The sequence below is a fragment of the Juglans regia genome, chromosome 14, assembly GCF_001411555.2.
Source record: "Juglans regia cultivar Chandler chromosome 14, Walnut 2.0, whole genome shotgun sequence".
Taxonomy (NCBI): domain Eukaryota; kingdom Viridiplantae; phylum Streptophyta; class Magnoliopsida; order Fagales; family Juglandaceae; genus Juglans; species Juglans regia.
Genome location: NC_049914.1, coordinates 3,115,229 through 3,223,170, shown reverse-complemented (window position 1 = coordinate 3,223,170; position 107,942 = coordinate 3,115,229). Strand labels below are relative to the sequence as shown.

Below are 107,942 nucleotides of genomic sequence, written 5' to 3'. Positions count from 1 at the left end.
TTTTTCTTTCAATTTTTTAATTTGTAACTAGAGAGAATATGGTAAAGTAGACATTTTCCATTAATTTTTGAATTTTATTTTTAAATAAAAATTGATTAAAAAATGATAACAATATCACATTTTATATTACGAAAGTATAGCATTACTCGTACTTAATTCTTAGGGAAATACTAAACCCACAGATGGTGGTCACCGATTCCCTTTTTTTATTTTTTTACTTAACTGTTAATAAATATTTTTTAATGAATTCTTATAGGGTAGTGCTACAGCCCCCGCTGGGGGCTCCCGCTGGGGCTGTAATATTATTTAATATATATTTTATTTAAATAATTTTTATATAGATTTTTTAATATTTTAAAAAAATAAAATAAAATAAAAATATTATTAAGAAAATATTTTTTTAATCACGAAGTAAAATAAAAAATTATAAAAAAATATTTTTTTATAATTTTTTATTTTACTTCATGATTAAAAAAATATTTTTTAATAATATTATGATTTTTAAAAAATATTTAAAATAGTCATATTACAGCCCCCGTTGGGGGCTCCCGTTAAGCTTAACATATACTTTTTTATGTGTAATTTTTTAATTTATTTTTTATATAGATTTGTTTTTACACTTATAAATATTTTTAAAAAATAAAATAAATTTAAAATATCATTAAAAAACACTTCTTTAATCAGAAAGTAAAAAAAAAAATCATTAAAAAATACTTCCTTAATCAGAAAGTAAAAAAAAAAATCATTAAAAAGCACTTCCTTAATCAGAAAGTAAAAAATAAATCATTAAAAAACACTTCCTTAATCAGAAAGGAAAAAAAAATACTTTCTTAATCAAAAAGTAAAATACAAATCATTAAATATTAATTTTTATTCTACTTCGTAATTAAGAAAATATTTTTAAATAATATTATAATTTTTATTTTATTTTTTAAAATATTTAAAATTATTAAAAATATCTATATAAAAATAAATTTAAAAAAAATATATAAAAAAATGGCCCAGTGGGAGCCCAGCGGGGCATGTAGCATTTTCCATTCTTATATATCATCAGACAGTCTATATCGGTCTGGTCCTCTTGCTACGGTCTGAGGGATGACGAAATTGCCTAGAAAAAATGAATATGCGTGACGAAGTTTCCAAGAAAAAGGACCTACCCAGTGCATGCACAGCTCGCATCCATGATCCATCCATCCACATTTGTAACCTTGGGCAACAAAATGACTTGAGCAAATTGGACACGTACGACCCGATGATGATCAAACAAAGGAATCTTCCTGCCATCCATCATCACCATGCATGCATGCCACGTTTTTACCGTTGTTCTAGACAAGCCTATAAATCATGTTCCAACTTCTTTTATTTTTCAGAAATGTACGTTCAAACTTGAATTTGCAACCACCAAAACGTACTAAAATCGAAAACAATGACTGACTGTATCGTCTCCTTCGGAAGATTCAAAAGAAGATGTTAAGTCAAAGACGATGGCACTCATGTGTGGCTATTAATATTTATTACTGGATCGGGTCTAAATGTCCAACTTTTATGTTCTTCGAAATTATGGAACATTCTGAGAGACATCCCTATTGAGGCTGCTAATTTTTTTAAAACAATTAAAAAACGGTCTGTAATTTATAAATAATAATAAATTTTTTAATTAAAATGAAAGGAGATGAAATAAAATGCTCACCTCTAAATTCAAAATAACTCTAAATAATTTTCATTTTCTTCAAGTTAAAAGAAAAGTCTGAAAAAAAATTGTCCCAATAACCAAAGTTGCATGGAATTCAATTCAAAGCCACGCTTAATATTCTTTTTTTGAATTTTAAAAATCAAAGCGCCTAAATGAAATTAGTCAAATGACATCATCTCAACCATATCCAATTAAAGGCTGCTTCTTTTGAAGGTTTGACTACACCCCGTTCCCTGTGACCATTCCCCATCTCTTCACGTTCTCATTATTGCGGTTTGACCAACTTTTACAAAAAAATAATAATAATAATATCATTTTTCTACGCTCCTAAAATTTAAAGTTAAAGTATATTTTTTTATAAATATAAAATAAATTTAACTTTTAATTATTCAATTCACATAAATTTTTATATTAAAATACTTAATTTTTTATTATATGACACTGAAATAATATAAAATAAATTTAATTTTGACTATTCACATCAAATCTTCATATTGAATTATCCATTTATTTATTATATAATAACGAATAATTAATCATTTTAAAAATATTTTAATTATGAATTTATTTTATTTTATCATATTTTACTATTCATAATATTATATATTAATTAGTAATCATATTCTAATTATATATTTTTCAATTGTCATTTAAAAGAGAGAAAAATAATTTATATAAAATATATTTAATGATTGAATAGTTCATTTTAAATTTAGAAAAATAATTTTAGAAATGATTGCAGCTAAATTCTAATTATTTAGAATTTAGCTATTTCAATGTGACTATATTTTATGGTTTAATAGCTAAATCTTAAATGAATTTAACTTTTAATTAATTCAATGAAAGTGTTCTAATCTGTAATATAAATTTTTCAAAACTGCTACATGCAAACGGCATGCGCAATCGGGATGTAAGCGGCTGTACGTGGCAAAGTATAAGTGAAAACAATAAAAAGAAAAAGTAAAGGCTAATGTAAAGAAAAATACAAGTTTTTTCTTCTTCCATCAAAGTTGCAACCCTATATGCAGCTTAACTCCAACTATGGAGATTATCGATTCTTGTCTGAAAAGTAGATCCCTTTCTCGGTAAGAATATGTGGCTTAGCTCCAACTATGTTGCAATAAACAGAAATCTAAGAGATGCGTGTAAGGGAAAAAGAGGATGCTGCAGTAGTACTCTGTCGAGATCAAAAAAATTGGATAAAATGGAACACATTCAAAGAAATAAAATGCCTCATATTTTGCCCCCCATCTTCTTCAATTGGCTCCCAAGTGCCCATTTCTCCAAACAATTACTGGCAAAATAAAATCCTTACACAATCATCGACCTCGAACCCACATGATATTTGGGTTGTTCTTATTCCTCATCAAGGCCTTATATCTGGTAGCTATTTCATTTTTGCAGTTTGTCTCTGTGGAGGGAATCAGATCTTATGAGGACGAAACAAGAAAGCGGGAAACAAATATTGTAAGGAATAAGGGTGAGAAGGAGAAGGAATATCTGAGGAGGAAGGAGAACGACGAAGTGGAGGGGAGAAGGAGAAACGAACCGTTTGGACGGCTTGTCTTCGTGAAATCCAAAAACATATGAAACGGACCGTTTCATTAACCACGTAGGACACAGTTGCAGGACGCTTTCTCCAGCCGACTACAAGCAGAATTTTTCTAAATTTTTTCTCATTTGAAAACATTTTAAATAAAAATAATAATTTATATAATTCCGGGGTAAATCTCTTGAATATCCTATTAAAAATAAATTAAAATAAATTACGTGGCACGACTTGGATAGTGCTGCCATAATTGCTACAACTTGGTCGTATTAAAAACAAATTTTAAAAAATAGGGCATTAGCTGTCCATACACCAGCCAACCCGTCTGTTCTGAGATTCCCAAATGTTCAATTATCCATTGTTTGGATTTTTGCAACCGGAAAGTGGAAAGTTCAGAGAAGGAGAACGGAAAAGATAAAGCTGATCACTTGCTGCATATTTTTCAAATAAATAAATAAATAATAACAATATTTGCAGGTAGTTTCCATCTTTTATTTTTGTAGTCTTCTGTCTTGTCCACTCTTTTCCAATTCCTTTTGATTTGGAGCTAATCGAGATCAGCAATGTTTGTAGTTACCTTCTTTTTTTTTCGTCCTTGTTGGATTTCAGTCCCAATCGTATCGTATAAAGTTTGAACCATCTATTATTTCCAGATTTTATTCTTCCTCTCTCTCCCTTTTTCCTGTTTTTTTCCCACTTTTTAGTCTTAAATTGTACCCATAATCTTCTCATAAAGATTCCTCATTTGTTTTTAGAGATGAGATTAAAATTAAAAAATTAAATATAATATTATAATATTTTATATAAAAATTATAATGATGAGATTAATTCTTTTTTTAAAATTTTGAATTTTAATCTTAAAAATAAACCAGGCATTTAGATTGTATGCATGGTGTTGGGATGAAAAAAATTAATATCTTTCACACGTGTTGCAGTGTCAAAATATATGTCAATGTCCAAAATTTATTTTTATAAGATGATAAAATTTCTCAACATTTTATATTTTTTCTGATTTTTTTCTTGGCTGAATAGCGAACTCGTGTTTAATTGCAATTTGCATCAACAGTCAAAGTTGTTAGTTAAAATTAAAATATAATTAAAAATATTTTATGTATTCGAGTTGATCTTATATATGAAACGTTAAACGCCTCAAACAAATTGGATAAGTTAGTAGTTGATGACCAAATCGATAAAATTAATTAAGTGCTCGATTACATATTCATAGGAACATTTCATGTTTTTCTTTTCGTTTGGACACGTAACAAATGAAGCTTTTTAATTATTATTATTTTTTAAATAATACATTCCTGGCAATGAATATATTATCTTATATAAAGACTATGAGTAATCCTAACTATAATTTTAAGGTGTTTAAGTTTCATGTATTTTTTTAAATAAAAAAAAGTAAAACTCATTATAAAATGAATTTTTTAATGTAAATTTTAGATTTATTTACTTTTTAAAATAATTATGTATAACTTGCACGTCTTAATACCGTATAAATTAATTTCTAAATATCAAACCTTGAATTTAATAGATAGCGAGCCTATCGATTATTGTATCTAACATATAATTTTTAGTACCTCTTAAAGGTTATATATATAGCTCTATGATCTAAGTTTTTAGTTATTTATTAATTATTTTTAATAAATATCATCGAATTTCATTTATCTTCATATAACTATCCCCATCTCTTTCTAGAATTAAAAAATAAATAAAAATCTAGTACAAGTTTCAAAACAATATCACTTGCTTAGCCATCAACTAGAACACTCTTCTTACGTATGCCCCATTGTCAGTTTCGATTTGTCCTATGATCGTAATTGGTAAAAAATAAAATTCTCTTTAATTTCATGTATTACGTATTCATGTAGACTTTAATTTTGCATTTGTTTTTTTTTTTCTTTTTGTTTAAATTAGTCCTTAAAGTCTAATGAACACCTCCATGTGTCTCGTATTTTCTTTATCGTTACCATGCAAATGGAAATTAATATTGATGGAATTTGGATTTTTTTTTTAAAAAAATTATTGGATATTAATTTCTTGCTAATAAAATCAATGGATTATAAGATTGTATCTAGTGAATTAAAGAAATAGATATATTTTTTCTCTAACCTCGTGATCTTGTATTACTCATTTTCTAACACAAGATGTTCAAATAATAATAATAATCATAAGAGGATAGTCTAGAATATATTTAAAATATTATTCATTCCTTTGAAAAATAAAAAAATTAAATCAATGTTTAATCTCATCTCATCATTATAATTTTTTAAAATTTTCACACAAAATATAATAATCAATTAAATTTTTTCAAATAAAAAAAAATAATAATAATATTACAAAATACTATTTTAATAATATTTTATTCAATTTTTATCTCAACTTATCTCATCTCAACTCACTATCCAAACAATAAATTATTCACTCATTTTTCTCCGGTTCATTCTTCCCCACGACTACCTGATAGTGATGGCCGTTTTGGTCAAGTTTTGATTAAAATGACAGTTGACACAACAGGACGTTGTAGGTTTCAATTATATATGGCGTTCGATAAGGTTTATATGAGGATGACATGCATGGCATTTAGGAATGGGTCCAAAATTAAAGGAACGTGTTGGAAGGGCGGTTCTAACTTCTGGGGTTGGTAACTTGGTACATCTTAGGAATTAATGGACCGACCCGACCGGGCTTATCTAGTTAACAAAATCATAATTGTTTTGGATACAAAATTTAATTTCCTTTTAGATTTTGTAAAAATCATTCTGTTTTTATTTTTTGCAACGAAAAATAAGATAATTCACTTGATAATTCCTTTTAGATATCATCTATTAAGCCTATAAATTTATATGACTTTGTACGGTATGTTAAATCTATTTCATAATAAAAATAATTTTATAATATAAAATATCATATTAAATTACGTCACGTCAATTTATAAATTTATTTTTATAAAATCTGTTTATATTAAAGTATTTATGTTTCCATATATATGTTCTAGATGAATTCCATTCGACCAACGAGGATTCTAGAATTCATCTACTAGGTTTCTAGAATTTATTTTTTGCAACGAAAAATAAGGTAATTCACTTGATAATTCCTTTTAGATATCATCTATTAAGCCTATAAATTTATATGACTTTGTACGGTATGTTAAATCTATTTCATAATAAAAATAATTTTATAATATAAAATATCATATTAAATTACGTCACGTCAATTTATAAATTTATTTTTATAAAATCTGTTTATATTAAAGTATTTATGTTTCCATATATATGTTCTAGATGAATTCCATTCGACCAACGAGGATTCTAGAATTCATCTACTAGGTTTCTAAGAGACAGCTGGAGAGTCCACTTTGAATTTTGACAAATTGGCGACGCACGAGCTTAATTAATTTCAAATTAATGACCGTTGCCTAGCGGTTAGCCTGCCAATTTCCGGCCTACAAAAAATGGACCGAATGTAATAATATTATTTTCCCTGTGGAGTAATTGAGGATAACGAACTTGTGGTTGAGAAGTTTGAAAGGGAAATGGTATTCGTATTATGCACGGGTGTGTGTGTCCTTTTCTAGTTGCTTTCTCCTTCCAAGCTTTCACTATTTTCGTTACCGTGATTGATGTGATCATACGACATGGTTTTTAACAATAAGAAAAATAACCACTGGCAATTTTTTTTGTTTTTGTTTTTTTATTTTTACTTTATAATTAAAGAAATATTTTTTTAATGATATTATTTTTTTAAACAAATATTTAAAAATATTAAAAATTACATATAAAAAGAGTTAAAAAAATACACCAAAATAATTAACGGTGGCTCCGGACAGGAATTAGGAGCGGTGGGCATAGAAGCGTCCAAATTATATTTACCTATTATCTTATGAGTAATGATACACAACTTCTTAATTTTCATACACTACATTTTTGTAAAATTTTGAATTCTTTTAATTTTTTTTTGAGTTTATTATTTTTAAATTAATTCAATTTTTCTATTCATTATTCATATAATAAATATTTGATAAAAGAAACAAATTAAAAAAATTAAAAAAAATATGATGTGTGAAAATTGTGTGAATATTAAGAGGTTATGTAGATTTTTTGTCATCTTATACCATGCATATGTTTTTATTTTTATTTTTCTTAAAAGATGACGAATAAATTTATAGAAGAACTCTAATAAAAAAATAATTTTAATTTATTTTGTAAATTTTGAAATATTAAGTTTGTTTTGATTAAGATGCCACGTCAACTTTATCAGCATATATGTGCCAAAAATTATATGAACGGAGGAACTTATTTTCATCTCATTTTCAGATTGTTGATAATTTAATTCAAGAATAATAGTCAAGCATTTAAAAAAGTTCTTCTTGTTGATAATAGATGTTAATTGTGCTTGAAATCTACTCCGTTGGACTAAAATTTTTGGAATTTTGATAACTTTTGAAAACATATTTAAAACATGATTATAATTGTATTTTTCTCACTATTTGATAAAAACTTGACAGGCTAAAAATATAATAGTTTTGAGTGAGAGATAAGGTTTGATGACGTATTCTCATTTCATAATCTAATTCAATTTTATTTTGAGAAAGAAAAGTAAAAATGATGAATAATAATTTAATATTAGTAGACTGTTATTTTATGAAGCAAAAATTTTATACGAATGGATACGTACGTATTTTCAGATTGAGTGACAATCTAATTTTATTATTAATTTATTAATTTAAATTTTAAATTTTTTTGTAAAACTAATATTTTAGTATTTACATACTACTGGCCTCTACTTTAATATATATTATATTGTTTCTTCAACAATAATGGTGGCTTTTTGGTGAACTGCACCATAGAAAAAGCGCAACGCTTCTCTCCCAAGGGTCAAAAGTGGAGTTTGAACTTATCCGGAAAATAAATAGGTAGAATTTGCTACCGCGTAGGACCAAAATAGGCTTGGCCTGGCCTCAGTGACCTTTAAAAGCGTGAAGGGAGGGTTAAGAAATGAGAGGGAGTAGGGAATAGGGAAGGCGATATAACGAGAATTGATGTTGAAATTACAATCAATTAGGGCGTTGCTATAATGAGAGGTGGCATATTTTCATGCATTTTGATAGATGAGAGAGGTTAGGTGTTCCAAGTTGTTATGGGCCAATTTGTAAGATGTGCATTTCAATTTTGCTTCTATTTTCAACGGGAGTTAAGATCAGTTATGACTCAAATTCGGCTTGAAAAGAAGTTTTTTAATTGCATCTTCTAGAACTCTCTCTAGGCCCTCTCAGTATTATAGGAGTAATTCTATATATAATTACGAAGTATATAAAAATCGCGTAATCGTTTTGAAAAAGAATGAGTCTCATATTTTATTTATTTTTTCAAAACGATTATACGATTGTACAATTCACGATTATGAATACATTTTCTCATATAATGACGTCCCAATAGATGGTACTACCAAGTTACCAACATTATGAGGAGCTCTTACCTCTTTGGCTCTTTGTCAAGAAAAAGAAAAAAAAAAACGTTGAAATGGCAAAAATTAATTGAAATTAAAAAAAAAAAATCCTTGTGGCTCTTTGCATTTAATGATTAAATTAATCGGAGTGATTTTATATATGCTCCCTGAAATAAACGATAAATGTACTCTGGATGGCCCAGATACAAATCAACCATGATACATATACCAGTTGAGGTTCTATGAAACTTTGGTGCGTGTCAGGCCTGGCTTCCATTCGTTTTGGGCTGAACTCAGGTTAGGGTGAAAAACTTCGACAAAACCACAAGCCCCCTAGAAATCGAACAACCTGGTCAAACATTTTCATGCTCCAAATGCATCTAATAATATTTGGTCTAATTACGAATGCACCGAGGATTTCTAGGAAAAATGGCTTCTTCAAAACTCCAAAAATAATATGATTGAAGGTTATAATGATATAGCTCAAATGGTAAGTGTATTGAAACTTGTGGAAAAAATTCTTGATTTCTTTATTGTGAATTACGTAGAAATATATAGATGTTACAGATAAGGTAGATCTTGAATGTACATGATAAGACATAATAATGGAAATATAAAATAATATGTTTATCTTATCACAACTAAGTTTGTTATAGATAATGCTGAGAGAAATATGGCATAATGACTTTGATACTCCCCCTCAAGTTGGGTGGTGAATGTTTGAAGTGCCCAACTTGGAAAGCAGTCCAGATAAGTGAGCAACTCCGAGAGGTTTAGTGAAAAGATCACTAATGTTTTCTGAAGAATAGATATGAGATGTTGATATCAAACGACTTTGAAGCTTCTTGCGAACCACATGACAATCGATGTCACTATGCTTTGTGCGTTCATGGAAGACCGGGTTTGCGGCAATGCACAATGCTACCTTGTTGTCACAATGTAGTAGAGCTGGCTGGGGATGTAAAATAAGTCTTTCAAAAGAAAAACGAGCTAAGTTATCTCACAAACTGTAACAGTCATTGTTCGGTATTCTGCTTTAGCAGATGAGCGAGAGACTGTGCTTTGTTTATTTGATTTCCAAGAGATTGAAGAATTACCAAGGGGTGTAAGGACATGATTGTTGGGAGAGAAAATCTCGAGTTTTGAGATAATCCTGAAACTCATGGGACATATATTCCCCCCCAGAGTCAAAACGAAGGGTTTTAATACAAGCAGAAAATTGAGTCGTAACAAACACAAATACATTCTTGAAAAAGGACCCCATAGTTCTACTTTAAGCCCCTTTGCGATCACGTTCCCTAACACTTGATCCTGCACACAACAACCATTATGATCAAAATGAATCTAACAATTATTATCTACAAGCTGTCCAACTGAAATTAAATTTGTAGATAATTTTGATGACACAAATACATTCTTGAAAGAGGACCCCATAGTTCCAATTCTCATTGGCGATTTGAATGTGTTGGTCACCCTTATATTTACGAACATCATGTAAAGCATAAGCATTTCCAGTCATATGATTGGAAGCCGCAAAGTCAACCAACCAAGGAGAGGTGAATAGTGGATGAAGAACCAGTTGTAGGCTGCTGTCTCGGAGCAGAAATAAAGGGAACAACAGCTAAATTAGCCTGTGTAGCAGTGTGAAATACTTGGCCTTGTCGATTATGAGGTCGCACACAACAGTTTTTAATGATATGTCCCTTCTTCTTGCAATAATTACAAAATTTCTTGATGCAATGTTTCGCAATATGCCTACATTCTTTGCAACTATAACATTGAATTTGTGTCTTGGATATTACTTTCCATTGAGCAACATATGCTACATTAACCATCTCAGTTGTCACAGTTTCTTGCGTGAGACCATGTTGAGCAGCAAAACGCTGCTCTTCTCTCAATAATTCCCCCCAAGTACACATCCAGGGAAGGAACAGGATTACGATTTATCAAACCAGCTCGCGCAGTCTCAAATTTTGGTCTTAGTTTCATCAATAATTGATCTCTTTGACTCTCAGTATGAACAACTTGCAGTGCTTCTAATGCTTCCTTAGGAACTTTAGAATACACTATCCCAAAATATTTACTCCATAAATTCGAAAATCCAGTATAGAACTGTTCAATAGAGAGATTACCTTGTATGTAGTTGTAAATCTCTAACTCAAGTTGAAACTTGCATGCAATATTGTCTTGATAATATACTCGTCTAAAATAGTCTCACATCTCCTTAGCAGTAGTAAATATCGAAGATTGTTGACCATATGTGGTTCAACGGAACTTAATAGCCAAGAATCAATCTTGGCATCCTCGCTGGACCAAGTACTAAATTCTTTGAGATTAGTAAGGGCCACATAGGACCCATCCAAGTGACCCCATAATACATTTCCTTTCACAAACATTTAAAACTGAAATTATCAACTTCCATAATTCTTCCCATTAAAACAGTTGATGGAATTTTCGCCTGACATGATTTCCAATAATAGGAGAAACTAAGAGCACAAAAAAAAAAAAAAACCTGAAACAACTGGTTCCAAGATTAATCAAAGTCTCGAAATACACTGCCTGAGTGTGCCGAAATCTACAATACACACTCAGAAAACAGAGTGTGCCAAAATCACCAAATAGTGCAAAAAAAAAAAAAAAAAAAACACCTCTTTGAAAACAGAGAGTGCTGACACAGTGAATGAGTAGCCTAGAAAAAAAATACCTAGAAAGTGCCGAGAAGTTAGAGTAACTCTGCCATAAACTGCCAAAAACTCTAGAAACTTTGGTTTAAGAACAGAGCACTCGGATGAACCTAGGAGACACTGGTCTAAGAACAGACCAAGCCGATGACAACAGAAAACATGTAAACGGATAGTGCTGAGCAACCCAAAAGACACTAGTCTAAAAACGACAGTGCCTACAGAAGAGAAGTATACTAGCCCAGGAAGAATTGATGCCGAAAATTTACCCTAAAAAAAATATAGGACTTTGGTACCATGTCAAAGTTGAATCGAATACCTCTCTCTCGAGTTTTCCGTGTATTATATCAATATTTCCATCCCTAATTACATCTTCGGAATCATATGTCCAACAAGAAAGAATAAATGAATACTAATAAGGAAACTAAATATCGCCTATATATCTACAACTACTAATAGATTTACAGCCATCTATATATTGCCATATATGAATATCGTTGACAACAATAACCTATAACGGAGCACCTGCTGTCCATGCAATTAGCCCAATCAGAATCAAATAAGCCCTTAAGTGCATGGAGCTGTGAAAGAGGAAGAAAGTTCCTTGGCTGGGTGAGTTTTTGATGTAACGAAGCACATGGTGGGCTACATCCAAGTGTGGTTGTCAAGGAGTAGACATGTATTGGCTCAATACTTGATCAGAGTATGTGAGGTTTGGACTTGTAATGGTGAGATAGACAAGTTATCCAACGAGTCGACGATAAGTAGTAGGATCAGCCAAGAGTGGTCCATCTAAATTGTTGAGTTTTAGATTTTGCTCCATTGAGAAGGAAGAAGGGAGAGAATTGAGAAAACAAGTATCCTGAAGGATTTCCAGTGCATATTTTCGTTGACATAGAGAGATACCTTGTTTTGATTGTGCATCCTCAAGGCCAAAAAAGAATTTAAGATCACCAAGGTCTTTGAGCTTGAAATGAGTATTTAGATGATTTATTAGCTCATCAATAGTACTGAGATTGTTACCTGCAATAATTATGCCATCAACATAAATGAGCAAAGTTATGAAAGAGGAACCTTGGTGCCTAGTAAAGAGAGAGTAATCTGATTTGGACTGAGTGAAGCCACAATGAAGTAATGCGGATGAGAACTTGGAGAACCATTACCTAGAAGCTTGTTTTAGACCATACAAGGATTTGTTGTGGACACAAACTGAGTGCTCCACCTGTCGAGTGAACCTTGGAGGAAGAGTTATGTATACTTCTTCATGAAGATCCCCATGTATAAATGCGTTGTTAACATTGAGTTGTCAAAGGTAGCAATTATGTGCAGCAGCAATAGCAAGTAAACATCTGACAGTTACAAGTTTGACAACTAGAGAAAATGTCTCATGGTAATTGAGCCCCTCTTGTTGTGTGTATCCCTTGGCCACTAGTCGAGCTTTGTAGCGTTAAATACTGCCATCAGATTTATGCTTAATGTGGTATACCCACTTGCAACCGATGACCCTTTTTTTTAAGAAGAAGACGGTACTCCAATTTTATTGATAACCTTCACTTGTGGTGGAGAAAAACCGTGGTTACAACGAGACTCCTGAGTTATACAATGTATAGAATAAAAAAACTCAAGATTCAAAAACCAACTAGGCATCATAATAAAACACTATGAAAATACAAGTCTAAACCAATCTAAAAACAACCTTAAATAATAAAAATAAAACTTGCAACCTGCAAAAAAGATTGGACATAGAAATAATGATATGAAATAAAGTAACCAAAATACAAACTTACTAAGGACAAACCTATGATATGCACAAACGAGGGACACCAATCTTGTCCAAACGAAGAAGATCTCTTAATTGACTAGGAAGAGAATCATAACTAACCAAATCCATATGCCTGCTTGTGAAGTGGTAAAAGAATGAGAGTCCATGTATGATTGTCTTCCAATGCCTTAATCTCTGCAGCCATGGCATCTCGCCAGTGTTGGTGTTTCACAACCTCATGGAAAGTCTTTGGTTCAGTGTGACAGGAAAGTGCAATGGAAAAGCTACGATTAGAGGGATATAAGTGATCATATGATATGAAGGAAGAAAGAGAATAAGGAGTACCTGACTTTGTGGAACCCTACTGGATGGAAGAGTTGGTTTGGCGTGACATCATAGCCAATTGATAGTGGTAGTCTTGTAAATATCCTGGTGGATGACAGGCACGAGTGGAATGACGTGAGATGGATTAGTTAGTGGGAAGTGAGATAGATAAAGAAGGCTGAGGGGTAGGCATATCAATGGAAACAATTGGATTTGGCAAGACAGGTGGACTCTTGTATTCTGGTAGACTTGTAGTAGAAATTGCAGCTGCAAAGGGAAACGTACATTCGTGAAAAATAACATCTCTTAATATAAATGTTTGCCTGGTTTGTAAATCAAGAACCCTGTAGCCCTTAGTAGCAAATGGATATCCAAGGAAGACACAAGCTTGGGCATGTGGGTCAAACTTGGACCTGTTATGAGCAATGGTAGAGGCATAATAGAGGCAACCAAAGACTCGAAAATGATTGGCTTATAGTTAAAAATAACTTCAAATGGTGAACGACCAGAGAGTAGAGGTGTGGGAACACGATTGATAAGGTAAGTAGCTATAAGGATACAATCATCTTAGAATTGCATGGGTAAGTGAGAATGAAACCGAAGTGCACAAGCAACATTTAGGAGATGTTGATGTTTGCATTCAACTACACTATTTTGTTGTGGTGTAGCAATGCAACTACGTTGATGAATGATACCATTGTCAGCAAAGAAAGATTGTATATCAAATTCCAAGCCATTGCCACTAGGGATAATTTTAACTTTGGAAGAGAATTGGGTTTCAATGAGTTTAATGAAAAAAGATAATAAAGAACGAGTATGTGATTTGTGACTCATGAGATAGACTCATGTACAACGTGTGAAGTCATAAACTATAGTTAAAAAATATTTGGAACCATTGTGAAAAGCAAGGGGCATTGGTTCCCATGTGTCACAATGCAATAGTTCAAATGAGAAAGTAAAAGAAATTTTGCTGATAGGAATAGAAAGACGTTGTTGTTTTGCTAAGGGGCAAACATTACAATGCTCATGTTTTGAAATAGAAATATTGAGTACATCATTATTCAAAGATGATAAACGAGAAAAAGAAAGGTTTCCTAAACGTCTATGCCATAAAGTTGTTGAAGAAGCAGAAACAGAAGCAGAGTATGTGCGAGATGAAAAGGGTGGTAGCAAATGATAAAGGCCATGAAGCCGCTTAGCCAAACCAATTGTCCTCCATGACAGTTGGTCCTGGATTAAACAAAAATAAGAGAGAAATATGAGTCAACAAGAATTAGTAGAAATGAGTTTACTGGCTAAGATTAAATTAAATGTAAATGATGGAACACATAAAACCTCAGTAAGATGTAGAGAACATGAAAGAGATATGGTGCCAATGTGAGAGACAGTGACTGAGGTGCCATTGGGCAAATAGACTGGATTAGATATGGAAGAAGTGATTGTGGTGAGAGAGGAGATTTAGGTGACCATATGGTCAATAGCTCGTGTCAAGACGTAGAAAAAGAATAGGAAATACCTGAGAGATTGGTGGAAGGCTGTGAAGAAGAAGGCTCTGAACTACCTGTAACAGCGTGATTAACCATAGGCTGTGGAGAGGAGGTATTGAGAAGATCAAGAAGTTGTTCGCATTGCTCTTTGGTGAAATGAAGTTGAGGTGTGGTAGTAGTAACATCAGTACCTAAAACTTGATTAACTGAAGATGGTTGATGAAGTCGATGTCCAGGAGGATAGCCATGAAGTTTGTAACAACGATCAGTCGTGTGGCCATGAATATGACAATGATTGCAGAAAGGGCGCTCGTGTTTAGAGGTTGAATGTGAAGCACCTTTTTTAGACTTAGAGCGAGTAGTAGGTTGATTGTTGTGGTTGAGTAGAGCAGTAGGCTCCACAGCAGGAGCATTGAGCGAGGTAACTTCACGTTGACGTTCTTCTTGCAAAACAAGGGAGAAAACTTTATTGATAGGTGGAAGATGATCTATCAAGAGAATTTGTCCATGAACAGAAGAAAAAGACTCATTGAGCCCCATCAAAAAATACATGATCTGCTCCTCCTGTTGATAAGCTAGGAGTATTTTGGAGGCACCACAAGTGCATTGTGGTATAGGCTGAAAATTATTAAGCTCGTCCCAAAAACCTTTGAGTTGAGTGAAGTAGTGGCTGACATATGTTTGATTTTGAGATAAGGAAGAGAGAGCCTTTTGGTGTTGAAATATACGAGAAGCATTGCTTTGAGAAAAATGTTCCTTGATATCATTCCACATAGCAGTGGTTGTGTCAATGAAAATAATGTTGGTAGCAAGGTCTTTGGAGACGAGTTTAAGATCCAAGAGAGAACCATGTTGTTGTAGCGAGACCAGAGCTCAAACAAGGGATCAATCCATTGAAAGGGATGAGAGAGAGAACCATCAATGAAACCAATTTTGTTCTTGAGACTAAGAGGCCATGAACATGGAACTGCTCTAGGTGGAGTAATTGTCACCAATTAAGGGTTGGGAAACGAAGAGTGCACCTGGGCTATCACCATTGTACAAGAAGTAGGGGCTGGAGGGATTATCAGTCGAATTGTTGGAAACAGAAGCCATCTATAGTAAGGATCGACTCTCTGATATCATGACAAATATTGAAACTTGTGGAGAAAATTCTTGCTGTAGAACTTGAATATACATGACAAGGCATAATAACGGAAATACAAAAGAATATATTTATCTCATCACAACTAAGTTTGTTACAGATAATGCTGAGAGAAATATGGCATAATGACTCTGATAGTAAGAGTATTTGCATCTCACACAAAAGGGACGAGTCGATACTTCGGGTCTCCATATTTTTCTTTTATTTATGTTTCCTTTTTTCCACCAAGAAAGCAGAATATCATCATGAGTATGGATCAATATTAATTTCAAACACTTTGAAAGAAAATGATTGCGATGGTAATTAATTTTCTGGGATTTCAGCGATATTGAAAGATGCATCATTCCCTCACTTTTGAGGATTTCAATAACCAAAACTCAAAAATGCCACTGCCATGCTTGCTAAAGGAACTGATATGTTGTCATCTACTACATCTGTGGTTGAAAGGGACTCCACCACTGTTGCAACCAAGGATACTAGAGCGACTTTTTGCACTGTTGTTCCCCAATCCAATTGGAAATATCCCAGAACTGAATAGTAATACAGCATCCTACATGGCAAAGATAATTTTCATGTCAATACCTAAATCCATGTATAGCAAGTTAAATTTCAATAACTCATATTTGGTTGGCCACAATGGTAGTTTCAAACGAACCCGATGGAAATCAGGAACCCACAACCAAACATGGATATGCTACCCGCCCAACTCTTCTGTTGATTATAAGGAAGCTTCATCGACCCAAATCTTCTGCCTATGATATCAGCAACACCTATAATCGCCACCAAGTAGAAAGTTAGTAATTAGAACGACACGGGCATAGCTCCCAGCTGACCTTGGATAAGACAGAGATACAACCATCACCACCGCACATCATTGCAAGTGAGATCAGTCCAACTGGAGACTCACGCCAAAAGACAAGAACACATACGATCAATACCAGGACATAGTACAAAGGACCTCGAAGCAACTCCCTGAAAGCATGAACATATTAAAAGCAACAATGCTTAAGAATAATCCTAGTATCACAAAGAGAAGAAATCTGAATCGCTCGATCATGATGATTGGCAAACGTACTCTGGCTTTCCTTCTCGAGTAACTGATTTTATGAGCTTTTCATCAGAAGCCAATGAGAAGCCATGGACGACAAGCCTCAAGCAATTCACGAGAGGAACAAAAGAAGCAAAGTAGCGAGCCTCAGTTGAGGTGCTATCCTAGGATAAGAATGGCCCGCCAAAGTAGTTAAGTAGAATGAACAGTAGTATTAACATGAATAAACCTTTTATGATTTGAAATACAAGGAAAGGGATACCTGAAAATCGGCCAAGAAACCATGAAAAGCAGACCAGACAATACATGGACCATCTTTCTGCTTAAACTCTGCCTCAATCAGTAGAAAAAGAAGTTATGGGAGAGAAGAAAAGCTTTGTGTATTACAAGGAAATAATATTTAATCTCTTGAAAGATCCATTGGATCTCTTGATTCTGATTTGATTAAGATTTCCTTGGCTATATAAACACATATCTTTTCTGCAGAATGTAGTGGCATTAACAAGTAAGTACAGACAGTTTCACCCAGAGCTTGTTTCCAAAAACTTTGCCTACGTACGCTGTCACTCTCAATTCATTAATGCCCCTGCAACCTTAGCCATTTTTTCCATTTACATCTTCTTTTATTTTACCAGAACATTTTTCCTTCCATATTCATGTCATGGGACATAGGACCAACCAAGTTCAGTTTATAATTTACAGCCACCTTGCATCAGGTTCAAATTTCAAAGTAAATGTTTAGCTATAACCAAACACCACATCATGTACTAATCGTACTCCTCCACCCACACTATATGTGAGAAATGTTTGTGGAGGATAGTCGTAAGATGAGCTTGAGATTAGGTTTTAAGATGCTTGATAATAATAACAATAATAAATATTAATATAATTATATTATTAAAAATTACTATAAAACTGGTTGAAATCTGGTGGCGGCCACCGTGGAGTAGCCACGGGTGGCTAGGTGTAGTTTATCATTTTCCTTTTCAAATCCATTTAAATATTACGTTATTATTACTCTGACTCTGATCGGGTCAACTAAACATTTTCAAATCCCTTCAGCTATTCCGTTATTCCGTTATGCAAACAGCAAGAATTTTGTTCAACGAGTGGTGCTATTCTGCCGTCTTGTGCCCACTCTGTGTCCCGCTCAGTATAAATTGTTTTTTTTTTTCTTTAAATGTTTTTTAAATATATTTAAGTATTTTTAAAAAATAAAAAAATAACAATACATTAATATTCACTTATTTAACTATTAAAAAAAATTAAATATATAAAGTGGAGGGAAGGGGACAAAATAGGTGGCATATAGCATTATTCTTTACATGCAATCAGCCGAAGAGCGGTGCTATTTTACTATCCGAGTAACATCGTTTCAAGTGACAGTTAGGGGTCTTTTTATTTTATTTTTTAATTTATATTTTTTATATTTTTAAATATCAATATATTAATAATTATTTTTTAACTATTAAATAAAAAAATTTTAAAAAAATAAATAAAATGGTGTTAAGTGTCAAATTTATACAGTTCAGTGTCCACGGCTGAAGCAATGCCAAAAATGAAAAAATAAAAAAACAAAGAAATTTGAATTAATTTACTCCTCGGATTTGATTTTGTGCCAAACATGAGTTAGTAGCAGAGACAGAAAGAAAGAGAGAGAACCTGTTGGATGAGGTTTCTCCGAGTGAGGTTATCAAAGCAGAAGACGAGGGCGTAAGCGCCGGCGAGGACAGCAGCGGTGGCTCCGGAATCTCTCATGAAATCTCCAGCTGCGGCTCGTGGGGTGCAGGGAGAAGAAGAGGGAGGGCGCAGGGGAGCGCACGGCGCAGGATGGAGAAGGTGGACACGGAGGAGGGGAGGAGCAAGCTTCGGAATGAGCGAAGCGGAGGAGGAGAGAGTGAGGCCAGTGGGGACGGGGGCGCACACGTGGCGGCGTAGAGGATGGAGATTGCAGCGGAGAGCGGATGGGCTACAAAACAAGAGGCTTATCGTCATGAATTTTGTTAATCTATTGTCCACTTTCTTTGTTTATATGTAGTTGTTGTTTTTAGGTTCGAGAAATTTATAGTTGTATTTGAGGAATGTTTCGTTTATTTTCGTCGGTAAGATAAAAGATGAATTAAAATTAAAGTTAAAAATTAAATAAAATATTATTAAAATATATTTTTTAATATTATTTTTATTTTAAAATTTAAAAAAATTAAATTTTTTATATTTTTATAAAAATTTTAAAAAATTATAATAATGAGAAGAAAGATTTTTAAAATTTTTGATTTTATCCTTAAACACAAACCAGCCCTAATTTTAAAAAAAAAATGATACTTCACACTATATTTATAAAATTATCTTATTTAAAATATAATTATATAAAAAAAGTTATATGTATATAAAATATGATCAAATCAATTTGTCAATGGGCAGTCTACTCATCTATTATTCAATTGCATTTTAAGTTTTATTATTATTTTTTATTTTAATATTTTATTTTTAATTATTATTTTAACTTCTCTAATCATTAAAAAAAATAAAATATATATAATTTTATTAATACACATTTTTTTAATTATTAAATAAAATTAAAAAATAAAAAATAATCAAATATAAAAAAATAATAAATAGATAATAGTAAATTAATATTCCTATCATTATTCTTGATCAATTGAGAGGAGAGGTAGCCCACCCACCTGCCGTGGTAAATGCTTGGGGCCGTCTTTGCGAGGGGTGGGACCCCTGCTCTAATGGCAAATGAATAAAGCGAATAATTAATGTTACATATGTGGAATGTATATATATTTTGTAATTGTTTTAAAAAATAGTAAAATTTGTTATTAAATATTTAATTTATTTTTATGTAGATCTTATATTTATTTATTTTTTTTAAAAATGACTGTATGATATTTACACACTCACAATTATAAATATTATTTTTCTAAAAGGAGCTCAACTCATATCACAGTTCAATTATCCCAGTCACTCTTTTAATCTATACCATGACGATTATGTGTGTGCATGAATATGTTTATATTATACACTTTTTATAATTATAAAAAAAACACATTATAGATGCAATTTCATTTCTTTTTCTTTCAATTTATAAATAACTTCAAACTATATTTTTTTTTTTTCATGTAGTTTTCATTAAGTAAAAGATTGATTGTTTAAAGGTTTTAAAAAAATACACTTTAATTTTTTTTTAAATGAATGACTTTTGGATTTTATAAAAGAAATATATATGAACGCATATAGATATATAAATTCATAATTTAGCAACCGGATTTTGAATTTTTTTTTTAAACCCATATCTTCGAGTTTTTAAAATTTTGGAGGTATATTTTTGAGTTTTTTAGATATGTATACTCATTTTTATATTTTGAAGGCAAAATTTATGGACTTAAATCAAATGTAGAAACTTTTTTTTTTTTCGTAATTTTAAGAAGACTCAAGAATTTTAGATGGGATTAGAAATTTAGAAGAAAATTTTCATATATTTGAAAGACTTTAAGAAGTTTTCAAATTTTTTGGGATCAATATATTTTTTTATCAAATTTTATTTAAATTTAAATATTAAATATTAATTGTTGTTTTGAAAGCTTAGGAGGAGGCCATGGTTCCCCTCTAGGCCAAACGTGATTCCGCCATTGATCGTAACATGTACCAATACTTATAATTAATAATTCTTGATAATTCATACCATTTATTTGAAAACATATTGAAATTCTCTTTCACTGGATGGTCATAATGATTATTACTCGAAATTACGAAGAAACAACATCATAAACAAGTGCTAAAAAAGTAAAATTTTACTTTTTCTTTTAAATTTTCAATTTTCATGTAAGCATCAACTATCTAAATTTGGTATTTTATTCACAAGCTATCATTTATTTTTATAGTTTGTCCATTCATTTAAAATTCAATCATTAAAATTGACACACCTAGTTTTGCCTAATCTTAACAGTTGTTAAATTATAAAATTAGAATTTATTTAAATTTAATATTAGACAATAACTTTGGGTAATTTGAGAATTATATTGTAAGTGGAAAGATAATTATATAAATTTAAATTATTTTTAATAAAATGATATAATTATATTAGTTTAATTTGGGGGGAGGGACCCAATGGCATGTTAAATAGGAAAACTCAATTTGGCACAAAAAAATTTAGGCCTAATGACTGTTAATAATTTGTTTACAATTATGAATTAAAATAATATGTTTTTTAAAAATTTAAGTTTAACTTTTATTTTTATTTGATTTTTTTAATATTAAAAAATATTATTTTATTAAGACTGGTAAATTAGTTGAGAAATATTTTAAGTATAAAAAAATTATATAAAAATAATCTTATAAATTAATATAATTATATCTAATTTATTAGATTATAAAATTATTTTATTATAAAATAAATCTAATAAAATATATAAAATAAGATCCACTTATAAAAATTACTTTTATGTTATTTCCACGTTGCTAGTTGATGAGACACCTAACTACTTTTGTTGCTATAACCGGTATCTTCATAAATGAATTGATAAGGTTCTTTCCATGTTGCTAGTTGATGAGACACATAGCTACTTTTGTTGCTGCAATCGTTATCTTCATAAATAAATTGATATAGTTCTTTCCACGTTGCTAGTTGATAAGACATGTAACTCCCAAAATAAACATAGGGTAATGATACCCTTCCTTCTGCTCTCGTTAGAGTATTCTCATTGAATTAATTAAAATTAAAAAATAATTTTGATGAATATAAGAGAAATTTAATTTTTAACTATTTAATTTACATAAATCTTCACATTAAAATAATTATTTTTTTATTATATAATAATAAAATAATATAAGATAAATTTAATTTTAATTATTCACATCAAATCTCTACATTAGATTATACATTTATTCATTATATGATAATGAATAACTAATAATTTTAAAAATATTTAATTTTTTTAATTATTAATTTATTTAATTATATCATATTTTACTATTCTACTTATTATATGTTAATTAATAATCATGTTCTTATTAAATTAATATATCACTAAGTCAAATTAATATATTAATTGTGATAAAATATGTGATAGAAAGAAATTGAGAGAGAAATAATTAATAAAATATATATTTGATGTATGTACAGTAACCTTCAAATTTGGAAAAACTTTTGAAAGTCACTGTAGTCAAATTCCAAATATTTAGAATTTGACTAATCCAATGTGAGCATATTTTACTCTTTAATAGCTAAATACTCATTGAATTTAACTTTTAGGTTGTGTTTGGATGTTGAAGTGAGTTGAGTTGAGTTGAGTTGAGATGATAAAATATTGGTAGAATATTATTTTTTAATATTATTATTATTTTGGGATTTAAAAAAGTTGAATTATTTATTATATTTTGTATTGGAATTTGAAAAAGTTGTAATGATTAGTTGAGATGAGTTGAGATGAGTTTGGTAACCAAACTCACCCGGGCTTCGTTTGGAAGTTGAGTTCATCTCAACTCATCCCAACTCATCATTATATTTTTTCAAATTTCAATATAAAATATAATAAATAATTCAACTTTTTCAAATCTCAAAATAATAATAATAATAAACAATAATATTCTAACAATATTTTATCATCTCAACTCAACTCAACTCAACTCATTTCATCATCCAAACCCACCCTAAATCCAATGAGAGTGCTCTTATATAGAAGTTTCACATCCTGTATATTTATTTAAAAATATATAATTTTATTTTTTTATCCTCATATTAAATTAAAAAAAAAAAGAAAAATTCTAAACATAAGTCTCACATTCTACACACCTATTTAAAAATATGTAATTTTACTTTTAAGAAATATATTGTGAAGCTTGTATTTAGAATTTTTCTTTTTTAATATACAAAAGTTACTCTTCTTAAACTAAACAAAATTTCAAATCCCTTTAAAAAAAAGAAACAACCTCATCCGTCTGAATCTTCTCCGCTCTCCTGCCACGGCTCCGTCCACTGTTTGTCTTGGGTGTGGATCTCTCTGTCTCTCGTTTGGCTGAAAATCTAATGTTTATACCGCAATTGCTACTGTTGGGGGAGGAAGCATATGTGCAGAGCAGAGATGACTATTGCTATTAAAGAAGCAGTTTCATAGTGAGCTTAATATGAAACAACAGAATCAGCAACAGTCCATTGTGGCGTTGATGGCATGAGCTGCCGATGCTTTGTAGATCTACGAAAAGAAGTTGAAAGAAAAAGAGTTAGATGGTGGGCTCTGGTCCTTATCTGTCTCAAGGAGTGAAATTTCTTATTAAATATTATATTTAAAAAAATTTGAATTGAGTATAGATGTAGGCAATGGAAATGTAAATCTGCATGATATGAAAAAACTGCCTACGCCATTTTAGCAATGTTGGTAAATAGAGAAACAAACCACTCTAGCTTGGATCTCTCCATTTCGTATTTGATGTCTCAAGCTATTAACAACCACATGTTAACTGAACCTCAATCTTAACCCCGACCATTAATGTTTTCTTTTGTCCCTGTTTTGTCTACTTATTTTCTCTCTGCCTTACTACTTGAAGACCCCAAGACTCAAACCAGTCGAAGAATAAGGCTAGAGTTAGTGGGACAACACCGTTGAATAATGGGTGGAGCTATGGGAGGCGCAATGCTGGAGGGAGATCGGGTGAGAAAGTCCGGGTGGTAAGGGGCATTTCTTCCGAAGACAAACATTGGGTTTTCGGCCAAACTCGTAAGCGAGAGAGAGAGAGAGAGGAGATCAGGAGAGGTCCACACCCAAGACAAACAGTGGACGGAGCCGCGGCAGGAGAGGGGAGAAGATCCGAATGGATGAGGTTATAATTCTTTTCGTAAGGGATTTGAAATTTTGTTTGAATTTAAAAAAGAACAACCTTTGTGTATTAAAAACTAGAGGACACATCAGCCAATTGTAAACCGTGTAGAGCAGAGGAAATAATATCATTACACATAAACATATACGCGAAGTCCCACAGTTTCCAACTTTTTGCCATCATTGCCATGGACTCAATTTGGTTTTAGAGAAATCAGATTATTCATAAGCTTCAATGTCAACCTCCCCTTATCTCCTCTAGAACAATGACTAATTTTTTCAATGAACATCTCCAAATGTAGAGCAAAAAGTTACAGATTCAGATTGTATTTAGATGTTGAAGTGAGTTAAGTTGAGTTGAGTTGAGATGATAAAATATTATTAGAATATTATGTTTTAATATTATTATTATTTTAGGATTTGAAAAAGTTGAATTGTTTATTATATTTTGTGTTGGAATTTGAAAAAGTTGTAATGATGAGTTGAGATGAGTTGAGATGAGTTAGGTAACCAAACGAAACCTGAATGGTCCCCACCCCTGCAAGGTCATCACTCTCTCTCAGTCTCTCCTATGTAGCAGTCAGAAATGAGGACTCTACTGCAACTGCAATATGTAGATCTCATGAGGGAGATATCATCTTTGCAATTACCAAACATATTGCCTTAATCAATCCAACCTCTGGAGATGCAATGGCTGCAAAACTTGCAATTGAATAAGCTGCCCTCAGAAAGATTTCCAACATTATCATCAAAGGAGACAACCAAATATTCACAGATGCCATGGCCAATCCATCCTCCTCCCGGACTAGTCCATCCTCAATGTTCTAAATGATATGAGCTACATGTTGCAGTCCTTCCAAAATTGGTCTCCTATTAAGATTCATTGACACCAAAATTGATGAGCGCATAACTTGGTGCAATGGCCGCTACAAACAAGTTGTTTGGATGCATACCCCCTAAGCTACCCCAATGTTTATTAGATTTCCACATTGGAAAAGACCTACTTGCTTTTTAATGTTCATTATTTATGTTTCTATTTTATGCCTCTAGTTTGTTATATGACCTATTCAGTTTTCTATAATATGATCAAAGCTTGATTAGAAAATAAAAACATATACGCGAAGGTTGTAAGCATATTATGAAGAGAAGTGCTACATATATAAAGAGAGTACAAAAAAGAAACTCATAAATTGATGTGACTTCATGTGATCCATTAGATCTACTTTATAATAAAAGTAACTTTACAATCTGAAGTACTGCATCACGCCACATTTATTTGTAGATTTATTTTTGTATAATCTCTTTATAGATAAAGTATTTCTCTATTATAAATAGTTGAAAATGACGGTCTCTTTAGGATGTGTTTGGTAAGTGAATTAGTTTTAGATTATTTTATTACTACTCACTATTTTTTATTATAATTTATAGATTATCTGAGATTACTTTAACATCTAAGCATAACCTTAATTTATTGTGCCTGGAACTCGAACAAGAGGGATGATAAAGAAATGCAATGGAATTTCGGCTCATACAACTTGGAGTACAAAAAAGTAATGATGTATTTTTGAAGAGTAGTGTTAGATAAAACTTTAAAATAAATATCATTTCTCATTTTTTAATTATGAAAATATATAATACTAGAGAATACTTTCATACCGGTCCATTCAAAGTTGTGTAAATAACAACCCCCACTTATATTAGGACACGTAAAAAATCTAAGTAAATAACCACTACAAAATACTACACTTGATTAAAACTCATCTTCGACGAAACCTTCTTCCCCAGTGATGAAACCCATCCCTTCCCCTTCCCCTGCGCCGAAACCCCTCCCCCTACAACCTGCGAAAACCTCCCCTCCCTTCCACATTTCAAACGCTTGAATTCTGAGCAGGAAAATGACATGGGCAAGCTCATAACCCGGCTTGTTTCCAGGGAAGAAGCTCATATTGTGCTAATGGAACTTATGAAATGGAGAATAGAAGGACTCGATCTAGTCTATGCACAAGCTGTACAGATGAATGAGAGGGACCTCGTTACTAGAAAGATGAGAATTGCCAACCCACAGAGCAGTAGGCTCGTGTGGGAAACGTATCTTAGTGAGTTTAAGTTGTTAGGGAAAGTTACAAGTAGGCTAATCTTTCTTCATGCAACTTCTTGTGGATTCAAATGCAATTGGTATTTCTTGAGATGGGTGTGTGCCCGTGGGCACTCAAGGGCGGGTATGGACAGGGGTTAGAAGTTGATATTCATTGCAGCTCATTTGAAACTTGAGAGATGAGATTTTTCAAGTGATGAATATAAGGATGTGGAGCTATTCACCATGGCAAACAATGAGGATGATGTGCTTAACGATGTTCTTGTCGATAACTCCTCAGTGTAACAATTTGTAGGATTTATTAAATTCTTTCCACAACTTCTTATTATTCTTCGTTTTCATTTTGTTATTTCTTTACTGATTTTGGGGGAGTCGGGTGGGTTTGTGAGTCCGTCAAAGAGGGCAAGTTTTGTGAGTCCGTCGAAGTTGGCAGGGTCGATGTGAGTCCGTCGATGGAGCTCTAGGAGGGTGGGTTTGTGAGTCTGTCGAAGAGGGCACGAGAGAGAGGGGAGAGCTTGTGTATTTTGTGATCCTTTGTTGGCAGGTATAGGAGATGTAGATTAAACTACTTACGTGGCGGGCTGTCATTGGATGACTTATTTTTGAAGCTGGACAGCCCGACCGACCTGTAGGTCATAATACAATATGAAAAAGAGACATGCTACATACAGTCTCTATTGGGGGCATGCGTGCGCACAAAGAGAGTGTTTAAGTAATTTTCCTATAATTTTATTCAAATGCCAAAAATATCCCTCACTTCACATTATCTTCCTTTCTCTCTCATTCTTACCAGAATACAGCCCAGAGTAAAACTTCAATGCCGTCGGTCACTTTTTAAGCTCCGTATGGCACATTTGACATCATTTTCTCCTCCACTGACCGTCGACCACGTAATAATCGAACTGTTCTCAAGAATCTCAATCGTCATTTTCTTAAAAATTTACAAATATTATCCCAACAGAAAAGGAAAAACTTCAAGTAATACGATTCATTTTACTGCTCATAAATTCCACTTCACATCGTAATTTTCTCAAGTGGGTAAAATTGTTTGCCAATAAAAAGTGAAAATCTCGAAGCATATTATAACTTTCCATCATAAAAGATCACAAAATTACAGTCAATCAAAACCTAAAAGAAAGGAAAAAGAAAATTTGGCGTGTTATAACTCTGCACACATTTAAACAAAAAGTGAAAAAATAATATACAAAACAAACAAAAGAGTTAAAAGAAAGAAAGAGAGACCCTGGAGCAAGGAAAGACAACCATGGCAGTGGAGGCTTTGGAAATCATCTGCATAGAGAATAGAGATAGAGAGACAGAGCGTGCGTGCGCGTGGGTGGGTTGGCAACTTGGCACTTTTTGTAGTTGACACTTAGCACGTGAGAGGAGAGCTTTGTTTATGAGATGGATGAAATGCTCTTAAATGAAACGAACCGTTTCGTTTCGTGCGCACGAAGGCCCAACGGAGGATTTGTATCTAAAATAATTCTTATTTTTCATAAATATAAAAAGTATTTTGAGTCCACGGTAGATAGCGTCAAGTTCAACGAAGCTCTTAGCTCTGCTGCGGGGATCCATACGGAATATGCTAAAAACCCCCAAAGTCGCATAAGAGTTGACGTTCCTCTTCTTATCAATGTTAGTGCGACGGTGTTTCCCAAAGCAGGACCCACCCATATTCCCAATTGAAAGCAGGTTAATTACAAATAGAAAATCCAGGCGTGGTTTGCATCGTGCTCTGCACAGAATTCCTCTGAACCTTTCCGCTATAAAAACATTGAACATGAATTTTGTCAAAAATAAATAAAAGACTCAGACCAGTATTCTGATTTTTTCTCTCTGTTTGCCAACCGCAACGTCAACGGTTTCTCTCTTTCACTCTCGAAAATTTGATCGATGGACGGTGGCGGGTCGAACCAGGGTCCTGTTACGTGTGGTTCGTGGATTCGGAGGCCCGATAAAGTGAATCTGGTGGTGCTGGGCAGGTCGAGGCTTGGGGATGCCTCTCCTTCTCAGCTCGAGATCTTCTCCTTCGATCCCAAGACCACTTCTCTCTCTTCCTCTCCCCTGGTATGTGTGTGTATCTCTCTCTCTCTCTCTCTCTCTCTAAAATCCAAATTTAAACGGTTTTCAAGTTTGTGAATCAATTTCCGTTTCTGGAAGCATGGAAAACAGATATTCGATGTTTTTCTGAATTTTTTGGGGGTAATTCCTTAATTGGGAGCTTTTAACGAAGTCTTTGACTGAAGCGGTTCCCAAAGGGCCAAAACGAACTAGTTGTTTTCATTAAGAGTTTATTAATTTCAACTCGGCCATTTTAAAATTATTTAATAAGCTTTATTAGTGTCGCTCTCATGTTCGTTTAAATAACAGTTTTCCTTACTTTCTTAGCAACCAGAGGAACATAATTATGAGATTTATCTCACTTGGTGTTTGTTTGTTTTTCTCTTGTTCCTCCTTTAGACCACCTATGTTCTGGAACATGTGGATGGCGATCTCGTTTCAATTGCGGTGCACCCCAGCGGGGAAGACATTGTTTGCTCTACCACTATGGGTGGCTGCAAGTGAGTCTCTTTGTTATTAATTTTGACAATTTGTGATATCCCTTCATTTGTTTTTGTTTTTGTTTCCTGTAACTGATGCTGGCGGAAAGAAATTATGATTGTTACCCTCTGAATACGATCTGCATGAACTACTGGAACCCCCCGGGGGGAAAGGGGGTGTTGAGTGGAAGGCATTCAGGACATTTTCTTATTGAGGCTTTCTATCTGTCCATTCATTCAACAAATGTTTTTTATGACATGCAGATTGTTTGAGTTTTATGGTGGAGAATCAGACGCAAGGCTGTTGGCTAAGGAACTATCTCCTCTCCAAGATGTTGGTCCACAGAAATGCGTAGCTTTTAGTGTTGATGGATCTAGAATTGCGACTGGGGGGGTGGTGAGTAAATGACTCATATTCCAATCAATCATTATCATGTGCTTTCTGGCACTATTGATTTTAAAATGTTTTTTGTATTCTGATATATATCATCTCAATCAAATATAGGATGGGCATCTCAGAATCTTTGAGTTGCCAAGCTTGCGCATTATTTTAGATGAACCAAAAGCACATAAATCTGTACGGGATATGGACTTCAGGTAACTCAAGCTTATACGTTTTGGTATTGCGTCTGTATAGTTGTCAAATATATATTTTTTAATGTTAGTTAAATCGTACCAAGACACTACAAATGTTCCATGCGAAACATGCTCAAATTAATAATGCATTTGGTTAGATTGGGTTACATATTTATGGACAGTTTCCTTCTTGATAGTTTTGCCCAAACTAATCTCTAGGAAGAGGCTATTGCCTTAATCTTTTACGTGTTTTTTAAAAGGGAGGAGTGTGGGGGAATTTAGTTTTTATAAAGGGAGGAGTGTGTGGGATTTGAAATTTGAAAGGAAATTATTCATAAATGGAGGAGAATTTCTAGGAAAATGTCATTTTAGTCCCTTTTCTTTGCTTTAAAAATGTTACTTGAGAGGCAAAATACTCATGGTTAAGAGACCAACCGAAGATGCTGACTTCATATATTGGTATAGATTTATAATTTGATGGTCTATGAACATATATATTTTTTTCCTTTCTAACTGTTGGCTAATTTTTTTTAAGGGAGTTGGAGATATATTGGGCCTAGATTCTGAATTTCTCAACCTTTTTTGTTTATCATATACTAGCCTAGACTCGGAGTTTTTAGCTTCAACGTCTACTGATGGTTCAGCAAGAATATGGAAGACGGAAGATGGTGTTCCCTTGACTACTTTGACTCGGAACTCGGTATGCTTTATTAAATTTAACATGCTGTTGTAGTATTATGCAATATGCAGAGATGATTATATTATAGTGCCTTATTTGATGTCCCTTTCCTGCAGGATGAAAATATTGAATTATGTCGGTTTTCTAGGGATGGAACAAAACCTTTTTTATTCTGCACTGTTCAGCAAGGTAAATGATCTCATGTTTTTTGTTCAAAATATTTTATCCTAATTTCTCAGCAACTTAGAGTGTACTTGTATTAAATGAACAGGTGATAAGTGCGTAACGGCAGTCTGGGACATAAGTACATGGAATAGAATTGGACATAAGAGGCTGCTTAGAAAACCTGCCTCTATCATGTCCACAAGCCTGGATGGGAAATATCTTGCTTTGTAAGCACTTAACCTTGTAATTTAGACTTGATTATTGAGTTTAGTTTAGATTTGACCTTACAATAAACAGATGCCTAAGCCTAGTTACCAAATATACATGTATTTGTTTGACTGATCACAGATAAATCAGATGGCTAATCCTAGTTACCAAATATGTATGTATTTTTTTGTATTTGTTTTACTGATCACAGATAAATCAGATGGCTAATCCTAGTTACCAAATATGTATGTATTTTTTTACTGATCACAAATAAAACAAAAAACTATTTGGTAACTAGGCTTAGGCATCTGTTAATTGCAGGGCAGGAAACTTGCTTTTACTGTTATATGAGTTTGCACTTCCAACATTGCTTATAATTATTCACTTTCATCAATATTATTTTATAGAGGAAACTATTCACGTGGAACAATTTTATTGAAAAACTAGACCACTCATAATATGTTAAGAAAGAAAGACGATTTCATCCATTGCTTTTTTTACAAAACCTCACCACTTTTTATTCTCTTTCGTTAGAGGATGATAGTGGATACACAAAAAAAAGTAAGCGAATAGCTAAAAGAGAGGAAAGATACAGAATGAGAGAAGCTGCACATGCTTACCATATCCTTCCAACCTTTTAGCTATCAATGTTCTTGACTATTAGATCAGGTGGAAGTGGTTGTGTTGTGTGGTATTATTGCAAACTGGTTCTATTGATAGGAACATAAATTTTCAATGATGAAAATGGTGTTCATATACCGTACATGACTTCAAAAGTCGTGATGATATTGTTGAGGAATGTATTTATTAACATATTTTTGCTTTGGCAATTAGCAATAATTTATCAGTGGACTTCCGGTAGGAAGGGATCATTAAGGGCATTTGTGGTATTGTGTGTGTTTATAGGTTCATGGAGAGAGAGAGAGAGAGAGAGAGAGAGAGAGAGAGGAAATATAAGTACTTTAGTATGTGTTTAAGTGTAAAGTACACTGTGTACAAAGAGGAAATATAAGTTCTATGTGTTTCATGGACGAAAAATGGTGCTTTGATTCTTAGAGAGAAGTGCTATTTGAAGGCCTTTACACCAAACACCATCTGCATGGTATAATTTGATTTATAAGATTCAAATTTTAAAATTATCTTTGAAATCAAATTATGCCACATGGAGGGTGTGTGGTGTAAAGGCTTTTAAATAGAATTATTCTTAGATTTGTATTGCAGAACTTCACGATATTTCTCCGTATAATATGTTAAATCTTTCTTCCTGTAGGGGAAGCAAGGATGGAGATATCTGTGTGGCTGAGGTAAAGAAAATGGAGATCAGTCACTATAGTAAGAGGCTGCACCTGGGTGCATCTATTGCGGTACTAGAGTTTTGTCCCACTGAAAGGTAAGGTCCACCAATCAAACTTTATTATTAGTTTTTTAATATTGATGGAGAAGTTTCTTCCTTACTTGTCGAGCTAAATATATATATATATATATATATATCCTCTTCTTAGTAATCAATATAATGGCCCTTGATGATCTGCTTAATGTTTTTGATGGGCTATATAAGATGGAAATCGAATAAGAAACCAGCTAAATTTCTTCCTTGTCCATCAAATAGATTGTTAACACAGATAAATGATATGCTTAAAGTTTTGAATGGGCTCTGTATCATAACTTTACTTGGCGTGTAGAATGTTGGACTTTTTTCCTGTTTTTTCGGGGTGTCTATCCTTTATTTTTCATTTCCAGGATTTAAACTAGGCACAATGAAAGAGATGAAGCTTCATAGGTTTTTATTTGGTTACTTCATCCTAATTCAGAACTCCAACGTTAATTTTGCTCCACCAAGAATGTGAAGCACATTTTTTGAAAAAAAAATATTATGGATGACCTGTGTCAGTTGCGTCCTGATGCTTTGGTTATGAGCAATTTTTGTCTACTACCTGAAAGTTCTGACCTTCAATTACACTGCCTGGACTTCTTTAGAGCTCACTGGAGTGCTATCAATCTTATACATCTCTCTCTCTCTCTCTCTTTGATCTGTTAGTGTCATAGCTACTTTAAAAACAAGGGATTTACTGAAAATATGACCTTGTAGTGTTCTTCTGTCTGTTTTCCTTTTCCCCATTTTGGTCAGTTGAACTTTTGTTGCATCTGAATACAATTTTTGTCAATGTTATTGGACGCTGTTCCTGGACACCCGGTGCCAATCAATTTTTTTTTTGTCAATGTTATTGAGTTTTTGACAAATTGGAGGTCCATGTTGACTTGAGTGTTGCCAGGACAACAAAGTTGCAAACAATGGCTGTGTTGATGTGGGCCATTCTTTAGTGTCAATTTCCCAGGTCCAGATCTGGTAGTTTATGCAAGTACTTTAGATCTATTTCTTTGTGGCGCTCATCAACAAGGAATCCTGATCTGTTTATAAACCCAGTTACCCTATCTTTGTAGCCATAGGATTTTCTGTAGTTACGCGTCCCTTACCTAAAGGAAATTAAACACTCTTCAAGTCTCTTAGAGCAACGATCATGAGGTGGTGGAAAGAACTTCATGGAATTAGCAACATATCTGCAGCATAATCAAGTGAATTACAGATGACTTGGGCCCTTTGTCTTTCCATCAAAAAGATATATCACTCTAGTTTGTTCTTTTATTGATCTTGATGAATAGTTGGTTCAGAGTTCTTTGGCTAGAGAAGCTAAAGTTTGAGGGTCTTTGATGACATTCGCTTTGTCAACAACAAAAGTTAGGCAAACATGATGGTTTCTCAAGTTTTTTCTGTCAATTTTATGGTTTGGTGACTGTCACGCATTTCAATGGTTTTTCTCATTCTGAAGGTTTAAGTCATTCTCTCATAGTCCTAGTTTTCTAATTATTTCTTTTTAATTTTGGTCATAGCATGTCATCTCAAAGAAAACAAAATCAAGAGACTTCATTGCAATAGAAAGTCGTTTATAACTAATTTTGGAGGAGATATATTGCATGGAAACTCTCTAGGAATAAGCCTATTGTCATCAGTCTAGATGCTTTACGGTTTTTTCCTTTTGGTTTTGGCTACTCCATTTTATGTGGGTGGGATGTATTGCAGGGTTGTGCTTACTACTACAACTGAATGGGGAGCTGTCATGACTAAGCTAAATGTTCCTGCAGATTGGAAAGGTCTCTCTCTCTCTCTCTCTCTCTCTCTCTAAATGTTTTGGATATGGCACGGCTAAGTTCTAACTCCGATTTCTGTCTAAACATGCAGAGTGGCAGATATATGCACTACTTTTAGGAATGTTTTTGGCATCGGCTGTTGCATTTTACATATTCTTTCAGAACTCTGATTCATTTTGGAAGGTCCCTGTTAGAAATCAACCAACAAGACCTAATATTGATGCTGTTATAGGAGATCCACAATCTTCTGATGATCAAACCGTTTGGGGTTCATTCGGAGCATTGGATATGTGAGGATACAGTCTCGCACGAAGTAGCATCAGCAACAACATACATGATTATTAGCTTTTTAAGTCTTCCAGATATTATTGATTTAGACTAGTCATTTGAACGCGGTAACAAGCAGGTCATGAAGTATTTCAACGAAAGAAGAAAAAAGAAAAAATAACAATATAGCTTATTCCTTTGTTTTGGGCTAATTCCTTTTTTTTTTTAATTGAATTTACTTGACACTGACAAATACTATATTTAATTGGATTTTTTTTTTTTTTTGGGTTGTTAAATGGTAAGTCACACGTCAAATGGGTTTTGAAACTATTTTGAAACTTTATAGAGGGAGGAGGTGTCCTTTAATGGAATCGGAGTCAGAATTCATTACCTGCTGTTTCAATTTAGTTTTTACAAAAGCTCGAACAAAAATAATGCCCTAATTCATGAATGCGTGCACAAGATTCTTAATGAACACCAAACTTAAACATGAGAGCATAAGCTAGCTTTTCTCTTATGGAATTTCTCAAGACAATATTTAACATTTTGTTAATATCAATTAACGTTCTTAGTTAATTGTTTCTCGACAAATGATATTATATATTTATAAGAAAATTAATACAAAAGGATGGAGATATTGAAAACTCTAAAATCTTGGCTGGCTCCTCCATTGGAACAAATTTTAAATCATCGTTGAATGATTAATACAATTTTCATTGAATGGAAAGATAAAGAAACTTATGAATGTTTTTCTAAAATTAATTTACACTATTATTTATATATGAACGATAAAAGAAATAATGCTAGGTATGTATAAGTTTAAAGTGTAAATCTCGTGCAGATTTTTTTGTAAAAAAATGGGACCAACTAGAAAATGTAACCTTTTTTTTACACTTTTGCCGTTTTGCATGGTGGGACCTACTTTTTTTCAAAAAACATTTGCATGAAATTTGTAGACGGTCTCGTTTGGTTATATAGATGAGATGATAAATTTATAAATATTAGTGAGATAATTTATGAATGGTCGTAAAATGGTTTGAGTTAACATTTTTATGGGGTTTTGGGAAATGAGAGAGAATAAATCCAATAAAAAAATATAAAATTAAAAGAGAGTTAGAATATAATTTTTTAATATTATTTTTGTTCTAGGATTTGAAAAAGTTAAATTGTTTTTCGTGTTTTGAAATTTGGAAAAGTTGTAATGATTAAGTAATGATTAGATGAGAAAGTTGAAAATTTAAAATTGAAAAATATTTGTGTTTGAATGGTGTTTGAATGTTGAGATGAGATGAAATGAAATGTAATGAAATGAGATGGTTTCAAAAGTTTGTGAAACCAAACCTAGGCTTAGAGGTTGTAGAAATCATTCACAATAAATAACAAGGACTTGGATAGTCGGATTCTTAGACAAATCAGCCATTCGTGATATTGAAGTGAGTTGGGAATTACTCGCATATTCATGAATATGTACATTGTGCAGCCATTTATCTTGTGTTGATCATATCTGGGAAAAATTACATTTTATCCTTTCTTTTTCTTCTCTTTAAGCAACATTACATTAAAATTCTGAAGGAATTAAGCAAGTCTAAGGGACAGGAGGCCGGAATCTCAACAAAAGTCCTCATTCTACTCAATGTACTGGAAGGAAAGTAGAAAACAAGAAATGAACAGAGAATTCTAGCTCCAATCCGAGACCCAAATGCCTTGCATGGACGATGTAAAATATTACTAACAGCATAGAGTACACCTCTTCTAAGGTGACATTTTCTTTAACAGAGACAGTGGTAATAAGAGAATCATACTCGGGTCTGAGACCGGTAAGAAGATATGTGATGATCTCATCACACTTGAGCTGACCTGCCATAGCGAGGTCATCAGAAAGTTTTTTGACATACATGAAATAGTCTGTAATAGACTGTGTAGTTTTTCGAGCAGTGTCAAGCTGCAAACGAACTTGGATGACTTTGGCTTTTGACTGTGTAGCAAAAGCCGTGTGGAGAGAGGTCCAGACTGCATGAGAAGTACTACACTGCGCTACCTACATGAGTACTTCATCAGTGAGAGAAGCATTAAAACAGCCGATAATAAGATTATCTTGGGTTTCCTAGAGATCAAAGGCTGAGTTGGGTTGCAGGGTTCCATCGCTACTAGAGAGTTCCTTTGCAGGAATTTGAAGGGTACCATCAACGTACCCAAAGACTTTTTGACCTTTAAGAAAGGGAAGCATGGTGGCTTTCCAATTTGAAAAATTGGTGCGGGTAAGTTTAGTGATATTGATGCTGCTGGAAGGATTGAAGATAGGTAGAGTGTTGAGAGTGTTATCAGAAGTAGAGGAAGAGTTGGTGGAGACGGCCATGGTGTCTATGGATTTGGATGAGAAAAGAGTTTAGAAAGAATGGGCATGGGCGTGAGCAGAGAAGAAGAATTTAGCAAATGACGCAAGTCGTTCTGATTGATTCCATGTAGAATATTACTAACAGATAGGCTGAAATAAACTCTGTATTTCAATTGATTAAAACTGTTTACAGAGTGTATGAATATAAAATGGAAAAATCTATTCATAGTCCGGTCTACTGATCACACGCCACACGAAACTTACGTGACAAATCGGTCCACCTTTTTCCTCCGGTCCAATTCGTTTCTCTCCCTCCCCGAAATAGATTTCCCTCTCTCGTCTCCTAAATCTTGACTTTCCCTCCCCAAGAATCCTCTCTCACCCCTCCCTTCCTGAATCAACTCACACAAAAATCAACTTCTACCTCTCTCAAGCCTCTCCCTCCATGAATCTCGAGACTACCACAACCTCCATTTAGAGATAAGAGAAATTCACAAGATAAAAAAACTCCATTACAAACACATAAGACTGCAATCATGTCATCTTCTTCAAGTTTCTCATCTCCTTCCAAAGAGAGTAGAACATGAACAAAATCTGAGTTATCAGAGAACTTGCTTGAGTACTCAACATGCCGATGCTCATCTATTAGTTTCTTCACAAGCTTTCTGACACGGGGAACAAGCGTTGAGCAGCTTTCGCTGATATGAAAAGGGTCGTAAATGTAGTTGAGCCATAGGAGATAATTAGACCAATTAAAAGCACCTACTCAAACCCTTCTCTGACAATCTCTTGCAACTCTTTAGCCTTAGCGCTATTGCACATCAGATTGTATGTTTTTTCCAAATACGATGCTCATAATGTTGTCAAGCACCGCATCTTGAAGGTAGTTTCGTAAGAAAACAACACCTTGAAGTGATTGCTCTTTGGCGATGGCACGCAACATGTTGTCGCAATCCATTTGGCATCCAATTTTATGGGCAGCAATCCTCCTCAGGTGGGTTGAAGAAATCCTCCTCAGGAGCCGCCAGTAATCTCCGTTTGGTGCAAACCCTATGGCTCGGTTGAACATCAAGGCTTTTGCAGATTGCTTAATAGGATGGTTGGCAAAATGGGAAGAAGTCAAGATTTCACGAGCAATTTTGTGGTCGCAGGTGATAACTGGAGGCGCATATTCATGGATGCGAGCTGACGTGGCAGTGGGTTGGTCGTGGCTAGGTTCTCGTCGACGGTCCCAAAACGGTGGCGAACGTGAAGAGGCCGCTGGCAGAGGAAGAAGATGCCGCTAGAGAAGGAAGAACGTGGGCGTGGGGGGGAGGGGAGGGAAAAAAATTCAAAACGGATTATTTGGGTATAATTTTACACTATTTAAGTTTATCTAAATTAGGCACGTTTAACTCCAAAAAAAAAGAAAAGAAAAGAAAAAAAGAAAAAGAAAAAACCACATGACGCTTCGTATGGTGTACGAGAGAAAGAAGTAGATGAATAGAAGTACTCATATAAAATACAATTGTGAGTAACAGGCTCTACTTGAAGTTACATTCAAAATGACGTTATAAAGGCATGTAACAGAAACGAAAACAAAGGACCAGGATTCTTGCTATGTCTTCTCCGCAATTTGAGACTTGGCCTGATTTTTAGTTGCTTCAGAATATTCTGCTTGATCTGTTACGTGATCCATCGGAACTTGAGTTAATAGACGACAGGCAGTAATTTCTAATTTCTTTCTCTGCGCGCAAGCTCAACCAGTCTCGGTTTCTTTTGTTGCAGGTTTCCATATATACAATTTCAGAGAGACCATGTTTAATGATTCTTTAGTGCTTCTTTTGGATCTTGAGAATTACATGCTTAGAAACAGTTACATATATATATATAGGTGGTTGATCGGTAGAAGGAAGTACTGATCATCTTTACCCGATAAACTCTTTTAAAAATATCCAAAAATTGAAAAGCATTAGAAAGTGACCTAGGAACTGTCTGCAAATTAAAAACTCAAAGGAAAAAAAGTACTTTGAAGAAAGAAAACAGACTTTTCCACTCAACCACGACTTCAAATTTAAGATCTTGACCAAAAAAAAACTCGTAAATTGAAAGTAGAAACAACGTCATTAATGGTGTTTCATGCGATCCGACCGGCCCACCCAGCCGGATCCCATATGTCGAAATCTAGCATTAATATAAATGCATCGAAGTATTAATTCTCCACCACTACATGAAGCAATGATTTTTTAATAAATGAAATCTTTCTGGGAAAAAAAATCTCATCTTTAAATATAAGTGAAAGTTTGCTCTGTCATTAATGTATTTACCAGTTTAATTTGGTCGATACTAAAAGACTAATTAACATGAGATAACTGCATGTGCGTACGTACATTATCATGATGATGAACTGATCATGTGCAAATCTTCATAGTACTTGTGAATCCACCCATTGATGATCTCAGCCTCTTTCTTTCGCTGCGCGACCAACCAATCTGGGGCATCTTTTGTTGAAGACATTATGTCTAAGCAATGAGATCCTGATTGCAGAATCAACTTTTCGTCATTAAAAATTGGAAACGCAATTCATGATTTTTAAGTGATTTAATTATCTGAAATTAATCATCATCTGAAATTGATCGTGTATATATGTACCTTCTTTAGTATACAAGGCAACTATGCTGTCCGATATGTTTTCCAATACCCTAAATTATAAGCAGATAAAAAGATTATTAATTATAAGCACAAGCTGGCAACTAAAATACCCAATATTAGGATCGATATATCAAAAAGAGTGAATGTTTTGATGAAATTCTTCTTTGGGTCGTGTGTGTATCATGTGTATGTGCGTGCGTGTGTATATATATTTGGAAGTCATTACCCGGCTCTGCTAAAGGGGTCACGAAGGCCGTTGGAAAAGATGATGTTGCTACCAAACTTCTTGAGAACCATTTTTATATTCTGCAATTTCACAATCAAGGAACAGAATTAATTAAAATGTACATTATTTTTTAATCGCTTACACGTTACACAACAAATTCATGCACAGAGAGAGAGAGAGAGAGAGAGAGAGAGAGAGAAACCCTACATGACCACCGTAGTGAGTTGTGATCCAATGGGGCCTCGGGACAACTCCAAACTTTTTTACGCAGTAATCTTTATACTCGTTGAAATAAAATGGTTGAGCATAAAACATAGTGTCATTTGCGCCACAGCCAATCGGTTGGACCAATTCACTACATGTCTGAAGACAAGAAGAGGATGAAAATGAAGTTTTTTTTTAAAATGTTGAATCTCATGTGCTTCTCTAGTTGACCTGTGATTTTGTGAATTGTAACTTAATTACTGATAACAAATAATGATAAGAGTATGTGCATATAATAATAACCTGCCAGTCCCAACCGCCAAGTGTTTCTGAAGAATAGAAGTCTGCCAAGTCATTGCACTTCTTCTTTTGTCCTCCTCCAAAAGCAACAATTCCAGAGACAATTCGGCCAAGAATGTCGGTTCCTTGGGATCCATTGTCAATACCCTTGCAGACTCTATTCACCGGATAATCTGGAGGGCTATCATACTGAGCCGAGACTGAATACAGGTTGACTAAGTAATCAAGTAGTTCGGTTCGATTCTTCAATGGCCTGATCACGTCAAATAAAGATCGAGCATTAATATATAGTCGAGAACTTTCTTAATTCAAGTGTGAATTATTATGAGATGAAAGCAATAACTCTTTTTCCTCGAAAAAAAAAAGGGTTTTCCAATGAAATATCGCCATTAATATCATAATCAAGGTTAGCAAAGAAATCAGCTTTATTACTTGCAAGTATTGAATTTGTTGCTGAGGATGGAAAGACCATTGGGCTTGGCGGCAATTTTAGTGATCTCAGCCCATGATTGCTTTATGGTATTGTAGCAGCTAACGCTAGCTTCCTGCATGCATTAATACCCATATAGGGTTCACACGAACGAAGCTACCTTCAGTCATATTATGAGATAGATTTCGAACTAATTAACAGATCAATCGAGCTAGGCATGCATAAAAAGGCTTTGATTATGATCACCTTAAAGTCGTCCGTGACAGTGGTATAATATGCATTCGATGGCGTAAGGTTATCGAAGTACAGAATGGGGGCTGAAGAGGCTAATGCTCCGATGGCAATGTGCGGATATTTTAGGCGGAACCACGCCGCAAGCACTGTTAGATCGAGCCAAAAAAAAAAAAAAAGCTGAGAGATTAAGAAGTGATCATGAGATTTAGGTATGAAGTAGTGATGATCAAGTGAGATTCAATATCTGCAAATATATATATAAATGACTCACTTCCACCATAAGAGCCTCCGCAAACTATAACTGGAGATGCCTCAGCTGATAAATTTTTCTTCAAGTGCAGGATTATTTCTGCATGATCTGCAAGAGCTTGGGCAGAGTTGAAGTACCCTCGAAGGGTGGCATTTTTCCATGCTTCTTCTCTTGGCAGTCCAAATGGTATCGACTTTCCGTAGAAGCGATGCTGCACAAAAGTTCAAAGCACGTACGTATAGTTTTGGTTTATCTTCAAATTCGAAATATAACCCTAAAATTAAAATTTTATATATATTAAGAAATCATGGCAAGTAATCTTTCTTTATTATCTTTTGTTCTTTTTTATTTTGTTCAATTAATTCCCTACAAGAATCTCATATTTTTCTAATTAACACTGAACATATTAATTTTTTTGGTTTAATGTGGAAAAAACTTGTTGTAATTTGTAAGAATTTTAGATCTTGAATTATGTTTATAATATTTTTTTAGCATTAATGCTATATTTATATATTACACTATTAATTAATATTCCGTTTTCATCTTATATGGTGAATTCGACAGACTTGCCATCATAAGAAATGATTCAATATGAAATAAAAATAAGACGAACTATCTGTGTGTGTGTGTGTGTATATATATATATATGTACGTATTAATATTTGCCGTTAATTAGTAGATCATCTTAATTTCTACGTACGTACGTACTAAGAATTACCTCAATGTAAACCTCCAAAGCACCCAAAGGGCCAACATTATCCAACATGAATCCTATGGCACCAACATCTTCTTCGATGGTAGCCTCATCGCCAAGGTATACAAGTATGGGGGCGGCCGCATGAGCCCCACGCCAATGCTTAAAGTTCACAACGTATCTTTGCTGGAAAGTAGCGTAACTTTGCGGCTGATAATTGAAGTGATCCAGCGTTTGGTCGTAATAGAAAGTTTGATAATCATGATTAACATAATCGAAGCTGGCCGCAAGAGATTGGCCGAAGAGATCGCCTTTTTGCTTGTTGTGCCCTCGTCGAACACCCAGCCTTGGTCGACTTCCCTGTAGTGAAGCAGAATCGCTAAGCGTAATGCAGAGAGAAATAAGCAGCAGCCATGAAAGAGTACGTAGAGCTCGAGATCTTGGGGCTGGAATGGCCATGTCCATGTTAATTCAGAGGAGAGCCGAAGCAGTGCATGAAAGACAAGGTACATCCTATTCCTATATATATACAATTTGAAATCCAAATACGTTGGTGTGTTATTATTAGCATATTGACCTTTTCAATAATCTGCTTACTTCTTTCTTTCTTTAGTTCATAGAATGCGGGGAGATTTTATTTTGTGAAATTCTTTAACGATATGATAAATTTATAAAATGACATATTAAATTATTAAATTATTTTTATTTTAAAATAAATTTAATAAATTTAATTTTATATAAACCATCTATACTATATCACTTCTGTTTTACTTTTGGGTTTTGTGCGGGATCGTGATCATATATACTACGTTAAATACACTACGCACGAGAAAAAAGAATCAAATATTAATTGGCCTCATTAATTATGAATATCCCATGTCGAGGAAAATATGGCTCACTTGTCGATGCAATTAATTTATGGCGATTTGTTATGTATAGGCTGATGATTTTGGAATTGATTCTGTATTAAAAATATTGATTCATGTTTATTTTGCAATTTCTATTGGTTTTTGATCTAATTACCACATGCGTGTTGCCGAGTATGCTTGTAACCAATCAGAAGTTGATTAGTGACGTCATTTTAGTTCCATGTTAGTTATGTTATTAAAAAAAAAAAAAAAATTAAAACTCTAAAAAGTATTTATATAAAGTCCCAAGAATTTTCTAAAAAATAACAAAAATTAAAAACAAGGAATGAAAATAAGAGCCCAAAATACTAAAAATTAAACAAATTACAAAATTAACTTAGATTATATATAATTTAAATAAATATTAAACCAAAACAGAAAATCCAAAATTAAAATGAATGAATGAATAAATAACAAAAAATGAAAAGAGAACAATTAATAAAAAAAAAAACTTCAGCTTTACAATCTTATGACTCTTATCCACTTGATCTCTAGCTAGCTGTTATTACTTGTATGCATGCTTGATGGTCAACACCAGATCATCTGGATACATTATAAGGTGGTCTTATTTTAGTTTCAAGCCAGATCACCTTATAACTACTAACTACCTTATTCAAAATAGAAAAGGACTAATTAACTAAAGAAGAAAATTTAGTTAAAAATGCAACTGGATGTATATATATATATATGTGTGTGTGTGTGTGTGTATGTAACTAATTTGAAGCAAAAACTAAATATTCGGAAACTATTTCACTTTTTTATTTTTTTGGAATATACAAAATTATATAAATGGTATATATGTTTGTTTATCGTTTCAAGAAGATAATATAAATGGCAAAGTTAGCTAATGTATATTAGATGGAGTTTGACAATATATAGAATAAGGCTAGATATAATTATGAGTTGTGCAAGCGCTTTGCATTTTTTTTGAAAAAGAGTAAAGTTTATGATTAAAAAAATTAATTTTTTATATAAATATCGTATTTACTTACTATTTTTAAAAGAAGTACGTAAAACTTAACACTCTATGATTGTAAATAGACAATATAATATCCATTAAGATCATATATTTCTCATAGGGACACAGAGTCACATAGGGTTTTCGGCTCTCGCTGGCCATTAACTGGTATTGCAGTTGCCAACTCATGATCGAGGATAACCATCCAATATTAATATTTAATAATTTATCATTCTTGCCTGGCTTGTGCCAATTTCTATGGGCATGGAACTCTAAACTTTGAATGAATATTTCCTCTAATTTTTATCCGAATTTCAAGATTTTAAGTGAGAAATAGATAAATGAAGTGAACCATATATAATTTGCAGGATGTCACACAAATAATTAATAATAAATATTGTAAAACTCACTTCATATTTGAAGAGCCTCACACTTGAACTTGATGGGACACTTTTCTCTTAGATTTTATATATTCACGTCAAATACCTCTCGCACTAGCTACTAACTAGATAATGGCTCTACGTCTCCGACTCTCCTGGTAATATTTAAAGAACAGCTAAATTTGAGCTCATGGTATCTTGGAATTACATAGTACAGTCAACGAAGTTCGAGTTTCATTACGAATTTAGTCGCATCTGTTGCATTGATCTAATGCATGGGAGCTTCTTATCTTAATTTGTTCTAAGCTCCGAGTAAAAAAGAATGTGGCTTGAATCTTGACCCTTCAGATTTAAAAAAAAAACTTCATAAATGTTGGGAACATTTTTAGGTTCTATTATGTGTATAGAAAATAAAAAAGGGCAAGAAGGGTCATCAAGATGTGAAACACCAAAGCACACTTCTGCACCTTTCGCATTAATTTAAGGTATTTATGCAGTCAGTCGCAAACATCACTAGCGAAAAAGTAAAAAGTAATATGTCCTCAAATGATTTGCGATAGTTTAGGGATGGTGTGTGTCATTGGGATATGATTCGCTTGTATTGTATCCACTATCATCTGGCTTCACCTCAGAGACAATCACCGATGTTATGCATCATTTAGCCAAGGAAACACACGAGGGGAGGAAGGCAATCGCGCAGTTAGAACCTCGACTCCGGTCTCTGTCACCTAAAGGAGGATAACAAGGAAAGTAAATATCGTTTGCTAAATCAAACACAACCGGTTATGTCTGGTCAATATCTTACGAGAGCTTCAAGCATAACTGAGGTCATAAACATTAATACAGAGACAATGGTGAATGGTGATTTATCTACATACGCAACAAATTTTTTTATTTTTTTTAAAGAAATACTGATCTATATCCTAAATTTATAATCCTCAGTCATACTTATTATATGGCACATGCTAGTGATTACCAAGTGTCTGACGTATAAAACCACAAAGTGTGACAAAGGATGACGTGATTTTAGGTGAAAAATAGCATTGCACTTTTTTTTTTTTAATATTCTAATCACGGCATGTATGGTATTGAATGTTCATTTAATTCCTTGATATGCTCAGAGGTTAATCAAATTTATAACTCAAATCATAGAAACAATGTTGAAAATTAAGCTAGATAGTGCAGGACATCGGGCTAACTTCAAATGATCAATCACCGGAATATTCCAGGCTAGTTTTTCAAGAGTTTGCATCAGCCATGGACATGTAAACATCCTACCATGTAAACAATAACACATTTTGTCTTGTCTTCCTAGCATTTCTGAGTTCGAGAGTTTCAACCGAAACAATGGAATTGATTTACAAACTTAAACTACGGCCTCTCAAGGATTGTTGTGAGTGGTTCCGAAGATGAACGACTGACTTCAGAAGAAGTCAGGAATATCACACGCTAAGTATAAATTATCAAAGATCATGTTTAACAGGTATGCATATTCTCAAAGAGGGTGAGAGGTCATGGAGAAATATGGGCAGTGCACCCAAATCGAAATGAGACTGTGGTCTAGTAGTAGTCTCAGATTATATGCTTCGAGGACCACTTCAAACCAATTACAGTAACTCGGACCAACTTAACCCAATAACAATGCCAAAAGAAGCTGGAAATGTGCAGTTACCAAAAGGGTGTGCTCAAACTGAGCACTGCGTTTGCCATCAGCAGCGACAGCAGTCCATCCATCAGGCCACATCCGATCACGCCAAACCCCTATTCAGAACAGTTATTGAGATGTCACTAGCAGATAAATAATCAATTCAACTAGTACACATTTAAATAATATGCAAATACCAGCGTTGATCATTGGTTCAATTGTAAAGGTTTGTCCAGCCTTCATCACACCAACGGCTTTATTTCCTGCTTGCGTTAAGGTCACTGATGCATAAATGAGGCAAGCAAAAAGTAATAGAACTTTTTTCACAGTATTATCAAAGAGTGCACTTGTTATACTCCACCATTAATTTCCCATGAAAAGAATGAAGTAATTTAATACTATAAAAAATGCTGGGTTTAAAAAGCCACAGCTTAATTTAGGATACGTCCATAGTGTGGAATATTGGGTGCACAATGAAAGAGCTCTCCAATACCATGACCACAATATGATTTTACCTACTTGCGCAACAGAAATAGAGTAAGAATTTCCAAAGACCATCAGTCATATGATAGAAAGAAAGATGCTTACAATTGCAGATCAGTGTTAAACATTACCACAGAAAACCCCGACATTGAAGCATGACGATTAATGACCTCCCCAATTTCACGGAATCGAACTCCAGGTTTCACTGAATTTGACAAAAAAAGAAGAAAACAAATTTTATATTTCAAGTCCTTAAAACTCGATACAAGATTGAAAGTCTTCAAATTATTATACTACAATAAATTCTGCAAATTTCAGATAAAACAGGAAGATTTCAATAAAGCATGATAGTGACATTTTAACACTCTGCAAACTAGAGGTATATCCAGAACAAGGACAATTTGCACTATCCCATCCATAGAAGTGATCTGCCAGTGACTCATGCATACTCCGTGTACTTGGACTTTGCCTATTTCTATGAATAAAACTTCTTGATTACCTATCAAAAAAAGAAGAAGAAGTGATCTGCCAGTGCAATGCACATATGGGGCAGATATTATTGTGAAAAATCACAAGGTTAACTTCAACCAAATAATTAAAGGTAGCAATGTCAAGTATAAATAAATAAACTTTTAAACACATCATCAGAGTCCGCACGGTGCCACCAAAATGTGAGAAGCTAACCGATACTGGTCAATGCAGTGTGCTTTCATTGGTTTTAAGTACTAGGGTCACCAACCAAAACAGCACTACAAACTCAATCATCAGAGAGGTCACATACGGTTCAGAGATCACTTAACTGACATATCCAACACATACCAATAGATATTGCTTTCTCCAAGCACTCATATGTACACCGGACCAGCCGTTGAGACTCTTCATCAACATTACCCACAAAGTACGTTTCATTGAGATCACCTACATGATGAACAAACCATTGGTTAAAAAAGGAGCTTCTTTGGAAATATAGAAATTCATAATACAAGTAAAAAGCTTCATACCATGAACACCTTTGTAGTACACAGTCACATCCACATTAACAATATCACCATCCTCTAATGCCCTGCAGCAAATAGAATGGTATCTGGTGAGGATAGTTTTCTCCAGGATTAACCTTGACGTTTATAGATAATGAAAACAAAAATATTAATAACTTGCAGAACTCATTATATTAACATAATCATGGCTCATTAGATCACACAAAAGGAAAGTACAGGCAAAAGCCCAGTTCTCGGATCCAACTAGAATCACTCTAAATGGAATAGAAAATGAGGTGACTTATATAACACGTAGCCCATACCTGAAATCCTAGAAGTTATCACTGCTGACTAAAAGCTCTAAACCTTTAGCTGTCGGACTACTTAAATTATTGATGTTTTAATTTAGAATTATAGCATAATCTGATAACCCAAAACGAAAACATATCTGAAGCAAAGAATCGAGAATAGTGTTCAAACTTTGGTTTGGAGAGAGTGGCAGAGCTAACAATGTACATGAAGTAACTCATGACTAAAAAAGGACAATAACCCAATTTTTTAAGGAATTGGTTTGACAAAATACCTAGCATCTGGAATTCCATGGCAAATTACTTCATTAACTGACCTGCAACAAAGAGACAGGTAGAAGCAGATATACCTGATCAATACCATACCATCTCAAGAAAAGTTAAAAAAAAAATACACATAGAAGTACCTACGTGCAGCAAGACTTGGGGAAGAAATGATAATTGAGAGGAGATGGATATCCTCCTGCATTGAAGTAGAATTTCAAGAAAGCACAATTTATTAATTATAGGCTAGAAATGCATGCTGCCATGATCTAGAACTCAAAAAAGCTGAAGATACAGCATCACCAATGGCCATGTAAATAAACAAATCACATTAAGGCATATGGTTTAACATGATTAGCAGAGTATAAGAAAGAATAGCTACCCTCAGTTTCTCTTTAGAATCTTACCTTAATATATATTTCTCCAAACATGCATAAAAAACCCTTTAAAGTGGTATAAGTACTGTCTTTCTTCTAATTCAAACCACCATAGAAAATAAGTTCATGGAAACCAATAAGCACCCCCGATGGTTAATTAAGAAATGAAAACTTTTTTGATCAGTGATTTAGAAATGAAAACTGACAAGAATATGGCAGACGCAAGCAGATATCAGTGTCTAACACAGATCAAATGCACTGACACAGCATCATGTGTCACTGTACCCCATGAAAACCACAGTTTACCATAAGTGGACCAGCATGGCAATTGGAGTAAGTAACATAGACACAATTTTCTGGTTTGCTACAACTAAAATATAAGACAAGCAAGAAAACAAGTTAAAACCAGGAAAACTTCAGTAAAATTGATGGGTTTCGCATAACACCCCTCCAAGACCCATTGGCTCAACCAATTCTAGAGAGTAAGTGATGTGCATAAGTGTTTCAAAAGTTCAAATGTTTGCTGCCACCATGTATTAAACCCATTTCTGTTACTATGGCAATGAGTGCAATACATTAGGCTAAGGCCCCATTTGGATACGCAGTTGATCTCATCTCATTCCATCTCATCTCAACATCTAAACACTTAAACACAAACACTTTTCAATTTCTCATTCATACTTATTCATCAAATCATTACAACTTTCTCAAACTTCCATATAAAACACAAAAATCAATTAAAATTTTTCAAATTCCAAAACAAAAATTATATTAAAAAATTATATTTAACAATATTTTAACTTTATAATATTTTTATTCAATTTTTTCTTTCCTTTTTCGAAACCCAATAAAAATCTTAACTCAAACTGTTTCACTACTATTCACAGATTTCTCATCTCATCTCATTTGACTATCCAAACGAGGCCTAAATCATTTTTTTGTTCCTTTCTACCAAAACTTTTATACTCATGCCGATCTTTTCTTTCTTTTCCCCCCCTTTTTCTTATCATACATACATACATATATATATATATATATTTAAAAAAAACTGAACTGTGAAAAATAGCCAGTAACCTAATCCCATGTGTTGATCTCTGGGTACTCACACTGACAAATATGGTACAAACAAATTAGTGTCTAATCAGCAAAAAGTTTAAACGTAACAACAGCAAACTCAATTCAAGAGACAAACAAGTTTATTGGACTCTCGTCATGTGGAATCTAGGCCATTACAGATTGCTCCCTATTCCCCTTGATTCTTCATCACTAAGGACAGGTTTGGGGGGTGGGATGAGACACAAAATTCTCATCTCATCTCATCATTACACATTTTTCAAATCCCCATACAAAATATAATAAACAATTCAACTTTTTCAAATCCCCATACAAAATATAATAAACAATTCAACTTTTTCAAATCCCAATTCAACTTTTTCAAATCCCAATACAATAATATACTAAAACATAATATTTTAAACACTAAAACAAAACACAAAATTCTCATCTCACCCCCCAAACCTGTCCTAAATCAACCCACCTGGTCATATATTGCACGCTTAAATGTAAAATTTGATTCAAGAGTTTAAAAAAGGAATAAAATTCTCTCTTATGAACTCCATGTGTGCTGAAGTTGTGCCTTTTGCGCTTATTAATTACTTACAAAGAAAACAGGAATAAGACTTAGTAAGTATTACTATATTCTGGAGAATGGAAAACCCATACCAGCTGCAATAGTTGCATCATGAACCACCTGATCGATCTCATCAGTTGTCACGCCAGGTCGAATTACATGAGCAGCTGCATCTAGAACTTCCCTTGCAATCTGAGAGTAATGGTTGTAAAACAGGAACTTCAGAATCTATGCCAATGAACAGAACTTACTAAATTTACACCGGTTCCATCCCAAACATTGCCTAAGAAGTACCAAAAAAAAATGTAGACAACTACAACAAGGAGCATTATTATTTTCACAGAAAATATTGAATTTGTGTTTTCAATATAGGCTCTTTAATTATTTTTAGTCAAATCATCGAGTATACTCTAACTATCCAAAAAAATCATCGACTATACTCACAAATAGAATCAGCAACAGAAGAAACCCAAGGGAAAATTAAAAATAAAAAGTGAAAACTTATGAACAATGTTCAAGAATTTTTGAAAAAATCATCTTCCTAGGATAGCCTTAGATGAGCCAGTGTTACCAGATTCACTATCCTGCCCTCTGCAAAACACTAGAGATCATGCGAAACCACTGTACCATGAGTAAGAGCATGCAGCATAATATGTTACTATATGTGCATACAGTTGGCAATTAACGCATAGTTAAAGGAAGACCACGGATGAAAGAATGAGACGTCATACAATAATTGCTTGAATTATAGAACCTGCTCCTCTTATAACATAAACTTACAAATAGAACTTACTTTGCAAGTCTCTCTCATTCTCTCAATTTGGTCCACGGTTTTGATCTTCAAAACAAATACATCAATTAGAAAAGAAAAAGAAAAAGGAAAGAGGCCCAAATTATAGCCATAACTAGACAACACTGAAAGAGTGAGTGCACGTGTACCTCAACAACATGCTGCAGATCACTATTGGGCTCAATTTTTGGGATACCCTACAAGTTAAATGGCGAGGAAAGTCGCATGAAAACTACATCAGACACCATAGATGTGAGAGAGAGAAATAGAGAGGACTGTTCCTCAGAACTTTTGCGAGAAGAGAACAACAACAACATAGCTTAAGCATATTTCTTTTTTGATAAGTCAGTAAAGACAATGTCCATTTAAAATTTTTCAGTGTATCCATATTTGTTGATTGAAAATGCATTAGTGAAAGACCAGAACACACGTGTATAGAAACTGATAAAGACATGTCAAAAAACAAATGATTCCAACTACAGAATAAGTAAAAATAACTCACATCAACTGCCCAGTCAGGATGCTCAATATGGGCTGGTACAGCACGTCTACCACCTATTGGATATGGCCTTAGCGTCCTGAATAAGAACAGATGGTAATCGTGGTTTGACAATAAAAAGAAATTAATATGCAAAGCAACAAGCATCAAGAAAATGATAGAAGCTAGAAAATTTTTTTTTGATTGGTACGAGTGTCTTAGAACAAAGTCCCAACTAATTTCAGGAGTGCACAGGCCCTCGACAAGGAGTTTCCCACAAGTGCACCTCGAGTAATTCAAAAAGAAGTTCCCCTAGTCCAATGGCCCTTAGAAATTATTTGCACGCAAGAGGATTTGAACCTCAGACCTAGAGGAAGCATACCACCAAGACCAAGACTTTTAGCACTTGAGCCAACCCCTAGGGTTAAAGCTAGAAAAAATCATACTTATTAGAAAAAACATATACTCATAAAAGATATTAGGGTGGGAAAGTCCACTGACTACCAATAAGGTTCATAATAAGAACACGGCCCCAATAAAAGATTAGCTCCGAGCTGGTTCTTCCCTTATTCAAGATTGTTTTTGCTACATGCATACTTTTCCATCTTCAACCAATCTCACATGATGGCACAATTTTCTATGCTTTTTCCCCAATATTATTAATCGGGCAGATGGTTGATATGAGTCCTAATATTTTAAAGAAAAATTCTATTTGCAGTCACTATTTGGGGACTGCATGTGCAAGCCCTTCATTAAAAAAAATTACCATTTTTATAAGGATTTTATTGTAATTTTGAAAAAATTTAAAGACAAAATTAACTAGGCTTGCAATGCAGTCCCCATTGGGGGACTGTACGTAGCATTGCTCTATTGTAAATCAATCAAGGAAATCTTATGTCTATTCCTAATATTGCATTTGTAGCCCTGAATATTTCTACAAAAGATTTTCATCATTGAGAAAGAGAGATCCCCTGTTATACCCCATATGATAGGAGTATATGGTGTATGAGATCTCATATTGCTTGTGAATCAGAAGTTCTTGCTCCTTATAAGGTTCCAATGGGACTCCAATTGCATTATTAACTAGTCCTTTTAGAGTATAAATCGTGTGGTTTGGGCCTTCCATTTGAGTATTACAAATGGTAGATTGTGACACTCCATATGACAAGGATAAGGGTAGGTGGTGTATAGGATCTCATATTGTTTGGGAATGAGAAATTATTGCTCTTTATAAGGTTTCAATGGGACTCCAATTGTATCAGTAACTAGTCATTTTAAAATATAAGACATATGGTTTGGACTTTCCATTGGGGCGTTACATTTTCCCCCTAAAAAAAAAAAAGAAAAAAATATGAATAGGAAGAAGAGAATGAGGAGGCATAGGAATGTACCAAAGGTCCTGCAGAGGCCAAAAAAGAAGAAATATCTAAATTAAAACCATCAGACATAAATGTCTGACTAAGATAAACAGAAAGGTAAGATATGTCAATATGAAGCAGCAAAAATCCTTGAGTAATACCCAGTCCAATCAAAATGGGGAAGTTTTGGTGTTCGAGCCTGTCCTTTCTTCAAGCAATATAGCCAACCTTCATTAAGTAAGTCTGAATTTTGTTCATGCGGAGTACCTGTCCCGAGTGAGGACAGCTTTGCCTTCAAATGCACTGATTTATGAGAGCTCCAAGAAGCCTTGAAACAATCCTGAGTGCTGTCAAGAAATAAATCATACGAGAACTGGAAAAAATAAAAAAGCATAGCTCACTCCAAATTTCAAAGACCAAATACAATTCAAGTTGCCATCCAAAGCACAATGTGCGAACTATGATGAAAGAAGTTAAAAAGAAATCATTCTCCTTGTGTCCACACAGTATGTATGAAATTTAGTACACATAATGTGTTCTAGAAATATCTCCTTGATAGCCTAGGGCACGAACCATTCTGCCTGTTTCCTCAAGCAGTAATATCAAATACATAATGCATATATTTGTCCAAGTTGATAACACGAAGCAGGGAAAGGTTACAAACCAGAAAGAAGCACCTTCACGAGGAAGCTTTAATTCCATGCACTTGGGACACCTACAAACGAAACAAATTGGATCCTAGACAGTGAGGCGAACATTCAACAACATCAAGAAAATTAACAGACCATCCTAAACCAGCTCTGGTACAGCCATGAAGCTAAGGTTGAGCAAAACGTTCGTGCGTTATATGTGCAAATAGCTTACTTTTCAAGTTTCTCTACGTATCTTCTTCAGCACTACCATAGAAACCACAAACGGATAAGTTTCAATCAATTTTTAGACTTTTTCATTAACATCCTCACTTTCTATCAATTCTCTCTAATAACAGTAATTCAGCGAAATACTTATTTTCGATAGGTAATTCAGCTAAATACTTATTATAGCAACAGAATCACATTTGATCAAGAAAGACAGAGAAAGAGATAATCTTTAATCTTTTTTTCAGTTGAGAAAACAGAAAAGCGAAAAAAAAACATACTGAAGATGCGCAGGGTTGCCACATCGAGCGCAGGAGAGAGTAGTAGTAGTCGTCGTCTCCGCCATCGAGCACTGGGTTTCCAAATTACAGTGGTTTTATGATGACCAGTAGAAAAAACGCAGAGTATTCGATCAGGTGTATAACTTGAAGTACCAAACTCGCAGAGAACCGTACGATACGATGATGAAAAAGGTCAAAAGCTTATTTTCAAAGTTACAGAGGCACAGAGAGAGGGAGAGGGCTAGGGTTCTCTCTGAAGAAAGAGAGAGGGAAAGGAGGGGGTTTCAATATTTATATTTAATTTTCTTTTAAAGATCATTTTATTTGGATTTCTGATGTAAAAATTGTGGAAACCGTTAAAATACTTAATACTATAGAGTATAGACTAAAAAGCAAAGAATTGCGCCTGTAGCTCAGTGGATAGAGCGTCTGTTTCCTAAGCAGAAAGTCGTAGGTTCGACCCCTACCTGGCGCGTCCTTTATTTGTATCCATATTCTTATTTTTTACTTTAATTTAAAGACAAGGCATGAGATTATAACCGTGCACGAAATATGACATGAAATGCCAGTTGAATTAACGAAACGGTACGCGTTGAAGAGGCAGGAGATGAAATGCAATGGAAAAATTGTACTTGAACTTGAAGGCAGTTTCACGCATAAACCTTTCAAGCTCAAAGTCTTTGTGCTATTTCGCTCCTTTTCATCGAGAATATCCGTTGACCCCATCATCAAGATGTCGGTGGACAGATTAAGAGGTGAGTGAGGCTGGTTCAAAAAGTCTCGGGCGTCTGTTCCACACGGCGGTCACAGCCTCGAACTCCGTCTACAACACCTGATAGTATGCGTGGTCATGTACTACTGGTTCAAGAAATTTAAGGACAGTCCCAACTTTGAGATGAGTGGATATACGAAGATCTTGCACTCTGGAAAGCCCGACAAGTACATGGACGAGGTCTCCACCTTTGTTGCCCAGACTCTTCCCCTAGCTATTCCTTCATTTTCATCAATTTATATGTATTATGTATTTTACCATCAGAAAGAAATACAAGACATGGTTACAAAGGGCAAAAGTCGGCTATAAATGGGAAAGTAATTATAGATGCACAATTTACTATTAAAACCCCTATATAAAAAGGATTGTGTGTAATTTTTTTCTTACTTCAAACATTAGAGGTGCTTAACAACTTTTTTTCCCATATGAGATATTAATCCATAATGTGTAGCTTTCAAATTGTCACGCCTATGAGTATCCAATTCAAATCTATTAGTTCTTTGGCCATTCTCTCACCCACTATTTGATTTGATAATGAACAATAGTTCTCCATAGAGTCTTTGCCAAAGATTAGAGAAATAGATTTGGGAGAGATGAAGGGATCTGAAGATTAAGTGGCCTGCGTTATGTTGAGGAATGAAGATGAAACCGAAGTCGTCTTCTTCTTTCTATTCTCTATGTTTTTAATTTGTTTTTATTATTATTTTTAATGACATCTGACAAAATAGTCCGCCTAACCACTTGTACGTGATTGGTGTACAAAACCGCCTATACCTAGAAAAATTGTTTCAATTTACAACATCGTGGGCTAAACATGGGTAGATGCTAAAGTTCGAAAAGCCTGAATTGGGCTGCTGGGCTTCAAAGTAAGTGAGAATGTCTTATATTGGGCCAGCCGGCATTATTTCTAATATAGGACTTTCATTCGAATTCTAATAAAAGAATAAACTGATGAAAATAAAAACCAATATAGAGAGAATTTGATTCATTACTTTGGAACAAAAGAAAGCGAGAAATAGCTTTGCAACTTACCATTGGGTCATGCATAATTTCTGACATTCGGTTTGGGTTGGATGTAGGCTTTTTCTTGGTACGGTTTGTTTGTGCTCAATCCAAGAGGCCCAAAAACCAAAGCCCAACTCACTGCCTTTAGATTAATGATCTTCTTATTCCCTTTGCTAGAATAAATTAAGAGTTAAATTCATCTATTTCCCATAGTATCAGAAAATATTTCAACTTAAGTCTTGACTCCTCGTGTTATTTTTATTTTTTAATTAAATATTTTGTTGAACATACTTATTAAGAGAGAATTTAACTTAATAACCCGTGCCTCTACCGTGTAGCCATAGATAGATCGATTTGTAATATTGTTTAGCATTATTCTTTTTTGAAAAAAAAAATATCCATAAGGGTTTAGTTACTAAAATGATTGTATAAGATTATTTTATATAGATATCATACGTACGTACCAGATATGATATATATTTCCAACCAACAAAATTGCCAACTAATTTCAAAAGCTTATTTTATATATATATTTATAATTAAAGTGTGAACTTTTGAAGAATCCATATTGCTGTTGATAGGCATTATGAAAGCTGATTTTTCATGCCATCCTACGTAGTGGGTGGGGGGTTGATCTGGCGGCCTGGCCGGGAAACGTAAACCAAGGAAGTACTTCAAGATCAAGCGTTAGATTCAAAAGTCAAAACACAAAATTTAGTTGTTGGTGAGCTACCTAGCTAGCCTGCATGCATCCATGGTTTTGATTCTCGAATATTGGTTTAAAGTCCAAAGTCCAAACCAAACTTAAGTTAATGTCTCTAGTTTTAATAGCAGTCAATAAGACGAAAGGTACGTACTCATGGTCGTATATATAACAGTATTAACCATGTGATCATCAGATCAGCGATGATGTTTTTTAACTTTCCTCTTCTTTTTCTTGCTTTTAATGATAATGTCTGTTTCCGTTACGTCAAAGCTGTCTTCGGGTCAAAACTAACGTCAGATAGCAGTGAATTTCCATATTTGTTAATTATACGTACAGTCGTTAATATATATATAGTTGAGGAGACTGAAAGACGATATTGGATGTGAATATTTTTGGAGCTATTATTGTGTTCAATTATCATTACTATATATATTTTGGACAATGCGAGGGTGCACACCAAATGTGCACCCAAATATGTACACTAATGTAAATGAGTGTTTTTGTTTTTGTTTTAAACATTTTTTAAACATTCTTAATCATTACAAAAATATAAAATATAAATATAAATTCACTAATAGTCACTTCCTTATCCATTTAAAAAAATAAAAAAATATGAGTAGACATATAATTTGAAAGTCATACTATAATTTTCCATATATTTTATCCACACAAATTAAAAAATCACATCTAGCTTCATGATAAGATAAGATAGTGACAATTAGCTTTATTTTAGCATGACTAATTTTTCGTACTAGTCATTTGGGCAACCGTATTTTAGTTATAGAAAATTAAGGATTATGCATGCGTAGAATTACACACAATCGAATGGCCAATAGCCGAATGGCTAATCAGATAGACACGAATAATTGCTGATTATTCATGCCCTTAAGTCGAATTTTCAATGGAATTAGTTATTATTTTCCAGTATCATTGCCAAGTGGTTCGGCCTTATGTTCAACCAAGCCGATTAAGGTTTCCCACTGGCAATATTAATTATGTGTAAATAGACATATAATTTTATCGAACATCATTTTCTTTGATTGTAATATATTATAAATATATATATATATATATATATATATATATATATATAACTAGCGCCTATCCCTACAAAAATTATAATTACTTGATTTTTTATTTCATATTCCAACTTATTTTTGTTTTTTTATAAGAATCTTATACTAATATATATTATATCCTAATTAAGTGACATTAATTTTGTTTGACCTTTTCATTCTGGCTTCTGTAGTTTTATATATATGAGATAGATTAGGCATGCATGCATGGAATTGGGCGTTCTTTGACAGTCCGGTCAGAACCACACCTTATATATACATCATGTATACGTATATAAAATTAGATGATTTTTTTTTTTTCTTTGAGAAAGATCAGAGAATTTTTTGGTAGGTAAAAGGTGTTGGATTAATATTGAAATGGTTTGCATGCACGAGATAAACCTGCATGCAAGGGCCGATCGAGTTCCATCTGGACAAAATTCTAGAGCATACATTCTTTTGTTGACCGATGACGTTTCGAGCATTTCAATTTATATTCTTCAAGACAACGTAAAGGATTAGTACTTCAGTTAATTATTTTCTCTTCTTTTTTTTTTTTCTTTCTTTGAGTTTAATTTGGGGGGAGGTTGAAATTATATTCAAATGTTGCATGCAGAACATAAACGAGTCATGCATGTATGCTCCAACGCAAGCAAGCCCTAGCTAGCTAGGTTTGGTCACCTGATTTTCAAATATATATTAAGATAACGTAATGCATACATATTATTACTAATCAAACAGCGTTGACAAGTGGAATTCTAGTTAGGTTGCATGGCCGCATTTTTATTTAATGAGTTAGCAAAATTAGAAATGGTCAAGCTCATTTTGATAAAAATAGATCAACTTTTTTATCTAGTCTATTAATATAAAGCAAACATATATAGTGTGTATGTGTGTCTATATATATATATATATGTTTTGGACAATTTTTAGCCACAAATTAATTAATTAGAACACGTACGTTGCAGCCACATGTAGATCTAACTATCAAAGCTACGTATTTAGGATTTTCTTTGACAATTATATATACCTACATGACTAGATCATTTCATGATCATCATTTTTTTTTTAATTTTTAAAACCGACAATTTAGAAATAATTGTAGAGATTGAGGAATATAATATATATATATATATATATATATATATATTTATATAAGCACTAATAAGGAAGTGACAACTAGCTAGGAAAGTACGAAGGAAGACATGACTAGAGAATTAATAACTAATTCATGATATATGATCATGTCAAAGACAAAAACTCTGTTCCTACTAAAAAGAGAAGACACAACTTCTGTTGGAGAATTTAAAAGGAGTACTTCCGGTGTTCAAGTTTGAAGTTTAATTTCAATTATTGCCAGATCATGATCATGTTCTTTATTATAAGTATATTATAATATATATATCTTATAAAATTAATAACTTTTAGATTGATTCATGAATTACTTATTAAATCTGTGTCTCGATCCATGCAGTTAGCGTTGTTCAAAAAGGATTAACTTAATTAATTATCTGTCCTTAAATAAATTGTGTCTAAAATTAAAGTGCATGACAAAGAATTAGGCACTGCAATTTTGAGGGATGTAGATCATGGTATCAAGCTATATATAGCTAATTTTCTTTAAATTAAGCAATAACTACGTATAACGTACGTACCATTAATGGGAGTTTGAATTTGATTACAAAACAAAAAAGAAAAAGAAAAACGTATTATTAAAACAAGGTTAAGGTTTTCAAAATCCAATTAATTAATACATCATGATCAGTATCGTGTCATCCCGAATTGTACGTACATTCCTTATCGATCACTATATATAATATGTCTTTATCCGTGTGTGGCATTAATTTAACCTAGCTCATATAATATGATGGTTGTTTATAACTGGTGACATCTAATAATAAAATAAGCCTATAGTTTTACATTAAACTTCGCCTATGAAATCAGCTCAATAAGTCAACCTAAACTTGAAGACATTACCAATAAGGTGAGACCAAATAAGCACGTACGTACGCTAGCTATCGACAATATCCTAATAATGAGCAGATTAATGCAGACGATAATTCATCACTCACCTGACAGGCGGCTTATTTATATATAATATTAACGTCAAGTCTCATGAACTATACATATATTAAAAAGAAAAGCACAACCTGCACATAAAAAATGACGAAGATCGATGCATATTCAGTCAAAAAGAAAGCAAACAATTACCATCCAAATGGAATAATCATGTACACTATGTGATATTGCGTGACGCGGCATATATGCAGCAGCTCTTATAAGAGGAATATTTTATCTACGTACGTACGGTACGTATAAAATGAAGATACAATATATATAGCAAACAGTATTATCTGATTATTTTCTGTGCTGATCTCATGGGATACCTATATATATATATATATATATACAGTACACACAGTCCGAATTAAGGAATATTGCATGTCCATGTGCTGACTTGACCGTTTGCTTTGTAGGATTAATCGTCTCAATTACTGTCATGAGTACGTTGGAGTTTGTACGTGGGCCTCATGCCTGGCAAGCTAGACCAAATTAAGGATCATCGATCGAGTCTTCATTAATAAACATTACCAAGGAATTTGAGTTTTTTTTTTTCCTTAATTTGTATCATTTAAAAAAACAAAGTAAAAGTGAATGTATAATTATACAAAGCTCTTAGTCAAAGAAAATAAAAAGGAATAGGCAGGTAGAGTTGCAGACCTGTATCTGTATATAAAAATATAAAAATATCAATATAAAAGTACTAATTCATGATCATCATGCGCGCACCTCCATTCTTATTACTTGTCTATGAGTCTTAATTAACCTAAGGGAATGAAATCGATCTGGATTTTGCCATGGACCAAAGCCACCCATGCATTTCAACATACGAAAGTTCAATGGAAAATTAGAGCCTTTACAACCATATATATATAGTTTAGACGCGCATCATGATCATCAGTGGGTGGTTTAATTTGATGTGATATATATTGACTAGTATATATATATATATATAGATCAGATAATTCTAGAAATTGCAAATTGTCAAAGAGTTTCAGCTTTAAACTCATGTTTTAATTAATTTGGGGGAAAATACCGCGATCTTTTCCGATTCATGAATCCAAAAGTCGTCCAGCTTTCGTTATAATTAGTTCATGATAATAAATACGTCTGATCTAGACCTAGTATTAATGGCCATGCAATAATATTGGACTATATATATATATATATATTATACAATATATATTCCAATAATGTATAAAATAAGTACTTGGCTAGGAATTAAGAAATTATTTTGGTAATAAGTTCAGTTTATCGAAATTAAAGAAATCTTAAATAATCCTAACGAGAATAAAGGAGTTTATCTTAATCATAATTTATGATTATAGAATTCAGTTCAACTAGGGAGATAATGAGAAATATAAATGAATAATCTATATATAATATTGCATTACATACCGGATGAAAATCCAGTAGTACTGATCATGCATGTTGACCAGGACTGCAGTAATTCATATATATATATATATAATTAAAGCTGCACTTCCTCCATCTATTGATAACATATATACATCCTAATCCGGCACGCTAGCTATTCATTGTTGCGTGTATATCTATGGGTCATCAGCAAGCTGTTTCATGCGGCCTCCAACCATATAATTGTCACATAATTCTCAGGTCAACATATATAAAGTTAGAGTCAAAATTATTTATTTTTTATTTTATAGAAAATAACATCAACAATATTAATTGCAAATCAATATAGTACTGTACGGAGGTGCTATAAGAAGTTGCATCATGTCGGCAGATGTTATTTCAGCTCATAAAAATTAATTAACACTATAAAAAAACTACTTATTTACGATCAGTTAATTTCAACAAAATAACTATTTGTAACTAAAATTGGTACATGCAAGTCCCACGGATGAGGGTAAACAAATTAATTAAAATTAATTAATTGGGATATATAAGACCACATGATAAGATCAGGTAGCTAGCTAGAGGAAACGCTGGCAGAAAGAATTTTCGGATCTACTGAAAATTAAGAATGCCCCCCTCCCCCTAATTAATTAATTAATGTTGCGTGCTATAATTAACGTGACGTTTAAAAAATATAAGGAATTATTATTATTTTTTTAAAAATAGGGAAAAGATTAATACGGGAATTAATAACAAATTAGTCGAGGTTGTGATCAATAATGCCACGGACCGATCGATTCATATAGTAACCCAACTTATTTCAACGACTGATTCCTCTTCTATATAAGTAGCCCTTTGGGGGACATGAAGCCTACACAAACCCCCAAAATCCCTCTCGATATTGTCCCAAATTATATCACCTATCGAAAGGCCAACATGAATATTATGGCACTTCGACTACTATTCGTGACACTTTTGTTTTTGCCTCTTTTTCTCTGTCCAACAATTTTTTGCTACTCTTCAGAAGATGTGAAAAAATGGTGCAGCCAAACCCCACACCCTCAGCCGTGTGAGTATTTCTTAACCCATAAGCCCGGCCACATGATCCCCATACATCAAAAGTCCGATTTCCTCAAGATTTCCAAGCAACTAGCCCTAGAACGTACCCTCAAAGCCAAAAGCAACGTGCTTTCACTAGGCACCAAGTGCCGGAACGCTCTCGAAAAGGCTGCATGGAATGATTGTCTTGAGCTCTATGAGCACACCATTCTCCGGCTTAACAATACTGTAGACCCTGGCACCAAGTGCACTGAAACTGATGCTCAAACGTGGCTCAGCACTGCTCTGACCAACCTCGAGACGTGCCGAGCCGGGTTCCTTGAGCTTGGGGTCTCCGACTATATCTTTCCCTTGATGTCCAACAATGTTTCCAAGTTAATCAGCAACGTTTTGGCTACCAACAATGTTCCGTATTCGGAGCCACAGTATAAAGATGGGTTCCCAACTTGGGTCAAGGGCGGGGACCGGAAACTCCTGCAATCTTCTTCGCCGGCATCCCAGGCCAACATCGTGGTGGCCAAAGATGGGTCGGGGAATTATCAGACGATACAGGAGGCAATAACCGCAGCGTCGAAGCGATCGGGAAGTGGGAGGTATGTGATATACGTGAAGCAAGGGACGTACAAAGAAAACGTTCAGATCAATCTGAACAACATTATGTTGGTGGGAGATGGCATGGGAAAGACCATAGTCACAGGGAGCAAAAGTGTTGGCGGAGGTTCTACAACTTTCAACTCAGCCACTGTTGGTAAGCAAATTCAATTAATTTACTTCTGTAATTAATTAATTAGAAGTTGTGTGCTGGATAATTTGGATTCTTCCTGGTCATGAAAAATTATATAGTTTAAAGCTAATTGGGTATCACTTAAAATATTAATTTAGAGAATCTCTACGAGAGAGACGAAAGATGTGGAACTAGATACGTTCAAAAAGATGATGAAATTAAGTAACTCACGCAAGAAATTAAGCAGTGGTTTTTCGGGATCACTACTAATTAAACCCGAAATTCTTGTAATACGATTTTTTGCTGTACTGTTAACTGACCTATTTGAAAGAGTAAGGCTACGTATAGTTATGAAATGCGTAAACGTTGTACAGTCGTTTTGAAAAAGAATGGGGTCTATTATTAAAAAATTAATTTTTTTTTCATGTGAGTCTCATATTTATTTATTTTTTTTAAAACGACTGCACGACGCTTGCATACTCACGACTGCAAGTATCATTTCTCATTTGAAATTGAATTCGGCATATATACGTAACACAACTGGCATGGGTTCTTCATCATGAGTGGATAATAAGGAATTAAGCTGTACGTGAGAGCATGATTTGTGGAATAATCTGAATTTGAGATGCTAAAATATTATTTGTCGACGATGAATGATCCTTTCAGAACTCTGATATATATTCGCGAGGTCTTCATGTACAGCTTGTTTAGGTAGCTGTATCTTGCTAGGATTGGTTTCTTATCATAATTATTTTGTTTTATTTTGGGTATTATGATCACCTTCGGATTTCTAGATTGGACAGAAGGAAATTTCATTTAATGTCACCATGAAAATAGATTTTAGAATTTAAGGAGTACTTAATTAAAGAATGGGGACCATGATTTCATGATCTACGTATATATAGTTTTGATCATATTTTGTAGAGTTATTCTATTTTTTGAGTTGATGTGTAAAGCATATCACTCACGTCATATAAATAATAAAATTTAATTGGTAAGATTTGAATTTTAAATTTTTATCTTCTAAATCAAATTAAGTCACATAAACAGCGATCTTAAAATAGTATTACTTTTTTTTATAAATTTACACGATTCGATCATTTTTGGAGTTGAACATATTGGAATTATATATGACATCAATGTTTTAAAATAATGAGAAGTATTACAGTCATAAAAATATCTCACAAAAATAAATTTATAAATTGACATGATTTTATATGATTCGTTAGAACTATTTTATAATAAAAATAATTTTATAATCTAATATATATACCATATCAAATCCTGTCAATTTATAAATTCACGACTAAATCATTTTTCTTAAAATAATACCTATTGGTGCATATATAGTTGGTTGCACAGGACAAGAGGTATTTCTTCGTAAAAAGACGGCAGCTTTAATTTATTGATTATTACCCTGCAGATTTTTCTTCATGGAAGTCAACAGTTTATAATTTTTAATCATTTAAAATTAGTAAATGAGAACGATGAGTAGAATTTTTTATGGCTGGGTTTTAAGTATTTCTTCGAAGATCAAAATTACCTGCAATAGATTGATGTATATGCAAGTGCTGTACGTCTCTAATTGGTCAAAAAAGTCGAAGACGTGTCTTGCCATGCATGTCATCTAGCAAATGACAAGATTAACCCAGTTTGAACCTCTCTGTAGCTCATGGACCCGACAGTCTGTATCTACAAATTAATCTTGGATGGTCCTTTGGCAACCAATAGGGCTCCATTAATTTGCTAATTTGAAGAAAGGAAAGCATATACATCATTAAAAAATTGGTACAAGTCTTTAGGTATGGCCCGCCTGGAGAAAGTTTCAAGGTTTGATTTTTGTGGCTTAAGATCAAGTGCAGTTATCTTAAAGGTGGCCATCATAGATTGCTTTGTCTAATCAAGATTTTGGGCTAAATTTAATTAAGATGTATCATTGGTTTGACATAAAAGAAATGTTTGTTTGGAACTTGCAGCTGTGGTGGGAGACAGATTCATCGCCCGAGATATGACATTCCAGAATACTGCCGGAGCAGCAAATCATCAGGCCGTGGCTCTGCGTTCAGGGTCCGATCTCTCAGTATTTTACAAGTGCAGCTTTGAAGGGTATCAAGACACTCTCTATGTGCATTCCGAGAGGCAATTCTATAGGGAATGTGACATATATGGCACGGTGGACTTTATCTTTGGCAATGCGGCTGTTGTTCTGCAAAACTGCAACATTTACGCACGTTATCCTCCAAACAAGACCAATACTATCACTGCACAAGGAAGGACAGATCCTAACCAAAACACTGGGATTTCCATTCACGCTAGCAGAGTCACGGCTGCTTCTGATTTAAAATCTTCCCAAAGCTCTGTCAATACATACCTAGGGAGGCCATGGCAGAAGTATTCACGCACAGTTTTCATGAAAACGTACCTAGACAGTTTGATTGACCCTGCTGGATGGATGGAATGGAGCGGTGATTTTGCCCTCAAGACATTGTACTATGGGGAGTATGCCAACACAGGGCCTGGCTCCTCGACCGCCAATAGGGTCAATTGGCCTGGTTATCATGTCATTACTAGTGCATCCACAGCTGCCCAATTCACCGTCGCAAACTTCATCGGTGGCGGTTCTTGGTTGCCGGCTACCAACGTGCCTTACACGGCTGGTCTCTAGTTTAAGAAATTGTCGTTGCCTTGATCAAATTTATAATTAATAATTTGAATTGGTTATTAAATGTACTTTAATTTGCAATAGCCAGGTAGCAGCTAGCTAGAGAGGTTCTACATGATCGGTTCCTCCTGTGATAAATGCATATTGTTTGTCAAAAACCAAAATAAGGAATATAAATTAATTGAGTATATATATATATATATATATATATATAATAAATATTTACATCGTTGTGTCATATTCGATTGTAGCTACTGTTTCATTTCAAAAAATAAGTAATAGCAAAGTGTTAATATATATACAAGTTGTAATCTAAATTTTCGCCCTTTTTGATGAGGTCATGAATTTATAAGTTGCCAAATCGATTGATCAGCTAGTGGCATATATGGCTGGGAAATATATATTTTATGGACAAGCTGAGAATTATTATATATATACTTACGCACGAAACAGTCGTTCATTAATATTCATCTAATTATATATATAATAGCAGTTGCTAATAATTAAATAATTAATTGCTTATAATTAATTAGTCTCAAACCTGTTTAGAAGGGGACAAAAACACCTGTGTTCTCCCCTAAGAACACGTACAGTACAGTTGTACATACTTTCCTCCCTACTTATACGTAACCGTGCTAATTGAGACTCTGATCATCATGATGTCTTTATCGGTGTGTGGCATTTTAACCTGATCATCGTCGTTTAATTTATAAGTACTTGTGATCACACACACACACACCTAATAATTATTATACCGGCCATGTAGGTACATCGAAATGGGGCCTCGTCGAGGAGTTTAGATTTTAGAAACGCGGTCTTGGAGCTTGGACTCCAGGTGCTGGTCCTCGGACATCACGTCGTAGAGGATCTGGGAATGAGGCGGCCGAGTCAGGGTCTGAGCGGAAGTAGACAAGGAGAATGGGGATGGAGGAGGGGAAGACTAGTAGAGGGTACTTTTGGAGTTTGGGGGGGGGGGAGGAAGCGGGAGAGTAAACCTTAGAAAGGGTTGCCATAGCCGTCGTTGTAGGCGTTCTTGAGGGTGAAAAGGACAGTGTTAGGACAGAGATGAAGATCTGCTTTATCATCGTCAAGACCTGATCAGAGCATTCGGCCAATTTTGAGAATGCAGAGGATAACTTTTCACTCAATAAACACCCCATTTTATAATGGCCTTCATGACTAACATGTAGAAAGGCACAACTTACACATCAAAAGTGGCAGAAATATATATCCAATCAAAAGACAAAGAAAACAATTACCATTCAAATGGAATCGATCCCTCCAATACTGCAACATGGTATGATAATAAGTACTAGATATAGTATTTTTCAGAGAAAATGAAGTTAACTTTTTTTTATTGATAGCTCCTTATTTGTGACGGAACAATACGTTATCTACATCCTTAATTATATGGGCCTAAGTATAGCATATATTGTGCAATCTAATAATTATAAAAATATATAGGTACTGTATAATATAGTTTGATCCGGGAGGCCGTTAATTTAGGATTATAGAATTCAGTTTAACTGGGAGGATCGATACTGAAAAGATTCTGACTGTAAATGAACAATCAAAATTAGATAATATTGCATCCTTCGATGATCGGATGATGATGATCCAGTCATGTGCGTTGACCATGATAAATATAATCACAAATACAAGTTCGCATTAAAGAGTAAATATTACAAGGAAAATAGATTTTTGTGATTAATTTATTGTAATTAAATAATTATTTATAATTAATTTTAATTATAAATAATTATTTTATTAGAATTAACTAATCGTAAATAAGTAATTTTTTAAAGATGCCACCGCCGAGTTCATGATAACTCACGCAGATTGCGCGCACCTATGCATGCATGTACTCCCTAGCTAGCTAGCCTCCATTAATGTAACATTTTAATTCTATTTTATTATGAGAAATGATACTTACAGTCGTGAGTGTGCAAGTGTCGTGTAGTTACTTTGAAAAAAATGAATAAATATGGGACCCACATGAAAAAAAATTAATTTTTTAATAGTAGACCCCACTCTTTTTTAAAGCGACTGTACGGCGTTTGCGCATTCCACGACTGTATATAGCATTACTCTTTTATTATTGGCACAATTCTAGCTACATGCATGATGCATGCGCGCATCCACACAAACATATATATATATATATATAAATTTTATACACTATATTATCATTTTATTTACATTTTATTAAGTAAGATGTGACATATTTATCATCATTAAATAAATATTTATTGCATACTTCTTTATCATCTAATAGTGATAAATATGCCACATACTACTTTATGTCACATACAATTTAATATAATTAAAATAAGATGAAAATATGATGTATATCATTATTCATATATATATATATATATATATCTATGGGTCATCAACGCGTTTCTTGCCTCCAACCTTGCCTCCAACCTTGTCCATGTTCTCATATCAACACAAAATATATAGAATTAGTAATTATAGTCAAATTAAATTTTTGTTTTTCTTTCCATAGAAAATAATTACATCAACATGAATTGCTAATTACGGAAAATTATAGACAATATACTACTATCTCACTAAGTAAGATGTGTCATATTTATTAACATTAAATGATTATTTATTACATATTTTTTTATTATCTAATCTTGATAAATATGTCATATATTATTTAGTATGATCAAAATAAGATGAAAGTGTGGTATATAACATTACTAGTTAATTAATATTAATGTACTATATATAAAAAGCATTGGTTTCTACTCATGTATCTCTCCTGGCCTTTAATTCTAACGAGAGAAGATTAGATGGAGGCAAACAAATTAATTAGTAAATTAAAAATTGGAATAAGTAGCTGAAATAGGATCACCACAAAAAACGTCACCACCACATAAGATCGATAAAGCATGCTATAAAAAGATGTGAATGATGCATGCCACGTACTATATATATATAGTATCCATATTTTGACGACTTTCGCTGCTTATATATTACATGTCCCTTCTTCTATATATATTGCACGTACGTACTAGGCAATATTAATTTGCATTTACATATAATATTGAAAGGGAGAGGCCCATCCCTGAAGGGCCCGGGCTCAAAAAGGTCGGATCCGGGAGCTCCAGGCCTGAGGAGGCCAAGCCCAAGGGCTCCGGGCCAAGGACAAGACCCTTCCGTGAGCTAAGAGTTTGAGCCGAACGACTACGTGCTGAGTCCAGAACAACGAACCCATCTGGGAAGATCTTTTGGGTTCGGGTTTGGAGGAGCCGATGAGAACGTGTCGGGGCTCAGCAGCCCACCGAGACCTTATAGGATGCCAGGCGAGACACCCAGCAACGCGCAGACTATTGAATACGTCCAGGCACAGACTCTCCATATTCACAGGACGACGCACTCAAAAGGTGTGAGTCAGGAAGCCTGGCACGCGACGACGCATCCCATGCACTAAGGCCCGCCTTACCCACGACCTGACATGCCACGATCCCTGTCAGTCGCCAGAGCCACGGACTGACACATTGTGGTAGCAGGAAATAAGTGGTAGCAAGCTTGACACCTGACGCACCACGACCCCTCAGCAGAGGACAAGCCTAGCACGACTGACACACCACGATCTCCTTTAGCCGCAAGAGTCGCAAGTAGACGCTTCTTGAGGCATGGGAGGAGCTCAACTTTGTCCCCCGCGACCCGGTCCCTAGAGACGTCCCACCCCCGCTACCATCCCTATGGCTTGAATCTGGGGAAGGAGTATGCCTTGTCTCAGGAGGTTGACAGGCTACTTCCTCCTTCAACGTATCCTCGAAAGAGGTAAATGGCTCAAATGTGTTAGGCGAATGGAGCAAGGAATGCTACAGAGAAGCAAAAAAGGCGGCCTGAAGATCGCAGGCATCCAACTCTTCCGTGGAAGGAAGCAACGGGTCCAGAAAGGGATCGAAAGGAGCCGACCGAGAGCTCGTTGGGAGGGCCCGGCAACAGGGCCTGAGCCGCCGGGGAAGGATGTACTTCCCATGTCGAAGGAACTGGAATCTCCTTCCGCATGAACCCCTGGCCCCGAGGCGGTTGGGGTCGGCTTCCCGATTCTTTGGCTTGATCGCCAAAAGAAAAAGAACCTCGGCCTCACCACATTGTGGAGGTGAATCGTGGCGTACCCTCAGTCGTTTTGCCTGGCAACCAAAAGAGCTCAAAGCGTGCTTACGGGAAGAGGGCCAAATCTGGGGGGAGGAATGCTGCCCAAGAAATTCCTCCTGACGGCGTACGAACAGTCATACGTAGATAGGTAGTCACGGATATTCTCGTCAGACCGAACCAGGTCGGTCTACGACTAGTTAGGATGGACCCGCACCCAAGCTGTCACTAGCTCCAATTGAGCATCTTCCCTCAGGTTAGGGTAATTTCCAAGCTCTTCGCAGAAAGGGGAAATCCCCAACATACCTGAATAGGGAACCCCCTATGGGCGGCCTCCCCCTCGGGAAATTCCCGGTCCGAACTCGATACAAAGAAAAACTTTCGACACCACTCCTTTATACTTGAATGACGTCACTCAAGCGAGGCAATATTGTCGCCGGAGGACTGGGCCTGGAAATTGACGATGCTTCCCGGACGGTAGACTAGGTGATAGGCAAACAAGACTTCCTGAGCCGTCAGGTCGAGGTATTCTTCGGGAGTCTTGCTAAGTATCATCCGGAAGATGATAAAGCTGGATATCAAGAGACGCCACACATTGGGGTGGAGTTGCGACGGGGCTAGCCCAAGGTAATGCAAAACCTCGCGAATCGGACGACAGAAAAGGAGACAGAGACCATTGGCGAATATCAGCTGGAAGAGAGCAACCCTCGTTGTCGTGCCATCGGGATTCACTGCATGCTCGCCCCAAGGAATCTCCATAACAACGGTATGAGGAATCTTGTACTTGGAACAAAATGCTATGAGGTCATCGCCAAAAACGAAAGAAACCCGGTGTTTCCCCTCGAAATATGGAGGCACAGAGTCAACTTTAGGAGCCATCGCAGTAGTAAGCGACGACGGAGGAACAACGACCGAAAGAAGAGAAGGAAGGGAAACACGACTGCTAGAGAGGAAGAGAGCGAGAACAACAGAAACACGGGAGAAGAAAGCAGGAGGGAATGGTGGGGAAGATATGAGAGCAAGAGCCTTATATAATGGAAACGGGATTAAGAGTGTGAGGGAAATGAAGCGGCTCTGACAAAAGCATCATCTTGAAGTGCCACGCGGCACACAGTTTCTAGAGCGACGGTAGGGCTGCAAGGCGTCGTGTCAGGAAAGTGAGGGGCACGGGCCAATAAGATCCCGGGATGCAAAGGGAGGGACGCCCACGCGTCCTATCAAACCTCGGGAGAAGAAGAAAGGCGCCCCATCAACGATGATTGGCCTCTGGAACTTGAAGTGTTAGAAACCAAACGGGCAGCGGCATAATTAAAGGAATAATGAATTCCCACCACGCACACGCGATAGGAATTTGCGGGGTACTGAGAGGGAGAGGTGCATCCCCGAAGGGCCCGGGCCCAAAGAGGCCGGATCCGATAGCTCTAGGCCTAAGGAAGCCAAGCCCAAGGGCTCTGGGCCAAGGACAAGACCCCTCAGTGAGCTAAGAGTCCAAGCTGGACGACTACATGCTGAGCCTGGAACGACGAACCTATTTGGGAAGATCTTATGGAGTCGGGTTCAGAGGAGCCAATGAGAATGTCTCAAGGCTTAGCGACCCACCAGGACTTACTATAAGACACCGGGCGAGGCTCCCAGCAGCGCGCAGACTGCTGAATACTCCCGGGCACAAACTCTCCAGATTCACAAGACGACACACTCAAAGGGTGTGAGTCAGGAAGCCCGACACGCAACGACGCATCCCATGCACTAAGGCCCGCCTTACCCTCGACCTGACATGCCACGATCCCTATCAACTTCTAGAGCCGCAGACTGACACACTATGGCAATAGGAAATAAGTGGTAGCAAGCCTGACACCTGACGCACCATGACCTCCTAGCAGAGGACAAGCCTAGCACGTTTGACACACCACGATCTCCTTCAGCCGCCAGAGCCAAGAGTAGACGCTTCGTGGCAATGAGAAATGAGTGGTGTCAAGCCTGACAACTAACATACCACGACTCCCCTCGACAACAAGATTTGTATCATGTATAAATAACGGGTTTCCTTCCCATGGGAGCTTTGGCTTAATTTTTTTATTGTTCTTACTATTCTTCTAAGTTTCCAATAGATAATTATTCACTGACTTAGGCATCGGAGTGACCCCGGACATCACCAGAGCCCTTCTTCCCATTTTGCAGGTGACGCGAGCTTGGATATCACGGAAGTGCTTGGGCTGTGAAACACGATATCAACATATATATAAATATACATATATATATGTATATATATAGGTCGTGATGCATTGGCGATAATGAGGTTTGGAAGGTTGATGGTATTAATCACTTTCTATCTTCTTGGTCTCTGTGGAAAGCTCCGGTACAGATATTATTAATCACTTTATATCTTCTTGTCTATTAAAAGATGACTCACTAGTCACTACCAAAAGAGTCCTCTTCATTATATATAGCTCTCGATAATTTTAAATTGAAAGAAGCAGTGATCTCCTTATAAACAATATTGTCATTAAAAATTTTGCCCTATTCTTTCTTTGGCCATGATTTGAGCCTCTTCCCTCAATGGCAGATCTATATGATCGATCGAGCTTGATTATAACCAGATCAATGACACATGAAGAATACTCTTACCTGCAGAATTGCTCAACTCGATCGGTATAAAACATGGCTTCAGAAAATTAGTAGCGGTTTAAAAACGTTATTATTTTATTATATTGAAAGGGACTGATGGGGCCATGGGGGTTTTGTTGGATAGCATGAAGGGAATGGAATCCGCTGCCCTTTCTTTTTAAGATGATGGAGCTAATTAGAGTACTGCTACTTTATGCCAGAATATATATATATATATATATTTATATATATATTAACAACATTTAAATTAAGCTTAGAAAGATAATAATTTTTAAGGAAATCAAACAAAAATATGTGTTTATGTAGGACATTCATTTTTTCTTTTCATTTCCTTTTAACACAGAAAAAGTAGCACAATAAACTGATTTTCTCTTATCATTATTTGTAGCATAACTAAATTCATTATATAAAATAATTAAATCAATTTTAAAAACTTTATTAATCATAGTAATATGGGGAGCAACCATATCTGAAGCTGTTGGGGGATAAAGATGAAACTTCTTGATCATTATATTATATTTTATTAATTCATTATATAAAATTCATCTTCTTGATCTTTTTTATTATCAGCTTCTTCTTTATGACTTTACCTTTAGATATGTAAACTCATATTCATGACAAACAATAATAGTAATTTTAGAAAACCAGTTGGGATGAATAGTATGATGGATCAAGCCAATTTGATTGTTGTCAGAATGAGAAGTTTTTTCTTCATTTTGACTTGAATCTAAATCATTTATTTATTTATTATTATTATTTTTTTTTAAAGAAGAGCCGAGGAATTTGTGACCCTGTCCTAGTTTTATTGATTAACCCTCACTTGTGGCTGAGGAAAACCGTGATTACAATCCGAGGCCTAGGGGCTACAAATATTAAAATAGCTATCGTTTAAAAGAATTATTTTTAAATTTGAGATTGTTAATCTCAGTTTTAAGTTTAATAATTTCTTTTTTAATAAAAACAACTTCACGTTGTAAATCAATAGTATAAATTTCTTTGGACTTTTTCTTTTCAAATCTTCCCAGAGTTTCTTGAAAATTAATTTTTGATTTAGAAGTTTCAGGTTCTTGGCGAATCATCGTCTTGATCTTGAGCTTATGAAGATATTCTTATTTGAGTTCAGATTAGTAACCTTACAAATCAAGAATAATAAAATATTTTCTTATTCTTTAGCTTTGGTTAAGACATTGATTGTTTTAACCAAAGGTTTGCAACAAGAATCATTACAACCAAGTTTAATATTGAGATAATCAGATGATTCAATTTCTGAGCGATAGTCAGAATCACTTGAATTGAATTCATTAATGTCGGATAATGCAGAGGATTTTGTTTCTAAAAGTCGAAACAAATCATATTGATCATTATCATTAATGTTTAACTGATTAAGCTTGCTTTTAAACTTATTGAGCTTTTTGGTACATATATCAGTAAAATGCCTAGATTTGCTACAATTAAAATATTTTCCTTGCGAAGTATTTTGAAAACTCTTTTTCTTACCAAAATGTTTTTTCTTGTAAAAATTATAAGGTTTTTTTTATAAAAGTCATCAGGGCTACTACTTCTTTTCTTGGTATGAGGTTTAACAAACTTATCAGAATATTTGTGTTTCTGTCTAGAATGAGCAATATGAGGAATGCCAAATTATTGACAGATACATATAACATCTACCATCTTTTGTGCAAAACAATTTTGTATGAAAATTGCGAGAAAAAGTACAATATTGACTTATAAGCTGTTACAAGAGTATCAGAACAAACATTTGCAAACCTTTTAAACCATGACCAGCTTCTACTTGTAACGGATCAAAGGAATTAAGCTCATCTTCTATATATTTCCTTAACCTGTACGTCAGAATATTTGTTGATCATTACCGTGCTTTCATGAATAATTAAACTGATAATTGTAAGTAACACATGTAATAAGAAAATTTAATTACCCATTGTTCTTCGGCAAATTGAGAGAAGAACGATCAGAACGGCTACACCTGCTAGTACCCCAACAATAATTGCCACTGTTTTTCCCACTTGATCCTCGTTAGAGGAATCTACAGAGGTGCTCAATGCAAAAGGTAGTGGGAATTAGTACCATACATAATTAAGAGATTATAGAAGATTAGTCACGGCAGCCACTATATATCATGACTCATGTTCCATAAATTAAGCTTTCTTTCTAACCATTTTTTATATATTTTGTTTGATCCATTCCATAAGCACTCGCGAGAATCTGATCAGGAAGATTGGAAGAATATATATATATATTTATATATATATATATATATTATCTTTAAGTACTAATTGGGTTGGAATGATTGTCTTGGAATCGCATGCAGCTTATCATGATCTTTTTCTTCCATCATTTGAAAATTTGAATAAGCTTTGTCGCAAATTGTGTGAATTAAGAGGGAATCGCAAATCATGATAGTCTAATAATAGAATTACACGGCCTTTTGCAACCAAAAGAATGGATTACTTTGATTGAAACAAAAAGAAAAATATTGAAGATATTGTTTAAAGCATAAAGATGAAAGCTGGCATGGGGGGGATCGGTGGCACTTAGAATGGAGGTCGCCAAAAGCAGCAGCTGGCCTGAGTACTAGTGCCCCTTAATTCTTTACTTTTAGAAAGATTACATTTTGACGATTGGATTTCAAAAAATAAAGATCATGTCTCCCTCTCTCCAGTAAAGAAAGAAATTAAAGAACTAAAGTGGTCAGTATGCTAATTTGCACTAAACTAATTAGTAATGATGCCAAAGGCTTGGAATGACCTAATTCGTGGCTCTAATTAATATAAAAGACAGCATGCAAAAACTTCGATCTTTATTTTATTATTATTATTATTATTATTTTGGGAGAAATGAGTATTACCTGAAGCAGAATTATAGTAGCCAGATGCCCAGTACCGAGCATAACACTGCGCCAAAAACACGTCGGCTGCAGCAGCTGATCCACATACATTCTTCAACTTTCCAACAGCATCCGCAAGGCAAGAAGCGCAATCAGTGGGGTTCAAATCCCCCGCACACTGTGCAAAACCTTGTACTAATCCTGAACTGCTGACTCGAAAGCCAATTGCCCCTTGCAAGTCAGCAAGAACATCATCTCTACGCCTAAAGAACTCAACATCATCGCTTACACTTTTACTGCACTTAGTATGCGTAAGACTTGTGTCAAGTTTCCCCAAGAAATCAACATGCTCATACCTTACGTAGCAGCCCTCGAGTTGCAAAGAAGCGCCATAAGAATATGGGCAGACTAATCCTATTTGATTAGCTGCACTTTCAATGCATTTCGAACAGTCAAAAATCTTCAAATCTCCCCTGCACTGGTATAAGCCATATATGGTGCCTTCCGGGGAGGTAGAACTTCCATTTCCTACAGCGAAGCTGTTGTAAGACACTTGAGAAGACGAGCTGACAACCGATGTTAGAAAAGAGTTGAGGTTTCCTTCAAAGGGTGAATTGGGTTGGGATTTTTCTTGAGAGCAGCCTGCATAGATGAACACGTTGATGGGATATCCATGGCTACTAAGACAAAATAAGAGAAAGAAAAGAGAAGAAAGTTTCAGAGCCAAGATGGTTTGGCGAGTTGAGTATAACTGAAGCCTTCTCAACATTTTTTCAGTTGTTTTCTTTTTTTTCTTAATCTCGCCTGCCTTCTTTTGTTTTTGTTCTGCTTTGGTGGTGATTGTGAGAGAGCCGAGAGAGTAGTGGCCGGTTGCTTTTTGGTTTTTCTTGAAATCTATAGCGGAGCATTTCCTATTAAGAAAAGGCCCCAGCTATAGTTTGTCTTCATGGACCCCATGTATTCATATAGTAGCAGCATCTTTTCTATATATGCATTCTACTTTCTCCCGAGTTTTAGTCATAAAGATTATCAACCTCAACATGACTACTTTTAACTTTGGCCAGGAAATCAATATGGCCTTGGATGATTTGAATTGCAAGGCGGTTGTAGACAAAGCTATTCAACAGGTTTTGGTTGATGCCAGCTTCCTTTATACCTAAAGTAAAAGGCGAGATCAGTATCTATATGCTAATTGGAAGTAGGGCAAATGCTCTCGTACGTACAACCCATAAAATGACGAGATGGCTTTCGCTTTGGAAAAACAAGAACATCTTAAGGTGTCATAAATCAAAAGAAAGAAACACCTGGTTTGAACGTTAGTGTTCCAAAGCAAACACGTACAGAAATTAAATCAATAAATATATATATATATATTTATATATATATATATATATTATAAAGCAGTTACTTCTGCCGAAAATAAGGAATGGAATTAAGCCCCCCGCCGCCCAAAACAAGATAAAAGCGATATTAAGAACCAAGTTTGGGAACAAAGTTTTGATCGGGAAGGTTATGGTGACCTGGCCTCGTACAACAAAGCAACAACTTGATCATGATGTGGAATCAGTGGAAAAAGATCGAAGTTCAAGTAGTTGATAATTTGAAGGGTTGCATGTAAAGCTACTGGGGAAGATGATATAGACAACGGCAATAATACAATCAAGCTTTTGAAACAAGCTGTCCGGCACGTATTTATTAAAGAAAAATCTGACGGCCTGGAGAAAATGTACGTCAGTGTCTTCTGATGATTCGGATTTTACCATTTTAAGCGAGTTGAAATTTGAATCATCAAGTAGCGACCGGCCCGTGGCTCCGCGCGCCCTGTCCTCCAAGTTGTGATCCGAGGCGACCCATGATGTCCGCTCCCGACTATTTTTCAAACCAGACCTAAAAATAGCTTTAATACATGTCAACGTTGCGTATATTTACGTGACAAAATTATGAACGTTTAATTGGGAAAAATTAACCAAAACAGACCTCTCTCTCTCTCTCTCTCTCTCTCTCTATATATATATATATATATATATATCATGTATAATTTGAGAAATATTTTATGCAAAGATCAACATTTGCATATATTATAAATTACTAAAAACGATAGGCAAATAATTATCAGTGCGGCCTGCATGCATGGCCTGGACCATTTCAAAAGGTCAAGTCTAGCTACCACTAATGCCTGGCTTCATTATGGCAATTTATTACACGCATATATTGTACGTGATTGCAACTTGATTACGACCCGGCCACATCCTAATATTTCCCCCAAATGCTAGAAAAATTAATTTCTAAGATCATCGTATGGATCAAGTAATTATTCATGATCAGCTTAATTTCGACCGGCAGAGTTATTTTCATTTATATATACAGTTCCTACTATATATGACAAAGCTAGCTTATTATTATAATGTTTGCCAATCGATCGGTAAAATACACTTAAAAAGAGGAGGGGAAAAAAACCCTTCATTAATAATAGGCTTGACTACTCATGTGAACCCTTCAACCAACGCTTTCCGGCAAAATTATTCGAGTTTTCCGATCATTATTCTTGCAGGACCATGCAATTGGTCGTTATAAACAAGTTGTGGGAGAGGAAGAGTACTTAATTAATTATGTCGCGTTTCTTATACATTGAATGATGTGCTTCGATTTAGGCTGATCAGGCTTGAGAGCGGAGAACTTGGGTCCATACAACTTTAAATGGCACACCCATTCCGACTGACTAATCGACCCATTTTTTTTCATAGGAAAAAAGATTGTCTAATTTTCGCCCCCACCAACTTCAATTTGCCACACATCAAGTACCCTAAGATCATTACAGATTTATAATATATTCTCCACTACTGCCACCACCATCATGGATGATAGGGACTCCTATGGACAACATGAAAGAAAAGTAGGACATCAGAAAGAAAAAAATATCAAAATATGCATGGTATATTACACGCGCGATCAAGAAGGACAAGATTTTCTTTAAATTAATATGTGGTCGATATTGTGATTACATTTGGTGTTATTGCTTTTAAATTAATATACTAAATATCGAGAGATCATTAATTTTAATCGACAACTATTTAATTAGTTGGTTTCCAATATTCCTTAACTTCATACACAATAATGTTATTATTTAAGAGGGAAAAAAAAAAGACAGTACGTAGTACTATGTTTGTTTGTTTATATATATATATATATATATATATATATATATATATATTTATTTATTTGCTATAGAATTGCGTTGTTCCTTTTATGGTTGAGGAATTGAAATATCGGGTATTGATGTTTTCATCAAGGTGACAACAACAGCAACTCCTATGTGGACATTTCTAACATTTCAGCTTAAATGATTCCTCCCTGCATGTCATTTAAATCAATCAGGAGTAGATCCGGAAGATATATATATATACACGTACAATTTGACTAGACTCCATCAAATTTAATTACTTTATCAAACATACTCCACCTTGATTTATAATACTTTAGTCACAAAGAAATTATACAAAATAAACTAATAAAGTGATGTGATTTGATATGGTACATGATTAGATTGTAACTTTATTTTTACCTTAAAGTAGATCCAACGAATTAATGAAACCACATTAATTTGTGAGTTTACTTTTATATAATTTTTTTGTGTCTGTGCAAATACAAATTATATGACCTACTACTTTATATATCACTAATTCATCCCTCCTTCCACTCAAAATTGAAAAATCTTGATACTGGTACCCATTAGGCCGATGACTAAAGCTGATAAAAATCATGAAAAATTATATTTATAATCATGGAATGTACAAGTGTTGGACAATCTCTTTAAAAAATTGAGTAAATATCGGACTTATATGAAAAAAATTTAATAGTAAACTCCACTCTTTTTCAAAACGATTGTGTCACTTGCGCACTCCATATTGTATGTAGTATTACTCAAAAATCGTTGTAATTAGTAGTTGAAAGTCTATTATATTGGTGGTGATCCACATTCGACCACTTAAATTAAAATAATTAGTTTTAACTAATCAATAGGCAAATACTTTATAATTATCAATTTAATAGTGTTATGCGCATACGCACAATATATTTTGCTAGTCATATAAATGTCTATAATTTCTAGAGAAAAAGAACAAAAGAAACAAAAACAATATAGGGAAAAAATCATGTATTTACTTACATCTAAAATCCAGTCCGTCACGCAGTTACAAAAAAAAGTATAGTTCATCACACCACGTATGAAAAAGATTAAAAAAGAAACAAAGAAAGTCTAAAGATCGTTCTTTCGAAAAAAAAATAAAAGACAAAGTCTAAAGATCGAAAGAAGCGAAGCACTAGTACCGTAACAAACAAAATTCAAAAACATCATCTTCACAATCAATTTGGAATCTTTTATCGTCGTCATCATAACTCAGTTCAACCACCGCACAATCTATCTCGCTAACTCTCTTTCAATGGTGGCGCTTCCAGGTCAGCCGCCGGGCACCACCGCAGCCGGCGGCTATACGAGTCTGGACCCTCTCGAACTCCGCCATCCGGCACGGGATCGTAATCCCACCCTCGTGCTGAAATCCGTACTCCTCCTCGGCCTCCCTCAGAAGCTCACCAAACAGAGGATGGTTGAAGTAAATCACAGGAACTAAAACCCTGCGAAAGTCGCCGTCTTCCTGGCCAACGTAGACCGCCAGGTGCCCCTTCGGCACCGTCACCTCCTTCTCTTGGACCGGGTCAAGCCCTACGGGTATATAACTCGAACCGGGTCTGCTACAACACAGAGTCTTCGCCCCGCAAGTTAACCGCCGGCCCCAGGTGATGAGTTTGGAGATGTGCTTCAGTTTGGGTTTACTCGACGTTGCTGGGGGCGGAGGCGGGTTCAGACGGTGGTATTTAGGTCGGATCCGGGATTTATGAACGATCCATTTAGAGGCCTGGACCAGGTGTTTCCCGAGCTTGAAGCCTCTGAACTTTCTCATCGTACGTACTCGCTCTGGGTGACGGTGAATATAATGAAATGGGTGTTTGGTTCTGTTCTGTTTTGTTTTTCTGAAGGAGAAGTGTTTCTCTAGCCGTCGACGGGGTTCAAGAAAAAGGCCATGGGTCGGCGACGGACATGGTGAGACGGGAGAGAGTGAGGCAGATTTCAGAGAGTGATGTTGGTATATTTGACATCCTGGATAACTCTACTCCGGCAAGATTCTTTCATCCGAAAATAAAAACCTCCCTGGTAGTGGCTTTAATTTTGATGGTGGAAATTATAGTACTAGTATTCTTTCGGCGATGGGTGTTAAGTGGAAAACCTTGAAGACTCGGAAAAAAAAAAAAAAAAAGGCCTGAAAGGTAGGAAGGAATAGGAGGATGAGAAACCAGTACGTCTGTGAGGTACGTTCGCCGTTTTAATTTGGGAAGAAAAACGAGTGTTATATAGCGAGCGTAGGAGCGAGGAAGTCAAGAGTCAGATGAAGGAACGGTCAGATCATAACTGGCTGCGGCGAGGTTTAAACGGTGCGTGCGATTGGAACGCGTATATGAATGCGTATTTCCATATAATATATATATATATACATATATATATATTTGTGTGTAATTTAAGAAATAGTTTTTAAAAACTATGATTTTATATTCTCATTTTACGTGTTAATTAATAGATTAAACAGGTAAATATAAGTATTGGGAAATATTATATATCAACTCATTTTAATTATTATATATATTTCTCTTAATGATTAAAAAAATTATTTATTAATTCAATTATTTGCTAATTATTTAATGTGTACATAAAAACACCGAAGAATGAAAGATAAAAGAGATACAAATAATAGTGAATTGATTATCGTCTGATTCGGCAGGTAGTCTCTTGAGTTGAGGGCGGAAATTGGTGGGTGATTTCGGAGTTTGACTTTGGATGTGTGGAATACTGCATGTCTGGAATGGCAGAGTCAGGCTCATTAATCTATCCTTGCCGACAGCTACTAGAACTAGAAGGCAACAAAAGCAAGAATATGTCTTCACCCACGTTGACCAGAGAGTTTGGCCTGCAATAAATACTATTTAATTTGAATTTTTATTATTCATCCTCTTCATATATTATATTATATATATATATATATATTTTATTATTATTATTATTTTTTATTTTTATTTTTATTTTATTCTTCTTAAATTTATTAAATTCTTTTATTCATCATCTATATATCATATATAAAAATAAAATAAAATAAAAAATAAAAAAATTTGATGAGTAGAAATAATAAATATAATTTTTCTTTAAATTTACATGATATAGATCGAAGGATATGATTATTTAATATTCATATCCTATTTTGTAGAATTGTAACCTTCCACGATGAAAGTCTTTTCTAAGATCTATGTATTCGTAAATGATAATGTGCTATTAAGGTCACGCTCAAATAAATAAAAAAGAAACCCAACCACGTACGTTGTGTCGCAGTAGAAATTGGTAGAATGGGACACGCACGCGCCTTTAGAATACCAAGACAAACGCAAGTACCTTGAAAGAGTAAAGACTAAACACAAAAGGACCAAGTCTCTGGTTTACCCACCATGGATGATGCATGCGCGGTACGAGTCTACGTGACAATTTTATTATCCTGCTAATGGAGCCCGCCACGCGGCAACGACCACATCTGCATGTTCCTTCCCAGCAGCTTCAAATGCTGGTTCTACTTCGCACTTGGGGCCCAACTCATTTCATCCGAAGCTCCTTGTTATTTTTGCTCTTCATTTTTCCTCCCTCCTTCATAGTATTTTTTAACTTAATTTGGTTCAATTTCTAAAATCTAATGGTACTATATTAAAAAAAAATAGTAAAACAAAACTATTAAATCTCGTTTGTTTTTACAGATAAGATGAGATGAAATAATATGAAAGTTAAATAAAATATTATTAAAATATATCTTTTTAATATTAATTTTATTTTAAGATTTGAAAAAATTGAATTATTTATTTTATTTTATATATAAATTTAAGAAAATTATAATAATTATATGATAAAAGACGAAAATAGTTGTAAAAGCAAACGAAATCTTAATAAAAAAAATAGACTTCAAATCCAGTTTCTTTTTAATGTTTTTAGCTTGGTACAATAGCATAAGTGAAAATTGAAAAAGGCTCAATGTAAACGTACTAATAAAAATACTCAATACGTAGACATTGGCCCAAATTTCCTCACTTTCAGTTCCAAGGCTTGCATCATTAAAGAGTTACATTTCCTATATACCAGGTCATGTGTAATATCATATATTGTACGACCAGTTATAATTATAGAAGAAATTTAAGTATCCATATTTTTTATGATAATTATTGTAAAATAATTTTACATCACTAATAGATTGAATATGAATAATGTTAAATACAATCATATAGTGTGCAAGCAATAAGCAATATTTCATGTGAAAAAATAATTAGGATTTATTATTAAAATAATATTTTTTTATGTAGATTTTATATTTATCATTTTCTTTCAAAGAGAGTGCGAGTGACATACACATATTAAAATAGCAAATATAATTCTCATTAAGTATATCGACAAACATGCTTATAAATTTAATAAGTTATATAATTATTGGATGTGAAAAGTTTAATCAATGCGTGACCTTCCCATTTCTTTTATCTCAAAAGTATATTTTTTTGTCTATAAGAACATGATGGAATAAAATATTTATTTCATTGTTTGAGTAGTTTTAATTGTGGCCATATTCAATTTTAGTTATCGATATGATTTTAAATGACTATCACATAAGTTAAGTGGGAGAATGAAAGAACATGTATCCTTGTGGGAGACTTAAAGGTGGCTTACATGCCACGCCTTTTTAAATATATTATATATTTATTTATTTTTAAAAGATAATTCTCTATTGATATTAAACTCTAGGTAATTAAAATAAAGATATTACTCATTTGAGAACGATCAGTTACATTTTTTGATAGAAAAAAGTAACAGATAGAAAGTTATAAATAAGGATCTTGACCTATATATATAAATGATTGTGATTCTTCATCAGTCATATTCATTAACACAAATAAAGATAGGTTGAAAACTCCTAGCTAATACTTTTCATATAGAAATTTATGAGGGTTCACAATTCAAAAATAATCAATTCTACTTGATCAACGATGACTAAAAGTTAGTATTTTGACGATTCTTTATCAGTAGATTTTTTTCCAAATCTTACAATAGTGGTATCTAAGACGGACAAACTTTTGATTTGAAAAGTTTCACCAATCTAAGCAAATATTAGTGGAATTGGTTTTGGTTCAGGATATATAATAATATTTGTTTATTTAGGAGATCAAATAAAGTTTGATTTGCTTATATAATTATAATTTATCATGGTTGATTAATTATGTAAAAGATAACACAGTTTACCCTCCATCTTAATTATTATAAATAGTTTTAATTTTGATAAATCAATAAGAATGATTATATTTGAAAACTTTTACACCGCATATCAACCACGTATCATCTATCATTTGAAAAAAAAAATCACACATCAGTAATATAATTTAATTTTAAATATAAATTTTAAAACTTAAATTTACAAATTAAATTATGTAATATAAATAATATGTAGTATAAAAATTTTTAAATAATACCATTCAATAAATAAATTGGGAATCAGAACTTTGAACAGATGCACTTAATTTTTTATTTTTTTTCCCTGTAAAATAGTATAAATGGTCTTTTTGACTTGAGTAATTGATTGTCTACTTCTGTTCCCTGACTGCCACGTGTTTGATTCAGTATAAATTATCATGCGGACACGTCTTTGGTCCACCTCAGATACACAGTAGTTTCTCTGTTGCCAAGAAAAGATCGTGGCGTGGCATTGACCGTTACGGCCAAGAAAGGACGTCGAACCTTCATTCTCCGTACGATGTACGGGGGAGCGTACTCTAGTGGCGCCATCTGGAGTTAAACGGCTCTGACATTTCCGAAAATGGTGGGTATCGGTTGCGCCACGTGAACCAATCAGTTACAGTTAGCGTAACTCGTACGATTTTCTCTAAAGCGGTGGGCCTTGAGGCACCGTCGTCGGTAGCCGGTAGGCTCTCTCAGTCTCTCTTTCTTGTCTGACCCTAATTAAACTTTGTGCCCTTCGGTCCAAACGACTTCCAAAAATCAAAATGTAATCAATTTTAGAAAAATCAGGACAATACTTTCTTTGAAGTAACTATTTTCTAGAGTTTTCCTTTCCCTTTTTTTTTTTCGGACCTTCATATTATTTAATCAATTTTTGGTTGGCGTAAGTTTTTAAAAATTATATCATCTACATATTTAATAAAATGATTATATATTATAATTTGATTTAAAAAATAAATTTTAAAATTAAAATCTTATAAATTTAAATGACGTAGATGGTACGTTCTATATATCGATTTAAAAATAAAATAACTTTTAAGATAATTGATGTTGTTTCCATTATTCATTAACAAACGATTGAAACAGTACTTGAGCACTAGGCCAACTTTTTTTTCAAAGTTTTAATAGCGACTAATGTGACTATTTGATATAATATGCGTTTTTTTTCAATGTCAGAGACCAATTCTGATTTTGAGAATGTAAAAACGACATGAATTTCAAAGACTGAAGGAATTTGAATAAAGAAAAAAGAGGGATTAATCGTAAGTTCCTAGTTATGTCTATATATTGGGAATTTGAACGTTTCCATACTTTATGTTATTTGAGATCCATGCCGAGACTCGCATAATGTTAATCTTTGATATCATGTCTGTCACATTAACAATATTAAACATTGTTTTTTCTTTTTGAGACATTAAACATGTTACATTATGGGTGTTATAAGTAATATCATTCTCTCTCTTTTTTTTTTAATTAAAAAAATATATCAAAGTAAAAAAAATAAGTAATATAGTATATTTTAAAAATGTCATTACTTTTAAAATGTACGAGACAGCTTATACCTTCAATGACTGTACAAATCATTTATCTTTTATGTTTCAATTAGCAAGTGTCTATGATCCTCGTATTGGAGAAGTAGATATATTCTTGGTGTTGCTGGCCGTTGATATATATATATTCGTATTTTACTTAATTAGTTGCTTTGGAATACAGAACGTTAATTTGCTTTTTTCTTTTTTTTTTTAAAGATCGAAGAAAAAGCAGTCCATTGGACCAGATGATCTAGAGGGAGACAGCTAGCTAGGACTTTTCTTTATATATGTGCATTGTTTTGTCACGTACAAGATGTACGGAATGGCCTGCACAACACGACATCAACAGCTATAATATTTTGTAAAGAAACACAAACATCCAAACAATTAATAAGATGTTTCTAACTCTTTCTTCTTTGTCCATATATATGGGCTATCGAGATTCTTCAGTACTCATATTTAATTACAATTGTCTTTTGAACAGAAGAAAAACATTTGTACACTTTGAAAAATTGGCGTGAAAGGAAGATTATCAATTCGATTCTAGCTTCATATATGTTTAGGTGGGACATGCAGGATGAAAAGCATGTCCTTGGCTGTTTTCTATCCAACGTACATTACAGAACTTGATATCTATTTTCTTTGGATCGTGTATTCACACATCAACTGATCTTTTGCTCAATTTTCCATTTTTTTTTTATTATTTTGAGAAATGATATTAATTTGCAGGTTTATGATGTGTAATTTTCATACATTTCTTTTAAAAAAAGTGTAAATATGAGCTACACATGAAAAATAAGTCTTATTTTTTTAATTGTGGACTAAACTTTTTTTGAAATAGAGTGCATGAGGCTTGCAAACTCTAGAACAATATCTAATATTATTTTATGAGTAATGCTATATACAGTCGTAAAGTATGCTAATTCCGCGCGGTCATTTTGAAAAATAATGGATCTGCTATTAAAAAATTATTATTTTTTTTATGTGAGTTCTGTATTTACTCACTTTTTAAAAAAAGATTACGTAGCGTTTGAGCACTACACGACTGTAAATATTATTTTTCTTACTTTGATTTTTTTTTTAGGATACGGCCCTCTCTTTTGTAATTATTGATATATATATATATATATATAATATCGTTTGCTTAAAAAAATAAGAACATGTTTTAATAACTCTTATAAATAACAAATTTTGTATCGTTTGTTTTCAAATATGAGATTAGATGAGTCGAGATTAAAATTAAAAAGTTGAATAAAATATTATTAAAATATATTTTTTAATATTATTTTTATTTTAGGATTTGAAAAAGTTGAATTATTTATTTAATTTTGTCTAAAAATTCAAAAAAATTGTAATAATGAGATGTAAGGTTTTCAAAATTTTGAATTTTAGTTTTGAAATCAAAACAGGCTTATTATTTCTCCTCTCAGCTTGACTAATCGGACAAAACGCTTGAATCTTGACCGCTTTTTAATTTCAAAGTATAATATCCAAAGGAAAATAATGCATAAATATAAACTAATGCATGCTAGCTGATTTAGATAATACTTTTCATGCTTTTCCCAAGTCCACATCAAATTTGGATTTTTAGGCAGAAGCAATTGATACAGCACATGAAATGTTAAATTAGATTTTTAAGAAATTGTTAAATATAACACTCCATAATTAATTAACTTATATATAAACTAAAAAGGGTCCATTATTAATGTAGTGGTTTGGAAGTTTCAACATTGGATATATAATATATATGCAAGTCGTTGCTTGCATTTGAAATTAAGTCGAGAATGAGAGAAGATCATCTAGAACCCGGCCGGCCCGTACGTAACATGAATAATTAAATTAGAACTTATGGCAATTAATTAGAAGCTTCACTTTTGAACATATGTACGTATTATACGTACCAATGAGTACTTTATATACAACTTCTCCTATTTTGTAAGAGCTAGCAGCGGATCATCGTCATCATCATGTCACGATCATTATCAGTTCATGAATTTTGAATATTTTTTGTCATTATTTTAATTTGTAGCAAATATATATATATATATATATATATATTTTTTTTTTTCAATAGCCAGGATTTCTTTAGCTTAATTAGTTTCCAAGAGTACTACGTATATACTTCTTAGTTTCAAATAAATAATGATACACTTACAATTTTGTTACACTTTATTTTATAATCAACCAATATATGTACAAGAGAAATGATACTTGTAGTCGTGAGTGTGCAAGCGTCGTGCAGTCGCTTTGAAAAAAGTAAATAAATATGAGACCCACATGAAAGGAAATTACTTTTTTATGAGTAGACCTCACTTTTTTTCAAAACGACTACATGATATTTTTACATTCCATGACTATATGTAGCATTACTCTACATATAAATCATGCCACTGTGTTAAAAAAAAAAATTCTCAAATTTACAAAACTACCATCAATTTCACGTTGAGTTATAAAATAGATGTAGGAGGATTGTTGTAAGAGAATCATTTTCCATATTTTATAGACCTAAGTTATTATAATTAATATATATATATATATATATATATATATATATACTAGTCATAGAGCAACGTCCAAGGGACGTTTGCCTAGTTTAGATTTTTTACAAAAATTATATGATTTTTTATAAAAGAAAAATGATTAATAAATTATCTAACAAATATCTTTGGATAATGATATGTTAGTAAAGTATAATAATTGCATGTCTGGATAGATTAGAAAACAAAAGGATTAATTCAAACTATGCCATAGTTTAATACAAATTTTACAAATTAATTATTTTGCTAAATTTGTTTAATACAAGTTTAACAAAAAATTAGTTCAAAATACTGGCTGGTTGGTTTGTGGCAGACCATGCAATGCATGACACCTCTTTATGATCGTCGTGTAAATTAAGTTGTGGAAGATGCATATATGTTGTGATCAGGCAACACGTCACAAGTACATATTAATTTGTACATTAAGTACCTAGAATTTATTGTTTTAATCATGTTACATCCTTTACTATAGAACTATAGAAGAGAGTTCGTGTGTCGAGATCTTAATGCAATGCAGTTCAATTTCTTTCTTTCAATATAAATAATGTTATTTTACTTCATTTTTTATTAATTCTTTAAATGAAATATTTTTTTATGCATTTTAAAATAAATATTTTTAATTATTTTATTTTAAGATGATTATAATTTTATTTAAATGGGACTTATTAAAATGAGGGAAGGGTATCATTATATGATTTTACAACATTACCCTTAGTTTTACTATTTTATTTATTTTAAGTATAAAACTCCTTCAATCCTAGCCATTGATTTGTTAAGTAAGGGAAATATCTTCCCAAATTTAATCATCATCATCCATTTTGGAAGGAGTCTCAAAAGTTTACCCCCTCCAACCCGTCGGCTCCAAGGCAAGGAAAAGGAAAAATTTCTCTCAAGTCCTCAAGGCTATTCGTACGACACTTCTCTTTCTCTCCCAGGTTCCGTTCTCCTTCCAATTAAGCCCAAGCATTTATCATTTCTTCTTCTCAAGAGAAAAATAGCAAGCCAAGGATTTTGTGTGCTCTCTAGTTCCCCAAGCCAAATCTACCTTTCCTATTCTGTGTTTTATGTTTTGGGAAGAGATCCACCAAAGGTATAAGCCCTAACCTTGATTTCCTTTTGTTGGATTGTGGTTGTGATGCAAAACTAAGCCTTTGTAGTTGAAAGCTTGTATCTTTTCCAGATTTTACCTCTTTTAATGCATTGTGGAATTTATTTAATTAATACCTTGTATGCTATGTATTTTCCAAATTTCATATAGCCGTGTACGTCGATAGATCTTCCTTATGGTGACTACATACCGACAGCGGAGAAATTGACAGAGAGCTCTTGCTCCTTGAAGAAGAACTGCTATCCGGCGCTAAACACATTAAATAGAAGTGGAAACAAAAGAGAGAGAGGGTTTGAGTTGAGAGAGAGGAGGAAATAGAAGATGCACAGGAAATTAGCTGCTACTCTCTGATGCACCTTCACTAAAAAGACCAAAACACCCTCGGTCAGACGAACAAAATATAAAGAACTCAGGGGGCAAAAATGTACACACTGGCCAGACAGAGGGATAGAAGTGTTGGGTAAAAGTTAACGGAGTTAACGAGAAACAAGAAACTTTAACGGGAGAAACAAGAAAACACACTGTAGCAGTTAGATAGGCACTTATATAATAGAAATAGATATGGCCGACCTGCACTCATGTAGTACTATTATTTATATTTAAGAAGATGCAAATTATAATGTAATTTTCTCCCTGATTTATCTAATTATATACATGCATATCCTATTAACATGATGAGTTTGGACTTTATAAGTTTTGGTCACGTGTCAAGCTATCTAGAAGAAGATTTTATAGTAGTGCATGCCCATTGCTGGCCAGTCAAAAACTCAAAAGATATACCTTTTTTTTTCTTCTATTCCTGATACACTTGTGCTTATAATATAATTGGGGCTAGTGATTGGCTTTTGAAGTATGCGCTCCACGAGTTAGAACCTACCTATCTCTCTAGCTGGTTAATTTGGTCAGACTTTGCGTGTATATATATATATATATATATATATATATATGCATGCAGTTCAAGCCGAAATAATTAAGAAAATATGATTCGATAATTAAGAAAATATGATTCGGTTAAGCAATCTTTGTATTTAAATGATATATATATATATATATTTATGAGAGTACTACTGGATCGTGATGTTTAAGGTGTGAAAAATGACTTGGAAGTTGGAACTTCATTTTCAGGTAAGACTCTTATAATCTGGGTCAAGGTTTTTTTTTTTTTTTTTTCATCCGGGTCTGGAATTCGAGTAACCGGATTACGATTTTCGATCCGAATTTTATCTGGGTCGAAACCCATGCACCCACTTTTATCCGGAACGACTATGAGACTCGGGTACCGGATTTATAACCCGGATTGCCGATTCAATATATATAAATCGTATTCACGTGAGCACTTGATTACAAAAAGCAGGTGGTGGATTCTTTGGACCTGTCTTTCGGCTCATTAATGTGCAACCCAAACGACTGACCAACTCTGATATGAAGCTGGGCCGTAGTGAATTCAAGGTGCTTTACAGCCAGTTCTATTTCCTTAAGCCCAGCTGTGATTCCCCCCCAATAGAACTATAGAAGAGTTTTTTGTAACAACTTTCTTTTGAAAAATATTATATATTATTCTCTTATCTTATTTTTATTTTATTTGTATTATTATTTATCAAAAAATAATATTTGTAATTATATGGTGTGCAAACAATAAGTTCTACACATTCTTTTTTTAAAAAAAAAAGGTAAATAAATATGGATAATTAAGATTATAAGAGTTGATCCAAACATATGATAAAAAAAAAAATCCAAACTTTGATAATATCAAATCAATACAATGAGATAATAGTTACAATTATATGATAATATCTAAAGTTATTCTCCAATACGATTACATTTAGCATTTTGAAAATTCTTTTTGTTGTTTTTTTTTTTAATTTTCTGAGAATTGTATTTTGTTTTTTTGTTTGTATCAAATACCAAAAGAATACAGAGAAAATGATTTTAATCGCATGGTTGCAACGTCGTCCAGCTTGGCCAAGGGTAGGCCCGAGGTGGGTCCCCATTTCTTGAAGAGAGCAGGAGATCCACGTTCGTACAGGTCTACTATCCGAGTAGAGCAGACGATCCAATTCAGAACAAAGACGGAAGAACAAAAGCAGTGTAGAGAAGCAGCAGCAGCAGAGTGAAAACTGAAATAACTGAACCAATAGCCACCCTCGGATCAGAAGAAAACTAGCAGAAATTCGATAGAACCAGACTAGGAGGGCGGACACAATCGGGAGATCTCCAGATGACGGATCCGAATCTGGAGTTGCAGGAGTCGGGTTGGGAGGAACTCAGGAGGGAGGCTCGGAAGATCGAGGGTGATCTCGATGTCAAGCTCTCATCCTATGCTAAACTTGGCGCTAGGTTCACCCAAGGAGGTACCCTTCTCTCCTTGCTCTCTCTCTCTCTCTCTCTCTCTGTTTGATTTCGCTGTTTCTTCTTCGTTTCCTGCATTTCATTTTGGTTACCATTAGCTACTCTCTGTAATCGGAATATCTCTGGCGTTGGGATTGATGTGTCCCTGTTGGATTTGGGAAATTTGTGGTCCTCGAGTTCCAAATTTTATGAACCATCATTATATTTGTTCTTTTGGAACTTATGCTACCGATCTGTTAAAAAAAGAGGCGAAACTGTGAAAGGGATGGAATTCAATGGTAAATGGGAAATCATGGCATTGTAAATGCGTAATTTTTTATATTGATCCAAGAAGATGGGGAGACTCTTGTGGTTGGCTGCATCCTAAAAAACCTTTGAGTCAAAATTCAAAGTATTCAACTGGGTATTCCTGGAGACTAGAGTTTGTAGGGCTCATGTAGTTTTGCCAACATTGTGTTGAATCAGTGCTTAAGTATCGAATACGCAAATCAGTGCTTAAGAGCCATTCATTCCTGTTCTCCCAGTGTCCTAACCTAATTACATGGTACCGGTCTAAGGAGTCGAATTTTTACAGTATGCTTGGGCCCCGGGTTGTTTGGGGGGGGTGGGGTTTCTTCGTCGGGTTATATCGTTTGAGAACTGGAAACCACTATAGGGCATATGGCATTTCGACCACTTTTCTAATGGCATGAATTCAATCGACTCAGTAGACTCGTGATTTAGAAAGTGGCACTTTATTCAGGTATATCCCCCCAAGCTCTTAAGCATTATGGAGAAGATTATGAACCCAAAATGAATAGCGTTCCAAAACCCAAGTTAATATGCATACAGATAGAAATAGAAAATACTTGTCTTTCTATTTTTGTGCATCACATTCTGCTGTCAAAATATCCATGTGCAAATTGTATGCTTTTAGAAGAAATGGTGCTTTACATTCCGGTGCTACAAAAAACTAACAGATGATTTTGAAAATGGCACTCCACATAATGGTTTATCATCTTCAAATTTAAATGCATAATACCTTGGTCAGTGGGCCTCCCTTATGAGGATCTATATTTTGAAATCAGGATATGTAGATTCTGGGTCCCCCTCTGTTGGGTCCAGCAGATCATGGAAGTCCATGGAAATGGAAATCCAATCCTTGCTTGAGAAGCTATTGGATATAAATGATGCAATGAGTCGATGTGCTGCATCTGCTGCACCAGCAACTTCTGTAACTCAGAAGCTTGCAAGGCATAGAGATATTCTACATGAGTTTACCCAGGTTTATTTTCTGTCATTAACTTCTTTTTACCCCCTTGCATTTTACTTTTATCAATTGTACTCAGTTTAGTAAGGTTTACAGTTGTCTTAAAAAAACTATCTGATTTATGTTGTCTTCTGGAAATGTCACTTTTTTTTAAAATAAAAAATTTTATAATATTTTGAAGAACGTCAATAGTCCAGCTCAATTTTACTTTCCAACTGAAAAATTTCGGAAACCTTCTTAACAAATATCCTCTTTCATGGGGAAACAGGAAAAGTGGTTTGTGTTTTACTGCTAGCTCAGTCATGTGGCTTCAACATTTACACAGTGACCTTTTTTCTATTTTTGTGTGTGTGTGACATTTATACAGAACCTTATCGGTGTAATATTACTTGTGATACTCAACATTCATCTGTCCCATGAAGAAATGGTGTTTTTCTCTTTTAGGAATTTAGAAGAATCAAGGGAAACATAAACTCAATGAAGGAGCATGCAGAGCTTCTGAGTTCAGTCAGGGATGATATTAGTGAGTATAAGGTAGGTCTGGTTAAAAGCTCTTCCTTATCTTGTATCATCAACTATTTCTGTTTTTCTTTAATTGTTGCTATTTATTTTGGTCATTGTGTTGTTTCTCAAAGGTTTGTTTTACTCTACTTCATGCAGGCCTCTGGGTCCCCAAGGATGCAGTTACTACGGGAGAGAGCAGCCATCCATGGAAGTATTGCTCATGTAAGCTTAAGTAGATTCTATTTTATAGTGATATTACACGTCGTACGCTTTTTGAAGAAATTTCCTCATATCAATATGCATTTGCCACAATTTATTTTTTTATTTTTTAAGTGATGTGAGAAATGAGATTTTTAGGTTTTTGACTGGCAGTACATGAATGGATAGGGTAATATATGGCATCATTTGTTAAAATCTAGACGTGGGACCATTGGAATACGTGATGAACTGTAAATGTGTGTGTGTGCGCGCACGAGATGGAGATGGTTAAATTATATGGAGTGAAGATCAGATGATTGTTCTGCAGACATTTGGTCGAGTTAAAAAGCATGACTAGGAAAAGCTAAATGAATGTCTAGCATTTGATGTCATAGAAATTTATTTTTGAGATGGCTCTAGATGGAGCAATCTAGCTCAACAAGTAGTTTTTTACACTTTGTTTGAATAGATTATCCTAGGGACAACGATTGAGTTACTATTGCAACTACTATTCCAATGGCTTTAGAATTTCAGCAACTGATTGCAAAAAGTTAATCTGGTTTGTGTCTTCATTTTGGCTGAGAAATGGTCTCATGGAGTTTTTGAAGCACATTGGAGTGGGTTCCTCCAATCTTATGTCCGTGATATTAGAAGGATTTTTAGAAGGTATTTATCCTTGGATTTTAATAACTTTCCACATTGCCAACTGCTATGAATACTTTTTTTGTTTGAGAGTTTCTGACATTCATATCTGAAGTGTATTCAAGTTTACAAAGACGACTCAGAGTACCTTGAGTATTCTGTCTTTTGGGTGAGCCAAATCTCATAATTAAGATACAGGTGAGATGACATTTGAGTTATTTTATGTGGTTTTATAGTCAGCTGCAAAATGAACTTTCTCATGGAAGATTTCCCCCACAAGACATTGGATTTCACTTTTGAGACATGAACTGTTGATGTGAGCCTTACTTAGGTAGCAAAGGATTATCCTCTTATCTTGACGAAGAGGAAGGAGAAGGAAAACTGGAACTGGTCGTAATGCAGTTTGTGCAGGTAGTGCTGTTGGCATGGAAACATATTTGTGTACTTTTGCCTGACAAGGTTATGAGGCAAAGTGATAAGCTACTCAAAGCTTTTATATGGAAGGTCAATATTCAAGGGAAAATGGATGTAAAGAAAGTTGGTCGGCTGTCTGTTATCCTAGAAGGGAGGTTCTTCTAGGCTTAAGAAAACTAAAGGATAAGTGCTGGCCACAGAAATGAGATATCTTTGGTTCTGGTTAGTGCAGAGAGTTATTCTATGGTTTTTTTATTAAGTTATTCTATGTTGCCCTACTGGTATTGGAAAACACTAATAAGGAGGAAAAGCTTTTGGGAAATTGAAGAAACTGGAGAATACTCAATCCTTACAGTTCAGGATGTTAGCGGTCCACATGGTGAAACATTTAAGTTACCTATAAAATAAATACAACACGGTTAAACAATTAAGTCAGTTGAAAGATTGCCTTCTTATTGCTGTCATTACTTTAACCATGGATTTGGCACCTGAAATGGCTTCTCCCCCAAGGCCCCAACCTGTGTTTAAGAATCTTGTCTGGGCTGGATTACACGAAAATGATGATTTTAGTTTTGTAATTAATGGGAAAAAATGGTGCTGACTCAGAACTGGTTGAAGATAATTGAGAGAGGCCGAGGCCTGGATCACTACTCTCCATGATGTGTGACATGTGTCCCCCAGAATAAGCAAGAGCAGATTTTTTTCTGGCCTGCTTCGCATCAGCATAAGTTGATAGTCATAGCAAATTGTAAGAAGGTGAAACATTGTAGCTTTGATTGTCTATCATAGACTTCATGAAGACCATGAGTTTCTGTGTGTGAATAGATTGAAATTGAAGTGCTCTCTCTCTCTCTCTCTCTCTCTCTCTCCCCCTTTCTCCCTCTCTCACACCCATATTATGGCTTCTCTGTAGTAGCTGTATAGAGGTTGATGCATTATTCCACCGATCCCTCAGTATCTGAATCCATCAAACTAAGTTTGGAAAATCTATGATTCAAGCTTGTCTCTCCATTTTCTTATCTTGTCGTCTTCAAATCTGCACGGTATGGATGCTTGCATTACAGTTTTTGTATTTGCAGGTCTACTGTATTCTCTCTTTTTTTTCCCTCTTTTTTTTTTTAAATATATCGTTTACCTATCGCTGAACTCTCGATCGTCCTTTAAATACCATTGGATTTGGACTTCTGGAAATATAGTGCCTTTCTGAATGAAAGCTTTAATGAGAAATAAACATCTAAATTTGCAATGTTGGGTTCACTGTTGTGCAGATAGATGATGTGATTAGTCAGGCTCAAACAACGAGGCAGGTCCTAGGCTCTCAAAAGGGTTTGTTTGGAGATGTTCAAGGGAAAGTGAAGCATCTAAGTGACAAATTTCCCATAATCCGTGGTCTTCTTGGTACCTCCCAGTGTGCTTTCTTGATATTATTGGTCGCCAACTTTTAAAGCCGAAATGGTATTAATCATGGTAACATCTTTTGCAGGTTCAATCAAACGGCGGCGATCAAGAGACACTCTTATTTTGTCAGCCGTCATTGCCGCTTGTACCTTGTTTCTCATCATCTATTGGCTTTCAAAGTAACTAAAGATCATGTGATTTATTGATATGGAAAATGATGGTGTTTTTTCTCCGAATTTTGTTTATGTAACTATTCCAACAAATCCAGCTGTGTTTTGTCTCCATAGGCAATTATTCTTCCTAACGACGCTTGCCGTCTTTCTTGCTTCTTCTCCCTTTCGTTTTCTTTTCGAACATATTAATAATAAACACCTTGGATTTAGAAGGGATTCTACTTTAGTTCCTCTTTGGAACGGATAGGCTGGTTTTTGGCGTTTAACAGCCCCCAATCAAAAGGTGCCATGTCAGAAAGTCTATACTAAAGAACAAAAAACCAAATTACCCAATAATTATATTGTCTTTCATCATCGTCTGTCGCCCAACATTCACATTTACCGTCGTCCATAGCAGTCAAGTTTCACCATTGTCCACAGCAGTGCGTTTGCCTCAGCAGTGTCCATCGTCGCCATACTCAAACATAATCACAGACCCATTTCAAACATCCTATTTTAGATAATCACAAATTCAATCACAATTTTTCATAAAGGTTAAGAACCACAAGCGACAATGAACAATGACAATGTACATTGCACAGCTTTGCAAAATCTCTATTTCATGATAGTGGAGCAAAGTAAGAAACTAGAAAGATTACCTTATCAAATGCTTGATACCAGCGAAGGTTGAGAGGGAGTTTGCCGACGAAGGTTTTGACCAGTGGAAGAGAGGTGGGCATTGGGCTGAGATGTTGAGATTTGAGTGTGGGGTTTGCCTAGAGGGAGGTTCTGTGGGTGAGGTGTTCGACTCAAGAGGGAGTTGAGGTAGGGCTCGACATCGGTGCGATGTGGTTGCGAGAGGGGGTGGGGGCAGGGTTTGACGCCAATGCCAGGTGGTTGCGAAAGGGGGTGGAGGGAGGGCTCAACGTTGGTGTGAGGTGGTTGCGAGAGAGAGTGGGGGGGAGGAGGGCCGCGGGGGGTTCGCTTGGGAGGAAGGGATATCGCCTGGAGAGGGGGGAGGAAAGAATGATTTCGGATTTATTTTTGTTCTCGTAAGATTAGTCTATAGATGATTATAATGTTGATAAAATGAGATTTATATGTGATATTTATTCATTAGAGAGCTGTTATTTAATGAAAAATAGATGGACCGGTTTAAAGTATTTCTCATTCTGTACTTTTCTCACAGATTTTAAAACTTTGTTACAATAATAGCGGAAAATGCAAAAGCCTTCTGAAATACGACTATCAAACCGTTAGTTTATGATTGACTGCATTTTAAAAGAACGATGTTTGAATATTCAAATGTTAAGGCCTACATGGATGCTAATTAAATCGTGTCAGTAATTACATAATTAATGCTGACTTTTTATTTTTATTTTTTTTATCTAAAGAAATTTTAAAGCAGAGAAGGGCATAACCAGGGGGACCAGATGGGCCTTTGACCTAGAGTCTTTTTTATGGGCGTCCTGCCTCCAACCCATTAGGACCCCCCTTCAGGACCCGGACAGCTGCGCGCCCCTGATCAGCTTAATTGGTACTGCATGCGAGTGTCTTAACTTTCAGGCTGGACCACCACCATGCATGCCTTGATAACATCTCATCACCACCCGCCCCCTACAAATCTCGCCAAAGCCATGGATGTCAATAAAAAATATATATATATTTTTTATTTATTTTTATTTATTAGAGTTTATTTTTTTACGAAGGACTTATGTAAGATTTCTATATTTAGAACATGTATAAATCATTACTAAAAAAAAAAAATACCCATTGAACTTTCAACTTTCAAATTACTAAAAAATTATAATCATGTGCACCAACTATTAAGATGAATAAAATAATTTGGTGAAATAAGCGGCCTAGCTAACACGTACAATGTTTATTTTGTATAGTCGGAGGGTGAAATGTCTCATGTTATAATTAATTCAATACTTTGAGGTACAAAGTTAGATAAGTGAATAATTAAACTCTAGAGGAGGATCGATGCTCATCATGTGTTACTAGCTAGCTAGGCTAGCTACCTCTAATTTTCTTTTTCTCACTCAGATAAATTAATTAAAGTTCTTTCCATTCTAGATTTTAAAGTAATTCTGAAAGCTATATAACATGTGCATGTGTGAAAGCATTTATTGTTCCTCGTTTAATTCTGTGGGAAGGGAGGGCCGGGCATTGTCTGGACAAATAGAAGGATCGTTTACCATATGCACAAAATCCAATAAATTACAATGAACATTCTAGCAAATTAAGTAGCTGGGCATTAAAGGACTAGTACCAGAAACTTTAATGAATCTTAAAAAAAAAATGTTATTTTGCTAGAATAATGTAAAAGTGATCATTAAATTCATTTTTTATTATCTGTTTTTGAGATAGATAGGTGATGAAACGATGAATCCAGACCCGACTTTTATCTCTCACGTATTGAATCAATTTTGCTGGGGAAAGTCTGACACGGAGAAATGTCAAATGAGTGTATCAATTTCATCAAACACAAAAACTTTGTAGTTTTGGGGTTTGGCATCGACATATCAAAATTGACAAAATTAATGATCACGTACGCCAGCTAACCTAACCACCTTATGCCAGAGTCTCGAATGAAATACATCATGTCATTAAAAGTGTCCCAAAACCAGAGTCTAGAGCTGGTGGGTTCTTATTCGGATACAGTTCTAGATAATCAGAAAAAAAAAATAATGAATTTCGAGTAAAACTAACATATACTACCATAGAAAAAACAAGCCTTCAATTAAGCTGTACAAGTCAAGAATCCTAGCTTTTTGCAATATATATTTGTCTTTTGGCAAAGTCACGAATTTAACATTTGAGTTTTTCTACTCATCATCCCAAGCATTACACTTATTTTTATTTTTTTAAATTTATTCATCTCTTTAACTAATTGAATTCTTCTATTCATTATCTATATAACACACATTTAATAAGAAAAAAAATAAAAAATCATGTATAATATATAGTATAAAAATGATGAATAAAATTTTTCTTTAACATTATATATGCCACCCTAGTCAGTTCCTATTGATCGAGGGCTTGGAAGCCTGTACGTGAAATGAAACCAGCAGAAGCTGAGATTTACCAATATTTATGGGCGTTCGTTAGCGGTGGCTGATCTCATGTTTAGAAGCAAACAAGAATGAAGCGCGTAAGAGTTCCATGCATCATGTCTCGCATTTATAAAATGCCTAGCTAGAGGCCAATGCTTGAGAAGATATGCAATATCTATTGGTAGGTTATAGAGTTGAACCCAGTATATACGTGTACTTTTGTCATGTTTCAGTAAACTGTACACCATTTAGGCACTCCCTACTGCTCAGTTTGGGTTGCCAAAAGCACAGCTGAATTATAAATACCATCTTTATTGGTTTTCTATCCGGCCCGGCCCCAGAGAGAGAGAGAGAGAGGGCGGGGTTCACAGGCTTTTTCAGAGAAAGCTCTCTAGTACCGTGCATGTACTTGCGCTTGTTTACATGATCAGTGGATGCAGCTGCTTTCCGACCTGACCTGAGGAGTTGACAATAATTATTAACTTCCTTTGAAATAATAGCCGGAATCTGGGATAAAAAGGAGTTCTATCTTTCTCTCCGGAGATATAAGGGGGTTTGTTCACAAAATTTGGTATATTTTCTGAGTTTACACAGGAAGCTGTACGTAGTAGGGTTTTTCCTTTTGACCATTGTTTTTAAGATAGAAACCTCTCTCTCGGACGTTTGGAGGGAAAAGCCTTCCCGCATCAAATTGCCTACTAATATTAAATCTAAAATATCTGTTTAATGAAACAATACACATTAAAGATAAAAATAAATTTTGTCAGACAAATTAAATACTTTCTTAATCTCTCAAATTTTTTTTTAATAAAAAAAATGATGTACAATTTAATACGCAATTTGATGCACCAAATCACTTGTACCAATTAGACTATAAAAGGAGAGAGTAATTGGTTCTATCGTTTTCGAAGGGCGACGTTCGCATTAATTTTGAGGAGGCTGGAAGAGATTTCAACTTTTCTTTTATGGGTAATTAGTCTAGCGTATATTTTAAGCATTAATCTTACCATGAGGATACGAATTAGTTATAACGTACGTAATAATTTGATCTAATGAATTTCGCCATAAATTAATGCCCTAAATATCATATGTATTCCTTTTTTTTTTCTTTTAAGAGAAGAGGATGGTAGGATAATTTTATTAATAGTCATCTGATGATGGTAGAATACTGTGGTTAAGAGACCTGAAATTACATAGAGTCACAAAATCCAAACTCAGGTATCAGAATTAAATACAAATAAACATAAGCGTTTTCTTAAATTGTGGAAACTGATTTGGTTTTTAGCAATAAGGAATTAGCTAGCGATCCACGCCATTGCATGAATACATGCAGAGTAGTACTTATTTAATTTGGTAATAGGAAAGAAAAACCCAACAATTTCATGATCAGCTGATTAACTTAACGCGGCTAGCTAGCTGTTACGCAAGAGAATATCAAGTCGTAGGGTTCAAGAATTCCTAATTAGCTAAGCTCGTCAATAGCCCAAAGTTCACATGATAATTATTGGCAAATTTCAAAACTTGAATTAATTAATTTAGACCTTTCGATTCTGCTTGATTGATCATGAGCTTCTTGGTGCTTCATCAATATATATTAGAGCTCATGTATCATTGAGACTGTGGAAGTAAATCATGATCAGCAACATACACAAGGTTAATATATAGATGCGCATGCATATATAGACAGTGGCTCAGAAGTAAAGAAATTACGAGGGGCTATCTCAGGTCACTGTCATTGCTCTCAGAACAGTACTTCCACATCTATCTAAATCATAGGTGCATTCCAACACCACATGGGACAAAAATGTATTGACTCTCTGCAATTTTGAGAAAACTGAATTGATTACACCTAAACTTATTATCCCCAAAGACTTGAAATGACGAAGTCATGCGTGCCCTTAAAGTTTAATTAATTTTATGGGAATGAAATTAAGATAACAAGTCACATATCGCAGAGATCTCTACCAGTCCTCTCGTATTTCAAAATTCAAAATATGATCGAGTATCATTTGTTCATGGAAGGTAAAAACGGAAAATAGTAAAATTTAAGAGGTTTCACGCATATATATGCTAAATTCAGAGCTTGATCAGGATGCTAGCTTCTATATATATATATTGAACTCATGCATGCAGCTTTATTTTCAAGATATTTCGTAAGGGTAACATGCCCATTGTCTCAGTATTGTACCAATCGGTGGGCCATTTTCGTTTGCAGTACCTCTTGTCGCCTTAGCTACCACAGTATTTTCGCCGTGATCATGATCAGCACGTACTGTTTTTGTTTGACGGTACTAAAACATCGATGTTGGTGATATTTATAATAATATTTGCATATCGATGTATACATGAATTAATATATATATTTACATATATTTAGCCTTTTCAATTGCAATATTTCCAAGTATGACGTCCCTTCCAATGTTTTGTTTTGGCATCACAATATAATTAGTTGATCAAGAAATTTGTAACATCATGCAGAGGAACAAGCTGGGAAAGCTCATTAAATCCGCCTAGAATTGATCTGAGATGTACTTTCATAGAGTGAGTGGGCTCGGGGCTAGCTAGAAAAATGCCTACCTAGTAGCTAGCTAGCTTTGTCATGGAAGGTCTGATCCTTAGCAGCATACAATCAATTATGCATCTGACTCTAATTCCCATCTTTGCCTTTTGTCTTTTAAGGATTTTATGTTTTGTTTTCGTATTGAATTAGTCAAATATTTTTTTTATCTTTAAATTTAATAAATATCATTTATATTTACTCTATATTAAATTAATTAAATTCTTTTGATTCAAATTATAAGTTACACTAAATATATATATTTTTTTAAAATATTAAAAGAATTATAACAAGTTTAAAAATATTTTTTAAAATTATTATATTATAGATATAAGATTTTTATTCATATGAAATTTTACTATCTATATATATATGAGATTATTATATTATAGATTGTTGGATTGTGAAAATAAAAATGAATATGATTTGTTGGAGGTTACTGAAGATTATGAAAATAAAATAAAAATTAATTAAAAAATAAAATAAAAAAATATTTTATTATTATAGAAAGTGTGATGACTAATCTAATGTATATTTCAAGTTTTGAATGATTAGCTAAAGGTAAAAAAATTACATATTAATTAAAATTTGAAGAATAAGATGTCCAATTCAATACTAATGCTCTCAGCCAAATGGTCTTGCTCAGCAGGCCATGGAAAAGAAGAAGTAAAGGTCAAATATATTATAAGTAGTGTGTTCATGAATTGGAATGGATCCAGTTAACTCGTCTATATTTCTTACATAGAAGTTGGTTCAGAACTAATAACTTAATTAATTCTTAAATAAAAATAAATAAACATATTCTTATAAAATTATCCACGTAATTAACAGGAAGATTTTAGCTGTACGCCTGCTCATCCCATTAATTTGGTGGAAATGGTGTTTTGTTTTTTAAAAGTGGAATTCCTTTTTAGGGTGCGTTTAGATGTTAAATTGAGTTGAGTTAAATTGAGTTGAGATGATAAAATATTATTAGAATATTATTTTTAAATATTTTTATTATTATTTTAAAATTTGAAAAAATTGAATTGTTTATTATATTTTATATTGAAATTTGAAAAGGTTGTAATAATGAATTGAGATGAATTGAGTTTGGTTTAGTTTCCAAACATAGACTCCCATGCAATATGAGTCCAAAAATCTATCGACTAGTCAAAAGCATGACATCCAAAAAATCCAGCCAAACATGTCGACCTTGAGTGAATCGTTCGAGTAGTTGCACAAGATCGAACTTCACATGAGAGCCTGTAGGTCTTTTTTTACCTTCATGGGCAATTTTGGGGAGATGAAATCCCTCGAGCATATATGCGGTGGATGGTAATAGTTTCAAATTAAATGTCGAAATATGGCAGTATTCTTTTTTCCGCGATTATGGGCTTTTATTAATTTATATATATATATATATATATATTTTTATATTTAAATTTCGTTATTTTCCAATATAAGGTAGTCATGAGAGTTACGTAGCAAACATGTTGCAACAAAAAGTAACCTGTCTATAGGAGATAGGGTATAGGTAGATGGGTAACTAAATCGGCAAACATTATCAAAAAAGATGAAAGACTACATAAACATACAAAGGACAATGTAAAATGTAAATTAAATTTAAGGGATCTCTGTCTTCTGTTGACACTGACAATTACTTATATCTGTACGTATAAGTAAGATCAGACAGCTAGCGATCTCTGAGAGGTCAAATCGGTGGTAAAAGATTTACTGAATAATGCTTTATGCGTGATTATGGTATCATTGTGTAAATAATTTGGTGGTTGCTTTCCTAGTCTGGGACACTCAGACAAACGCGAGCCCTACTTTGTCGCTACAGATGCCCTTTTCTGCAATGCTGCTCGACTTGAGCCCGTTAAATATAATATGTTACTAATTTCTGATCTTCACCAAGAACGTTTTAGAAGATATGTATATATAAGCATCCAGGAGGCAGGAGGGATCTTTCTATCAGTACTAGTAGTGCTGTCATGATCTGAAGTTAATATCTATTGCTACTTTGTGCAGAAATATATATATATATATATATATGTATATATATATATACACACCAGCTTGTTCTTGATTGTATTTCACCTGTGGTGGCCAAAGAAAAACGATCTAGGTCCTTGGTGTGCAGCTTTACCGGACGGCACTGATCAGCTGGGAGCTAGTTGATCTACAACAACAAATAAAAGACCCATGGCTATATATTGTGCTAGCTAGGCATTTCTGTTGAGCAATTCCTTTATATATATCACGAGATTGGAAGAGAGTGCATGCAAAGCATACTGATGAGGATCACAATTAATCATGAAACAATTAAACCAAGAAAAACTATATATGACATTTAAAAGTGGAGAAGAAAATAACCATCTCCAAACAAAAACAAGAACAAATAAAGTTGTATGAAATTCTGAAAGGGAAGGCATCATATTTGAGCTTCGAATACGAATGGAAGGACAATTAATGTTTTAAGGCAACGTGTTCCAGGCTTATAAAAAGACCATTAATCTGAGACACGGAGAGGGAGAGGAAATTAGAAGTGGCGGATTGCAATGGCGATTAGGCGAGAGGGAGGCATCGTTAGTGTTGGTAGCGAGAGAGTAGTATTGGAGAAGTAGAGAGAGAAACAGAGAGGGAAAAAAACCATTCTTGGGTAAAGGAATTAAGAGGAAGATATGGAGATTACTACTGTACTTAGAAAATGGACGTTTACGTTTTTAACACCTTTTTAAAATTATAAAATATTTGTTTGATCTTTTCTATATAGTTCATAGAATCATAATTATAATGGATTGGTTCGATTTCGGTTCGACGGGCCAATTCATTCAATGTTTTGAGATATGGCCGGTTGATGAGTAGTACCTAATCAGGTTGCAATAATTCATGATCAGTTTGAAATATCAATTGATTATCGAGCTCGATCGATTTAGATCGGCCAGGTTGATTTCGGGCCAACTGTATACAGGCCTAGAAAACCTAATTACCTTATGCATTGGAAACAATTTCAAAACAAAAAAACTACATCAAGCACAACTAGCTAGCAGATTATAAACATGTTTGAACTGAGCTAGCATATGATTTACGTGTGTGTGTGTGTGTTGGAGTATTTTTCTAGACGGACGAGCGCAGCTTGCATAGGGCAGATGCCCGTTACTCAAGGCTTTATGCATGTAACCAGTGTACCAGATATCGAAAATTATTAAGAAGAAAAGGAACTTAACCAGAGGCTTGAGAACAAACATGAATTAGTTTTTTAGTGTGGGGGTAATCATGAAATGGAATTGTAGGAAACCAAGAAAAGCCTTCACAACCTCTTAACTATGAAAACAACAGGTGAATGAGCCAAGGCTAATTACTCTCATCCATGCAAACGTCCCTTTCTCTCTCCCTCTCCCCCCCCCCACCTCTGCCGCCTCTGCGTCTCTCTCTCTCTCTCTCTCTCTCTCTCTCGCATACACACATAATCATCCATTGGGAATGCCAACCATACATTTCCTCCCTCATTAACCTCAGCCGTTTATTACAAGTAGAACTCTCTCTCCCTCAACCGTGGCTTGTTTATGATACATCAACAACTTGTACTGCCTAAGTACATCAGCAATAAAATACTGAGGAATCCAAGTCTCTTCCATAGCCTAATGTATTAGCGGCATCTCTCTCTTCTCTTTCTCCTTCTTCCCCCTAATAGTAACTCAACAAGATCAGTTCCAAAGGAGGTCATCTGTCTATCCTCAAAATCACTCTGATCAGTCACAAACATCAATCAAATCAAACACAAAAGGCAGAAGGAGAATCAAGAAAAATGTCTGCCTCATCCGCTGCCTTTTCTCCGGACCACCTCTCCCCCTCCGACCAGCTCTGTTATGTCCATTGCAACTTCTGTGACACTGTCCTCGCGGTATCCTCTCTCTCTCTCTCTGATCTATCTGTCTTCACGATCTATCTTATCCTTTGCCCCCTTCCTCTTCCTCTTCCTCGTCATCCTTTTCTTCTTTAATGAATATATACATGTTTATTTACACGTATGTGTGCGTTTTGGTAGGTGAGTGTTCCCTGCAGTAGTCTGTTCAAGACCGTCACGGTTCGATGTGGTCACTGCACGAACCTCCTGTCTGTGAACATGCGCGGCCTGCTTCTTCCTACAGCTAACCAGCTTCATCTTGGACATGCTTTCTTCACTCCTCAAAATCTCCTGGTACATAAAATTCTCTAGGGTTTCAAGTATAAAAGCGCACTGTTTCGTTGCGCATTTTGTTTGGGCTATTTCTTAATCCATTTTCCGAACTAAGATTCCTACATGTTATCACGTTGTTGTTACTCTTTTTTTTGGGGGGGTGGAATATATCAGGAGGGTATCAGAAGCGCTCCGTCAAACATTATGATCAATCAACCCAACCCAAATGAATCGGTTCCACCTATTCGAGGAGCTGAGGAGATCCCTAAACCTCCAGGTGTTTCCAGACGTGAGATTTCCTGCACTCAAGTTGTTTATTTGATGTCTTTCATATGACCTAGCCATTCCAGGGCATCCCTAGCTAGCTAGTTGTTAGAAGTGATATATTCATTATTATTATTATTATTTTTTATTTCTTTGATGTCCCACACATGACCTTATCCTAGCATATCTATAAGCAGCTACTCCAAATGCTTTTTGAGTCCATGACTTCATAGTTATTATCTTTTAAGGGATCGAGTTGAAAATTTCCTTTACCTTTACAGTGGTGTCTCTATCAAATCCAGAAAGAAGTTTGAAAAAATTAAGACTGCAAGCTTTTAAATCTTACTTCACAACAGAATCCAATGATTTCTTTCTCTCGTGCAAGCAGAAAGAACTTTTCTTTCTGTTATCAAAGGATTAGCCGTCCTTCTTCAAGCTTTTCCAGCTTTTTTTAGTAGTAGAAGAAAGCCCACTTCAGATCTGCGCGCATCATGTCTAGCAGCATTATTCTTTAACAGTTTTGAAACTGAACTTTAAACCCTACCCCATGGACGCCAATACGGCCTATAATCCTCCACAATTCCCCTTAAGTTTTATAGAAGCAATCGACAAAAGTAAAAAATGTTTTATTTGTTCTGAAATGGGTCCTCCAGTGTGTCTTGTCTTTCTTTTAATTAACTTGGTCTTATGCCACACTGATGTTCAAAATACCTACTCGTCTTTATTTATTGTTTGCACTGTGGGAGGGGGTGAGGGAGAGAGAGAAAATTTCCCCCGAAATATAATGCAGAATCTGGGAGAAGAAAACGAATTTTAAGGGATGATGAGAGAGACTAGAGAGAGTTCCCCTCGGAAATGTAGTGTAGAATTTAGGAGAAAATGGATTGTTACGATGATGAAGTAATGATATAGGGAGAGAGAGAGAGAGTTCCCCCGGAAATATAGTGTCGAATCTAGGAGAAAATGGATTGTTAGGGACGATGATGAAGTAATGATATAGGGAGAGAGAGTGAAATTAAGCACCAAAGTTACAGAAATTGTCAGCAAAATGATTTTAACGTGTCTGTCTCTTTGTCTGTCTGTGTAATGTTCGTGCACTCCATCATGTCCAGCTCCGGAGAAGAGACAGAGAGTGCCATCTGCCTACAACCGTTTCATCAAGTAAGAAATTTTCAACTCGATACTCACGAATCACATAATAGCTAGTCATATATGATTAATGCTGTTTGAACAGATGTGGTACCGGCCGATGTTTGATCGATTTTTTTTTTTTTTAATTTTTTCAATGATTAAGTAAGTTATAAATATTATTGAGTTTATGTATTTTTTGTATAAAAAAAATATATTTAAAAATGTTAAAAAATGGATAAAAAAAACCAAAAAAAAAAAAAAAGACTTTATGCACTTTTCCGTTGGATTATCGATAGGACATAGTAAGATCATCCAATATATATATATATATATATATATATATATATATATCTATATCTACTCTATTATAATAAATGGATATCTAACTGTAAATAGTATCTTTTGTTATTTTTTCGTTAACTTTTCTTATTTTTTCGTTAAATTCTGTTTTACCAAAAGATCCTTAAAACCCTTAACCATTTTGACGTGTAGGCTGTGTAGCTCTCTAGTAGAATTTAATGAAGGATCCTGTTTTGCCAAAAGGTTCTTAAGACTCTTGATCATTTGACATGTAGATTCATTGTAGAATTTAATAAAGGATCATGTTTTACCAAAAGATCCTTAATAGCTCCCTTGACGTCTCTTTTTGATTTTTTTTTTGTTCGGATAGTGTACTCATTTTCCTTTCTTTTTATTTTATTTTTTTTAAATAAAAAATTAATAATATTTTATTATCATATAGAAAGTAAATAAATAATCTAATATGGATGCAAACTAATGCTCATACTTGATTTTTTAATCTTGATTTTTTTTCTTTCTTTAACTTTGTATTTTTTTCTTAAATAAATAAACTATTAATTTTTTTATTTAAATTATTATATCAATATTTGCATTACGAGACTAACGCATCCGAGATTCCGAACCGTTCCCTAGTCTATATATATTTTTATCATCACATTTTACTGCTTGTATCTGTGAAGTGACTAATTTGACATTAATTATTCAATCTGCAGGGACGAGATCCAACGAATTAAAGCTGGGAATCCTGATATAAGCCACAGAGAGGCCTTTAGTGCTGCTGCAAAGAACGTGAGATCCAAGAAAATCCCAACTCTTTCTTTCCCAGAGCTTCTTCTCTTTTAACTAGGGTTTCATTTTACTTGCCAAATTAATTTAACTAGGGCATATACACTTCATTTAATTATGATATAAATTACCTGCAGTATTTTACAATTATATTTTTTTCGAGTTGTTTTTCTTTTAACTTATTTCTTTGTACGTACCTTTCGTCTGTTCTTTTCAGTGGGCCCACTTCCCACACATCCACTTCGGACTTATGCCTGATCAACCCGCGAAGAGAGCTAACGTACGTACATGATCAACAGATACACTAAAACCCTAATCCATCCTCTCTTCTGTCATATATATGCATGCATGGCTGCTAAAAGAACTCATAAAACTAAGCGACTTTATATAAATTCTCAATGCTTTTTGTCTTAATAATTTGATACCGTATTTGGGTTTGTGTAGGAAGGAGATCAGGACGTGCTCGTGAAAGATGGGTTTTTTGCTCCTGCCAATGTGGGTGTCTCCCCCTACTAGCTAGGAAGTGCATGTCAGTTCTCCTTTGCGTTCTCTCTTCTTTCACTATGTTGTAGAAGTTAGGAGTCTTGTTTTAAGTTTCTTCTAATGATCAGACTATTTATCTCTAAGTTTGGGTTGCAGCTTGTTTTTTGTTGTACATGTGGGGGAGAGCATTTTGAACTCTACTAAATGTTGGTGATCAACCTGATGATGATACATAATGTTCTTATAACCGGTCTAAGCTTGGTCACTGATTAATCATGTCATATTTGAATGCGTGTTGATTTATCCCAAATGTAAACCTGCTCTCTGCCATTCGTGTGTCGAAAACCTAATCGTTATTCTGTAGCTAAATTTAGCTGAAATTAAGTTGCTTCTAGTTACTTCATTTATGATCAAACCACAAGCTAGCAGGGGGCCGGGGGCTCAAGTGACAAACAAAATGAACCTAATTGATAAGCATGATCTCGTTCGCACGCCTAGGCTATGAGATTTGAAAACCTTGCTTAATTGTGTATAATTTCCCTGGAGTTACCTCCTGCAGTACTGCACATGAAAGTGGAATTAGTAATTGGGATAGAATATAGCCTTATGAGATACCTTTCTCTGAAAAATACGTCATTCATGATTAATTATTCTGTTGCAACTACGTAATCCAAAAGAGAAACGAACAGAATTTCGAAACTAAATTTTGTAGTATTATTGATCTTTAAGTTTAGAAGATCACCACAATAAAGAACATATAATTATGTGCATATGCTTATGAGTATTCTTGTTTTGAAATGTTGGATTCGTATCAAAGACCAACATTAATATCATTCAAGATACAGCTCTTAGTAAATTATTCTTTTGTTTCTAATTTATAAATTGCTGTGGATCTTGAACCATATATGATCACGTTGATCTTGATGATCACTCTCTTAGTAAATTAAAGGATAAGATCATGATATTGGAGCTAAAACTCAATATTGGCTTAATTGCATATTTTTCTCTCCATGTTAATGTAAATTTATGTAGAATAGTCTTGGCTTCAATGCCAAAACCGTGTGTGAATATAACATAATACTTGCAACCATAGAGAGATTTAGTAGAGCAAGACCATATATCA

The 107,942-nt window shown here is 34.3% G+C and overlaps 9 protein-coding genes, 1 long non-coding RNA gene and 1 other non-coding gene across 16 annotated transcripts; 5 read left to right on the top strand and 6 right to left on the bottom strand.

The window, feature by feature from the left end:
• Positions 1-9,747: 9,747 nt before the first annotated feature.
• LOC109015632 lies at positions 9,748-15,406 on the bottom strand. The gene is made up of 6 exons (XR_001999946.2): positions 14,977-15,406; positions 13,482-14,690; positions 13,257-13,383; positions 12,538-12,964; positions 12,281-12,397; positions 9,748-10,004 (listed from the first exon to the last, which is right to left on the bottom strand). It is a non-coding gene; the product is annotated as an uncharacterized LOC109015632 (long non-coding RNA).
• A 724-nt stretch (positions 15,407-16,130) lies between these two features.
• On the bottom strand, positions 16,131-19,184 carry LOC109015640 (probable phytol kinase 1, chloroplastic). 2 transcript variants are annotated; one of them, XR_004798318.1, is made up of 6 exons: positions 18,802-19,180; positions 17,402-17,469; positions 17,167-17,303; positions 16,948-17,063; positions 16,747-16,861; positions 16,131-16,641 (listed from the first exon to the last, which is right to left on the bottom strand). XR_004798318.1 is itself a non-coding variant. In XM_018998106.2 (6 exons), the coding sequence occupies exons 1-6, from the start codon at positions 19,132-19,134 to the stop codon at positions 16,455-16,457; spliced, it is 951 nt and encodes a 316-aa protein (XP_018853651.1). In that variant the 5' UTR covers positions 19,135-19,184; the 3' UTR covers positions 16,131-16,454. The 2 variants fall into 2 exon arrangements, 1 of the variants encoding a protein (XP_018853651.1); XM_018998106.2 differs by having other exon boundaries at positions 17,167-17,298; positions 18,802-19,184.
• Positions 19,185-27,756: 8,572 nt separating this feature from the next.
• Positions 27,757-33,851, top strand: LOC109015650 (SEC12-like protein 1). Its single transcript, XM_018998116.2, has 10 exons — positions 27,757-28,125; positions 28,519-28,619; positions 28,863-28,995; positions 29,104-29,195; positions 29,775-29,874; positions 29,970-30,042; positions 30,125-30,245; positions 31,496-31,615; positions 33,305-33,375; positions 33,464-33,851. The coding sequence occupies exons 1-10, from the start codon at positions 27,952-27,954 to the stop codon at positions 33,664-33,666; spliced, it is 1,188 nt and encodes a 395-aa protein (XP_018853661.1). The 5' UTR covers positions 27,757-27,951; the 3' UTR covers positions 33,667-33,851.
• Positions 33,852-37,434: 3,583 nt separating this feature from the next.
• On the bottom strand, positions 37,435-41,439 carry LOC109014913 (lysosomal Pro-X carboxypeptidase-like). Of its 2 annotated transcripts, none has more exons than XM_035685357.1 (10): positions 40,968-41,439; positions 40,271-40,460; positions 40,012-40,145; positions 39,768-39,880; positions 39,339-39,588; positions 39,039-39,194; positions 38,832-38,911; positions 38,606-38,655; positions 38,344-38,490; positions 37,435-37,729 (listed from the first exon to the last, which is right to left on the bottom strand). In XM_035685357.1, the coding sequence occupies exons 1-9, from the start codon at positions 41,406-41,408 to the stop codon at positions 38,348-38,350; spliced, it is 1,557 nt and encodes a 518-aa protein (XP_035541250.1). In that variant the 5' UTR covers positions 41,409-41,439; the 3' UTR covers positions 37,435-37,729; positions 38,344-38,347. The 2 variants fall into 2 exon arrangements, with proteins under 2 accessions (XP_035541250.1, XP_018852946.2); XM_018997401.2 differs by having other exon boundaries at positions 37,435-37,636.
• Positions 41,440-43,622: 2,183 nt separating this feature from the next.
• LOC109015661 (methionine aminopeptidase 1A) lies at positions 43,623-52,932 on the bottom strand. 2 transcript variants are annotated; one of them, XM_018998127.2, is made up of 16 exons: positions 52,638-52,932; positions 52,164-52,214; positions 51,661-51,846; positions 50,166-50,241; positions 49,813-49,860; positions 49,667-49,711; positions 48,966-49,065; positions 47,014-47,065; positions 46,878-46,919; positions 46,319-46,380; positions 46,137-46,235; positions 45,449-45,522; positions 45,280-45,349; positions 45,032-45,097; positions 44,862-44,950; positions 43,623-43,917 (listed from the first exon to the last, which is right to left on the bottom strand). In XM_018998127.2, exons 1-16 carry the CDS (start codon positions 52,700-52,702, stop codon positions 43,837-43,839), a joined length of 1,206 nt encoding a protein of 401 aa, XP_018853672.1. In that variant the 5' UTR covers positions 52,703-52,932; the 3' UTR covers positions 43,623-43,836. The 2 variants fall into 2 exon arrangements, with proteins under 2 accessions (XP_018853672.1, XP_035541251.1); XM_035685358.1 differs by lacking the exon at positions 43,623-43,917 and having other exon boundaries at positions 44,858-44,950; positions 45,009-45,097; positions 52,638-52,911.
• A 107-nt stretch (positions 52,933-53,039) lies between these two features.
• TRNAR-CCU lies at positions 53,040-53,112 on the top strand. Its single transcript has one exon. It is a non-coding gene; the product is annotated as a tRNA-Arg (tRNA).
• A 7,362-nt stretch (positions 53,113-60,474) lies between these two features.
• On the top strand, positions 60,475-64,337 carry LOC109015670 (pectinesterase 2). The gene is made up of 2 exons (XM_018998137.2): positions 60,475-61,402; positions 63,355-64,337. Exons 1-2 carry the CDS (start codon positions 60,532-60,534, stop codon positions 64,041-64,043), a joined length of 1,560 nt encoding a protein of 519 aa, XP_018853682.1. The 5' UTR covers positions 60,475-60,531; the 3' UTR covers positions 64,044-64,337.
• An 8,131-nt stretch (positions 64,338-72,468) lies between these two features.
• On the bottom strand, positions 72,469-74,453 carry LOC109014923 (plasmodesmata-located protein 8). The gene is made up of 3 exons (XM_018997412.2): positions 73,648-74,453; positions 72,718-72,825; positions 72,469-72,622 (listed from the first exon to the last, which is right to left on the bottom strand). The coding sequence occupies exons 1-3, from the start codon at positions 74,393-74,395 to the stop codon at positions 72,618-72,620; spliced, it is 861 nt and encodes a 286-aa protein (XP_018852957.1). The 5' UTR covers positions 74,396-74,453; the 3' UTR covers positions 72,469-72,617.
• A 3,296-nt stretch (positions 74,454-77,749) lies between these two features.
• LOC109015678 (auxin-responsive protein SAUR36-like) lies at positions 77,750-79,000 on the bottom strand. The gene has a single exon (XM_018998148.2). It carries the CDS (start codon positions 78,582-78,584, stop codon positions 78,063-78,065), a length of 522 nt encoding a protein of 173 aa, XP_018853693.1. The 5' UTR covers positions 78,585-79,000; the 3' UTR covers positions 77,750-78,062.
• Positions 79,001-89,148: 10,148 nt separating this feature from the next.
• LOC109015689 (Golgi SNAP receptor complex member 1-2) lies at positions 89,149-94,251 on the top strand. The gene is made up of 6 exons (XM_018998160.2): positions 89,149-89,519; positions 90,585-90,781; positions 91,211-91,300; positions 91,427-91,492; positions 93,793-93,922; positions 94,008-94,251. Exons 1-6 carry the CDS (start codon positions 89,387-89,389, stop codon positions 94,103-94,105), a joined length of 714 nt encoding a protein of 237 aa, XP_018853705.1. The 5' UTR covers positions 89,149-89,386; the 3' UTR covers positions 94,106-94,251.
• An 8,789-nt stretch (positions 94,252-103,040) lies between these two features.
• Positions 103,041-107,199, top strand: LOC109015695 (axial regulator YABBY 1). 3 transcript variants are annotated; one of them, XM_018998177.2, is made up of 8 exons: positions 103,115-103,579; positions 103,724-103,876; positions 104,030-104,144; positions 105,232-105,280; positions 106,264-106,339; positions 106,554-106,616; positions 106,781-106,865; positions 106,976-107,129. In XM_018998177.2, the coding sequence occupies exons 1-7, from the start codon at positions 103,484-103,486 to the stop codon at positions 106,850-106,852; spliced, it is 624 nt and encodes a 207-aa protein (XP_018853722.1). In that variant the 5' UTR covers positions 103,115-103,483; the 3' UTR covers positions 106,853-106,865; positions 106,976-107,129. The 3 variants fall into 3 exon arrangements, with proteins under 3 accessions (XP_018853715.1, XP_018853727.1, XP_018853722.1); XM_018998170.2 differs by having other exon boundaries at positions 103,041-103,579; positions 106,781-107,199; XM_018998182.2 differs by having other exon boundaries at positions 103,114-103,579; positions 104,030-104,132; positions 106,781-107,129.
• Positions 107,200-107,942: the final 743 nt, after the last annotated feature.

Excerpts from the sequence above, each read along its gene's own strand:
- LOC109015695 (XM_018998170.2), top strand. The coding sequence starts at position 103,484 with ATGTCTGCCTCATCCGCTGCCTTTTCTCCGGACCACCTCTCCCCCTCC. Across the intron at positions 103,580-103,723 it reads TCTGTGACACTGTCCTCGCG|GTGAGTGTTCCCTGCAGTAG; the intron begins GTATCCTCTCTC and ends GCGTTTTGGTAG. Across the intron at positions 106,617-106,780 it reads AACCCGCGAAGAGAGCTAAC|GAAGGAGATCAGGACGTGCT; the intron begins GTACGTACATGA and ends GGGTTTGTGTAG.
- LOC109015650 (XM_018998116.2), top strand. The coding sequence starts at position 27,952 with ATGGACGGTGGCGGGTCGAACCAGGGTCCTGTTACGTGTGGTTCGTGG. Across the intron at positions 29,196-29,774 it reads GTACGGGATATGGACTTCAG|CCTAGACTCGGAGTTTTTAG; the intron begins GTAACTCAAGCT and ends ATCATATACTAG. Across the intron at positions 29,875-29,969 it reads CTACTTTGACTCGGAACTCG|GATGAAAATATTGAATTATG; the intron begins GTATGCTTTATT and ends CCTTTCCTGCAG.
- LOC109015670 (XM_018998137.2), top strand. The coding sequence starts at position 60,532 with ATGAATATTATGGCACTTCGACTACTATTCGTGACACTTTTGTTTTTG. Across the intron at positions 61,403-63,354 it reads TTTCAACTCAGCCACTGTTG|CTGTGGTGGGAGACAGATTC; the intron begins GTAAGCAAATTC and ends TGGAACTTGCAG.
- LOC109015661 (XM_018998127.2), bottom strand. The coding sequence starts at position 52,702 with ATGGCGGAGACGACGACTACTACTACTCTCTCCTGCGCTCGATGTGGC. Across the intron at positions 46,920-47,013 it reads TTCCCCAAGTCTTGCTGCAC|GTCAGTTAATGAAGTAATTT; the intron begins GTAGGTACTTCT and ends TCTTTGTTGCAG. Across the intron at positions 46,236-46,318 it reads GTACTACAAAGGTGTTCATG|GTGATCTCAATGAAACGTAC; the intron begins GTATGAAGCTTT and ends TTCATCATGTAG.
- LOC109014923 (XM_018997412.2), bottom strand. The coding sequence starts at position 74,395 with ATGTTGAGAAGGCTTCAGTTATACTCAACTCGCCAAACCATCTTGGCT. Across the intron at positions 72,826-73,647 it reads CTACTATAATTCTGCTTCAG|ATTCCTCTAACGAGGATCAA; the intron begins GTAATACTCATT and ends GCACCTCTGTAG.
- LOC109014913 (XM_035685357.1), bottom strand. The coding sequence starts at position 41,408 with ATGGACATGGCCATTCCAGCCCCAAGATCTCGAGCTCTACGTACTCTT. Across the intron at positions 39,881-40,011 it reads CTGTCACGGACGACTTTAAG|GAAGCTAGCGTTAGCTGCTA; the intron begins GTGATCATAATC and ends TAATGCATGCAG. Across the intron at positions 38,912-39,038 it reads CAACTCACTACGGTGGTCAT|AATATAAAAATGGTTCTCAA; the intron begins GTAGGGTTTCTC and ends GTGAAATTGCAG.
- LOC109015640 (XM_018998106.2), bottom strand. The coding sequence starts at position 19,134 with ATGACGATAAGCCTCTTGTTTTGTAGCCCATCCGCTCTCCGCTGCAAT. Across the intron at positions 17,470-18,801 it reads GGAGAAACCTCATCCAACAG|AGTTTAAGCAGAAAGATGGT; the intron begins GTTCTCTCTCTT and ends TGATTGAGGCAG. Across the intron at positions 16,642-16,746 it reads GGGTTCCTGATTTCCATCGG|GATGCTGTATTACTATTCAG; the intron begins GTTCGTTTGAAA and ends TTTGCCATGTAG.
- LOC109015689 (XM_018998160.2), top strand. The coding sequence starts at position 89,387 with ATGACGGATCCGAATCTGGAGTTGCAGGAGTCGGGTTGGGAGGAACTC. Across the intron at positions 89,520-90,584 it reads CGCTAGGTTCACCCAAGGAG|GATATGTAGATTCTGGGTCC; the intron begins GTACCCTTCTCT and ends TTTTGAAATCAG. Across the intron at positions 91,493-93,792 it reads TCCATGGAAGTATTGCTCAT|ATAGATGATGTGATTAGTCA; the intron begins GTAAGCTTAAGT and ends ACTGTTGTGCAG.
- LOC109015678 (XM_018998148.2), bottom strand. The coding sequence starts at position 78,584 with ATGAGAAAGTTCAGAGGCTTCAAGCTCGGGAAACACCTGGTCCAGGCC.